Source organism: Eptatretus burgeri, chromosome 10 (assembly GCF_056783735.1).
Source record: "Eptatretus burgeri isolate ZD-2024b chromosome 10, Ebu_testis_v1, whole genome shotgun sequence".
NCBI classification, from domain to species: domain Eukaryota; kingdom Metazoa; phylum Chordata; class Myxini; order Myxiniformes; family Myxinidae; genus Eptatretus; species Eptatretus burgeri.
The window spans coordinates 105,945,454-106,089,632 of record NC_140970.1 but is presented as its reverse complement, the minus strand read 5'-3'; the positions used below and the strand labels follow the sequence as shown (position 1 = coordinate 106,089,632).

General features: G+C 46.5%; 1 long non-coding RNA gene across 1 annotated transcript; it reads right to left on the bottom strand.

Moving 5' to 3' along the window:
* Positions 1–25,254: 25,254 nt before the first annotated feature.
* Positions 25,255–131,933, bottom strand: LOC147019374 (uncharacterized). Its single transcript, XR_015062834.1, has 4 exons — positions 131,826–131,933; positions 92,846–92,940; positions 90,472–90,560; positions 25,255–25,486 (listed from the first exon to the last, which is right to left on the bottom strand). It is a non-coding gene; the product is annotated as an uncharacterized LOC147019374 (long non-coding RNA).
* Positions 131,934–144,179: the final 12,246 nt, after the last annotated feature.

The following is a 144,179-nucleotide window of genomic DNA, read 5'->3' as shown; positions in this document are numbered from 1 at the left end:
ATTCGCGCCCGCCGGCGTGCGAACGGCCACGTAACTCGAATCCCGGCACGTCGCCCACCGGACGGACAATCCCGTCGTGACCCTCTCGGACTAACGCCGGGAACTAGTCACGGGTGGGCCTTTCGGCCTCACCACGATCGTGCCAATCGGCCCCCCGCGTGGGATAGCGTTGCTCGCCAAATTCGACCTACCTAAGTACCCACACAGAGGGTAGACCGGGCGATCGCACCTCGCCGCAGGTCGACTTCGGACACGGGTCACTTTAAGCGACCCGTTCCGTACTATCGGGATAACCGAGCGGTGTTATCGTCGGCCTCGACGGTTCGATTAATTATCAGGCGTTTTAGCCCACGACCAACCCTTTACGTGAAGTAAGATGGAGATTCAATAAAGGAAAAGACGAAGCGAAACGGGAAAACAGTTCAACATAAAGCACATTTATTTCGCGATGAACGGAAAGCACACATATACAATTACACCAAAAGCAAATGTAAAAGAAGAAGAAGAAACACACAATAATGCACAAAAAGCAAATATAAAAGCAAAAGACAATGCAGAGCTAACCAACTACCGAGCACACGGCAACACATACAGTTTTACTTCACAGACGGCGCCGACAACACATATACTCAAAGCAAGAGAAAAAGGGACCACCCTCCACTATGAGGGGGCAGACGGCCTGGGGCCGAGACCACGTTGAGCCTACCCGTCTGGTGATGAGCCGCAAAATGGCGCTGGCGCCCCGACTCCGCGGGCCTCGCTGGGACTGCCTGGTATGGGGTGGGAACGGGGCCCCCTTCTCGCACTATCTCAGCGCGGGGGGGGGGAAACAGGAGGGGGTTGTTGATGCTCGGGGGAAGGAGGATATCTCCCTGTCTCGGGTCCCGCGACGAGCGTCTCCACCACGACCTCGGTCGCGTTGCCGGCCTCTCCCTCCGCAGCTCCCCGACTCTGACACGAGCACCCCCTCGACCGCCTTCGCCGCCGCCACCTCTCCAACTCTCCACAGCTCCGTCCAACTGCCTTCTCCGACTCCTCTCTTGACTGACTCTTCCCAACTCCACCGACTCCGAACTGCTTGACTGACTACTACTACTTCTTTTCCCAACTCCACCGACTGCGAACTCCACTTGACTGGTTCTTCCCAACTCCACCGACTCCGAACTGCTCGTTTGGCGAGCGAACGCAGCCCTTTATAGCCCCCGGGGCCTCGCTCCTTCGCCTTCGACCCTTTACCTTCGACCCTTCACCTCTGGCTGGCTCCCCATTGGACCGAGGAAAAATGGGCGTGAATGCTTTTTGATCCACGAATTTGCATATAGCGACCACACTCCGACGCACCTGGAGGCGGGGCCAAATCGCCCCACGCTCGCCGATAGGACGGAACAGAAGTGGGCGTGAGTCGTTTTTGATCCGTTTTCTTCGGAAAGGCTGTGCCTCTGCACCCGCTGCTCGGTGCGCGCCCTGCACGAGTCCAGTATCGGTGCCCACAAGCGGCGCGGGAATGGCGCTGATGCGATGGTTGCGAGGGCGAGTTGTGACGGTAAAGGTCGTGGCTGTTGGCGTTGTTGTTGTTGTGAAGCGGCGTTGCGGTTGGTGGTTGTTGTGTGATGGCTGTTGAGACGTGGTTGGTGGTGGTAGTAATGGCGGCTGGTCCAAAATAAAGATAGTAAAAGAAAAACGGCTATCTAGAGGGGTCGCAGCCCGAATGAATGACATTTATTCCCTCTAAACAATGGGTTTGGGCCTAACTACACATATACTTACAGAGATATCTCACCGAAGGGACCTGAATGGTGGTTTGCGAATTTCGTCAACCACAACACTACCCCCTCCCCTTTTTACAGACTCGTCCCGAGTCGTCAAATTTTCGTGTGCCATCATGTGTAGTTTTCCCCTAGTACATTTTACCTACGGATCCCTGAGTGCAACATTCATGGTATTCGTGTCCCCAAAATAAATAACCTGAGGGCTGAGTAACTACCTAAACAAACTCACTCACACGGACGACTGAAATAAAATTGCCGGCGCTAGGACAGACATGCCGGGGGCGCACTCATATTTACAGTACATCTTAACCTTAACTTACAAATTTTACACTAAACCATGGCCCAGGATCACTGAACTCTGCAAAAAGAAAGCAGTTAGCAGGGAGCCAGGCTGCCCGCATGCAGTCTCTGACTCAAACAATGCAGGTGACAGGGAACGTGGCCGGCTGCTCACACGCAGTCCAAGGCCTTCCCTTTTGAACTGAACGCAGTGAACCACAACGGTGCATGGGCTGCACAAACGCAGTCTCCGTGCCAGCTCAAGTGGCACACGCAATGAACACAACGAATGGATGAATGAATGGATGCACGCAAACACGGTGCACGGGCCGCCACTGCAAGCCCGTGTTGTAGCTGCCAACAGGGCAGTTCTCGCAGCTTGCAAACTGTTGCTTTCTGATCCTGGCGCACATGGCAATGAACAGGGGGGGGGGGGGCAAAGCAAAATTGAACGGGGCTGGTGAACAGGGGCAGTGGGCATGGCATGGCAAAGGCAGCAGGCAAACACAGCCCGCAGAAGAAGGCCGCTGTAGGCAAACACAGCCGGCAGACGATCTGGCCGGCTCAGGCCTTGAAGCACAGCAGCTGCAGACAATCCGACCGGCACAGGCCTTGCAGCACAGCAGCTGTCGATGAAGTGGGCCGGCCTTTGCCTTGCAGCAACGCAGCCAGCAGATGAAGCTGGCCAGCCTTTGCCGTTCAGTGGAGGTTGGTGGAGGGAGTGCGGTGGTGCTGGCCACTCGGAAGGCGGGCTCAGACCTACCCTACGGTCTCCCTCCCAACCTATCGCCTTTGCCTGTCACTGTCTATACCCACTCCCTTAATTTGTCAAACCCCAATTTAGCCCCAACTTTTTTTTTTTTAACTTCCCCACTATAAATCGTCCCCTAACCCCCTGTACTGTCCTTGTTCGGCTAACCTATCCTGTCACCTAGCCTACTCCCAACCCCTACGTTCCCTTCCCAGAGGGGAACAAGGGAGAGCTAGCGTCCTGTGTCGAGGCCCAATTCAAGCCTCAGAATGGCCTCCCCAGACTTCAGCGATCTATAACACAAAGTGGGTCCAGCGGCCCACAACGAGAGCGAGGGGATGGATGGTGCGGAGGGGTACACTTCCTAATCTACCCTATCCATTTAACTGTTAAACTACCCCGGGGCTTTCAACAAGCGCCTCTCGCTTAAACTATTGGTTCTAACAACCCAGATTCCCGTCACCTGTGTTGGTGTCCTCACAATTTCGGGCCTCGCCCCCCAATTTTCTCTCTGTGCCCTCACACGGTCTCATGGCTGGGACACGTGGCTCCCTTTGGCAGGCACGACCCTCTGCCGAATCTCCCGCTATGGCACCCCCGGGCACTACACTGCCTCCGAGCCTACCAGCTCCCTAAACACTGGGGAGTGCCCCCCATGGCACCTCCCCTGAAACGCACACGTGGCAGGCTGGCTTCCCAGGCCCCTTTCCGAGGGTCACCCGTGCCCACAACACTGCCCACGCAGCTAATGGCGCCCCGGGCCCCCGCACCAAGCAGGCGCACCCGTGCCCACTACGCTATCCCGGCCCCCCATGGGCCCTTGGCCTACCATGGCCGACTAGCCTGGTGCCCGGGGTACCCACTCAGCGATACTCACCTTTCGCAGCCACGCTCCCAGCCCGTCAACAGGGCTCCTGCACCCCTCCAAACGGGTTTCGAGCCTACACTCCCACCAACAACAAAACGACCTCCATTTTGTAAATTTGACTAACCCCCTAACTCACTCTACACTGACCCCGGGGTCCCTTGGGCGGGAGTCACTCCTCCCCCCAATCACTCATCGCACCATGCATTCCCCATTCGCTCCACTCCCACAGACCCGCTGGCCTCACTCACTCATGTACTCACCTCACAACTCTTCAACACACACACCGCTGAACTCTGCCATCCTTCTAACTACCTCCCCTAACTAACTCGTGCTCCCACGTCGTCCCTTAAACTAGTAGCACGTTCCTTTTAACACTACGTAGCTAAGCTACGTCCCCTCTACACACTCACAAGCCTGTCACTGTCTCCAAATAAATCATTTTATTTCCCAACCTAAATCTCGCTACAATCCCTCTAACTCATCCATTCCACGGACTCCATGAGGACTTACCCCTGCCCCATGAAGTCGGTCTAGCTAAGCTAACCCTTCCCCCTAACTAGTTTCCATCCTGTGCCCTATCCAAGGGGGTCTTCCACCCCTTGCCCAGGAATCCTGTGCACCCGAAAGTGAGGCTTGCTTTTTTTTTCTTTTTTTCTTTACATGCGCAGCACCAGCGCGGCAACTCACAGCTCGCGCACTTTGCACCTGCCCGTGACGTCATGCAGCTGCATGTGTACCTCGTCCCTCCTTGGACAGTACCATCCGGCAGGGATACCCCTCCTGCCGGATTCCAACCCCGCGTGTAGCCATGACGTCACCGTGCGCATAAAAAAACACAAGCCCCACGTCTCGAGGGGTTCCCCACGCGAACACAAGTGCTTTGCCCGTTGGAGCTTAACACACACGATCGCGTGGAGAACCCGTCCGGTCCAAATCCATAATCCTGCCTAAACTTTGTCCGTCCGCGGGATCGGCAAATCCACCGCGTGCGTTTCCGGACCGGGACTTCACTCTCGCAAGCGAGCACGTGGGGGCCTCATGCGTTGCACAGCACGGACCTCGCGCGCGCTGCTGGGCGAACCCGGCACGGTCCCCGAAACAACTACAGCCGCTACTCGGCTTCCTTTCCTCACATGTCGCCGTCGGCGCCATTCGACCCACGCACACCTGCGTGTTACGACGCTCACACTCCATTCCATTACATTCACACCGGGAGACGCGGCTGCATGTTCACACATGCCCACCGACATCTCCCTTACATACCGCTCTCTCACACACACGGTCTCCCTTGCACTCGGCCGTTCACTCACGCATGCCATCTCCCTCGCACACGTGGCTCCACTCACTCGCGGCCTTCCACTCACTCGTGCCATTTCCCTCACACAAACCACACCACTCACACACGCGGGGGCACCCACCCGCGGTTCCTCATCCACACACCGTGCCTCACTCATACACCGTGCCTCACTCACACACGCGGGGGCACTCAACCGCGGTGTTTCATCCATACTGGCCGTTTCATCCACACACACGGCCTCTTCCACTTGCGGTGCCCCTTTTACACACGGCGTGCTGGGAAGCCCGTACTCCGGCACAATCGCCACCACACCACTCACACACGGGGTCGCTTCCACACACGGGGACGCACTCACACCTTGCACCACACACACAGGGACAACCACACTGGGGATTCGTGTCCCCACAAGGGTCTCCGGGGCCTCTATACCCCCCAAGCTCTCCGTGCACCTGTCCACAGCACTCCTCCTCTCAACCTCGCAAAGCACGACCAGAACTCACCTGGTCGTGACTCGCCTCAAGGGGGCATACTCCCTCCCCTTCTTCCTGGAGGAGGCTATCCAGCTGCTCGCACCGGGTCTCTACCCAGTCCGCGAGCTCACCCCCATTATCCTCCACTACCTCCGTGTGTGTGTGTGCGTCACTTACCCCGTCTTCATCATGCAGTCTCTCCTCCATCGTTCCCATCTCCCGTGTCTCTGCCAACTCAGTCACCTCTATTAGTTTGTCCCTCTCGGTTACCGTCACTTTTTCCGTCACGACCCTCGCCCAACACGTCCCCCGAATTATTTTTTCACCCGCCTCCACCGCGGGCCCGACAGCCGTTGCACTCCCTCCCAGCTCGTTCGCCCCCACACGTGGAGTCGCCATTTTAAGCTCCCTGGTCACTGCCTTCATGCCCGCCTGCAGGCTTCGGCCCATGTTCTGCGTCGCACCCCACAGTTCTTTCATTTGCTGTGTATTCGCATCCATCTTTTCGATCATTTGTTGGGTATTCGCATCCATCCTCGCTGTCATTGCCGCCAGCATGGCGCATAGCTGGGCTATGTCGGATGCACTCAGCTGAGCCGTTTCGGCAAGGATCGGGGGGTTTTGGTGGAGAGGGGGAGGGGAGGTGTCATACACCGCGGCCGCCGCCGCACCTATTTCGGGCTCTGGGTTCAGTTGGGGGAGTTCGTGTTCCTGCACAACCAACATTTCCTGCACGGGGTTTTCATCCTGGACCATGGATTCTACACATTCTACATCCATTTCTAATACCCCCGGCTCCCGCTCGCCTTGAGACGCCATCTTATTTCTCGTAAAGGGTTAATTTAGCTCGCTCGTAATTTGGAGGGAATCGGGGGTCGCTCCTCTCACCCCTGGACCGATTCCCGTGAATTTAGCTGGAGACAGGAGAGCCCGTTTTCCCGTTCTCCGATACCAGTGCCGCGAGGAGGGCGATGAGTTTATATCGCACGACCTGACACCAGTGTTGCGGATTCGCGCCCGCCAGCGTGCGAACGGCCACGTAACTCGAATCGCGGCACGTCGCCCACCGGACGGACAATCCCGTCGTGACCCTCTCGGACTAACGCCGGGAACTAGTCACGGGTGGGCCTTTCGGCCTCACCACGATCGTGCCAACCGGCCCCCCGCGTGGGATAGGGTTGCTCGCCAAATTCGACCTACCTAAGTACCCACACGGAGGGTAGACCGGGCGATCGCACCTCGCCGCAGGTCGACTTCGGACACGGGTCACTTTAAGCGACCCGTTCTGTACTATCGGGATAACCGAGCGGTGTTATCGTCGGCCTCAACGGTTCGATTAATTATCGGGCGTTTTAGCCCACGACCAACCCTTTACGTGAAGTAAGATGGAGATTCAATAAAGGAAAAGACGAAGCGAAACGGGAAAACAGTTCAACATAAAGCACATTTATTTCGCGATGAACGGAAAGCACACATATACAATTACACCAAAAGCAAATGTAAAAGAAGAAGAAGAAACACACAATAATGCACAAAAAGCAAATGTAAAAGCAAAAGACAACGCAGAGCTAACCGACTACCGAGCACACGGCAACACTTATACAGTTTTACTTCACAGACGGCGCCGACAACACATATACTCAAAGCAAAAGAAAAAGGGACCACCCTCCACTATGAGGGGGCAGACGGCCTGGGGCCGAGACCACGTCGAGCCTACCCGTCTGGTGATGAGCCGCAAAATGGCGCTGGCGCCCTGACTCCGCGGGCCTCGCTGGGACTGCCTGGTATGGGGTGGGAACGGGGCCCCCTTCTCGCACTATCTCAGCGCGGGGGAAACAGGAGGGGGTTGTTGATGCTCGGGGGAAGGAGGATATCTCCCTGTCTCGGGTCCCGCGACGAGCGTCTCCACCACGACCTCGGTCGCGTTGCCGGCCTCTCCCCTCCGCAGCTCCCCGACTCTGACACGAGCACCCCCTCGACCGCCTTCGCCGCCGCCACCTCTCCAACTCTCCACAGCTCCGTCCAACTGCCTTCTCCGACTCCTCTCTTGACTGGCTCTTCCCAACTCCACCGACTCCGAACTGCTTGACTGACTACTACTACTTCTTTTCCCAACTCCACCGACTGCGAACTCCACTTGACTGGCTCTTCCCAACTCCACCGACTCCGAACTGCTCGTTTGGCGAGCGAACGCAGCCCTTTATAGCCCCCGGGGCCTCGCTCCTTCGCCTTCGACCCTTCACCTCTGGCTGGCTCCCCATTGGACCGAGGAAAAGTGGGCGTGAATGCTTTTTGATCCACGAATTTGCATATAGCGACCACACTCCGACGCACCTGGAGGCGGGGCCAAATCGCCCCACGCTCGCCGATAGGACGGAACAGAAGTGGGCGTGAGTCGTTTTTGATCCGTTTTCTTCGGAAAGGCTGTGCCTCTGCACCCGCTGCTCGGTGCGCGCCCTGCACGAGTCCAGTATCGGTGCCCACAAGCGGCGCGGGAATGGTGGTGATGCGATGGTTGCGAGGGCGAGTTGTGACGGTAAAGGTCGTGGCTGTTGTTGTGAAGCGGAGTTGCGGTTGGTGGTTGTTGTGTGATGGCTGTTGAGACGTGGTTGGTGGTGGTAGTAATGGCGGCTGGTCCAAAATAAAGATAGTAAAAGAAAAACGGCTATCTAGAGGGGTCGCAGCCCGAATGAATGACATTTATTCCCTCTAAACAACGGGTTTGGGCCTAACTACACATATACTTACAGAGATATCTCACCGAAGGGACCTGAATGGTGGTTTGCGAATTTCGTCAACCACAACAATATATACATACATATATATACATATATATATATATATATATATATATATATATATATATATATATATATATATATATATATATATATATATATATATATATATATATATATATATATATATATATATATATATATATATATATATATATATACACACGCATACACATTATAGAAACATGTTATACTGTCCGTTATATTGTCACGAATCTGGCAGCCATGAGCACTCAACATTCAGGTCCCCGTAACTCAGTTATTTCGTTAAGTGAATTTGGATAGATAGCTCCCTTTCCCCTATGTCTAATGGGAACTAAGTGTACGTGCGCTGCGAAGTTATTTTATAGATAGGATTTTTACCCCAACAACAACCCTCTGCTCGCTGCATTCTCCGCGCTCTACGTGTGCTAGCCGGCATGCAGGCGTGTGCATGGGCGGAATTCCATGCCCCAGGCGGTGTGGATTTCGCACCAAATATGGTCACGAAGCATTTTGCTCTGGCTTGGCCCAAATATGGGCACGGAGCGCTTCGTTCTGGCTTCGCGCCAAATAAGGGTATGCGACATTTTCCACCCAATGGGCAACGCGCGAACCAAAGCCAGCCACGTTCTCTTCCCTCAGCTCGCCTTCCCTCCAGAGCTGAAGGGCCAATAAAGACCTCGAGGTCAATCTCTTTCTGGGCCGTGTGTGTGTGTGTGTGTGTGTGTGTGTGTGTGTGTGTGTGTGTGTGTGTGTGTGTGTGTGTGTGTGTGTGTGTGTGTGTGTGTGTGTCCGTGGGCCCTGTCTCTAAGTAGAATTGTTTAAGGAATTGCTTGCATATTTGATACTCTTCTTTATTCGGATAACTCTGCCCTTACGTGCTACCCTCGTCCCCCGATTATTGTAAATAAATTCCCAATTGTTGAATGTCCCAGCTCGTTCCGTCATTTCTTTTGTTGGCTTAGCACTGTGCATGTTGAGAAATAGCGAAGCGGTAAATTGTTCATTTGGACCGACGGGCCTCGTTAACCATCCGCTCGGGTTACACATGGTTCGGGCACGGTAACGGCTCGTCCCGCTCTAGGTCTGTCGAGGCTGTGAATTCCCCGGTAGCTTGCCGCGTGGGTACTTAGGTATAGTGAAGTTTGGCAATTAACCCTTCCCCACGCAATCAAATTATTGGCGATTCATGGTCCTGTAAGGGACCCGTGCCTTTCGGACTTGTCCGAGGGTCACGCCCTAAATTCCAGGTGTTCGGTGGAGCCGACTCTACTGATCCCTCTAGCGGTCGTGCTCGCCACCGATGCTCGGCCCTGCAACAATATGTGTGCATATAATATACAGGATAACGTCATGTGTAATATGTGCATATAATATACAGTATAACATCTCACATATAATGTGTATATATGATATGCATTACAACATGTCATGTATCATGTGTGTGTTTATAAATGTACTGTACAAAACGTCACGTGAAATGTGTGTGGATATAATCTACAGTACAACACGTCACGTGTAATATGTGTGGATATAATCTACAGTACAACACGTCACGTGTAATATGTGTGTATATAATCTGCAGTACAACACGTCACGTGCAATGTGTGTGTGTGTGTGTGTGTGTGTGTGTGTGTGTGTGTGTGTGTGTGTGTGTGTGTGTGTGTGTGTGTGTGTGTGTGTGTGTGTGTGTGTGTGTGTGTGTGTATATAATCTACAGTACAACACGTCACGTGTAATATGTGTGTATATAATCCACAGTACAACACGTCACGGTGTAATGTGTGTGTATATAATCTACAGTACAACACGTCACGTGTAATGTGTGTGTATATAATCTACAGTACAACACGTCACGTGTAATATGTGTGGATATAATCTTCAGTGCAACACGTCACGTGTAATATGTGTGGATATAATCTACAGTACAACACGTCACGTGTAATGTGTGTGTATATAATCTACAGTACAACACGTCATGTGTAATGTGTGTGTATATAATCTACAGTACAACATGTCATGTTTAATGTGTGGATATATTCTACAGTACAACATGTCATGTGTTATATGTGTGGATATAATCTACAGTACAACACGTCACGTGTAATGTGTGTGTATATAATCTACAGTACAACACGTCACGTGTAATATGTGTGGATATAATCTACAGTACAACATGTCATGTTTAATGTGTGGATATATTCTACAGTACAACATGTCATGTGTTATATGTGTGTATATAATCTACAGTACAACATGTCACATGTAATATGTGTGGATATATTCTACAGTACAACATGTCACGTGTAATATGCGTGGATATATTCTACAGTACAACATGTCACGTGTAATATGCGTGGATATATTCTACAGTCCAACACGTCATGTGTTATATGTGTGTATATAATCTACAGTACAACACGTCACGTGTAATATGTGTGTATATAATCTACAGTACAACACGTCACGTGTAATGTGTGTGTGTATAATCTACAGTCCAACACGTCATGTGTAATATGCGTGGATATATTCTACAGTCCAACACGTCATGTGTTATATGTGTGTGTATAATCTACAGTACAACACGTCATGTGTAATATGTGTGTATATAATCTACAGTCCAACACGTCATGTGTTATATGTGTGTATATAATCTACAGTACAACACGTCATGTGTAATGTGTGTGTGTATAATCTACAGTACAACACGTCATGTGTAATATGCGTGGATATATTCTACAGTCCAACACGTCATGTGTTATATGTGTGTGTATAATCTACAGTACAACACGTCATGTGTAATATGTGTGTATATAATCTACAGTCCAACACGTCATGTGTTATATGTGTGTATATAATCTACAGTACAACACGTCACGTGTAATGTGTGTGTGTAATCTACAGTACAACACGTCACGTGTAATGTGTGTGTATAATCTACAGTACAACACGTCACGTGTAATGTGTGTGTATATAATCTACAGTACAACACGTCACATGTAATGTGTGTGTATATAATCTACAGTACAACATGTCATGTTTAATGTGTGGATATATTCTACAGTACAACATGTCATGTGTTATATGTGTGGATATAATCTACAGTACAACACGTCACGTGTAATGTGTGTGTATATAATCTACAGTACAACACGTCACGTGTAATATGTGTGGATATAATCTACAGTACAACATGTCATGTTTAATGTGTGGATATATTCTACAGTACAACATGTCATGTGTTATATGTGTGTATATAATCTACAGTACAACATGTCACATGTAATATGTGTGGATATATTCTACAGTACAACATGTCACGTGTAATATGCGTGGATATATTCTACAGTACAACATGTCACGTGTAATATGCGTGGATATATTCTACAGTCCAACACGTCATGTGTTATATGTGTGTATATAATCTACAGTACAACACGTCACGTGTAATATGTGTGTATATAATCTACAGTACAACACGTCACGTGTAATGTGTGTGTGTATAATCTACAGTCCAACACGTCATGTGTAATATGCGTGGATATATTCTACAGTCCAACACGTCATGTGTTATATGTGTGTGTATAATCTACAGTACAACACGTCATGTGTAATATGTGTGTATATAATCTACAGTCCAACACGTCATGTGTTATATGTGTGTATATAATCTACAGTACAACACGTCATGTGTAATGTGTGTGTGTATAATCTACAGTACAACACGTCATGTGTAATATGCGTGGATATATTCTACAGTCCAACACGTCATGTGTTATATGTGTGTGTATAATCTACAGTACAACACGTCATGTGTAATATGTGTGTATATAATCTACAGTCCAACACGTCATGTGTTATATGTGTGTATATAATCTACAGTACAACACGTCACGTGTAATGTGTGTGTGTAATCTACAGTACAACACGTCACGTGTAATGTGTGTGTATAATCTACAGTACAACACGTCACGTGTAATATGTGTGTATATAATCTACAGTACAACACGTCACGTGTAATATGTGTGTATATAATCTACAGTACAACACGTCACGTGTAATGTGTGTGTATAATCTACAGTACAACACGTCACGTGTAATCTGTGTGTATATAATCTACAGTACAACACGTCATGTGTAATGTGTGTGTATATAATCTACAGTACAACACGTTATGTGTAATATGTGTGTATATAATCTACAGTACAACACGTCATGTGTAATATGTGTGTACATAATCTACAGTACAACACGTCATGTGTAATATGTGTGTATATAATCTACAGTACAACACGTCATGTGTAATATGTGTGTATATAATCTACAGTACAACACGTCACGTGTAATGTGTGTGTATATGATCTACAGTACAACACGTCACGTGTAATATGTGTGTATATAATCTACAGTACAACACGTCACGTGTAATGTGTGTGTATATGATCTACAGTACAACACGTCACGTGTAATATGTGTGTATATAATCTACAGTACAACACGTCACGTGTAATGTGTGTGTATATGATCTACAGTACAACATGTCATGTGTAATATGTGTGTATATAATCTACAGTACAACACGTCATGTGTAATATGTGTGTATATGATCTACAGTACAACATGTCATGTGTAATATGTGTGTATATCATCTACAGTACAACACGTTATGTGTAATCTGTGTGTATATAATCTATAGTACAACACGTCATGTGTAATATGTGTGTACCTAATCTACAGTACAACACGTCACATGTAATATGTGTGTATATAATCTACAGTACAACACGTCATGTGTAATATGTGTGTATATAATCTACAGTACAACATGTCACATGTAATATGTGTGTATATAATCTACAGTACAACACGTCATGTGTAATCTGTGTGTATATAATCTACAGTACAACACGTCATGTGTAATATGTGTGTATATGATCTACAGTACAACACGTGATGTGTAATATGTGTGTATATAATCTACAGCACAACACGTCATGTGTAATATGTGTGTATATGATCTACAGTACAACACGTGATGTGTAATATGTGTGTATATGATCTACAGTACAACACGTCATGTGTAATATGTGTGTATATAATCTTCAGTACAACACGTCATGTGTAATATGTGTGTATATAATCTTCAGTACAACACGTCATGTGTAATATGTGTGGATATAATCTACAGTACAACATGTCATGTGTAATATGTGTGTATATAATCTTCAGTACAACATGTCATGTGTAATATGTGTGTATATAATCTACAGTACAACATGTCATGTGTAATATGTGTGTATATATTCTTCAGTACAACACGTCATGTGTAATATGTGTGTATATAATCTTCAGTACAACACGTCATGTGTAATATGTGTGTATATAATCTGCAGTACAACATGTCATGTGTAATATGTGTGCATATAATCTTCAGTACAACACGTCATGTGTAATATGTGTGTATATAATCTTCAGTACAACACATCATGTGTAATATGTGTGTATATAATCTTCAGTACAACACGTCATGTGTAATATGTGTGTATATAATCTGCAGTACAACACGTCACATGTAATATGTGTGTATATAATCTTCAGTACAACACTTCATGTGTAATATGTGTGTATAGAATCTGCAGTACAACACGTCATGTGTAATATGTGTGTATATAATCTTCAGTACAACACGTCATTTGTAATATGTGTGTATATAATCTTCAGTACAACACGTCACATGTAATATGTGTGTATCATATGCAGTGCTACATTCAGCGCAGTCCTTGACCCCACCAAAGCTCAGTCCTACCCGCCCTCAATGGGATGAAGTTGACAGAGCTCTCCAGGCTGTACGGCCAGACCAAGTCCCAAATTCAGGGCGATCAGTGTGACACCAAGCTCCACATGCATGGATGGCCCTTTGCGTCAAAGCTGCCGTAGCTGTAGACCTAGGCCGCATCGCAAACGCATGTCGAACGGCACGACACCAGGTGCCACATGCGTGATCCTCTGTCCCACGAAATCTGCTGCCCTCATCATGGTCTTCACTCCCATCATTCTTTGATGAGGAGGGGGGGGGTGCAAAACACGTTGCCTCCTGCCTCCCCCTCACTGCCATTGTGTGTGCATGTGTGTCGGTGTGTGGGTGTACACACACACACACACACACACACACACACACACACACACACACACACACACACACACACACACACACACACACACTCAGTGTACAAAACATTATATTGCACTTGATAGATTATTTGTCCTTAATAGATTGCACCTGTAAATCCACTTCAATCAGTATAAATGAAGGGAAGGAGACTGGTTAAAGAAGGATTTTTAAACCTTGAGACTATTGAGACATAGATTGTGTATGTGTACCATTTAGAGGGTGAATTGGCAAGACAAAAGATTTAAGTGCCTTTTGGTATGGTAGTAAGTTGCGCACCAGTTTGAATGTGTCACGAACTGCAACACTGCTGGGTTTTTCACACTCAACAGTTTTGCTGTGTATCAAGAATGGTCCACCACCCAAAGGACATCCAGCCAACGGCAGGCCAGTGGTCGAAAATGTCTCATTGATCAAAGAGGCCAAAGGAGGCCAACCTGAACTATGCAGAGCAACAGACGGGCTAAAATTAGTTAACTGACAGTCCAGTACAACATTGGTGCCGAAAGACCCATAAAAGAATACACAACTCATCATACCTTGACACGAATGGGGAATGGCAGCCGACGACCGGACGGAGTTTCACTTCTTTCAGCAACAAACAAGAACCTGCAGTTGCAGTTGGCGAAGAAATGAAAACAATGGACACTGGAGGATTGGAAAAACATTACCTGGTCTGATGAGTCCCGGTTCCTTCTGTTTCATGCTGATGGGAGGACTAGGGTATGGAGAACACTACATGAGTAGATGCATCTTATCATGCTATGTGTCAACATTGCAGGCTGGTGGTGGTGGTGTTGTGTGATGGTGTGATGGTGTGGGGTGTGTTTTCATGGCACATATTGGGTCCCTCGATAAAAGTTGAGCAACGTTTGAATTCCACAGGATATCTGAACGTCATTGCCAATCAGGAGCATCCCTTCATGGTGGCAGTGTATACATCTGTGAATGGATTTCTTCAGCAGGGTATTGCCCCATACTACAAGGATAGGATAGTCCAGGAATGGTTCCATGAACATGACAGTGAATTCAGCTTACTACAGTGGCCTGCCCAGTCACCAGATCTCAATCCAATTGAGCATCTGTGGGATGAGATGGAACGAGCAATTCGGAGTGGAGATCCAATACCAGCGAACTTGACACAACTGTGGGAAGCTTTGGAGTCAACATGGGCCAACATACCTGTGGAACACGTTCAACACCTTGTAGAGTCCATGCCCTGACAAATCGAGGCTAACGAGGGCACAATGGGGTGAAACTCAATATTAGGAAGGTGTTCCTAATGTTTTGTGCGTGCATGCATGTGTGTGTGTGTGTTTTATTGAGATTCTGTGTGGACTAGATGGGTTTTCAGAGTTTCCTCTTTTCTGTCTCTACATTTGCTTTGTTGAAATGGAACTCAGAATACTAAAGTTTTGGTGTTGCATCTTCGTTGTGATTTTTCTGGCAATAATGGTCTGACGTCATCTTTTGCGAGATGCTTATTATTGGAGTTTCATAAATAAGGTTGTTAAAGCAGTTAAAAACCACAGGATTGCAATGAGGCAAAATGTTAGAAGGTTCAATGAGGGTCCTAATGAGGCGACATGGTGGGTCTTTCACATTTCGAATCAACGTATCTAAAGCAGTTTTGAGTTTGCCTCTCCTTGGCTACTTTCACGGGGAGTTATGAAGGTTTGAGAGCCTTTTGACTTTGCAATGATACTTTGAAAATTCTTAACTTTTTAATCATTGTGTCGTTGATATCATTATTATTGGTCAACGTCAATTCAATTGCAGCTTTGCCTCGTGTATCGATCATGATAACCTTGGCACCCAATACAAGCACCTGCGTTCGCTGCACCTGGCTGTGAGATGGTGGTGCAAGGTTTCTGATTGATTAATTATTAATCTTGATTCATAGAATTACCTTCACCACCGAAGGTGGAAGGAGGTTATGTTTTCACCACTGATTGTTTGTTTTTTTGTTTGTTTGTTTGTTACTTGCAAAATCGAAGATTTTTCAACTATATTGGTCAGTCGATTTTGTTAGTCAGTCTCTGTCTGTCTGTCTGTCTGTCTGTCTGTCTGTCTGTCTGTGTGTCGCCAACAGGTTACAATTTTAAATCGATCTTCACGAATCTTCATCACATGGTGGAGATTTTCATAAGAAAGAAGCCTATTAGTACAGCGGCTAAGCACCAGAATCTTTCAGTTTTTGCAGAAAGCATGAAACTTTGCACAGGGATACTAATATCCCGAGTGATCTTTAAAAAAAATGGACCCCAAAAATCCGTGCCCCCTCGTGGCCGCCATCTTGACTTTAAATATGGCTGACATTTTAATATAACTTCAAAATTAAGCCAGATACGAAAGTTATTTTAAGGTCTAACCCTACATTTTCAGGATCAAGGAACTCATTTAAGTCATTTCCATGCAAACCTGATGTCGGCCATTTTGAAATTCAAGATAGCGGCCACCAAATCGGAAAAAAATTGAATATCTCTGTTGTTAATCATGATAGAAACATAATTCAAACAGCAATTCCAATGTTTTCAGTGTCAATCAACCAGATGGCATCTTTTTCAAGGGCATCAGATGCATCAAATACCGTGCTGTAAGAGGCATATCTGATTATGTCATACTTTATTCCAATATGGGTCAGGTCAGGTCAGGTATGGGAGCATGTGCCAGAACAGCGCGTCGCTGCGTCCACTTTCCGCCGGTACTCCAGGGGCCTCCGTCTGGCCATCCCCCAGGCAGATGCCAGGCCCATCCCCATCTCCTTGAGATGATGGTCAACCTGCTGCAACCATGAGGCACGTGGTCGGCCCACTGGCCTCCTCCACTCATGAGACTCCCTCGCTGAGAGAATCTGGTGAGCAGGATCAGCGTCAGGAAAACGAGCCACATGTCCATACAGCCGCAGCTGACGCTCACGGACTATGCAGGTAACAAATCTCATCCGAGTCTCTCTCAGCAACCGCTCGTTGGACACAAAATCCGACCAGCGATAGCCAAGGATTCTCCGAAGAGACCTGGTACCAAAGGAATTAAGTCTCCGTCTCAGATCCTTGGTCAAAGTCCAAGTCTGGCACCCATAGAGCAAGACTGGAAGTACCAAGGACCTGAAGACTCGGACTTTCGTCCTCCCGCACAGGTACCGGCAGCGCCACACCCCATGATCCAGTGAATCCATGACTCCCCAGGCCCGACCCAGACGTCTATTGACCTCCGGCTCACAACCTGCGGAGACATGAATATCACTGCCAAGGTAAGTGAATCTATCCACGACCTCAACATCCTCACCACAAACAGACACAGACAGGACAGCAGCATCCAAGATGTCACCGAAAGCCTGGATCTTTGTTTTGACCCAAGAAATCCGTAATCCCAACGGCTCCGACTCACTCATTCAGCACCTCGAGGGCCCCAAGAGGATGTCTAAAGTCTCCCGCAAAGATGACTGCATCATCTGCAAAATCAAGGTCCGAGATCTTGACATTGCCAAACGATGCACCGCAACTTGATCTCTCCGACATCCTCCCAAAAATCCAGTCCATACAAGTGCTGAAAAGTGTGGGGGCAAGTACACACCCCTGACGAACTCCAGTAACAACTGGAAATAAGTCAGAGATGGTACCACCACACTTCACAGCACTCTCAGTACCAGAGTAGAGTTCAGACATCAGATCGATCAGTTTTGGTGGCACCCCACGAAGACCAAGAATCCTCCAGAGGACATCCCGATTCACTGAATCGAACGCTTTACAGAGATCAACATAGGCTGCAAGCAGCCCCTGCGAAACTCTCGTCTGCGTTCGGTGAGGACACGAAGTGCAAGGATACGGTCAATCGTTGACCTCTTTGGTGTAAAGCCTGACTGCTCTGGACGCTGGTGCTCAAGCAGATGGTGGCGAACCCTATCAAGAATTATCCGAGCAAAGACCTTGCCCGGCACTGAGAGCAGCGTCACCCCTCGGTAGTTGTTGCAGTCTTGGCGATCACCCTTCCCTTTCCAGAGAGGGACAACAAGGCCCCTCTTCCAGTCAGTTGGGATGATGCCTGTGTTCCAGGCAGAGCACAAAACTGCATGCAACGACGCGAGTGCAGCATTTCCACCAGCCTTGAGAAGTTCGGCATGGATGCCACAGATCCCTGGAGCTTTGCCCCGTTTCAACTGGTTCACCGCAGCCCGTGTTTCTACAAGCGATGGTGGACCACAGTTGATTCGAGGGTCAGCAACAGGGATTGTAACACCCTTGACGTCCAACTCAACAGCTGGGGGATCAGCCTGGTACAACCGCTCAAAGTAACCAGCCCAGCGGGCCTTCACTTCAGACTCCTCTGTCAAGAGCCTACCACTCTCTGCTCGAACTGCAGTGCTCCGAGGGATGGGCTTGGATGAACGTAATGCGCGAATTCCCCTGTAAGCGGGACGAGAATCACCTGTCCACAGGTGATGCTCTACCCCCTCACAGATTCCTCGCACATAGGCCTCCTTGTCCACCCTCAGTGCACGTACAGTTTTACGCCTCAGCTCCCTGAACAGCTCAGCTCTGCCATTCAGCCTGGCCCTGCGACTCTGGTCAATGGTATCCAGTGTCCCTTGAGAGACAAAATTCTTCTTTGCCCTGCGGTGAACTCCAAGGCATCCACCGGCAACATCAAGACGGTGGTCTTGAAGGTGCTCCACAACTCTTCAGGACCCCCCAAAGCACCCAGACCCCCCAAGTGTCCACTCAGCCTGTTCGCAAACTCCTCAGCTACTCTCTCATCCCTGAGCTTGGCAACATCCAGCCTAGGCTGGGATGGTACCATTCTCCAGGATTTAAGGTGCAGCTTTAGAGTTGCTACAACAAGCCTGTGGTCAGTATTGAGGAACTGAGCACTCCGGTAGACCCTGCAGTTCTGGATCATCCTCCAACGACCGTCAATGAGGACATGGTCAATCTCCTTTGCCACACCGCCAGCGTTGGAATACCAAGTCCAGCGATGAGCTTGCGGGCGCTGAAACCATGAACCAGCCACCCTAAGTCCATGACTTCTTGCAAAGTCAAGGAACTTAGTGCTATTCTGGTTCATAGTTCCTGACCCATGGGGACCAACACACACCTCATAACCATCCCTATCAGTTCCAGTCGATGCATTGAAATCCCCCAAGACTAGAAGTGTATCTCGTCTGGGGCACTGATCAACCACAGACTCGAGTGTGGCGTAGAATGCGTCCTTCACGGTAAGATCACTCGCCTCAGTCGGAGCATAAATAGAGACCAGGGAAATGACACCTAAGGAGTGACGAATCCTTAATCTCATAATACGCTCGTTGACCGGTGTTACCTCAATTATCATTGGGGTCAGCTTATTGGACACAGCTACAGCAACTCCTTGGGTATGGTAACCATCAGAGCGACCAGACCAATAGTAGGTGTAACCACCCACCATTATCTCGCCGCAATCCGGTCTCCGAACCTCAGAGAGAGCTGCAATCCCGATGTCCAAACGCTTGAGCTCAGATGATAACAGAGACAGGTGATCATCCTCTCTTAGGGATAGGACATTCCAGGCACCCACCCGAAGGGACCGCCTCAGGTTAACCCAAGGAGACCGCCGTCTGGTGGACGACACCTCAGCACCACTCCGACACACTCTCCCGCAATCTGACCCAGGGATGTTACCGTGGTTTCCCTCCTATCAAAGATTGGGGGTCCCCGAAGGCTTTGCCCCCAATCCCATCATCCGGTGAGCTGCCCTGCGAAGGGAAGCTGCACAGGAGGTACTCCCACGGAGTGGAGTTTTCAGATTTTTGCGTTTTGCGTTTTGCGGAATGAAGCGTTTTACGGTGGCTGGAGTGCAAATCCTGCCACCAACCTCCTAATAAGAAGTAACCCAACTGCAGGAGGACGTCCGCAGACACAGTTGGGCACTAGATATGGATGGCCGTTGGCTCACAAGGAGCTCCTCCGCCCTTTGACAGGTTTTGTTTTTAATCCTGCTGGGTGTCCATATCCAAACACCCTCCTCACCAGAAAACCTGGTGGGGGAGACGGTTTAGTCGCCGACAACCCGACCATGGAACAGGTTAGTACAGGTTTACATGGTACCTGTAGCAGGTCACAGATCGAACCTGACCTGACAAAAATGGGTATGAAATATGGGTATGAAAGTGAAAAAGGTCAATATTCCATATTTCAGTTTAATGCAAACAACTCTTGAATGTATCAATCATTTCAGACCATACCTTGATCATTTTAGGAACAAACCTCAACACCTGGTCAAGGATGCCTGAGATTAATTAAATGAACCCTGAAAGGTACCCCCTAGTGGCAGAAAAATCGCAACCGTGCCACCTATATAGGTTTTTCTGGCTTCTCATTGTCACTGACGATGCAGTGAGCTTAATTTTCCTGTGTTGTAAACTTATAGTTATACTTCATAACAAGTGCCACCACATATGCACAGGGCAGTGCAAACTGGCTTTATTGTGGAATTTGTTCAAAAACATTTGCAGTTCCCTCTGCAGGACATAATACACTTGCATGCAATAAGCTCGAGGCAAGCTTTCTCGGCAATAGGTAGTACTGTCCACTTAGGCCTGAAATTGTCCTCATCGGTGTCCTAGCCCCAGTCAGATGGACTGGGAACTGTTGGCAGCTGTTCAAGGCATTGTCCCCAGATATGTCCGGCTTGATATACTGATCTCCTTGTGCCCTCCTCGAGGGCTGCCTTTGTTGGCGGAATGTTATCAAGGGTCCTTGACATTCTGGAAAACAGTGTCATTCTTGCAGTGTTCACATTAACATCATCACTTTGTTGTTGTACAGGAGCACAACAAAGCGGTCAAGTTTTTCCATGATATTCTCTGGTAGAATTGGTGACACTGGTGATGACAAGAATGCAAAACACTCGGTGATCTCTGGCCACGCACGCCAGGTATTCCATGCAGACTTCTTGCCATTATTTGCAACGGAGGATGTAGTGTCATCCTGAGAAAGCATGAAAAAAGGGCAAACCTTTTGCCATTTCAGGGCCAATTGCTGTTGCTATCTCATGCACGGGAATGTATCGGAATTCCTTTCCTGTTCCAAACGCTATCCATAGTTTTTCAAGGTTTTCCAAGTTCTGAAAATGAGCCACAGCCAAAACAACAACGTCCGTGTCAACAGTCCTGATCATCACATCTTTAAAACCAGGATTCAGGGCATCTTTCACATGGAGTATAATCCTGGTGTCAGCCTCCTCATGTGAGCAAGGCTGGAGTCCATCCAAGTTGTGGTTCATATTAGAGCTGACAACTGACTCATGAACAGTGGATATGATAACCCTGTCGCCAGTGTCCTTTGACACACCCTCAGCACCTCGGAACTGGAAGAGTTCATCCTTGTTGTCATCATTGCGAAGGAAGTTTTTCCAATTGCCTGTCAGCCTCACATTTGGAGACACACGTCTACGAGCCCCTGTCCCTCTATTTTCTCTTGCTGTAAGCTTCAAAGTGTTTCTCCGATAAACATCCGAAACAATATTGACTCGAAGAGACCTTTCTCGCTCTGAAACTAGATATGGTACCAATACCTCCCTGGCATATTCCCCAAAGGTCCTGGATTTTCCAACTGGCAGAAAGTGCACCACTGCAGCACCATCAAGTATTCTTACTTCAGCAGTTGGGGTATTCAAGTAGGCCGATTTTCCACTCGATTCAAGACATCCGAGGAGATCAGATTTCTTTCCTTGCCTAAGTTTCCCTGCTGTAGATAATGATGGTGGAAATTTCTGATTCTCGTGCTTGAAAAATTCCTCTAGATTTCCTTCTCTTGATTGGCTCCCTATGTACAATCCAGCAAACAAAGAACAGTCACTCTTGAGTTCAGAGATTTTCTGCTTATCCTTCGATTGGGCCACCTTATTCGGTCGACTGAATAGTGGAAATGTGTTGTCCTCCGACAAAGAATGCACAAGGTCTAGTCTATTGGTGGCCTCTGAACTTCAGCTACATCACTTGGTTTAATGAGCTGGAACTGTTTCTCCATCATTCACACCCCATGTCATTGCAACCTGAAAATAAAGAACTTTGATTTCGTAATGTTATCTCAATGTTTTCACTTATTTCGATGCTACATTTGTGCCATATGCCTTGAGATGCCAATTTTCTCACAACAAAGGCATGAAACGAAGAATAAGAAATGAACAAATATTATATAGACACATCATATCCTGTGTTTAGAGCAGTATAATACAACAAATATAGATGAAATGCCATATTTTGGCGGCCATATTTATAATCAAGATGGTGGCCACTAGGGGGTGCAGATTTTTGGGGTCCATTTTTTTTTTTTTAAGATCCCCAGGGGTAGTAGTGTAATACGTGTGTGTATCATATGCAGTGATACATTCCCTGTGCAAAGTTTCATGCTTTCTGCGAAACTGAACGATTGTGGTGAAAATCCTGCCTTAGCCGCTGAACTATATTGTTTTTGAGGTCAAAAGTCAACATAGGCCGTAGCTCAACAACTTAGGTGGGTGAGATTTCTAAAATCCTCAATTTTCATTCGATTGACTTGAAATTTGAAGAGGATATATACTTGAGGTCACTGAATTCAACTACCAATTATGTTGAGGTCCACATCGGCCAAAAGGTCAACATCGGACGAATTTCTAAAATCTTCAATTTTCATCCGATTCACTTGGAATTTGAAGAGGATTTCCATATTTGGTCATTGAATTCAACCACCAATTATTTTTGAGGTCAAATTTGTTTTATGGATTTTACAAGTATCGTGCTCTGCACGACGTTATCTTCTTGTTTGTCTGTGTACAAGATATCTGAAAAAGTTGTGGACGGATTCGGATAAAACTTGGTGGACATGTTGGGAGTGTGACAATTGATTCAATTTTGGTGAAGATCCCAAATCTGATATTTTTAAAAGTGATTCTTCACCATTGAGAGATATGGCGAAACAAATATATAGCAGGATATGTCAAAAAGTTGTGGACGGATTCAGATAAAACTTAGTGGATAGGTTGGGTGTGTGACAAGGATGGATTTATTTTGGTGAAGATCCGAATGTGGATACGAGAATTATTTAATTTTCAAAGTGATTCTTCACCATTGAGAGATTGGTCCAAAAACGATATGTAGCATGATATTTCAAAAATGTGTTGGGCCCGATATGTTCTCGTGGATCAGGCATTATGTGGAAGAGGTGAACGCTCCACCGAGTGCCCCACCAGTTGTTAAAGTGGTGCTTCACCCAGAAGGCATTGTTGAAGCCATTATTCACATCATAGGAGGCATCGTGAGGTCCTGGCCAAGAACCAGCTCCAATATATTGCTGGGGCAGTGTGGCCAGTGCCATTCACAAGAATTTTTCAATGCTCCTCATTGCTTTTTGTAAAAGATTGAGGAACAAGTTGAGAGATGGTAAAAAGGTAACGTATAGACAAAACGAGAAAATAAATGAATGAACAGGGGAAAAAGGAGAGCAAACAAGCACTAAGCTGCAAATTCTAGGTTTGATTAGGTTGGGTTCATGGGGGGAAGAAACAATCACGGGTCAGATGCGGATGCTCACATAACATCTTTTTTTTTTTTTTCTACACACTGAGGCTCGTATGAGAGCTAACACACAATGCACACACAGCAAGAGGGGCATGAGACAAGTGGGGTAGGAGAGGGAAGGACAAAATAGTGGGGAACAGAGACATTAGGAGATCTGTGGAAGGGAGAGGGATGGGGCAGGAAACATGGGATATACAAGATGGACATTACCTGGACTTTCAGGAAGGAAAGCAGGGAATTTGAAGGAGGTGGGCTTGGGATGGATTAACAGGGGTAGAAAAGATCGAGGATTTGGATGGGGGATGATAAGAGGTGATGGTGAACTGCTGTTTTGAATGCCTGGAGGGAAGAATGGGATTGAAGAGTGTCGGAGTTTATTCCAAAGGCAGGAAAAAAGAGGAATAAAAGAGTGAAGGTGAGCAGTGATTCGTGATTTGGTAGTTTTACCAGAAGGGGGCTGTTGGTGGACCTTGAGCGCCCTGCGGAAATGTGGTGGGGACATATCACAGACAGAGCAGGGGGGGGGGCAAGACCGGAGAGAGGAGACAGTAGAAAACAGAACAAAGAGAGTGAGAGAGTGAGAGAGTGAGACTCAAAGACTCAGCCGCATCGCAGGAGATACCGGTTATCCGAAATGCCTTGGTTTCCAGGTTTCCACAGCGTGAAGCTGAGAAAGGTGAGATGTAGGAGCACCAGCCCAGTGAGTGGAGCAGCACTCCATCAGGCTGTGAACAAAAGTTTTGTACGTGGTCAGGAGCTCAGATGGGCTGAGGAAGGACTTTGCACAATGGAGGATGCTCAGTTGGTGACTGGCTTTGGAGGCGAGGTTGGGAATGTAGCTTTCCCAGGAAAGATCATTGCAGATAGTGAGACCCAGAAGCTTGAATGAAAAGACTTCTTCCAGAGGATTTTTGATAAAGTAGATGGGGGTGTGGGGGGGGGGGTTCTAAACTCTCCTTTCGAAGAGACATATTGAGAGTGTGAGATTTGTCAGGATTGAAAGACATGTTCCACGTGTTGGACCAGTTTGTGATTTTACCCAGATCTACAGTGAGCGAAGAAGCTGCCGCTTGCCGGTCTGAGGGATGACCGATGGTACGGCAGAGGGTGGAGTCATCAGCAAAGAGATAAAGAGGATCTGTTCATTTTCTTCCTCGTTTTGACTTCACCTTTAACCATTGGTGCTGTTACAGGACACCGTTTTGTGCATGTCGTTTTCAATCACCATCACATCAAGCCTGAACTTTTTTTTTAATGCATGTACAATATGTATGTATATATGTATACATATATATATATATATATAATTCCAAAGAAACTTCTTAAACCTTCTATCTTTTTTTCCACATCTGAATTCGTTTTGAAGACATCAGGGTTAAAACTTTCAGACAATTATAATTGAATACTGACACAAAGGTTGAGTGGAATGAAGGAAATCCAGTGGTGAGTCATTTCAAATTTTCACCATGCGTGTTGGACGAGCAGAGAAATGGAGAATGGGAAAGTCAATGATGTAGGGCCCTCTGCTGGTGCTGTGCCACAGATCGTTCCTCGTAGGAACTATATCACTGGGAATCAAAGGAATGATCAGAATGGTCAAAGTTCACCAAGTTATCATAGAACTATTTTCCACATTCCTCACTAATGAGGCAAGATAATTAAAAATGGTAAAATAATTTGTACATCCTGTGAGTGAATTCTGCACTCAGTTCAATGTTCCATGTGCTTTGGAATCGAGTGTAAACACACACACACACACACACACACACACACACACACACACACACACACACACACACACACACACACACACACACACACACACACACACACACACACACACACACACACACACACACACACACACTTGTTTCTACTGTTATAACAGGCAAATACAAAGCAAAACAAGGGTCAAACACTGATTTCATTATTGGTTACACCAAAGAAATACACACAGAGATATGCACATATGGGGGGAGAGAGACGGGAGAATGAGGATAGAGTGGAGATTGAGGAGGGATGGGGAGTGTGAGGAGTGGTGTAGCCAGGAGGGGTGAGGGAAGGGAAGGCGGTGTGAGGAGGGCAAGGCATGCTGAGGGGAGGGGAAGGGAAGGCGGTGTGAGGAGGCAAGGCATGGTGAGGGGAGGGGAAGGGAAGGTGGCGTGAGGAGGGCAAGGCATGGTGAGGGGAGGGAAGGGAAGGCAGTGTGAGGAGGGCAAGGCATGGTGAGGGGAGGGGAAGGGAAGGCAGTGTGAGGAGGACAAGGCATGGTGAGGGGAGGGGAAGGGAAGGCAGTGTGAGGAGGACAAGGCATGGTGAGGGGAGGGGAAGGGAAGGCTGCATGAAAATGCTTTCAATCCTCGACTGTGAAAGCGAACTTGTTGCTGTTGCAGACTTTGGTTTCTTTGAATCTGAATTCTCAATCGTCACTGACAGGTACTCTCTCTGGTGTTTGGTTTCCAAATGTTTCAGCATATTGGACGTATTACAGTGATAGGCAAGGTCTATTGAACAAAGTGAGCATGAAACTTTCAGACTCTCCTTTAACCTTCCCAAAATAGTTCCAAACGGCACTTCTGCACCTTTTGAATAATATTGTTGTGGTTGACGAAATTCGCAAACCACCATTCAGGTCCCTTAGGTGAGATATCTCTGTAAGTATATGTGTAGTTAGGCTCAAACCCGTTGTTTAGAGGGAATAAATGTCATTCATTCGGGCTGCGACCCCTCTAGATAGCCGTTTTTCTTTTACTATCTTTATTTTGGACCAGCCACCATTACTACCATTACTACCACCACCAACCACGTCTCAACAGCCATCACACAACAACCACCAGCCGCAACGCCGCTTCACGACAACAACAACGCCAACAGCCACGACCCTTGCCGTCACATCTCGCTCTCGCAACCATCGCATCACCGCCATTCCCGCGCCGCTTGTGGGCACCGATACTGGACTCGTGCAGGGCACGCACCGAGCAGCGGGTGCAGAAACACCAGCCTTTCCGAAGAAATCGGATCAAAAACGACTCACGCCCACTTCTGTTCCGTCTTATCAGCGAGCATGGGGCGATTTGGCCCCGCCTCCAGGTGCGTCGGAGTAATATCGCTATATGCAGATTCATGGATCAAAAAGCATTCACGCCCACTTTTCCTCTGTCCAATGGGGAGCCAGCCAGAGGTAAAGGGTCGAAGGGGAAGGAGCGAGGCCCCGGGGGCTATAAAGGGCCGCGTTCGCTCGCAGTTGAGTTGAGTTGGGAAGAGCCAGTCAAGAGAAGAGTCGGAGAAAGCAGTTGGACGGAGCTGTGGAGAGTGGGAGAGTTGGAGAGGTGGCGGCGGCGAAGGCAGTCGAGGGGGCGCTCGTGTCAGAGTCGGGGAGCTGCGGAGAGGGGAGGCCGATAACGCGACCGAGGTCGCGGTGGAGACGCTCGTTGCGGGACCCGAACCAGCGAGATATCCTCATCCCCCCGAGCATCAACAACCCCCTCCTGTTTCCCCCCGCGCTGAGATAGTGTGAGAAGGGGGCCCCGTTCCCACCCCATACCAGGCAGTCCCAGCGAGGCACGCAGAGTCGGGGCGCCACCGCCATTTTGCGGCTCATCGCCAGACGGGTAGGCTCGACGCGGTCTCGGCCCCAGGCCCGTCTGCCCCCCTCATCGTGGAGGGTGGTCCCTTTTTCTTTTGCTTTGAGTATATGTGTTGTCGGCGCCGTCTGTGAAGTAAAACTGTATAAGTGTTGCCATGTGCTCGGTAGTCGGTGGTAGAACTGCATTGTGTTTTGCTTTTACATTTGCTTTTTGTGCATTATTGTGTGTTTCTTCTTCTTTTACATTTGCTTTTGGTGTATAATTGTATATGTGTGCTATCCGTGTGCCAACGCGAAATAAATGTGCTCTATGTTGAACTGTTTCTCCCGTTTCGCTTCGTCTTTTCTCTAATTGAATCTCCATCTTACTTCACGTAAAGGGTTGGTCGTGGGCTAAAATGCCCGATAATTAATCGAACCATCCAGGTTGACGATAACACCGCTCGGTTATCCCGATAGTACGGAACGGGTCGCTTAAAGTGGCCCGTGTCCGAAGTCGACCTGCGGCGAGGTGCGATCGCCCGGTCTACCCTCCGTGTGGGTACTTAGGTAGGTCGAATTTGGCGAGCAACCCTATCCCACGCGGGGGGCCGACTGGCACGATCGTGGTGAGGCCGAAAGGCCCACCCGTGACTAGTTCCCGCCGTTAGTCCGAGAGGGTCACGACGGGATTGTCCGTCCGGTGGGCGACGTGCCGAGATTCGAGTTACGTGGCCGTTCGCACGCCGACGGGCGCGAATCCGCAACAATATGTTGTCAAAACTTTATCAGTTGATCTATTGCCTACCCATCCATCAGCAAAGCAATCAGCATGCTTTACCGGCCAACTATAACTGCCTTCCTATTCATTTAAACGGAACACACCCTTGGGGCGTGTTTAGTGAGCAAGTGATTTGCTTTTGCTGCTATATTGCAAACGGGATGCCCCAGGGGCATGTTACTTTTCAATTAATACATTAACAGGCCATGTATAACTGGAACATGCCCAACAAGGATGAAAAAAATAGGACCGCTGGACCTGAAGCTTATTTGGGCCCTGGCCTAATGTTGTTAACAAAATTTGGAGGCATTTTTACTGGTGGGTCTGGAGAAGAATATTTTTAAAGGAATTTACATATTTTCTCAATAATTTATTACATCCGCCATTTTGGCACACTTTCCGTGACGTGCTCAGCATGACCTCCGCAATACAACATCCATACCGTGGCCGAATGTTGAAACCCAAATTTGGTAGCATTCTGAATGGTGGGTCTGGAGAAGAAGATTATTTACGGAATTTACGAGGTCCACCATTTTGACCAACTGTAAGTCACGTGACCGGAACAAGCTTTGCAGTCTCCATTATCAGTCAGGAGGGAAACGTTGCTGCCAGATTTGAGCCGGATCGACCCAGCGGTTTGGCCAGAGAAGTCAAAATTGGAGACGGATGGACGAATGGTGCACAATGACAATACCTTATCTGGAATTCCAATTACAGATAAGCTGAGAATTTCGCTGAAAAAAATGCTTCTTTCTCTGAAGTAGGAATTACTCAGAATCGACATCGATTGCCGTTCATCACTCGATTCCTTTTGATTCCATTGTTGGAACTGAGTACTTTGGAATCAATTCCAGCAACCACTATTAAGCACTCAAACAAGCACTCAAATGAAGCAGTTGATAAGGAACAGCTGGCTGGGTCGGCTGGGTCATACCAAACACTATCCGGAGATGACCGGAGACGTTTGGAGTACCAAACACCGTATGAATTGGACAAACAAATCCTTTATTGTTTTTTTAGCAGTCGTAACAACAGCTAAGGTCAATTCACAGTTTAAATTTTGAAATTCGGTTCAGGTTAAGTGATTCTAGAGCTTATCACATTTCATCTGTAACGCTTATAAACGTCCAGAGAGTTTTATGGGGATGGAGCAGGGGGAGGGTTGGGGGGAAGTGGGGAGGGGTTTTGGAGGGGGTGAGTGTGAGGTGAGGTGAGGGGAAGGCAGACGTGTGGTGGAGCATTAATTATGATTCATACTGTCTCATCAGAATGATTCTGCATAGAATAACAGTAAAGATGGAAACAAAATCATGTCTGAAGTATTTTTTCTACCAGACAGATGACAAACACTGCCCAGACAGGTCTGGAGACAAACACCTTCCAGACAGGTCCAGAGACGGCCACCTCGCGGACACATCCCGAGACGGCCACCTCCTGGACATGCCCCAAGACGGCCACCTCCCGGACACGTCCCAAGACGGCCACATCCTGGACACGTCCCGAGACGGCCAATGTCCGAGTTGGACAAATGAAAATTTTTTTTTAGCAGTCGGAACTGCTGCTGTTCCAAGTCAAGGCATTGTTGAACAGACCAAAGAAATAGTAGCAAATTAAAACCCCGGCAAGGGACAATGAGGTGACCAAGGATGATGCCTTGATAAAGCATAATTAAATTAGGCTGTTAATTATTTTCAAAAAGGGAGTATAAATTTTCCCAAACACCGCATTTTCATTCATGTACTTCCTTGGAGTTGCCTTAGTATGCATGCAAAGTTTCAGGCCACGAGGTTTCATCCCTCCGGGGCAGATTTTGACACGACATGTGGCAAGTTGGAGGCAACGAGGTAAGTTAGAGGTTGGTCGGAATCGAAAGCGGGTTTTATTTGAATGATTTATTTTTTTCCTAAACGTGGCTAAAACACTTTCTTCATTGTCATCGACACAAATATGGTATCAGATGTGAAAAATAACTCTTAATGAAGACGTTATGATTGGGAATTTCAGCAAAGAAGTCACGTAACCTCTCAAATGCGCCAATTACTAATTCTTTAAAACCAAAAATAGTACAAACACAACCTATACATTGATTTAAAGGTAATTTTACTTCTCATTTAACAGCATTATTCTCCAGGGTGAAAGACGAGTTTGCAGGGAAAAAAAATTACCACCTTAGCTAAATTCTCAAAAATATAAACACTGCAAAAATGATTTTGTGGGAGGAGGAAAGGGAAAGGGTGGTGTGGGAGTCTGGAGGGAGGTGGAAGGAGAGAGCAGAAAGGGTGAGAGTCTGTAGGGAGGAGGCAGGGTGTGGGAGTAAACAGGAAAAGGGGTGGGAGGAGCGAATTGGCAGAGCCGGGAAACGCTGGGTACCTTTGGTTTTCTATAATAATAAAAGTGTGTGTGTGTGTGTGTGTGTGTGTGTGTGTGTGTGTGTGTGTGTGTGTGTGTGTGTGTGTGTGTGTGTGTGTGTGTGTGTGTGTGTCCTCCAGAACTCCAAAAGCATGAACCCGAGCGGCCTAAAACTTTGCATGCATACAAAGGGAACTCCAAGGGAGTGTATGAATGAAAATTGGCAATTTGGATAAATATTTGATACACCACTTTTATAGATAGACGACCCATGAACCCATTGGGATCCCGTTGTGACAGCAGTTGATTAAAACAATCATTTCAGAAAAAAAAAGATAGCTCCAGCAAACTATACCACTGAGGTTGTTTGCATTGACCAAACTCTCCCGAAGAGTACTTGACTGAATCGGGAATTGATTTTTTAATAATTTTTTCGTTGCCCGATTTGAACGAAACTTGATACTGCACACCGCAGGAGAATGGTGTTATGACTCTCCACTCGGCCGAGTAAGATGACAGAGTCAGATGAGGATCCTCGAATTACACGTTTTATTTCCGAAGACCACACGCATGCGGAATGTGACTCAGTGACCCTTCAGTCAGGCTCCCCTGAATCACATTAAGAATATGCTTCAAAACAATCACATATATAATCACACAAAGCAAAACTGGGTGTGGACTAAAAGTGTAAAGGAAAAACTGGGTGTGGGCTAAAAGTGTATGCTAAGGGATAAGGAAACAAAGAAATAAAAGAAATAAATGTGGCAGTGGGCTTCTTTCCCCCCTCCCTCGGGCCCTAGGGGAAGTTGAATCGGTCAATTCTCAGATATGCAACCACAGTTTCCAAGCCACCTACACAACTCTCAGATATGCAAGCCTTGCAAACTAATAACTTTCCTACACTCCTTCACTAGCACCTGCTGATAACAAGGCAAAGCTTTGGTGATCACTGAGAATAGGAATGTGTGGGCAGCATACACTGAAGGAACAATTCCACAGTTCTCTCCAAGGTTGCACTAAGGGCACACCACCACAGAGCAACAGGAAGGGTGATAAGGGCTTAGTTTCAAGAAACAGGAACAGCTGGGCTCTGTCCAAAAACAGTGGGGTGCATGGAACATTGGTAGCCTGAAACATTTAAAGCAACATTTTAAAGCAAGGTTTGAATAATGCACAGTTACAAGCAAGGTTAGAATCCTGACAGCTGATTAACACACAGCTAATGGTCCAAAATATGACCACCTAACATATCATCATAACAGTTTCCCTCCTTGGTCATATTTTGACCATTCCCAGCCACACCTGAGACTCACCGACCGAGTGGACCCCTATTTGGTTCCTGTAGCAGCTACCCTAGGCCCCGCGCCTGCCAAACGGGATTTACGAATGCCGTGGATAGCCATCAACATTCTCCAAATGAGAAGTCCCCAACTGCCGGTGGTTCAGGTTAGCTTCTGTTACCATTGTCTTCCCCCTTTTGTCCTACCCACTGCCACATGCCTCCCGTTTAAGCTGCAGTGTATGAATTCAATGCTAAGTCCACACCATATTAACATGTAATACTGTTCTATGTTAGCAGCAATGGTAATACTATTGTTTAAACAATTATACATAAGCAAGTAGCAAAAGCAGTACTCAAGGCACGGGTGTAAGCTCGTCCAGCGCAGGAGTCACATCTTGCACTGGAAGGTAAAACAACACGCACTCTCTCCTGGGTTAGTTATCTGCTTCAACAAGGAGGAATGGTTGTAAACCTTGGCCTAGGTCCACGTGTATGATGTCCCCCTGAAGGCCCTGGTCGTCCCCCTCCCCATTACTGGCCAAGTCGTCCTCAACAGAGAGTTCACTGTTAATTATTATAATGGCCTGGGTGAGGGGTGACGCTGCGCAGCACTTCTTCAAACAAATGGTAATGAGAAGTTTGATTAGAAACACCCCAACAATTACCACCACAATGATTAAAAGTACTGACCCTATTAGTCGCAACAACCAACCTCCCCAGCCCTGGAAGATCGACTTCCACCATGCATAACCTTCCTCACGTTCCACTCGATTGCTTGTGAGAACTTCCACCACCTTTTTAATTCGGGCCACCGCACGATTAGTTATGTCCTTCGGGTCCGGAATCCAGGCGCAACATTCTCCTTCAATCATCCCGCATACCCCTCCTTGCTCTGCTAGAAGCATGTCTAAAGCTACTCTGTTCTGCATTACCATAGTGCGCATTGATACCAACATTTCTGTTAATTCTGTATAGTAAGCCATGGTTACATTACCTAAATATTCCAAAACTTGTGAAAGCTCATCTAACCTAATGCTATTAATAGTAGTACCGGCATGTGGCATGAAAAAGCCAAGAGCCTTCTCCCACCAGGTGCCTTTGATCACCCCTAAGCGCTCTGATACACCGGCCCATCCCTCTGGATCCCCTGTCTCTGATGCGCTGCGTCGATGCCGTGGTGGTGCAGGGGTAGGGTAAAAAGTGGTCTTAATTCTGCTATCCGGAACTACTGAAGCTAAATAACAACTCCCTTCCCACCCTTTTGGTAGGTAGGGGTAAGCCTTGTCCCCGCAAAACCAAGTGAATGCCTTTTGGCGGGATCATCCCGTTGTCATGGCGTAAGGCTGCTTTTATTGTGAATGTTACTTGCTCCTCTACCTGGGTGTCCGGGTTAACAGCGATGACTTCCTGGTCAGTTGATTTCGGGAGGGAAGTTGAATCTCACATTCTGACTTTCCCATTCTGTTTGCTCCCTGTCCTGTAAAACAGACTGCTCCCCTGGTGTTTTCTACCCATAGGGAGATGGTACCACCATTACATTAGCACTCGGATTCTTCTCTGCATAGACCCGTTGTGTATAATCACGGGCTGAGGTCTCAACTTCGAGGCCCTTCTACTGGTCCGGTTACATGATTGAAGATGGTTAATGGTAGTACGGAAAGAGGAAGTCCGGTCACGAGGCCAGATGGTGGTTTAAGGCACACCCAGCACTCACTCCGGTTCTCAATGTTTGCTATCTCTGTGGTTAGGGCTACAAAAGGTATTCGGGGGCCTTGTTGGTGACTCCTTTCTTTGTACAGTGAAGTGTATCCAACTACTCCGTGCTGTGTGGTTGCTCCATAGAACAGCGGGCAATAGTATGCCAAATGGGTGTCGTCTGGTACTTGTGGAATTCTAGTTATCAGACTCGCGTGCTGGCCCCATTCATATCCATATCTGGTGGAGGACCCCTTCTTTACTTGTCTCGCCACTGTATGATCCTGGCCTGCTAGTAAATGGTACCATAGGATGGCTGCAAGGCCCTTGTGTCGGTCTACCAGGTCACTGGACCCATCTGCTAGGATGCAGGGTATTTCTATGAGTTGTTGAGGTCGGAGCAGTGGTACCTTTATGTCCTTAATGTTCGGAATCATTGACGAAAAAGGTTGGGTGCGGTTAACTGAAAAGACTCTTACTGTGTCTAACTCCTTGTTATGGGTTGTCCCAAAATTTGCATATTTGCTTGCTGTCACCTCTCTTGGTACCCCTCTCCTGCTACGCTGTAAAGAAGTTGCTAATTCACTCTCGTTTCCCCTTTCGCGGTTGAGGTGTAGGAGGCGTGTATGGTTCTCGGGGTCTAAGACTGTCGGTTTGCTGCCTAGTGACAGGCCGCCTTCGCACAGGAGTAGCACTAGCACCAGGAGTTGCATGTTGTGTCGTCAAAGTTCCTGTCGCTGTTTCCTGTATTACAATGTGGTTGTCGCTTAAACCTGCCTGTTCCCGCGTTTGGCAGGGTGCCTGGTCCAGGTTCCGGCTCCACGTCTGGCGGGGCGTTTGGTTCTAGCGCTGGTCTTTCAGGGTCCCTGTTGTCTACGTTTTCAGGTCCCGGGTCCGGCGGGGCACCTGGCTCTGCTTGCAGTGGGTCTCCCTGTACTATCTCTCCCTGTCCTGCTGGGCGGCCCCGTCTTGGTTTGGTGGCGGTGGAGGGGGTCTCTGTAGAGTTATCACGTCTTCCCCCTCGTCGTCGTCTTCACTATCCCGGTAAAAGACTGAATCGGACACAGCCGGAACCTCTGCTGGGGTTACCTCCTCCGGTTCCCTAGTTTCAGCGGCTTCCTTGGGTGCTCGTTTACAGTGTGAGTGGTGTATCCATGCACTCTTACCCCTCACTTTGACGGCCGAGAGCGTGGTCAAAAGTACAGTGTAGGGCCCGGTCCACTTGGGTTGTAGGGCGTCCTTCCGCAGGAACTCTTTCACCCAAACTCGTTCAGCAGGTTGGAAATCATGTAACGGGTCTCCAGCAGGTATCGGCAATGCTTCTTGTACCTGTGAGTGAAAAGCCCTAATGGTAGCAGTGAGTGTTCTGCAATAGTTCATCATTCCGTCAGTCATACATGCCAAATCCCAATCTCCCATATCTGGCGGAGCCGAGACCCGGTAACTGTATGGGACGTCCTGTTATTATTTCGTGGGGCGAGAGCCCCCTTGGCAGCATTATGTTGTTGCCCGCATTTTCATGAGTGCTATCGGCAGCACGTCTGGCCAGGGCATTGACTGGTCCTCGCAGAGTTTGAAAGCGTCTGCTTTAGGGTTTGGTTCTCTCTTTCTACTGCCCCTGCTGACTGGGGGTGAGTACGGACAATGCAGTTTCTGGTTGATACCCAAGCCTTCGGCTACTTTTTCCATTACTTTTGCCGTAAAGACCCTCCTTGGTCCGAGGATAGTCGTGTTGGAATCCCAAATCGCGGAATTACTTCCTGTAAAAGTAGTTTGGCCACTGTATCAGCTTCCTGATTGGTCGTGGCAAAGGCCTCTACCCACTTAGAAAACATATCCACAATTACCAGCACATATTGGTGATGTTTGTATGCCGGCATTTTTATAAAATCCATCTGAAGGTGTTGAAACGGTCCGTGATGGGGTGGGTGTGCTCCCCGTTTCTTGGCGGCATACTTCCTGTTATGTCTACCACAGGTCGCACAATTGCTAACCACCTCTGTTGCTGCTGTTGTTACACCTGGGGCATTCCAGGTTTGACGAATAATTTCCGCCACCCCTTTTATTCCCATATGGCCCTGCGCATGTGCAGTGAGGGCGAGCCATGGTAGCAATATCCGGGGTACAAATGGTCTATTTCGCTCATCCACCCATACTCCATGTATGTTTTGCTTTGCACCCTCCTTCACCCTCCATGATTCCTGTTCTTCCATAGTTGCGGAGACCTGCAGGTCCTTCAGCTGTTCTTGCGTTTGTGGACCGTCTACCATTTGCTCCACGTAAAGTTCGGTCGTTGGTTGTGGGTTCGCCTCCTCCTCATCGAGCACTGCTTTTGCCGCTAAATCTGCTCTTTCATTGCCTTTTGACACTTCATCTGTCCCTCCTGTGTGAGCTTTGCATTTAATCACTGCAATCTGTTGCGGCTCTTGTGCTGCTCGTATCAGTCGTTTGATCAAGTCCCCATGTCGGATAACCTTCCCTGAGGACGTCTTAAAGCCACGCAAGGCCCAAATGGCAGCAGAGTCATGTAAGATGCCCCAGGCATACCTAGAATCTGTGTATATGTTCAATGTCTTACCCGCACCCAGTTCACACCCGCATATCAATGCTTCCAGCTCAGCTTGTTGGGCTGAAAATCCCTTTGGTAACAATTGTTTCCTCAAGGTGGCGCTTGCGGTGCATACTGCAAAGCTAGCGATGGTTCTTCCCCACCGGTTCTTCCTCGCCGCTCCATCCACGAACAGTTCCAATTCTGCATTCTCGATCGGGGCTTCCTGTAGGTCACGCCTAGCCTTTGTCTCTTCCACCAGCACTCGTTCACACACATGTGCCTCTCCCTCATCGCCCGTTGGCATTAGGGAGGCTGGGTTCAGTGGCGAACATCTTTCGATCGTTATATTAGTTGCCTGCAACAGCACCAAATCATGTTGAACTGCTCGTGCCGCTGATATATGTTGTGTCTTATTTTGCCGTATCAGCGCCGCCACATCATGCGGTACCTTCACGGTCAGCGGAGAACCCAAAACCAGTGTCGCTGTTGCGGTTACTGCGTATTGCGTTGCTGCTACTGCCCGTAAGCACCCAGGATAGGCGGCGGCGACCGAGTCCAAATGACTACTGTAGTACGCAATCGGCCTATTCTTTCCTCCGTGTTCTTGCGTCAGCACCGCTTGGGCGAACCCTCCTCTTTCATGGACGAATAGAGTGAAGGGAAGATCATAGTTCGGTAGCCCCAATGCTGGTGCTTTTGACAAGGCCTGTTTCAATGTTTCAAAGTCTTTGTTCGCACCATTCGTCCAGGAGATCTTATGTCCTCTGCCTCCTTTACCATGTCGTACAGTGATCGCGCCCTAACTGCATAATCAGGGATCCACTGCCGGCAGTACCCCGTCATCCCGAGGAACCGCCGCAATTGTCGCAATGTAGCGGGTTTTGGGTGCTCTAGGATTGTCTCCACCCGTTCAGCTCCGAGGCTCCTCTGCCCCTGTTCCAGTATATGTCCCAAATACGTCACCCTTGGCTGCGAAAACTGTAATTTGTCTTTGCTGACTTAGTGGCCCTTTCGGGCGAGAGCTGTTAACAACGCTACAGTGTCCGTTTCACATTTCGTTTGATTGTCCGAGCATACCAACAGGTCGTCCACATATTGTATCATGACTGATCCTTCCGGGAGCTCTATGTCCTCCAGGTCCTCCTTCAGAGCCTGCGAGAAGAGCGTTGGACTATCGCAGAACCCCTGCGGAAGTACAGTCAGGTGTATTGTTGTCCGTCGTAGCTGAAGGCAAACAAGTGTTGCGACTCTTTGGCTAGCGGTATGCTAAAGAACGCTGAGCACAAGTCTACCACGGAAAAATGCGTCGCAGTGGACGGCACCCCTGACAGTATCGTAACCGGGTGTGGCACCACGGGAAAGGACGCTTTCACACACTTATTCACTGCCCGTAGATCTTGTACGAACCTCCATTTGTTTCCTCCGGGCTTCTCCACCGGCAGGATTGGTGTGTTACATTGGCTCTTAGTAGGTATTATCACCCCTTGGTCGCGTAATGATGCTATCACCGGAGCGATCCCTTCTATTGCTTCTTTGCGCAACGGGTATTGAGCCACTCGAGGCAGGGGTACCCCCTCCTTTATCTGGATAGACACGGGCGTTGCGGCTAGCACTCTGCCCACGTCATTCGGATGTCGTGTCCATAATTCAACAGGTACTTCCTGTAGTTTTTCTTCCGTTCTCGTTTCCCTGTTTGTCTGGCGGCGTGGCCTTTCGCTGTTCATCTCATGCCTTTCTAACATACATGACAAAATCTGATCAGGTAAGCATACCTTCCATCCATCCCCCCGTCGACTGGCCTGTAAAGTGCTCTGGGTTTCACTATCCCTCCCTGGTGGTTCCGAGGCACATCTCAACCTGGTCAACATTCTTCCCAGTTCTTCGGCACTATGACCTTTACCGACCGCCATTGAGACGTGCGGGGTAAGTCCTTCTCTGTGCTTCATTAGCTCACGTTCCTTGTTAGTTAGCTCCACCTCCATTGCCGCTCCCTCTTTTCCGATCCACAAAGTGGTTGTCATTAAAGTGCGTGTGGTAGCGTACTCTTCATGTACTCTGTCCGAGTAATCAAAATCCTGCCCTGTTTCGTCATAATAGACCGTACAGTGTAAAGGCAGTTCCACTTCTTTCAATTCAATGTCGTTGCCACGCAGCCATTCCTCTGCGTCCCGCAATCTTTTCGCACTTTCCCAATCCCTAGTCAGTTTATCTCTCCCCTCTTGTGACACAACCCGCAACCAATAGACTACCGGTCCGAGTTCGGTCATCATGAGGGTCATTACTTCCTCTTGCAATGCCAGCGGAGCATCTATGAAAACTCCGTCTTGCTTGCATGTTATGGTACATCCCATTCTGCACAACAAATCTCTTCCTAACAAATTCATCGGGGTGTGTTTGGCTACCAAAAATGCATGTTCTCCCCGCAGGGAGCCTACTTCAATTCGTAATTTGTCCGAAATCGGGATATCCTCGCTCCGTCCCGACACCTCCACCACACTCACTGAGTCACCTGAGAGTGGCAGGTTCTTTATCTCTCCTTGTTTTAGTGTTGACCGGGTGGCCTGTATCTACCAGGAATGTTACTTGTCTCCCTCTACGTTTAAGGTCGTGGTCAATTCCCTTACATTCCGCGTTTCCCTTTGCGGAGCCACCACGGTGTCCTCATGTCAATAGTTTCTTCCTGCTGTCTCCCTTCTCCTCTCATACTCTCTAGGGGCCCCGTTGCTCTCTCTTGCTGTTGTGGTGGCCGCGAGCCCCAGCCTCGTTGTTTAGGCGGTGCCGGGCAGTCCCGAAACCAGTGCCCGGATTGACCGCAGTTAAAGCATTCTCCCTGTTTTTGCGGCTCCCTCTCTCGGTTCCAAGGCCTCCGCTGGTCCCGTTCGGCTTCATACCGGGGGTTCCCAATCTGGATTTTCCCAGCGAGGCCTGCTTTCCCTCTCTTCGTATTTACGGCTTTTCAATTCAAGATTTCTTGCAACTAGAGCTTGGGTATCTTTCTTTCCCCTCCGTTCCTCTTCTCTCAGAGTCTGCCAAGCCTGTCTTGCCCTTTCAAACACGGCATCTACGTCAGCCGTTTTCCACCCTGGCATGTCCGCTTTCACCTCTCGCCTTACTTCGTCACACAGTCCATCTACGAACATAGTGTTCAGGAAATGGAGGGGCGTCTGTGCGATGTTAATAAATCCTGAGTGCAGTTCGATCTGCTCATACAGTCGTGCCTTGTACTCCCCAGGTGATTCCTTGGGATTCTGTGTGACATCCTGTATTGCCTGCCAATCCATTACCCTTGGGGCCATTTCCGCCGCAAGTTCTTCCATCAGGGTTTGTACTCTTCCTCTGTACAGTGCCTGTGCTTCCCAGCCGGCTGCGTCCGGGTAATGTCGGTTTAAGATGGTATCTGTTTCTCCTTCCATTTTTACACTCCAGGCTGCCGCACGCGGCTCCAAACCGCACTGGGCAAGACTGCAGTGCAGATAAACCCTATGTCTGTCCTGGTTGCCCCCTGCATTTTTATCTGGTCGTGTAATATCTGAATGGCCCTTCTCGGGTTTTTCTTTATACATTCTTCCATGCTAGCTTTTACTCCCCTAATGTCTTGTGGGGTCCATGATCTCAAACCCAATCTCCCCCTGCTGCTTGTATCATGGGGAACTGGTGAATGTCGGTCCCTCCTTTTTACTCTGTCCCCTTCTAAGACAGGGTAAATTCCTTTTGTTGTCCCAAGTCGGGTTGTCGTCTTTCGGTTCACGTCGTCGTTGATTTCTGCTATCTGTGCTAACGCCTGCTTCAACTTCTCCTGTCTCTCCTCACTCTGTATCTTGACCTCCGTCAGCTGCGCTAACACTTGGTCTAGTTCCCTCTGTTTGTCCTCTCCCTGTGTCTTAACTTCCGTTAGCTGGTCTAGCGCCTGTTTTAGTCTCCCTTGTCGTTCCTCGTCTTGTATTTTTCGTTGGTTCACAGTCCCTTCTAGTCCGAGTCGCCTATGCTCTGTCTCGACTTGCGACTCCATTAGCCACGCGGCCAATGCTTTCCAGTGTGGTCCACTTTGTTTCGGGCCGCCTGCTTTGCCCTCTATCAGCGCATTACTCACTGTGTTTAATATCTTTGGATCTAAGGATCCAGTCAGCGGAAAGGGATCTTTTCTTCCCGCGGTCCACTTCACCAGTCCTGTATTCCCTTTACGTTATCGATTCCATATTTGTCACTGATAACTTTCAATGTTGTTCCTTTTGGTATCTTCTCGTTCTTTGAAGATTTATTCCCCATTCTTTTGTTCTTATCTTATCAACCGCCTAATAGCTATAAATCGTTTCTCCTTTTACACCGGGACTGAGGTCCCTTTCTTATCAACCGCCTAATAGCTGTAAATCGTTTCTCCTTTTACACCGGGACTGAGGTCCCTTTCGACCCGCCGCCTAATAGCCTCAAACCCAATGAAGGCCTCTAACCTTCCCTCTCTTGGTACAGGATTCCAACCTGTTTCCTCCTTATTTCACACGGATACCTTTATCCTCGACCCTTACCGGCTCTACAAACACTGCCTGACAGCCCTTCCCCTTTGTGCTCTTCAGACAAACCGCATTCGAATCACCTCATATGTGTTTACCGTTACAGTTCTTGATTCGAGCAGATCCTGGAGCTGCGTCCGGCAGGCGCAACCCACCAAGTGTACAGCGCTCGCCTAACTGGGGCTCCCTATTTTGGGTGCCCTACGTGCGATCGCCACGTACCTTTAGCTGATCCCTTGCGATCGCTGTACACCAAGTGGAGTCCCACCGTCCACACCGCCAGCATCAGTCGAATCCCATCCTCGTCGCCAATTGTTATGACTCTCCACTCGGCCGAGTAAGATGACAGAGTCAGATGAGGATCCTCGAATTACACGTTTTATTTCCGAAGACCACACGCATGCGGAATGTGACTCAGTTGACCCTTCAGTCAGGCTCCCCTGAATCACATTAAGAATATGCTTCAAAACAATCACATATATAATCACACAAAGCAAAACTGGGTGTGGACTAAAAGTGTAAAGGAAAAACTGGGTGTGGGCTAAAAGTGTATGCTAAGGGATAAGGAAACAAAGAAATAAAAGAAATAAATGTGGCAGTGGGCTTCTTTCCCTCCCTCGGGCCCTAGGGGAAGTTGAATCGGTCAATTCTCAGATATGCAACCACAGTTTCCAAGCCACCTACACAACTCTCAGATATGCAAGCCTTGCAAACTAATAACTTTCCTACACTCCTTCACTAGCACCTGCTGATAACAAAGGCAAAGCTTTGGTGATCACTGAGAATAGGAATGTGTGGGCAGCATACACTGAAGGAACAATTCCACAGTTCTCTCCAAGGTTGCACTAAGGGCACACCACCACAGAGCAACAGGAAGGGTGATAAGGGCTTAGTTTCCAAGAAACAGGAACAGCTGGGCTCTGTCCAAAAACAGTGGGGTGCATGGAACATTGGTAGCCTGAAACATTTAAAGCAACATTTTAAAGCAAGGTTTGAATAATGCACAGTTACAAGCAAGGTTAGAATCCTGACAGCTGATTAACACACAGCTAATGGTCCAAAATATGACCACCTAACATATCATCATAACAAATGGTAGGTAAGGTGGCCCTAAAATTTTTGCATTATCGTGTACCGTTTTGCCTGTATTTCGGCAATATATATATATATATATATATATATATATATATATATATATATATATATATATATATATATATATATATATATATATATATATATATATATATATATATATATATATACATACACACACACACATATCTAAGCCTGGTGTTGGCTTAGTGGTTAGGGTGGTGGCTTGGGATCCCAGGGTCCTGAGTTCAAGCCCCGTTGGGCCACTGAATTAATACACCAGGGGGTTGACTCAGCCTGTCATCCTTCCGAGGTCGGCGAAATGAGTACCAGTGTACTGGTCCCGGTGTATGCCCCAGTAAGAATAGGTGTACCATATCCCTGTGTGTCGTAAGAGGCGACCAGGGTTGGCGTCAGGAAGGGCATCCGGCAATAAAACATTGCCTCAAGAAAAAGCCCAACCCCTGTACCGCAACACTGGTGTCAGGTCGTGCGATACAAATTCATCGCCCTCCTCGCGGCACTGGTATCGGAGAACAGGAAAACGGGCTCTCCTGTCTCCGGCTAAATTCACGGGAATCGGTCCAGGGGTGAGAGAAGCGACCCCCGATTCCCTCCAAATTACGAGCGAGCAAATTAACCCTTCACGAGAAGCAAGATGGCGTCTCAAGGCGAGCGGGAGCCGGGGGTATTAGAAATGTATATGTGTAGTAATGTAGAATCCATGGTCCAGGATGGAATCCCCGAGCAGGAAATGTTGATTGTGCAGGAACACGGACTCGCCCAACTGAACCCAGAGCCCGAAATAGGAGCGGCAGCGGCCGCGGTGTATGACACCTCCCCCCCCTCTCCACCAAGACCCTTCCCCAACCCTTGCCGAAACGGCTCACCCAAGCGCATCCGACATGGCCCAGCTATGCGCCATGCTGGCGGCAATGAACGAAAAGATGAATGCGAAAATGATCGAAAAAATGGATGCGAATATGAATGAAGTGAAAACGACGATGGATGCGAATACACAGCAAATGAATGAAGTGAAAACGAAGATGGATACAAATACAAATGAAGTGAAAACGACGATGGATGCGAATACACAGCAAATGAATGAAGTGAAAACGAAGATGGATACAAATACAAATGAAGTGAAAACGACGATGGATGCGAATACACAGCAAATGAGGGAAGAGATGAAAAAGTTCCGGGGTGAGACGCAGAACATGGGCCGATGCCTGCAGGCGGGCATGAAGGCCGTGACAAAGGAAATAATAGTTGAGACAAGGGAGGTAAAGGGTGAAGAGTTGGGAGAGACACGGGAGATAGAAAAAATAGAGAAAAGACTACACGAGGAAGACGGGGTAAGTGACGCGCACACACACACGGAGGTAGTGGAGGATAATGGGGGTGAGCTCGCGGAGCGTGCAGGGACCCGGTGCGAGCACCTGGATAGCCTCCTCCAGGAACAAGGGGAGGGAGTATGCCCCCTTGAGGCGAGTCACGACCAGGTGAGTTCGGTCGTGCTTTGCGAGGTTGAGAGGAGGAGTGCTGTGGACGGGTGCACGGAGAGCTTGGGGGGTATAGAGGCCCCGGAGACCCTTGTGGGGACACGAATCCCCAGTGTGGTTGTCCCTGTGTGTGTGGTGCAAGGTGTGAGTGCGGAACCGTGTGTGGAAGCGACCCCGTGTGTGAGTGGTGTGGTGGCGATGGTGCCGGAGTACGTGCTTCCCAGCACGCCGTGTGTGGATGAGGCACGGAGTGTGAGTGAGGCACCGCGGGTTAGTGCCCCCGCGTGTGTGGGTGAGGCACCGTGTGTGGAAGAGGCCGTGGGTGTGAGTGAAACGGCCTGTATGAGTGAGGCACCGCGGGTGAGTGCCCTCGCGTGTGTGGGTGAGGCACGGAGTGTGAGTGAGGCACCGCGGGTTAGTGCCCCCGCGTGTGTGGGTGAGGCACCGTGTGTGGAAGAGGCCGTGGGTGTGAGTGAAACGGCCTGTATGAGTGAGGCACCGCGGGTGAGTGCCCCCGCGTGTGTGGGTGAGGCACGGAGTGTGAGTGAGGAACCGCGGGTTAGTGCCCCCGCGTGTGTGGGTGAGGCACCGTGTGTGGAAGAGACCGCGTGTGTGAGTGTCGCCGTGTGTATGGATGAGGCACCGCGGGTGAGTGCCCCCGCGTGTGTGAGTGAGGCGCGGAGTATGGATGAGGCACCGTGGGTGAGTTCCCCCGCGTGTGTGAGTGAGGGACGAGTGAATGGAGCACCACGTGTGAGTGGTATGGGTTATGTAAGGGAGACCGTGTGTGTGAGAGAGCGGTATGTGAGGGAGATGTCGGTTGGCATGCGGGAGCACGCAGCCGCGTCTCCCCGTGTGAATGTGATGGAGTGGACTGTGTGCGTCGTGACACGCAGGTATGCGTGTGTGGAATGGAGGCGACGGCGACAGAGGAGAGAAAGCCGAGTCGCGGCTGTAGTTGTTTCGCGGACCGTGCCGGGTTCACCCAGCAGTGAGCACGAGGTTCGTGCTGTGCAACGCACGAGACCACCACGTGCTCGCTTGCGAGAGTGAAGTCCCGGTCCGGAAACGCCAGCGGTGGATTTGCCGATCCCGCGGACGGACAAAGTTTAGGCAGGATAACGGATTTGGACCGGACGGGTTCTCCACGCGATCGTGTGTGTTAAGCTCCAACGGGCAAAGCACATGTGTTCGCGTGGGAAACCCCTCGAGACGTGGGGCTTGTGTTTTTTTTTGCGCACGGTGACGTCATGGCTGCACGTGTGGTTGGAATCCGGCAGGAGGGGTATCTCTGCCGGATGGTCCCGTCCAAGGAGGGACGAGGAACACGTGCAGCTGCATGACGTCACGGGCAGGTGCAAAGTGCGCGAGCTCTGAGTTGCCGCGCTGGTGATGCGCATGGAGAAAAAAAACAAAAACAGCAAGCCTCACTTTCGGGTGCACAGGATTCCTGGGCAAGGGGTGAAAGACCCCCTTACCCTGGGCACAGGATGGAAACTAGTTAGGGGGAAGGGTTAGCTTAGTTAGACCGACTCCATGGGGCAGGGGTAAGTCCTCATGGAGTCCTTGGAATGGATTAGTTAGAGGGATTGTAGCCAGATTTAGGTTGGGAAATAAAATGGATTATTTGGAGACCGTGACAGACTTGTGGATGTGTAGTGGGGACGTAGTTTAGCTACGTAGTGTTAAAAGGAACGTGCTGTAGTTTAAGGGACGACGTGGGAGCACGAGTTAGTTAGGGGATGTAGTTAGAAGGATGGCAGAGTTCAGTGGTGTGTGTGTTGAAGAGTTGTTGGTGAGTTATGATGTGGAGACATGTTGAGTGAGTGAGGCCAGCGGGTCTGTGTGTGTGGAGCGAATGGGGACTGCATGGTGCGATGAGTGATTGGGTTAGGGTTCCATATCCCTGTGTGTCCCTTGGGCGGGAGTGACTCCCGCCCAAGGGACCCCCGGGGTCAGTGTAGAGTGAGTTAGCTGGGTTAGTCAAATTGAAAAATGGAGGTCGTTTTGTTGTTGGTGGGAATGTAGGCTCGAGACCCATTTGGAGGGGTGCAGGAGCCCTGTTGACGGGCTTGGGAGCGTGGCTGCGAAAGGTGAGTATCGCTGAGTGGGTACCCCGGGCACCAGGCTAGTCGGCCGCGGTAGGCCATGGGCCCATGGGGGGCCGGGATAGAGTAGTGGGCACGGGTGCGCCTGCTTGGTGCGGGGGCCCGGGGCGCCATTAGCCGCGTGGGCAGTGTTGTGGGCACGGGTGACCCTCGGAAAGGGGCCCGGGAGGCCGGCCTGCCACGTGTGCGTTTCAGGGAGGTGCCATGGGGGGCACTCCCGGTGTTAGGGAGCTGGTAGGCACGGAGGCAGTGTAGTGCCCGGGGCTGCCATAGCGGGAGATTCGGCAGAGGGTCGTGCCTGCCAAAGGGAGCCACGTGTCCCAGCCAGGAGACCGTGTGAGGGCACGGAGAGAAAATTGGGGGGCGAGGCCCGAAATTGTAAGGACACCAACACAGGCGACGGGAATCTGGGTTGTTAGAACCAATAGTTTAAGCGAGAGGCGCTTGTTGAAAGCCCCGGGGTAGTTTAACTGTTAAATGGATAGGGTAGATTAGGAGATGTACCCCTCCGCACCATCCATCCCCTCGCTCTCGTTGTGGGCCGCTGGACCCACTTTGGGTTAGATCGCCGAACTCTGGGGAGGCCATTCTGAGGCTTCGTTGGGCCTCGACACAGGACGCTAGCTCTCCCTTATTCCCCTCCGGGAAGGGAACGTAGGGGTTGGGAGTAGGCTAGGTGACAGGATAGGTTAGCCGAACAAGGACGATAAAGGGGGTTAGGGGACGATTTATAGTGGGGGAGTAAAAATAAAAACAACAAAAAAAAATAAGTTGGGGCTAAATTGGGGTTTGACAAATTAAGGGAGTGGGTATGTACAGTGACAGGCAAAGGCGATAGGTTGGGAGGGAGACAGGTAGGTAGGTCCGAGCCCGCCTTCCAAGTGGCCAGCACCACCGCACTCCCTCCACCAACTTCCACTGAACGGCCAAGGCTGGCCAACTTCATCGGCTGGCCGTGTTTTTCTTCGAGGCGGAGGCCGGCCAACTTGATCGGCAGCTGTTGTTTTGCTGCAAGGCCTGTGCCATCGGCTGGCCGTGTTTTGCTTCAAGGCCTGTGCCGGCCACTTCGTCTGCAGCTGCTGTACTTCAAGGCCTGTGCCGGCCAGTTCATCTGCGGGCTGTGTTTGCCTGCAGCGGCCTTCTTCTGCGGGCTGAGTTTGCCTGCTCACCTTTGCCATGCCATGCCCACTGCCCATGTTCACCAGCCCCGTTCAATTTTGCTTTGCCCCCCCCCCCTGTTCATTGCCATGTGCGCCAGGATCAGAAAGCAACAGTTTGCAAGCTGCAAGAACTGCCCTGTTGGCAGCTACAACACGGGCCTGCAGTGGTGGCCCGTGCACCGTGTTTTGCGTCCATCTGTCCATGCATTCATTCGTTGTGCTCATTGCGTGTGCCACTTGAGCTGGCACGGAGACTGCGTTTGTGCAGCCCATGCACCGTTGTGGTTCACTGCGTTCAGTTCAAAAGGGAAGGCCTTGGACTGCGTGTGAGCAGCCAGCCACGTTCCCTGTCACCTGCATTGTTTGAGCCAGAGACTGCATGCGGGCAGCCTGGCTCCCTGCTAACTGCTTTCTTTTTGCAGAGTTCAATGATCCTGGGCCATGGTTTAGTGTAAAATTTGTAAGTTAAGGTTAAGATGTACTGTAAATATGAGTGCGCTCGGTGCATGTCTGTCTAGCGCCGGCAATTTTATTTAAGTCGTCCGTGTGAGTGAGTTTGTTTAGGTAGTTACGCAGCCCTCAGGTTATTTATTTTGGGGACACGAATACCATGAATGTCGCACTCAGGGATCCGTAGGTAAAATGTACTAGGGGAAAACTACACATGATGGCACACGAAAATTTGACGACTCGGGACGAGTCTGTAAAAAGGGGAGGGGGTAGTGTTGTGGTTACCAAATTCGCAAACCACCATTCAGGTCCCTTAGGTGAGGTATCTCGGCAAGTATATGTGTAGTTAGGCCCAAACCCGTTGTCTAGTGGGAATACATGTCATTTATACGTGCTGCGACTCTTCAGTATAGCCGTCTTTCTTTTACTATCTTTATTTTGGACCAACCGCCATGATTACCACCACAACCACAACATCAACCACCAACCACAACGCCGCTTCACCACAACCGCCACGACCTTCACGTCACACCTCGCAACCGTAGCATCGCCACCGTTCTTGCCCCGCTGTGGGTACCGGTGTTGGATTCGTGCAGAGCGCGCGTCGAACAGCGTGTACAAAATCACGGATTTTGTGCTTCAAAAACGGATCAAAAACGACACACGCCCACTTTTTGCCGTCCAATCGGTGAGCGAGGGGCGATTTGGCCCCGCCTCCAGAACGATCGATATATGCAAATTTGTGGATCAAAAAGCCTTCACGCCCACTTTTTCTCGGGCCAATGGGGAGCGAGGTGAAAGGTCAAAGGGAGGGGGTTAAAGGCGAAGCTATGGGGGGATAAAAGGACCGTGTTCGTCAGTCAGAGCAGTGTGGAAGTCTGGAGCCCGAAGCCTGCAGTAGCTGGAGAAGCTGAAGAGAGTCGAACGAGGAGAGCCCAAAGAAGAGTCCAGGGTGGAGAGTCCAGAGGCGGAGAGGCGGCAGCGGCGAAGGCAGACGAGGGGGTGCTCGCGACGGTGCCGGGAGCTGCACGCCCGAGGAAGGCCGGCAGCGCGACCTGGCCGAGGTGGAGACGCACACCAGGGATAATAAAGATCCTCTATACCCCGAGCATCAACAACCCCCTCCTGTTTCCCCCCGCGCTGAGATAGTGCGACCAAGGGGGCCCCTTTCCCACCCCCTGCCAGACACTTTCCGCGAGGCCCGCGGAGTGAGGCGCCATCGCCGCTCCGCGTCTCATCACCAGACGGGTAGGCGCGACCCGGTCTCGGCCTCAGGCCCGCCTCATCCTTGAGGGTATTTCTTTTCCTTGGTTTTGGGTATGTGTTGTCGGCGCCGTCTGTGAAGTAGAATTGTATAAGTGTTGCCGTGTGCTCGGTAGTCGGTATTAGCTCTGCATTGGTTTCGCTTTTATATTTGCTTTTTGTGTAAATGGAATTGTGTTTTTTCTGTGTGCTTTTGGTGGAATTGAATATGTGTGCTTTCCGTTCGTCGCGAATAAATGTGCTTTATTATTGAACTGTTCTCCCGCTTCGCTTCGTCTTTTTCTCCCATTGAATCCTCATCTTGCTTCACGTAAAGGGTTGGTAGTGGGCTGAATACGCCCGATAATTAATCGAACCGTCGAGGTCGACGATAACACCGCTCGGTTATTCTGATAGTACGGAACGGGTCGCTTAAGTGGCCCGTGTCCGAAGTCGACCTGCGGCGAGGTGCGATCGCCCGGTCTACCCTCCGCGTGGGGTACTTAGGTAGTCGAATTCTGGCGAGCAACCCTATCCCACGCAGCGGCTGATTGGCTCGATCGCGGTGAGACCGAAAGGTCCACCCGTGACTGGTTCCCCGCGTTAGTCCGAGAGGGTCACGACTGGATTGTCCGTCCGGTGGGCGACGTGCCGCGATTCGAGTTACGTGGCCGTCAGCACGCCGGCGGGCGCGAATACCGCAACAATATATATATATATATATATATATATATATATATATATATATATATATATATATATATATATATATATATATATATATATATATATATATATATATTGTTGCGGGCTGGAGGTCCGGTGGCGAGAACGACCGCGAGGTGGGGGAAGTTAAGTCGTCTCCCACCAGACTCCTGGAATTGTAGGCCGTCACTCACAGATAAATCCATGAGGCGCGGGTCACTTAACCGACCGTGGATGCCAATACCTCCACCGCGTAGCGTAGGGTCTTTTTGTCGAGAACCAATTTACCTAATTAACCATGCGGTGTCGTCTACCAGGGAACCACGCCCTCGGCACATCTTGCTCGAACCGGGTCACTCTTCCGACTGCGGTAGAGTTCCAACTACCGACTACCAACTCCGGTTCAGGTGCAATTGAGCGGAACTGCCAAAGCCGTGCCAGCTTGGATGAACGGATTTTCGGGTATAAAAACCCGCTTAAGCTCAGATTCGAACCATGCTGGACCAATGGAGGAAAATACGAAAATGAACTGGAAACATCTACAATTGTTTTATTTACAGCAAGAAGGATACAGAGCAAGCTTATCATGGATATACAGGATATTTACAATGATCGAAAACACTTATGCAGTTGGACTTAGCAGACGGCGCTACACACACAGACGAAAATAAAACCCAGGTGAATTCCAAGGAACCTCGCAGCCAGGGAGAGAGAAGAGGTGGGGTCACGGCTCGACTGGGTACCTGCAAGTTGGAGGGATGGGGTGCTCCGTGGTGCGGCACCTGCCAATGGTTGTGCAGCTCGGCCCGCAGTCACACGCGTGGGGCTCGTGTCCGAGGAGGAACCCGAGCGGAGCAGAGCGGAGTCCCAGGGTGGGGATCAGGGTCGTGGACAGGATCCAGCGAGAGACCCGGTCGAGGTCGGGTGTCCTCGGTCGTTATCGGAATCGACCAGACGGATCGCTCCACCAACGAAGAACGGCCATGCACCACCACCCACAGACTCGTGAAAAAGCTCTCAGTCTATCAATCCTCCTCATACACCGAACTCAAGACTCCAGCAAAACTCCAATGAATGCCCCAGCGAATGCAGAACTGAACTGAGCCTTTTGACTGAACTCCCACGAACGCGCGTCTCAGAGGGTCCCTTCGTAGTCCATCGACCTCCCTCAGCAGGGTGGGGCTTTGGTCAAAACTGACGTCACTGTCCGCCCTGATTGGATGGGGCTCCCATTGGTCCACCCTTTCTGGGCGGGGCCTCAGCCAGGCACCGGCGAGGCCTGCCCACTCCATGCGTGTTTGGGGAAGGTGAATGACGGTGCAGCCACACTGCGTACGTTTGGGGGAAGCCGAGAAGGAACTGGAACAGCGAACGTGGAGATTTTGCCTCAGAAAAACGAGTCTCTGAAGACAGCGGGTGGACAGTGGTACGCTGTGGCCAGCGAACCGAGGGCTACAAGCGCTAGGAAGGTACCGTGGTTCCATAAGAGGGGAAATAAAATGATTTATTAACCTAACTTAAAAAACATCGCAACGCACCCCTTCGATTTCCCACTAAACACGAGGAGGGGTTCTGTCTACACAAATACTTAACGGCATAACTAACTTCGGGGCACCTGCATGTTTGAATGCATACGGTTCCTCGAACCGTAACAATATATACATACATACAAGATGAGAGTTTTAGTAATATATAGAATAAGGGGGTGCTCATCATGAAAAAAAAACAATTTTTTTTTAAGGCTTTTAAAGATGGCAGCAGGCCATTTTTCAAATTTGGAGCTTGGAGTGATTTTATGCATCATATGATGTGATTTTTCCATGATGGACTATTTTTGGATTTGTCCACAAACGAATTAAAGTATATACTGCATTCAAAATCTGTCTTTGGATTTGAGGATCAGATCTCGTGGACTAAGTAAGTGTCAAAATATGAAATTTTGAAGAAATTACCGATTATTGTAACCAAGTGTATTTCCTTTAAGCAAGACAATGCTCCCTCCTTCCCTGAATTTACACTTTATAATGTGAAATTGCCAAAGCATTAAAAACTTAACTTTTTCTACTATTCAGACAATTATATTGAGTGAAGAAAAGATTAAGGAACATGGCCAAAGTGCAACTTCATTGAGTGCAGCAAAAATAATTAAGCAGCGGGACAGGTTCGGCTGCAGGATCACCACGAAGGCTCCCACGGTGCGAGTAGTGGGTATGGTGATGGCAACTGGGTTCCCCATGGGGAAATCCCCGGAGTTACTGCAGGAAGGCAAAATAAATTAAATTAAAGATTAAATGAAGGGAACAATAAACATTGGGTGGATTATCGGGGGTAGAAAAGATCGAGGATTTGGATGGGGGATGATAAGAGGTGGTGGTGAACAGCTGTTTTGAAAGCCTGGAGGGAAGAATGGGAATGAATAGAGTGAGGGAGTTTATTCCAAAGGCGGGAAAAAAGAGGAATGAAAGAGTGAAGGTGAGCAGTGATTCATGATTTTGGTAGTTTTACCAGAAGGGGGTTGTTGCCGGACCTCGAGCGCCCTGCGGAAATGTTGTGGGGACAAATCGCAGAGAGAGCGGGGGGGGGGGGGGGACGAGGCTGGAGAGGAGATGGTGGAAGACAGAAAGACTACCGACCAACCTGTGGTGATTGAGTGAGAGGACCAAAGACTCAGCCTCATTGCGGGAGATGCCAATGATCCGAAATGCCTTGGTTTCTACAGCGTGAAGCTGAGAAAGGTGGGAGGCAGAAGCACCAGCCCAGAGGGGAAAGCAGTACTCCATCAGGCTGCGGACAAAAGCTTTGTAAGTGGTCAGGAGCTCAGGTGGGCCGAGGAAGGACTTAGCACGACGGAGGATTCCCAGTTGGCGACTGGCTTTGGAGGCGAGGTTTGAAATGTGGCTTTCCCAGGAAAGGTCATGGCAGATAGTGAGACCCAGAAGCTTGAAAGAAAGGACTTCTTCCAGAGGATTGTTGAGAAAGTGGATGGGGGGGTTTCTAAATGGTCCTTTCGAAGAGACATTGTGAGAGTGTGAGATTTGTCTGGATTGAAAGACATGTTCCACGTGTTGGACCATTTTGTGATTTTATCCAGATCTGCAGTGAGCAAAGAAGCTACTGCTTGCCCGTCTGAGGGATGACTGATGGTACGGCAGAGGGTGGAGTCGTCGGCAAAGAGAAATAGAGGATTTTCCAGAGAGTCGGAGAGATCATTGATGAAAACCAGAAAAAGAACAGGGCCCAGAATGCTACCTTGAGGAACTCCAGCCTGCACAGGAAGAGGGGATGAAAGAACTCCATTTAGGGCCACACGTTGACTGCAACAGGAGAGGAAGTCTGTGAGCCATGAGTAGAGATGGCCTTGGATACCATGGGAAGAGAGTTTGGTGAGCAGGGCAGGGTGCCAGACTGTGTCAAAAGCACGTGATATGTCAGGGATACGGCTCGGATTTCCTGTCTGGCATTGAGGACCTCCATCCATTGATGGGAGAGCAGAAGCAGCATATCCAGGGTAGAGTGAGCTGGTCTGAAACCAAATTGATGATCAGAAATCAAGCCATTAGAGAAGAGGAAGGATTTGATGTCTGAAGCGATGATGGATTCCATTACCTTGCTGATGATTGGGAGAAGGCTGATTGGTCTATAGTTACAGGGATCTGTTTTTGCACCTTTTTTATGCAGGGCAGTGATGTTTTCTGATTTCCAAGCAGATGGCAGATGACCTTGGGCAAATGAGAGGGTGAATAGAACAGAGAGAGGGTGAGCAAGAGCAGAAGAGCAGGCTTTGAGGAAACGTCGGCTGATGCCGTCTGGACCGGTTGCAGAATCTGAGTCGAGGTTTGACAGCAAGCTCTCCATCTTGTTAGGAGAAAAGGATACAGAGTCCAGGGACAGTTGGGTGTGACTGGGTGAGGTGGGTAGAGAAAGTGATGGGTTTTGGACACAAGATTTAGCTGCAAACACCGAGTTTAGGCATTCAGCTTTTTCACGTGCGGTATCAGCAGTGCGGCCATTTGAGGTAAGGGAGGGGATGGAGGGGGAACATACACCAGAAACAGATTTGATTAGACGCCACCAGGATTTTGAGGAGGGAGAGAGGTTTGAGAGTTCAGACTTGAGATGAGAAAGATGTTGTTTTCTGGTTCTCCTGAGGGTAGATACACACTTGTTCTAGCCCGGGAGCCCACTGAGGTTTAATCATAATTTTTGGTGCAAAAGGTTTGGGGTGCCACCCTCTTCCTGGCAACATAGAGCTCGCATGTGAAGTCTTGCAGAGTTTTACATGTTGACGTGCTCACACATGGACATTCGGCGAGTTCACGAAACACCCCCTGGTACTTCTGATTCTTCTCAAGTATTGCCAGTGGCCTCGCTTTAACTTTCCTCACGAATGCCGATGCAAAGTCGCTACCTGTGAAGGCATGCAGGCCGGTGAGTGCAGCACACATGTCCCGTCCCAGAGAGGTGGCTATGGCAGTGATCGCTACATACCGACGTTTGTTCCCGGTTCCTGTGTCCATCCAGATCCTTGCTCCGAACTTCGCGCTGTGGAAGAGGAGAATGATGGCAACGTCGGTATCTGATGCCCGGATGACAATGTGATTGGCTCCGTCGGTGTCGATCGATTTGACATGCAGGGCAATACACGTGTCCGCCTTGTCGTGGTTGGCGGCCAATTCATTGACCAGTTCCATGTTGACTTCTCCGTCTCTCACAAAGAAGCTGAAACATTCCTGCTGATGGCCAAGGTAGATATCGCGGTTGCCGATGATATGTTCGTACTGGGGGTTTCGCCATTCAGTGGCTCGGAACGACGGAAGCTGCTGCTTGAAGGATGTCGACTGAAGCGCTTCATTCATGTTTGGACGCCGTTGATCCGCTCCTGTAATGATGTATTCTCTGTTTGTCACGCCTCTGGGACACCGTTCATGGCACTTGATGGAAGGTGTTGTGTACGCATCAAAGACGAGGTCGACGCGTTGTGGGGAGAGTGAAACTGCTTGAGTGAGGATCGAAGCGGCGAGTCCCCCATAGGTGGCTGGCAAGTTCGGTGGGAGCGTGTGAAGTAGATAGTTCCCATCTACTACAGCTGCACTTACACTTTCAGGCGAGGACTTGTCAACTCTCGATTCCAGACTCTGCAACAGCGTACATGTGGATGTTTTCACCGTTGTACCATCGCCTTCACAGTGATAGTGGGACAGGTGTTAGCGGATAGGAGAAGACATGTTTGAGGTCCATTTTCTTTCTCGATGCGACCACAGCCAGACGACTAGTGAGGTTTCGTGTGCATTTCAGGGCAGCGATCTTCTTGTCGGAAGCCCACTTGTTCTTCGCGCATGCCTCTTTGAATGAGCTGACTTTCACCCTCTTGATTGGTTGTTCAAATCGCTTGGGGTCACTCTGGCATGCCTCGACAAACTCCCTGTGTAGTTGTTAGCATCGGCAAGGAACATCGAGTAAGCACTCTCGCACGGCGTCGTCAGCAGCTTTCCCAGTGTAAATGTTGTACAGTGTTGGGGAGGTACTGGCGGTGGACGGTTCGAACGGATTGCACGTATCTGTGATCTGTTGCATGACCTTACGTAGGTCGCCACAATCTCGTTTCATGCGTGCAGATTTCAACTCAGCTATTGCATCTTCGTGAACTGTAATTCCAACCATTTCCCGAACTGTGGCAATACATGCAGCCCGGGCCGACTTCATTATCATCCACCGCAACCTGGCACTGAAGTTGTTGGTGGCGGATGATAACCCCGTCATCCGTGACGCAGCATCGGCGTTAACAGTCTGTTCGAGGGTTAGGTTCACCGGACATCGACTGAATGGATGGTCAGTCCTTCTCACAGTGAAGGCGCCTGCCTTCAAGATGTCACGAAGCCCGGGATGAGTCTCATCAATGTTGAGCAGGTCCAGTTGGAATTTGGAGAGCCAACGGGAGTAATTGACATGATTTGTCACGAAGAATAATGCTATGACTTCCATGAGTGTGTATGTGAACAGATCGATGTCGTTACTCCTGATTGCGCATTTGAGGTCATGGTAAGCCTGTATGTATGCAACATACATCAGCCAGAACTGCGCGGTGGAACCATGCGCTCCCAGTCGCTCCCAGTCACTCCCAGTCCCAGTTCAGTGAAGAGGCCATATGACTCCACACAGTCTTTGAACAGATCAGACAATTCAATTTCCTGGGATATATTCGTTCCTGGGGTGAACTCAAATTCTTGAAACATGTCCCTGATCTCATCTTTGGACTCGTATGTTGCCAGGAATGCATTGAAGTGTTGCATTTCGAATGCGAGGGCGAGGATCGGATGTAGGCGCTTGCACCTATTGAAGGGTTTTCCGTCTAAGAATCCTCTCAACGATCCTGGTGCAAGTACACCACATTCTGTCAGCAACTTCGGTCCGCCGGGTTCTGCAATGAGCTTGCCAATTGCCTTGAAAAATGCAATCTCAATGTGGAAAGCACCCGGCATAATAAATATGTCGTCGTACTGGGGACTTTCCGTTACCTGGATCTGGAGAGCCAGTTTAGCTGCATTCAGGTCATACGTGAGGACGGCGTATTTCTGATTGCATTCGTGGGCGCATTTCTGAGATCCTTTCGTGGTCTCCCGTACAACTGCCAGGGCAGTGATCGGCTCCTGGATGTTCCCCATGTATAGTACCACCTGTTTTGGAAGGTTGTCGACGTAGAACTTGGAGTTGAAACCAACCCACATTGGAATATTCTCGATTTGCAGCGCGTGATGCATGAGCCAAAGAAAATCCAACTTCTGTCCTTTCCTGCTTACGTCTTGCTGATTCCATATGTCCGCGTCGTTGTAGCTGAAGACCGACATCTTCGGTATCTTCCGGTATGGCTCACGTGACACCTGGCTGACGTCTAGTTTTCTCTTTCATGATTTGCGCTGTCGTGATGACGGTTGCGAAGATGTCTGTGTTGCGCACCGCGGATTATCAGGTGTTGCATTACATGATGCGCTGCCTTCAACCTGGTACAATATTCCCATCGTGTCATGTAAGGTGTCTGCCCCAGACAACGTGTTTGACAGTTCATCGAAGTTATCAAACGCTACTCCCATAGGCAGGTTCGGGACGGTGCCGTCGGGACATGTCTGTTTTTTTCATGGATGGCGTATCCCACAGCTGTTTCTAGTTCTTCCACAGCTGAGTAGTTCAGACAGTGCCCAAATCTATTGAGCATGGTAACGAGCTGTTTGCTCCCTGTCATTGACTTCACAGTGATACCAAGAGCGACGTGCTTTTTCGGCTTCACGTTTCCTCTTCCCACCACAAACAGTGCATCTTGACTTGTTGACGCGGAGCATCGTCTAACTCTCCGTGTGACGATCTCGATTTGGTCCACCATATAGTACGCTGAAGAATGTTGCCAGTAATTCGGGTGGAATTGCTGCATATGAGTGTAGATCATTCAACGTTGGAGAATCAGGAAACTCTGTGTTTGGCACATTCTTGATGAGCTGCCGAAGGATTAATGCTGCTTTTGTGACCGTACCTTCTGGTGTGGCCGCGAAGTCGTACACGACACGGACAGCATCATCGGCCATGTCGGTGCTGTACAAAATTACGCCGGACTTCTTACCTGCTGGGCACTGCGCCTTTAAACATTCGCCGAATTTCTTCATGATCACCTTCATCAGGTATTGCGCGGTCTGCAGTGGCTTTTCATCGACGTCAACACACATATCCACGTACCGAGCATCTATAGACGTCAGCAATTCTGGTCGTTTGTTTTGGATTACGGACTGCTCAATGTAGGAACTAATCGTATCAATACCCATGCTATTACGTTCATTACGTTCACTCTTCAAAGCTGCCTTGGACGCCGCAGCCAAGAAATCCTTCCTACAGCTATGATGGTAACGAACCTCCTTTGCTACAAAGTCTACATCGGAGAATTTAACTCCATGCTGTTCATCTCCTAAGATCTGTGCAGCTTCCTTGATTTTAGTTTCGGCGTGTTTGGTGAGACACGCACCCGTTTCTTCAATTTGACCCGTTCTATTCCTACGCTCTTTGTTGCACAATAGACACTCTTTCGGAAATATTCCTGATGTAGACGCCATTGGCAAAGGAGGTTCTACAGCAGACCGCAAAAGAGGTTTGGGGGCCAGATTGGCGGGTGGCATCACCACAGTCCTCTGAGTAACGGCAGTGAAGTTCTTGTAACATCGACTGTGGTAACCATCAGTTTCTGTGGGTTCACTTGGTAGTGATTTTATTACATTACAATACCGAGATGTGGAAAAGTTCTTCTTTTCTCCACGGATAATGGATGTTCTCTGTACGATGGCCCACAGATCAGCGTTGAACGACAGTATGCCCTCACTTGATGTCTTGCCTTTCTGATCGATGTGCAGGATGCAGCGTTTTGCAGCATTCGTGTCTGATGTGTCTGCAACAAAAAGCGTGACTTCTCACTAATCTCAGCTCAACAATTATATTGACAGTGACAAAAGGTAGCGTGAGAGACGGATGAACATTAACAGTTGAAGGCCGCATCATAATGGGTAGTCGAAAGAATTGTGTGGAAGTTATAGACGAAGTATACGCGAGTTCACATGAGTCGATTTTCATCGAGGATCCAGAATATGTAAATGAGATTGTGTATAAAGTGTCATCTGCTTACCACGTGGCGTCTCATTCTGGATGTCGTGCGTATCGGCCATATGGTGGTGCGTAAGGGCCGACTCATTGCCAGTATCCTGGATGCCGTGGCATCCTAACATGAAAATCAATAAAACATGGATAGTTCATCAATAGAAGTTCACAGAGACAAGGATTGAGATCAGCTCTGTGACATGGCTGTATGGGGATAAAACAGATGCCGTTCATAAAAGCGCCTGCTCTACTTATGGGTTATTTTGACCCCAACCCCTTTGCCTGCTCTACTTCCGGGTTATTTTGACCCCAACGCCCTCCAGACCCCCTGTCCAGATTTGACGAGGACTAACATAGTAGATATCTCCAGCTATCGCTCAAAAATGATTTTTGACCAGAAATACAGAAAACCCTACGAGAAATACAGAAAACTTACCATCCTTTTTGTTGGACATGATGATGCATACCCGGCCGGCACGACGTGTGGTCCTGTTCTGGCATGCGCTAGCAATAGCGTTATACGTCATTGAAATGCAGCACAGCAATGGCAGCCAAGGTACCTACGTAGAACACAGCGTGCTGACAGACACGCGTTCATTGTTATGCATGACTTCCAAGAAAACACCAGAACCCATTCATGCGTGTGCTGAAATTTTCCGAGGCATCGTTCACACAGAGAGGCACACATGGACCCGGTGACCTTTGACCCGTTCTTAAGCACGGAACGCACCATAAGAATCGTTCTTAAGTACTCGATTGTGTTTAGGGGCACTGTGGTCTACACTTTGGCACTTGTTTTAACTTTGCACTGAAAATTATGATTAAAAGTGCGAATTGACGCTAATTAATGGTGTTCCTAATTGGATATGCACCATGGATTTTGTTCTTAAGTAGCTGATTTATAATCAGTACATCATTATCTGTCGATCCATGCCTGAATTGCACTTGCACTCCCAATTATGAGTAAACTCTCTCATACGTCATGTGGTGACCCCACGGTGACCTTTGACCCGTTCTTAAGCACAGAACACACCATAAGAATCGTTCTTAAGCACTTGATTGTGTTTAGCGGCACTGTGCTCTACACCTTGGCACTTGTTTTAAGCTTGCACTGAAAATTATGATTAAAAGTGCTAATTGACGCTAATTAATGGTGTTCTTAATTGGATATGCACCATGGATTTTGTTCTTAAGTAGCTGATTTATAATCAGTACATAATTATCTGTCGATCCATGCTTGAATTGCACTTGCACTCGAAATTGTGATTAAAAGTGATTTTTCTGCTCATCCAGGTGGTGCTGACAACCAAACGCACCATACGCGATACTTAAGAATTGCCTTCCCAGACTCCCACGGGTCCCATGGGCACATCCCGCACCCCAAAGCTTTTGCACCAAAAATTATGATTAAACCTCAGTGGGCTCCCGGACTATTCCGAGCTTTATGGAAGGAACTGAGATTGCCCTCAGTTGGGTTTGCTTTCCATGAGGCAAAGGCAAGTTGTTCCAGGACAACTGCCTCACCACAAGCTTCAGTGAACCAAGGGCGGGAGGAAGGGAAGGACAACTGAAGACGAGAGGGGATAAATTTGTGCATGAGGGAGAGCAAGTTTCTTTGAAAGAATTCCCAGGATGAGTTGATGTTGGAGAAAGTAGCGATAGGAGACCAGTCTATAAGTTTGAGGGCTACTTGGAGACCCTGCCAGTCGGCTTGAGTGAAATGCCAGACTTGACGGTGGTGAGGTGGTTCTCTGATAATAGCCAGAGAGATGTCCACTTTGACAAGGACGTGGTCAGAAGAACCGATTGGACCGGAGCAATAGCAGCAGATATTGTCAGGGAAATTTGTCAAAATCAGATCCAGAAAAGATGGAGTACCATTGGATGAGATTCGGGTAGGGAAGTTGACCGATTGAGTCAGTCCCAATGAGTCGCAGAAAGCTTATGTTGAGGTACCCACGCCTAGCCAACTGGCATGATGACAATTGAAGTCACCACATATGAGGAAGAGAGAGTTTGGATGAGAAGATAGAAGTTGGTCCATGTTTTCAGATAGTGAGGTGTAGATGGAGTCATCACTGTTTGGTGGATGGTACAGTACACATATAAACATGAGGTGGGAGTGGAGGGAAGCCATAGCCAGAGGTATTCCTGGGGGTGTGGGGGAGTGAAGGCAGTGCATGGAGAGTGAGGAATAGAGTCTTTGATGAAGAGAGCAACTCCTCCACCAGGGCGAGGCTCAGGTCTCTCCAACCGGAGGAGGGAGTAACCAGGGAGAGATACTTGGGAGTCAGACACGTCTTGGGGGAGGAAAGTTTCAGTTCGGCAGATTATGTCTGGTTTGTCAGTGGCAACCTGTATGGAAAGATCTGAAAGGTTTGAGCGAAGGCCCCAGATATTTGAGGTCCATACTTTTAATGAAGAGGTAGGGTAAGAGGCTTTGGGTGCAGGGGGTGGGGGGAGGGGGAGGGTAGGACAAGGAACGAGGGTGGGAGGTAAGGAGGGTTGTTGAAAGAGTGTGGGGGATTGCTGAATAGCCAGGGGAGGGGCCGAATGAGGAGGAGAAAAGCCTCTGTGGTACTGGGGAGAGGGCGGACAATTGAGGGGAAAAAGGCAGTTGAGGATTTGAGGAGGTGGAGTGAAGAGATGGATGTGAGAGGGCAGTGGAAGTAGGGAGCTTAGTGGATGGGAGGAGAGGCAACTTTGACAAGGATGAGTGAGGGGATGAATGGTGGGAGAAAGGTGAGGGGGGAGTTTTTGAGAGAGGTGAGAGGGAGGCTTGGAGGGAGAAGTGTTGGATGGTTGGTTTGAGAGTGAGGGGTGAGAGGGGTGAGTTGGCACTGAAGTTAGAAAAAAGAATGGTTGATGGAAAGCGAACATTCATAGCAAAGTGGGTTTTTTTTTTAAGTTTTAGGTCAGTTATGCGATTAAACACGTTTCTTGACGGATTCAATAAAGGCGAATTCAGAGAATGGAGAGAAGTAACGCTGTAACAATTGGAGTTTTTAGGCAAGGTATGAAGGAAAGGTTGAATTGAGAGCAGTCTGTTGAAATAAAAGAAGAGTAGTGCATTATGTGAGGAGTGCTATTTTATGGTCACATCCGATCCAAAATTAATGCATATTGTTACGGCTGTGGAAATTCGCAAACCACCATTCAGGGCCCGTAGGTGAGATAACTCTAAGTACATGTGTAGTTAGCCCCAAACCAGTTGTTTAGAGGGTTTTATGTGCTTCATTTGGGCTGCGATGCTTTGAGATAGCCATTTTTCTGTTCTATCTTTATTTTTAACCGCCATAACCATCAAACCACCACCAAAAACCCTCCACCACCCTCACCTCTCTCCTTCTACGGCCATTCCCGCACCACCTGTGAACACTGAGCGTCGGGCTGTCTTGGGCTCGTTCAAGCGATACGCACCGAGCCGCGAGTGCAAATAGCGGCCTTTCCAAGGGAGAATTCGGATCAAGAATGCTACACGCCCACTTCTGATCCGTCCAATCAGCAAGCGCGGAGCGGCTTGGCCCCGCCTCCAGGCGCGTCCGTGTGAAATCGAAATATGCAAATTCTAGGATCAGGGGAGGTTCACGCCCACTTTTCCTCCATCCAATGGGCGAGCGTAGCTCCGCCCCCGAGCTCATCCTGATCCGGAAATTTGCATATTGGTTCTGCTGCCGGCCTATAAAACGCCGAGCGCAAGGCGAATCGTGGCAGAGAGTTTTGTGGCAGAGAGCAGAGGGTTTTGGTAGAGAGTTTTGGTAAGAGAGTCATCGGGCGGAGTGTGGCAGCGGTGGAGTGGCAGAGAGTGGAGTCGGGTGGCGAAGGCACCGAGTTGGGTTCTGCAGTCGGCTGAGGAGAGTTGGGGGAAGAGGCCAAGGAGCTCGGGTCCGAGGCGAGAAGGACGGCGGTCGGCGACGAGGTCGCGGTGGGAGATCGTTCGTCACAGGACCTAAGCCAGCCAGCCATTCTCCCTCTCCCAGAGCATCAACAATTCCCCCTTTTCCCCCGTGCTGAGATAGTGCAACCAAGGGGGCCCCGTTCCCACCCCACTCCAAACGTCGTGCCAACGAAACCCGCGAAGGAGCACGGAGTCGGGGCACAGCCACGCGGCCACGTCCGCGGCTCGTCCGCCAATGCGCCACGAGGACGCGGGTAGGACCCACCCGGTCTCGCGGACCTGGCCGCTCCTTCAGGTCCCGCGCACATATTGGCCTACAGGCCCGTCTGCCCCCTTGTCGATGAGGGTGGCTTCTTTCCTTTGCTTTTTAGTAGATGTGGGTTGGCGCCGTGTCTTGCAAAGTAGAACTGTGTAAGTGTTGCCATGTGTACGCGTATTCGGTTGTAACTCTACGTCGTTGTTTCTTTTGTTTTCCTGATATAGGTGCATTCTGACTGTTTGGCTGTATATGTGTGCTCTCCGTGTGTCGCGTAATAAATGTGCATTGTGTGAACTGTTTTCCCGTTTCGCTTCGTCTTTTCTTTATTGACTCTCCATCCTGCTTCACGTAAAGGGTTCGTAGTGGGCTTAATATGCCCGATAATTAATCGGAACCGTCGAGGCTGACGATAACACCGCTCGGTTATCCCGATAGCATGGAACGGACTGCTTAAGCGGTTCATGTCCGGAGCCGGCCTGCGGTGAGGTACGATCGCCCGGTCGACCATCCGCGCAGGTACTTAGGTAGATCGAATTTGGCAAGCAACCCTATCTTGCGCGGGTGAGCAATTGGCACAGTCGTGGTGGGGTTAAATCCCCACCCGTGACTCGCTCCCGGCGTTGTTCCGAGAGGGTCACGATAGAATTGTCTGTTCCGGTGGGCGAGGCGACCGCCATTCGAGTCAAGCGGCCGATCGCACGCCGGCGGGCGCGAATTCGCAACAATATATTAGTTAGATGTAGGGATTCGAGCCCATTTTTATATACTCTGTAATGCATTTTAAAAACTCTATAGTTTTAGTGGCACTGTTTACCAGTGAGTCAGTCCACCAGATGCCCTCTGAAGGCACTGGCTGTGTTATTTTAGTGATAACAAACCGAGACATGTCCTTTCTCATGTAAAGCTAAACTTTATCTTCTTTTTCTGAAGCATTCCACTCCTGGGCTCTTGTTTAGTTTGAAGCAAGATATGTCCCTACTCTTACCATCTTTGTGAACTTAATAGGGGTTTTTGTTCGTCCTTCAAACACTCCACAGTGAGAAGAGGCCTGGGCAGGGGAGAGGGATTGTCTAAGATAATTGCTGGGCCCTAAAGATAAGCTGTTCGATTGTTCCACCCTCCCTTGGGGGAGGGAAGGGCAAACTCTTAGCTCATATCTGAGTACACATTTGGAGATCTTGTCACACCAACTAGGGTTAAAGTATAACCAGAGATAGATTGTATATAAGGGAGAGTTTTTGAATGTAAGACTCAGTGTGGTTTTGGTAACTCTCCACTGTGCTGGTTGAGCTGCTAACATCAACTCCACTGGCATGTGGTACTTCAATAAAGCTGCATTTTGGTGAATCCTCTTCTGTTGACTCTCTTCATGCTGGACCAGAGAACAGAGTCTTCACACATTATGATACAGTAAAGAGAACCACATGTGTGAAAGAGGAAGATGAAGCATGAAAAGAGATCATTTTTGTTATTATTATTAATGTTTGAGAGTTTTCGACAGATTGGGTTATGGAAGTGTTGTAGAAAAAAAATCGAGGAAGAAGAAGAGGTGGGAGAAGAAGAGGAGATGAAGAAGAAGAATAAGAAGAATCGGAGAAAGGTAGCGTTTTTTTTTAAATTTAAGATAAGAAATAGAGTGATTAGTCGGGAGGGATGGGGGACGTTAAGAAAGTGGGAAAGATAGAAATTTAAGATAATGGGGAGAAAAAACAAATAAACATGATCGTACACCGAGGGGAACAAAGGGTAGGCCTCAAGCCTCAAGGATAGGCCTCAACCACCTCGTAAGACAAGTTCGACGAAATCTCACAAAATAGCACGATTTTTGAAACAAAACTGAACTAGGAACACACAGTAACATGTAGGTGAGAAAATAAACAGTTAAAACGGGACAGATAACGACCGGAAACTTAACTTTGAGATCGTCAGCAGGGAGCCCCGAAGGAGACCTGCCAACGCTCCAAACCCAGAACTGGATGATTAGAATGAGGAAAGCAACAGGACAAGTGAACTACGTGTTCATGAGATAATTGGAAAATGTTTTCAGTGACTACAAAGCAATGCTTCCTGAAAAAAACATAAGCAGTGCAGAAGGCTCTATTTAGCTTCTTCCAGAATGTTGAAAGGCCTTGAGCTGATGAACATACAGCAACAACCTAAACTTCTTTCAAGCATCAACACCAAATAGAAGTGAAAAGAAGAAGCCAGCATGTCCTCTTGTGGAGATGTCAGACATGGAGGAAAGAGCAGACATCCCTGAGTGAAGAGTGGAGGAGCTATCACCAGTATCCTGGCCAAATTCCAAATTCCTGCTCTGGGGGCACTACATCAGCAGCACTGCCACGCCCTTAGTCAATGTTACTCACAGTCTTGTGCTATAAAGGAAAAAAGAAGATGACCAGACCCCTATGTATAGCATTTTATTGTATTAATAATATTTTAATTGATTTACACTTTGAAAAATTCCCACTCAATTTTATTTTTTCTGTCAGGAATGCATTCCCCCTTTAATACGTGAAGTCAATGGAGTTTTGAGGTTCGATTTACGTTATTTAGATATGGACGATGTTTTCCAGGAATGCATCTGTGATGTAAATGGGGAAGTGTCTGCGTATTGATATACCAGTGAGGTACGCTTACACATTGTAAGCAATAACGAACCGTGCTTACCCATTGTCTCTGGTCACTCACCTGCATTTGTTTATTTATTTATTTATTTTCATCTTTCCAAATTCATTTACTTATTTTTTTCATTTATGGATGCTTTCCAATGGTTCTGTAATTTTTTCCCCTGGTGTAGCAGCTTCGTTGTCCGTCAGCACGTGAAATTTCATCTTTCTCCATCACCCAGAAGCGGAGATGTGATTTTTTTTCCAATTATTTTTTCATGGAAATCCGATTTTTTAAAACATTTTAAAAAATCTAATTTTTTTTTTTTTTTTTTTCGCAGTTAAATTTCCATCTCCGATCTTAAGTCACATTTCGTTTCCGTTTATAACTGCATTTTTTAATAACCCCGACATGTGAAGAAACGCCATCTTTCATTTGACCAGAATGCCCCACCGAGCCAAGCGTCACCTCACCTAAAGTAGCAGATATCAAAATGGCGATAGTCGAGAGGAAAGATGCTGCATGAATAAAGGAAATTGAGGAGGAAACAATTATGAATAAGTTTCATTTGTGTGACAATTCCTAGATATAAATTTTTTTTTTCTGGTCCAATTTCATTTATCATTTTTTAAAAATCATGTCAACGTTTTTTTTAATCGTTTTTTTTTATTATTAGCATTTTTCATCGTTTTTTTTTAATTTATCATTTTTCACCGGGTTTTTTTTAATCGTTTTCACCATTTTTATCGTTTTTTTCACCGGGTTTGTTTTTAATCGTGGTCACCATTTTTTTATGCTTTAATCATTTTTCATCGTTTTTTTCACCGTTTTTAATCGTTTCCTTTATCGTTTTTCACCGTTTGAAAAATCTTATTTATTTATTTATTTATCGATTTTCATCGTTTTCACCATTTCTTATCGTTTATCATTTTTCACCATTTTTTAAAATCGTTTTTAATCGGGGTTTTTTTGACCGTTTTTTAAATTTCTCACTATTTTGAAATCAATTTTTAATCATTTTTATTATTATCGTTTTTCATTGCGTTTCATCGTTTTCACCTTTTAAAAAATCGTTTTCTAATCATTTTCTTTAATCGTTTTCAATCATTTTCATCGTTTTTTTTGTTTGTTTGTTTTTTCACCGTTTTATCGTTATTATTATCGTTTTTCATTGGGTTTTTAAAAATCGTTTTTCACCATTTTTCACTGTTTCTCATTGAGGTTTCGATCCTTTCAGCCCATAAGCCAATCAGAAGAAGCATGATGGATGGCGTGTCGTTTTCGACTATGTCGATTGGTTGAATTGCCGATGGAAGCAACTGTGGGCAGTGAGACCAGCTTTGTTTGCACAAGGTCGGTCGCATACACCACAACGGAAACCAGTTTCCACTGCCTTGGATGGATCCTTCTGCCGCAGTCGCTTTTGCACAATCTCATGCTCCCGAACTTTCTCAAACCTTTGCACCCCGGTGTGTACTCTTCCCCTCCATTGCGAACGATTCTTGGCAAGTTCTTCCCATGATGACTCAGGGATATCACACTTCCTCATTGTATCGGCCAACATGTCCTTGAAACGTTTCCTTGGTTTACCCAACTTTCTGGACCCATTTCTTAGCTCACCATAAAAGATTGACTTGGGTAAACACAAGTCATTCATTCTGACTAAATGACCAGACCATTGCAGATGACGCTTTCGGATGATGCTTTCGATGCTACAGCACCTTGTTTTTGCCAAAAATTTCGATATTCGAAACTTTTTCTTCCCAATTTGTTTTCAGGATGTTTCTCAAGCATCTTTGCTGAAAAGCTTCAAGCTGTCGGATGTGTCTACTGTATACCGTCCATGTCTCCGCTCCATATAGCAGTGTGCTAACAACTACTGTCCGATAGACTGCTATTTTGGTAGCAAGTTTAATGTCATGGCTTTTCCAAACCCGTTCTCTGAGCCTGCCAAAAGAAGAGCTGGCTTTGGAGATTCTGCTGATAATTTCATGATCAAGCTGTCCATCATCAGACAAGATACTTCCGAGATAAGGGAAAGTTTGGGTAGTCTTCAACTCTTCTCCATTGACAAGGATCGTGGGCGAGTGATGTGTAACACCTGGGGGTGGTTGATACATGACTTCCGTTTTCTTTGTGCTGATCGTTAGACTGAAATTAGAAGATGCGACTGCGAAAGCAGTCATGAGCGATTGTAAGCCCTCCTCGGTATGGGAAAATAATCCGCAATCATTGGCAAACAGATCTCTAACAACCAGGTCAATGATTTTGGTTTTAGCCCGGAGTCGACGCAGATTGAAAATGCCACCATCCGTTCTAAATTCTATGTGAACACCGTTGTCATTTGTTTTCAAGGCTTCCTTGAGCATGGTTCCAAAGAACAGCACAAATAAGATAGGCGCCACAACACATCCTTGCTTCACCCCGTTGCTGATATTGAACGCCTCGGAGAACTTACCATCAGCACACACTCTAGCTTGCATTCCATCATGTGGCTGTTGTAGCACTCTTACAAATTTCTGTGGGCAGCCAATTTTGAGAAGAATTTGCCATAGCGCAACACGTGAGACTGTATCGAAAGCTTTAGTTAGGTCAACAAAAACCGCATATAACCCAATATTCTGCTCGATGCACTTATCCTGAAGTTGGCGAGCTGAGAACACCATATCCATGGTACCACGGTAACCTCGAAAACCACACTGCGACTCCGAAACATTTTCGTCTAGAATTGAATTTACGAGACGTATCTGAAGAATTTTAGTTAGTATTTTGGAGCATGAACTTAGGAGGGAAATTCCTCTATGATTTCCACATTCCGAATGGCTGTCCTTCCGTTTGAAAATAGTAACAATGAGAGCATCCTTCAGTTGTTGGGGCACTTCTTCGTCTCGCCAAATATGACAATAGAGGCTGTGCAGACGTGTGATTAGAGCTTCGCCACCATGTTTGAAAATCTCAGCTGGAATCCCATCCTCACCAGGTGACTTGCCGTTTGATAACAAATTGATAGCCTTACGAATTTATTGTTCAGTTGGTTCATTCGCAAGATGCTGAATCACAGGTTTTTGAGGCAGTTAGTCTATGCTGCGTCGATCACCATGCGATGGTATATTGAGGAGCTCATTAAAATGTTGCTGCCAGCGACCTAGTATCTCTGCCTGGTTAGTTAACAATTTTCTGCCGTCTTGAGATAGCAGGGGGGCACCACCATGTGCATAAGGGCCATACAGTTCTTTTAAGGCATCATAGAAATTCTTTGAATCATTTCGATCCGCCAATTGTTGTATTTCCTGGGCTTTTCGGGACAGCCACTGGTCTTTCAACTTGCGCGTTTCATTTTGCAGCCACCTTTGACAAAGTTGGAGCTTCAATTTCGATGATCGTGTGTTACTGGATAGCCATGCTCTAAATGCTTCATTTTTGTTGTCAATTATCCTCTGAATAATTACCAAATTATCTGAGAACCAGTCAGGTTGTTTCCTGGTTTTCAGTCCAAGCATCATCTTAGATGTGTTGTAGACCGTCCCATGCAAGATATTCCATTCGTTGGTCACTGTGCCATTTGGATCTATTGGGTTTGCAGTAAGCTCACCATTTATTTTTTTCGGCCAGCTGGTGTCGGGTTTCTGCTGACCTTAGAGTCGAAACATTCAACTTTCTTACTGCCTTAAAACTGGACTTTTTGATCTTTGAGTGAATGACCATCTTTAATTTCATTCGAATCATTTTGTGATCGGTCTGACACTCAGCACCACCCATAACTTTTGTGATTGTCACATCTTTGCGATCACGACTTCGTACAATTGCATAGTCGTCATGTGCCAATGGTTTGCTCGAGGATGCATCCAGGTTGTTTTGTGTGCTGTCGGTAGCTGTAACATAGTATTGGTAATAGTCAGCCCATATTCTTTACATTTTGATAGTAGTAATAGACTGTTGGAATTTAGCTTGCCAATTCCGTGCCGACCAAGTGTTTCAGGCCATGCTGCGTGGTTTGTTCCAACCCGAGCGTTGAAATTACCAAGGAGGACAATTTTGTCATCCTTTGGGATTTGACGCAGCAATTCATCGAGCTGATTATAAAAAGCTTCCTTCGTGACATCATCATTTGTCATGGTGGGGGCATACGCACTGATGATAGTTGCACTTCTGTTTTTGCTGATTGGGAGTCTGACAGAAAGCAACCGCTCACTTATTGCTTTCGGTACGCTTGACAGGTTCTTCACAATCGTAGATCTTATAGCAAAAGCGACCCCGTGCATCCGTTTTTCTGTTGATGGCAAACCGCTCCAGTAAAAAGTATAACCGGATGTATTTTCACATATTTGACCAGTGTCTGCAAGTCGGGTTTCACTCAGTGCTGCAATATCGATAGCATATCTATCAAGTTCCATTCCGATAATAGCAGTTCTCCGTTCCACAGTTCGTTCGCTTTGGAGAGTTCGAATATTCCAAGCTGCAAAAGTCATAATTTTCCGTTTAGTTTTTATTTTCCTTGTATTTCGACCGCAATAAGAGATAACCCGTCAGCCGCAGTTTGCTAACCGGGTTCAGTGGAACAAAAAAAAATTTGGGACACCTTTTCTAGTCCTGTCCCCAGATTGGGGAGAGCAGTGTCCTCCCTAAATAGGGCTGCTCTGTCGCCCGAGGTGCTGCCGGACTGCCTTATTGCTCCATGGTAAGCAGAACGACCAATATCCCAGGCCGCCAACGCGAAGGGTTGTGATTACGACTTGGACAATATCCGTTGCCTGACGCTTCATCACGCCCCCATCGCCGTAGGACTTTTTCTGGTTGAATTCGACATCTGTTTCAATTGACATCAATTTCGTTCCGTCCGTGTTCTTGTTGCGTTACATTCATGCAAAAAGAGAACCAATTCCTGCGCAGTGTATTGATTAAAGTGGTGTAGGGTTGCGTACGTCCTGCCACACTCACTCGGCTTCGAAATCCCTTGTCTGGTGGCAAGCATAGCGAGACAGCCAGGGAACCAGAAGAAGCATAACATACCAATATCCTATGAACCCATCAAACTCTCCAGTTTGAGATCAGATTTTGATAAATAGAAATAAATATGCAACCTGATATTACAATAATCAGGAGAAGTGGTACAACATGATACTATGTCGTGGTTAATTAAATTACAGTTGCAAAACGGTAAAATATGATTTTTTTTTGGGGGGGGGGTTCATCTACAAAAATAGCGGATGTACTGCTTTAAACAGGTGTACGTTTTCTACTGGCCTTTATCGTTACCTCTGCCAGTGGCGGTGAAGGAGGTCATGTTTTCGCCCCTTTCTGTCTGTCTGTCTGTGTACAGGATATCTCAAAAAGTTGTGGATTGATTCGGATGAAACTTGGTGGACAGGTAGGAGACAAAAACAAGCCAATTTGATTTGGGTTCATGTCAAGATGCAGATCTGGCCCATTGGTGGGATGTAAAACATTAAATGTTCAGCCTGGCAGAGGTATAGTGTCATAATAATGAATTTCATTGAAAAGCATGGGGAAGGGGTGGTGGGGTCGAAAAGAAAAAGAAAAGGAAAGAAAACAAAATAACAAACCCTGCTGGAGCTGAGCAGTGAGTGAATTTTGGGAGTTTTACCAGAAGGACATTTTTGGCAGGCTGCATGTGCCCTGCAGCAGTCATACTAAACACCGCCTGGAGAAGTTCGGAGCTGCCAAGCTTAATTCAGCTGTTTAAATTTTAAAGTTAAGTGTTTGTAGAACGCATCACATTTTATTTTTAAAACGTTTGGGGAAAATTAAATGAATTAAAGTTACGAACACTGCCCGGAGAAGCCCAGAGAGTTGTACGACGGGGGTCCCCTTTTTTCGAGTTTTGTCAATTTTCACCCATTATGTTGTAATGGCTCCACCCAGTGCCTCTGCAGTAGAGACTGTTGAACATCCTCGGTATTGAGTGAATCATGTGACCAGTGGGTTCACCAAACATGCGAAAAACTGTCGCACAATCAGATGAAACGTCTTGATAGCATTGCAAGTCCATACAATTTGATCTCAGAATCGCAGCACCGACTGCACGAGGCTTTAACAGAGGAATTGAAATTTAAGCAGCTTGGTTCCAACTGCTGGGGCCTGGAAGGGAAATAAATAAATAATAAAATAAATAAATAAAATAAAACTCTCCGGGCATCGTTTAGTAAGACCCGCCTGGAGTGGTGGGACGGAGAGGGGGTGGGTATCCATAATAACGTTTTTTGTTGTTGTTGTTGTTGCTAATTGAGCACATCAAAGTTTTCAGGGATTCTCGATCCTCTCTAGATTCTCGACAAGTTCCCGAAAGTTATTTATTGTTAGCGGTGGTTACAGAGTACGAGGAAGAGGGAAAGAAGGAAAAATAAATGTGGATCCAGGTGACATCAGAGCCGAGGGGTTATAAAGGGGTTAAAAACACTCATTCACCAGAGGGGGTCAATAGCGGAATGAGCTAATTCAGGTGTCCTGCATCGATCACCCGATCCAAAGGTGAACCAGAGGGGCTGGGGCTCAAACCCCATCGGTACCGTTTGATTAATTTGGTTCACATTGGGCTGATACAGGACATGATCAAGGGCTCCCCACGAAGCACGATCCGGTCATACTACACTTTCGATATTTTTACAGATAACTAATCAATTAATGTCAATGTGACCGTTTGGGGGTTCGTTTTTATGACGTCATGCCACGACCCATTAAATGGGTTTTTAATGTTTTCTATTGGAGAATATTTAAATTGTTATCCAATTGATCATCAGGGAATAATCTTTTCGCTCGGCAAGCGGAGCAAGCCATAAAGAGAAGGGTTTCGGTGCGTGAACAAAAATGTCCTCCGTACTGGGATTCAAATCGATATACTCCAACCAATGACATGTCCGCAAAGCTCACACACCCGTTATGTCAACTCATATTACTAAAACGTGCATTTCATACTTTAATTTTTACTCTACTTTTCATCCTAATTCTTCAACATGGACAAACATGCAAACCCTCTCCCACAATGCACAGTGGCTGGTCTGCAGATCCTGTCACGGTTGTCTGTCCAACTCAATCCCGTGAGATATGCGTAGAAGATATGCATGAGATATGTGTGAGCTGGAGCACATGCCGCGTCTCATCTTCGGCGTTCGTGCATGTCCGTCCGTACGCTGGCCGGCCTTTGGAGGTCGAGGTGGAATTTGGGGGGGCCTGCGTCCGTCCAGGCATCCTGCTCGGTGGTCCTGTACTCCTTCGGGATCACCAACCACATGGGTGGCCCCGGTGCTTGTCGCCGGTCTTCCATCGCTGGAAAGGGTGAGATATACCCTTGACTCGTAAACCCTTCCCCCCCCCCAACTTTTCCCAATAGATTCTGATGGAATTCGCCCATCTCACTGAAATCTGCACAACATGATGCTCCACACCATGCGCAGTACTCTCCCAGTTTACTAGAGTGATAAAACGATGCTCTCCACGATCCAACACGTGTAACAACTATTCCCCTTTGTTGCCCAGCTTTTGCTATTTCTTGGTTGCCCGTTCGTGCCGTATTTCGGGCTCGTTGAGTTGACACGGGATGGTGTGCTGGACTTCCGTGGAGCGGTGTGGATAGATGCAGGGGGCGATGAGTGATGCTTGGTACGCTCCGGGGGTTGATGGGCGGGTGGCATGGTGACGGGGTACATGGTGGATGCAGGGTGTTCTCTGGGCTGGATTAACAATACATACGCATAAGTAATTTCAGTCTAGTTCCAGCCTGGCAGCCGTATAACTCAATGGGCGGTTTTTTTTTTTTTTTTTTTTTTTTTTTTTTTTTGTATACCTTGGTCGAGGCTCGTATGAGAGCTAACACACAACTCACAGCAAGGAGGCATGAGACAAGAGGGGCGGGAGTGGAAGGGACAAAACATTGGGGAACAGAGACAGGTGAACTGTTGAAGGGAGAGGGATGGGGATGGGACGGGGAACATGGCGAGGGGAAGATGGACATTAAAGGGACTTTCAGGAAGGAAAGCAGGAGAATTGAAGGAAGTGGGCTTGGGTGGATTATCGGGGGTAGAAAAGATCGAGGATTTGGATGGGGGAAGATAAGAGGTGGTGGTGAACAGCTGTTTTGAAAGCCTGGAGGGAAGAATGGGAAAGAATAGAGTGAGGAAGTTTATTCCAAAGGCGGGAAAAAGAGGAATGAAAGAGTGAAGATGAGCAGTGATTCGTGATTTTGGTAGTTTTACCAGAAGGGGGTTGTTGGCGGACCTTGAGCGCCCTGTGGAAATGTGGTTGGGACAAATCACAGAGAGAGCAGGGGGGCAAGGCTGGAGAGGAGTCGGTAGAAGACAGAAAGACCACCGACCAACCTGCGGTGATTGAGTGAGAGGCCCAAAGACTCAGCTTCATTGCGGGAGATGCCAATGATCTTAAAAGCCCTGGTTTCGACAGCGTGAAGTCGAGAAAGGTGGGAGGCAGGAGCACCAGCCCAGAGGGGAGAGCAGTACTCCATCAGGCTACGGACAAAAGCTTTGTAAGTGGTCAGGAGCTCAAGAGGGCCGAGGAAGGACTTTGCACGACGGAGGATTCCCAGTCGGCGACTGGCTTTTGAGGCAAGGTTGGAAATGTGACTTTCCCAGGAAAGGTCATGGCAGATAGTGAGACCCAGAAGCTTGAAAGAAAAGACTTCTTCCAGAGGATTGTTGAGACGAAGAGACATAGTGAGAGTGTGAGATTTGTCTGGATTGAAAGACATGTTCCACGTGTTGGACCAGTTTGTGATTTTATCCAGATCTGCAGTGAGCGAAGAAGCTGCTGCTTGCCGGTCTGAGGGATGACAGATGGTACGGCAGAGGGTGGAGTCATGGCAGCAAAGCTGTCCAGAGACAAACACCGCTTAGACACATCCAGAGATAAACTCCCGTCCAGACATAAACACTGTCCGGACATAAACACCGCCCGGACAGGTCCGGAGACAAACTCCCATCCAGACAGGTCCGGCGAAAAACTCCCATCCGGACACATCTGGAGACAAACCCCGCCCAGATATAACCACCGTCCAGATGCATATGGAAATACACGTCCGGAGACAAACTCCCGTCCAGATAATAAACACTGCCCAGACACATCCGGTGACAAACACCGCCCAGAGACATCAGGAGACAAACTACTCTCCAGACAAAAACACAGCCCAGACATATTCGAAGAGAAACACCACCTTGAGGCGTCCAGAGCCAAGCTGTCTGCAGCCAAACACTGCTCGGACATGTCCGGAGACAAACTCCCGTCTGGACATAAACACCACCCGGACATGTCTGGAGACAAATCCTGCCCGGACATAACCACTGTCCATACACACATGGAAATATCCACCGTCCAGATACGTCAAGAAAAAAAAAAACTTTTAAAAACCACAGTTTGCCATGGATGCTCGCTTTCCATCAACCATTCTTTTTTTCCAACTTCAGTGCCAACTCACCCTCCTCACCCCTCACTCTCACTCTCAAAGCAACCATCCCACTCTTCTCCCTCCAAGCCTCCCTCTCACCTCTCTCAAAAATACCCCCTCACCTTTCTCCCACCTTTCATCCCCCTCACTCGTCCTTCTCAAAGTTGCCCCCCCTCTCATCCACCAACCTGCCTCCCTCCACTGCCCTCTCACCTCCATCTCTTCATTCCACCTCCTCAAATCCTCAACTGCCTTCTTCCTTGTCTCTTGTCCCCCCTCTCGCCCAGCACCACAGAGCCTTTTCTCCTCCTCATTCGGCCCCCTCCCCTCGCTATTCTGCAATACCCCACACTCCTTCAGCAACCCTCCTTACCTGCCCCCCTCGTCCCTTGTCCTACCCTCCCCCTCCCCTCCACCTCCTGCACCCAAAGCCTCCTCCCCTACCTCTTCATTAAAAGTGTGGACCTCAAATATCCGGGGCCTTCGCTCAAACCTTTCAGATCTTTCCCTACAGGTTGCCACTGACAAACCAGACATTATCTGCCTAACAGAAACTTTCCTCTCCCAAGACGTGTCTGACTCCCAAGTATCTCTCCCTGGTTACTCCCTCTTACGGTATGACAGACCTGAGCCTCGTCCTGGTGGAGGTGTTGCTCTCTTCATCAAAGACTCTATTCCTCACTCTCCATGCACTGCTCTCACTCCCCCACACCCCCAGGAATACCTCTGGCTTCGGCTTCCCCTCCACTCCCACCTCATGTTTATATGTGTACTGTACCGTCCACCGAACACTGATGACTCCATCTACACCTCACTCTCCGAAAACATGGACCATCTTCTATCTTCTCATCCAAACTCTCTCTTCCTCTTATGTGGTGACTTCAATTGTCATCATGCTAGTTGGCTAGGTGTGGGTACCTCTCTCACCTGCCATGGCACCTCAGCAAAAGCTTTCTGCGACTCATTGGGACTGACTCAATCGGTCAACTTCCCGACCCGGATCTCAACCAATGGTACTCCATCTCTTCTGGATCTGATTTTGACAAATTTCCCTGACAATATCTGCTGCTCTTCCTTCACTCCAATCGGTTCTTCTGACCACGTCCTTGTCAAAGTGGACATCTCTCTGGCTGTTATCAGAGAACCACCTCACCGCCGTTGAGTCTGGCATTTCACTCAAGCCGACTGGCAGGGTCTCCGACTTCGAACAGCCATCAAACTTACAGACTGGTCTCCTATCACTACTTTCTCAAACATCAACTCATCCTGGGAATTCTTTCAAAGAAACTTGCTCTCCCTCATGCACAGATTTATCCCCTCTCGTGTTCAGTTGTCTTACCCTTCCTCCCGCCCTTGGTTTACTGAAGATTGTGGCGAGGCAGTTGTCCTGAAACAACTTGCCTTTGCCTCATGGAAAGCAAACCCAACTGAGGGCAATCTCAGTTCTTTCCACAAAGCTCGGAACAAGTGTGTATCTACCCTCAGGAGAGCCAGAAAACAACATCTTTCTCATCTCAAGTCTGAACTCTCAAACCTCTCTCCCTCCTCAAAATCCTGGTGGCGTTTAATCAAATCTGTTTCTGGTGTATGTTACCCCTCCATCCCCTCCCTTACCTCAAATGGCCGCACTGCTGATTCCACACGTGATAAAGCTGAATGTCTAAACTCGGTGTTTGCAGCTAAATCTTGTGTCCCAAACCCATCACTATCTCTACCCACTTTACCCAGTCGCACCCAACTGTCCCTGGACTCTGTATCCTTTTCTCCTGACAAGGTGGAGAGCTTGCTTTCAAACCTCGACTCAGATTCCACAACTGGTCCAGACAGCATCAGCCCACGTGTCCATCAGCCCACGTGCTCTTCTGCTCTTGCTCACCCTCTCTCTGTTCTATTCACCCTCTCATTTTCCCAAGGTCATCTGCCATCTGCTTGGAAATCTGCTAACATCACTGCCCTGCATAAAAAAGGTGCAAAAACAGATCCCTGTAACTACAGACCAATCAGCCTTCTCCCAATCATCAGCATGGTTATGGAATCCATCATCGCTTCAGACATGAAATCCTTTCTCTTCTCCAATGGCTTTATTTCCAATCATCAATTTGGTTTCAGACCAGGTCACTCTACCCTGGATATGCTACTTCTGCTCTCCCATCAATGGATGGAGGTCCTCAATGCCAGACAGGAAATCCGAGCCGTATCCCTGGACATATCACGTGCTTTTGACACAGTCTGGCACCCTGCCCTACTCACCAAACTCTCTTCCCATGGTATTCAACGCCATCTCCACTCATGGCTCGCAGACTTCCTCTCCTGTCGCAGTCAACGTGTGGTCCTAAATGGAGTTCTTTCATCCCCTCTTCCTGTGCAGGCTGGAGTTCCTCAAGGTAGCGTTCTGGGCCCTGTTCTTTTTCTGGTTTTCATCAATGATCTCTCGGACTCTCTGGAAAATCCTCTATTTCTCTTTGCCGACGACTCCACCCTCTGCTGCACCATCGGTCATCCCTCAGACCGGCAAGCAGCAGCTTCTTCACTCACTGCAGATCTGGATAAAATCACAAACTGGTCCAACACGTGGAACATGTCTTTCAATCCAGACAAATCTCACACTCTCACTATGTCTCTTCGAAAGGACCGTTTACAAAACCCCCCCATCCACTTTCTCAACAATCCTCTGGAAGAAGTCTTTTCCTTCAAGCTTCTAGGTCTCACTATCTGCCATGACCTTTCCTGGGAAAGTCACATTTCCAACCTCGCCTCAAAAGCCAGTCGCCGACTGGGAATCCTCCGTCGTGCTAAGTCCTTCCTCAGCCCTCTTGAGCTCCTGACCACTTACAAAGCTTTTGTCCGTAGCCTGATGGAGTACTGCTCTCCCCTCTGGGCTGGTGCTCCTGCCTCCCACCTTTCTCGGCTTCACGCTGTCGAAACCAGGGCATTTAAGATCATCGGCATCTCCCGCAATGAAGCTGAGTCTTTGGGCCTCTCACTCAATCACCGCAGGTTGGTCGGTGGTCTTTCTGTCTTCTACCGACTCCTCTCCAGCCTTGCCCCCCCTGCTCTCTCTGCGATTTGTCCCCACCACATTTCCACAGGGCGCTCAAGGTCCGCCAACAACCCCCTTCTGGTAAAACTACCAAAATCACGAATCACTGCTCATCTTCACTCTTTCATTCCTCTTTTTTCCCACCTTTGGAATAAACTTCCTCACTCTAATCTTTCCCATTCTTCCCTCGAGGCTTTCAAAACAGCTGTTCACCAGCACCTCTTATCTTCCCCCATCCAAATCCTCGATCTTTTCTACCCCCGATAATCCACCCAAGCCCACTTCCTTCATTTCTCCTGCTTTTCTTCCTGAAAGTCCCTGAAATGTCCATCTTCTCTTCGCCATGTTCCCCGTCCCATCCCCATCCCTCTCCCTTCCACAGTTCACCTGTGTCTGTTCCCCACTGTTTTGTCCCTTCCACTCCCGCCCCTCTTGTCTCATGCCTCCTTGCTGTGAGTTGTGTGTTAGCTCTCATACGAACCTCAACAAGGTATACAAAAAAAAAATAAAAGAGACAGACAGACAGACAGACAGACAGACAGACAGAGAGAGATATAGATAGAAATAGAGATATGGGGTAGGGGAGTAATCAAAAAGAATATGTTATGCTTTTTGATCTCTCATACACACACACACACACACACACACACACACACACACACACACACACACACACACACACACACACACACACACACACACACACACACACACACACACACACACACCCTTTTATTAGTATCGATGTGTGTACATATGCGGGTGTGTGAGTATTTGTATATTTTCGTGGATGTGTGGTCAGAAAGCAAAACAACATTCTACTTGCTAATTCCTCCTCCCTCACTCCTCCTCTCTTTTTCCCTGAATATCCCTTCCTCACCTCCCCCCCCTCCTCTCTTTTTCCCTAAATATCCCTTCCTCACCTCCCCCCCTCCTCTCTTTTTCCCTGAATATCCCTTCCTCACCTCCCCCCCCCTCTTACATAATAAATTGCAACATTTCTCTTTCTCTTTCTCTTTCTCTTTCTCTTTCTCTTTCAGTATTCCCATCAGCAAAGTGACTGGTGGTATTTGGGAGTTGATAATATTAATAATGAAGGCAAGCTCTTGACAGAGCTTCAGGATGTACATGACAAGTTAAGTGAGAAACGTTTCAAGGTTGTAAACAAGCCCAGACAGATCGCTACTCCATCGCAATTTGGGACTTCGCCTGCCTGTTGGCTCTTCAAGAACGTGACGGAACCTGGTCTGCGTGCCGGTGATGATGCGACTCCTCTTAATGAAAGTAATGGAACGTGGCAGCAATTTGGAACTTGGTCTACATGCCGGTGATGATGCGACTCCTCTTAATGAAAGTAATGGAATGTGGCAGCAATTTGGAACTTGGTCTACATGCCGGTGAAGTTTCAACTCCTCTAAATGAACGTAATGGAACTTGGCAGCAATTTGGAACTTGGTCTACATGTCGGTGATGATGCGACTCCTCTTAATGAAAGTAAAGGAACGTGGCAGCAATTTGGAACTTGGTCTACATGCCTGACCTGACATGTTTTGTCAGGTCAGGTTCGATCTGTGACCTGCTACAGGTACCATGTAAACCTGTACTAACCTGTTCCATGGTCGGGTTGTCGGCGACTAAACCGTCTCCCTCACCAGGTTTTCTGGTGAGGAGGGTGTTTGGATATGGACACCCAGCAGGATTAAAAACAAAACCTGTCAAAGGGCGGAGGAGCTCCTTGTGAGCCAACGGCCATCCATATCTAGTGCCCAACTGTGTCTGCGGACGTCCTCCTGCAGTTGGGTTACTTCTTATTAGGAGGTTGGTGGCAGGATTTGCACTCCGGCCACCGTAAAACGCTTCATTCCGCAAAACGCAAAAACGCAAAAAAATCTGAAAACCCACTCCGTGGGAGTACCTCCTGTGCAGCTTCCCTTCGCAGGGCAGCTCACCGGATGATGGGATTGGGGCAAAGCCTTCGGGACCCCCAATCTTTGATAGGAGGGAAACCACGGGGTAACATCCCTGGGTCAGATTGCGGGAGAGTGTGTCGGAGTGGTGCTGAGGTGTCGTCCACCAGACGGCGGTTTCCTTGGGTTAACCTGAGGCGGCCCCTTCGGGTGGGTGCCTGGAATGTCCTATCCCTAAGAGAGGATGATCACCTGTCTCTGTTATCATCTGAGCTCAAGCGTTTGGACATCGGGATTGCAGCTCTCTCTGAGGTTCGGAGACCGGATTGCGGCGAGATAATGGTGGGTGGTTACACCTACTATTGGTCTGGTCGCTCTGATGGTTACCATACCCAAGGAGTTGCTGTAGCTGTGTCCAATAAGCTGACCCCAATGATAATTGAGGTAACACCGGTCAACGAGCGTATTATGAGATTAAGGATTCGTCACTCCTTAGGTGTCATTTCCCTGGTCTCTATTTATGCTCCGACTGAGGCGAGTGATCTTACCGTGAAGGATGCATTCTACGCCACACTCGAGTCTGTGGTTGATCAGTGCCCCAGACGAGATACACTTCTAGTCTTGGGGGATTTCAATGCATCGACTGGAACTGATAGGGATGGTTATGAGGTGTGTGTTGGTCCCCATGGGTCAGGAACTATGAACCAGAATAGCACTAAGTTCCTTGACTTTGCAAGAAGTCATGGACTTAGGGTGGCTGGTTCATGGTTTCAGCGCCCGCAAGCTCATCGCTGGACTTGGTATTCCAACGCTGGCGGTGTGGCAAAGGAGATTGACCATGTCCTCATTGACGGTCGTTGGAGGATGATCCAGAACTGCAGGGTCTACCGGAGTGCTCAGTTCCTCAATACTGACCACAGGCTTGTTGTAGCAACTCTAAAGCTGCACCTTAAATCCTGGAGAATGGTACCATCCCAGCCTAGGCTGGATGTTGCCAAGCTCAGGGATGAGAGAGTAGCTGAGGAGTTTGCAAACAGGCTGAGTGGACACTTGGAGGGTCTGGGTGCTTTGGGGGGTCCTGAAGAGTTGTGGAGCACCTTCAAGACCACCGTCCTTGATGTTGCCGGTGGATGCCTTGGAGTTCACCGCAGGGCAAAGAAGAATTTTGTCTCTCAAGGGACACTGGATACCATTGACCAGAGTCGCAGGGCCAGGCTGAATGGCAGAGCTGAGCTGTTCAGGGAGCTGAGGCGTAAAACTGTACGTGCACTGAGGGTGGACAAGGAGGCCTATGTGCGAGGAATCTGTGAGGGGGTAGAGCATCACCTGTGGACAGGTGATTCTCGTCCCGCTTACAGGGGAATTCGCGCATTACGTTCATCCAAGCCCATCCCTCGGAGCACTGCAGTTCGAGCAGAGAGTGGTAGGCTCTTGACAGAGGAGTCTGAAGTGAAGGCCCGCTGGGCCGGTTACTTTGAGCGGTTGTACCAGGCTGATCCCCCAGCTGTCGAGTTGGACGTCAAGGGTGTTACAATCCCTGTTGCTGACCCTCGAATCAACTGTGGTCCACCATCGCTTGTGGAAACACGGGCTGCGGTGAACCAGTTGAAACGGGGCAAAGCTCCAGGGATCTGTGGCATCCATGCTGAACTTCTCAAGGCTGGTGGAAATGCTGCACTCGCGTCGTTGCATGCAGTTTTGTGCTCTGCCTGGAACACAGGCATCATCCCAACTGACTGGAAGAGGGGCCTTGTTGTCCCTCTCTGGAAAGGGAAGGGTGATCGCCAAGACTGCAACAACTACCGAGGGGTGACGCTGCTCTCAGTGCCGGGCAAGGTCTTTGCTCGGATAATTCTTGATAGGGTTCGCCACCATCTGCTCGAGCACCAGCGTCCAGAGCAGTCAGGCTTTACACCAAAGAGGTCAACGATTGACCGTATCCTTGCTCTTCGTGTCCTCACTGAACGCAGACGAGAGTTTCGGCAGGGGCTGCTTGCAGCCTATGTTGATCTCTGTAAAGCGTTCGATTCAGTGAATCGGGATGTCCTCTGGAGGATTCTTGGTCTTCGTGGGGTGCCACCGAAACTGATCGATCTGATGTCTGAACTCTACTCTGGTACTGAGAGTGCTGTGAAGTGTGGTGGTACCGCCTCTGACTTATTTCCAGTTGTTACTGGAGTTCGTCAGGGATGTGTACTTGCCCCCACACTTTTCAGCACTTGTATGGACTGGATTTTTGGGAGGATGTCGGAGAGATCAAGTTGCGGTGCATCGTTTGGCAATGTCAAGATCTCGGACCTTGATTTTGCAGATGATGCAGTCATCTTTGCGGAGACTTTAGACATCCTCTTGGGGGCCCTCGAGGTGCTGAATGAGGAGTCGGAGCCGTTGGGATTACGGATTTCTTGGGTCAAAACAAAGATCCAGGCTTTCGGTGACATCTTGGATGCTGCTGTCCTGTCTGTGTCTGTTTGTGGTGAGGATGTTGAGGTCGTGGATAGATTCACTTACCTTGGCAGTGATATTCATGTCTCCGCAGGTTGTGAGCCGGAGGTCAATAGACGTCTGGGTCGGGCCTGGGGAGTCGTGGATTCACTGGATCATGGGGTGCGGCGCTGCCGGTACCTGTGCGGGAGGACGAAAGTCCGAGTCTTCAGGTCCTTGGTACTTCCAGTCTTGCTCTATGGGTGCGAGACTTGGACTTTGACCAAGGATCTGAGACGGAGACTTAATTCCTTTGGTACCAGGTCTCTTCGGAGAATCCTTGGCTATCGCTGGTCGGATTTTGTGTCCAACGAGCGGTTGCTGAGAGAGACTCGGATGAGATTTGTTACCTGCATAGTCCGTGAGCGTCAGCTGCGGCTGTATGGACATGTGGCTCGTTTTCCTGACGCTGATCCTGCTCACCAGATTCTCTCAGCGAGGGAGTCTCATGAGTGGAGGAGGCCAGTGGGCCGACCACGTGCCTCATGGTTGCAGCAGGTTGACCATCATCTCAAGGAGATGGGGATGGGCCTGGCATCTGCCTGGGGGATGGCCAGACGGAGGCCCCTGGAGTACCGGCGGAAAGTGGACGCAGCGACGCGCTGTTCTGGCACATGCTCCCATACCTGACCTGACCTCTACATGCCGGTGATGATGCGACTCCTGTTAAAGAACGTAATGGAACGTGGCAGCAATTTGGAACTTGGTCTACATGTCGGTGATGATGCGACTCCTCTTAAAGAACGTAATGGAACGTGGCAGCAATTTGGAACTTGGTCTACATGTCGGTGATGATGCGACTCCTGTTAAAGAACGTAATGGAACGTGGCAGCAATTTGGAACTTGGTCTACATGTCGGTGATGATGCGACTCCTGTTAAAGAACGTAATGGAACGTGGCAGCAATTTGGAACTTGGTCTACATGCCGGTGATGATGCGACTCCTGTTAAAGAACGTAATGGAACGTGGCAGCAATTTGGAACTTGGTCTACATGCCGGTGAAGTTTCAACTCCTCTAAATGAACGTAATGGAACTTGGCAGCAATTTGGAACTTGGTCTACATGTCGGTGATGATGCGACTCCTCTTAAAGAACGTAATGGAACGTGGCAGCAATTTGGAACTTGGTCTACATGTCGGTGATGATGCGACTCCTGTTAAAGAACGTAATGGAACGTGGCAGCAATTTGGAACTTGGTCTACATGTCGGTGATGATGCGACTCCTGTTAAAGAACGTGATGGAATGTGGCAGCAATTTGGAACTTGGTCTACATGCCGGTGAAGTTTCAACTCCTCTAAATGAACGTAATGGAACTTGGCAGCAATTTGGAACTTGGTCTACATGTCGGTGATGATGCGACTCCTCTTAAAGAACGTAATGGAACGTGGCAGCAATTTGGAACTTGGTCTACATGTCGGTGATGATGCGACTCCTCTTGAAGAACGTAATGGAACTTGGCAGCAATTTGGAACTTGGTCTACATGCCGGTGAAGTTTCAACTCCTCTAAATGAACGTAATGGAACTTGGCAGCAATTTGGAACTTGGTCTACATGTCGGTGATGATGCGACTCCTGTTAAAGAACGTGATGGAATGTGGCAGCAATTTGGAACTTGGTCTGCATGCCGGTGAAGATTCAACTCCTCTTAATGAACGTAATGGAACTTGGCAGCAATTTGGAACTTGGTCTACATGCCGGTGAAGATTCAACTCCTCTAAATGAACGTAATGGAACGTGGCAGCAATTTGGAACTTGGTGTGCATGCCGGTGATGATGCGACGCCTCTTTCTGAAAGACACTGTTGGATCTTTAATGTCCCCCCACTTTGACTGGGTACTAGCTGCCGGACAGACCCTCCAGCGTCATGAACTTCTGATGTAATGGACAGTGCCACCATGGATGCATCGCAATGCAAGCAAATCACCAGAGTGGTAGTTCACAGCTGCGCTGATATTCCAACTCGGATGCATATTATACAGTATATGTCTTCTGATTCCGATGTACCATACTCTGTTACAGAGTGTCTGTGCAGCCAAATTCCCTTCGCAGCGGTATTCAGGGCAGGAATTAGTAATTTGTTCAGGATGCTGGAGATAGCTCGCCTACTACTCTTCACAAAGGACACCATTGTATCTTTAACGTGCACCAAGTAATTCTGGCAGACAGGACGCCCGTTTTCCGTCCATCCGAGGGATGGCACCCACAATGATGAATGACCCTGCGTGTGAAACACCGGAATGACAGTTTCTAGCTGTGTCAGGATTCGAACCCAGGCGAGACTTCTTCAAAGCAAGTGTAGGACACGTTGTTCTGAGAACTTGGCCTGCATGCCGGCCATGCTTCAGCATGCATGTTTCCCATTATCCCCATCATGATTTATTCGTGTTTTTCAAAGTATATTTTGCTTTGTTTTTCACCATACACGAAAAAATAGCCTTCACTGGTCAACACTAATTTTATTGCTCCTCCACAAACAAAATTACATGCCAGCAAGAACATCTGTTATTGACTGAGCACAGTTCTTCTCATAAGTCACCTCGTATTTATACTAAAATATATATATATATATATATATATATATATATATATATATATATATATATATATATATATATATATATATATATATATACATATCGATTTGATGGTTTAGGTAAAACTTTAAGCCTGGTGTTAGCGCAGTGGTTAGGACAGTGGCTTGGGACCAAAAAGGTCCTGAGTTCAAGCCCCGTTGGGACACTGAACTTATATATATATATATATATATACCAAGTCGAAAACACCAGGGGGTTGACTCAGCCCGCCATCCTTCCGAGGTTGGTGAAATGAGTACCAGTTGTACTGGGCCCGGTGTATGCCCCGGTTAGAATAGGTGTACCATATCCCTGTGTGTCGTAAGAGGCGACCAGGGTTGTGTCAGGAAGGGCATCCGGCGTAAAAACCTATGCCAAATCATTATGCGGACAACAAAACGAATTTCCATACCGGATCGGTTGAGGCCCGGGTTACCAACGACCGCCACCGGTACCGGTGGTCAGCAGGGTACCAGTGGAAATTGTGCTACTGCTGGGCAAAGGAGGAGAAGGAGACGGGGAAGGGTAGAAGTGTGCAGGTGAGAGTTGGAACTCTGAATGTTGGGACGATGACTGGCAAAGGGCGAGAGTTGGCTGATATGATGGAGAGAAGAAAGGTGGACAGACTGTGCGTACAAGAGACCAAGTGGATGGGGAGTAAGGCGAGGAGCATTGGAGGTGGTTTCAAACTGTTCTACCATGGTGTGGATGGGAGGAGAAATGGTGTCAGGGTAATCCTGAAGGAAGATTATGTCAAGAGGGTATTGGAGGTGAGGAGAGTGTCTGACCGAGTGATGAGTGTGAAGTTGGAAATTGAAGGGGTGATGATGAATGTCATCAGTGCATATGCCCCTCATATGGGGTGTGAGATGGAGTAAAAAGATTTCTGGAGTGAGTTAGATGAAGTGGTGGAGAGTGTATCCAAGGATGAGAGTGGTGATTGGAGCAGATTTCAATGGGCATGTTGGGGAAAGGAATAAAGAGGATGAGGAGGTGATGGGGAGGTACGGTCTCAACAAGAGAAATATGGAAGGGCAAATGGTGGTAGAGTTTGCAAAAAGAATGGAAATGGCAGTGGTAAACACGTATTTCAAGAAGAAGGAGGAACACAGGGTGACATACAAGAGTGGAGGAAAGTGCACACAGGTGGATTACATCTTAAGCAGGAGATGCAACCTGAAAGAGATTAGTGACTGTAAGGTGGTGGCCGGGGAGAGTGTCGCTCGACAGCATCGATTGGTGGTTTGTAGGATGACTTTAGAGGTGAGGTTGAGGAAGAGAGTGAGGGCTGAACCAAGGACCAGATGGTGGAAGCTGAAGGAGGAAGACTGTTGCGTGAAATTTAGGGAGGAGGTGAGACAGGCGTTGGATGGTGGTAAAGATGGGTGGGATGATTGGGCAACGACAGCAGAAGTGGTGAGGGAGATAGCTAGGAAGGTACTTGGTGTGACATCTGGACAGAGGAAGGAAGATAAGGAGACTTGGTGGTGGAACGAGGAAGTACAGAAAAGTATAAGGAAGAAGGGGTTGGCGAAAAAGAAGTGGGATAGTCAGAGAGATGAAGAAAGTAGGCAAGAGTACAAGGAGTGGCGGCGAAAGGCAAAAAGAGAGGTGGAAAAGGCAAAGGAAAAGGCATATGACGAGCTGTATGAGAAGTTGGATACAAAAGAAGGGGAAAAGGATTTATACCGATTGGCAAGATAGAGGGATCGAGCTGGGAAGGATGTGCTGCAGGTTCGGGTGATAAAGGATGCAAATGGGAATGTGCTGACGAGCGAGGAGAGTGTGTTGAGAAGGTGGATGGAGTACTTTGAGGAGCTGATGAATGAAGAAAATGAGAGAGAGAGAAGGTTGGAAGAGGTGGAGATAGTGAATCTGGAAGTGGGGTGGATCAGTAAGGATGAAGTGAGGACTGCTATGAAGAAGATGAAAAGTGGAAAGGCGGTTGGCCCAGGTGGTATACCAGTGGAGGCATGGAAGTGCTTAGGAGAGATGGCAGTGGGGCTTTTAACCAGATTGTTTAATAAAGTCTTGGAAAGTGAGAGGATGCCGGAGGAGTGGAGATTAAGTGTACTGGTTCCGATTTTCAAGAATAAGGGTGATGTGCAGAGCTGTGGAAATTACAGAGGGATAAAGTTGTTAAGCCACACCATGAAGTTGTGGGAAAGAGTAGTGGAAGCTCGGTTGAGAGTAGAGGTGACGATCTGTGAGCAGCAATATGGGTTTATGCCAGGAAAGAGCACCACTGATGCGATGTTTGCTTTGAGAATGTTGATGGAGAAGTATAGGGAAGGCCAGAAGGAGTTACATTGTGTGTTTGTGGATTTAGAGAAAGCTTATGATAGGGTGCCAAAAGAGGAGTTGTGGTATTGTATGAGGAAGTCGGGAGTGGTGGAGAAGTATGTGAGGATCGTGCAGGATATGTATGAGGACAGTGTGACAACAGTGAGGTGTGCGGTAGGAATGATGGACCGGTTTAAGGTTAAAGTGGGATTGCACCAAGGATCGACTCTGAGCCCTTTCCTGTTTGCAATGGTGATGGACAGATTGACGGACGAGATCAGACTGGAGTCTCCATGGACTATGATGTTCACGGATGACATCATGATCTGTAGGGAGAGGAGGGAGCAGGCTGAATCGAGCCTTGAGAGGTGGAGGTACGCACTGGAGAGAAGGGGAATGTTAGTCAGTAGGAGTAAGACGGAGTACATGTGCGTAAATGAGAGGGAGGGTGGTGGTATGGTGCGGTTGCAAGGAGTTGAGGTGGGGAAGGTGGATGGGTTTAAATACTTGGGATCAACTGTCCAAAGTAACGGAGAGTGTGGGAGAGAAGTGAAAAAGAGAGTGCAGGCAGGATGGAGTGGGTGGAGAAGAGTTGCAGGAGTGATTTGTGACAGAAGGGTAGCTGCAAGAGTGAAGGGGAAAGTATATAAGACGGTAGTGAGACCAGCTATGTTGTATGGTTTGGAGGCGGTGGCGCTAACAAAAAGACAGGAAGCAGAGCTGGAGGTGGCAGAGTTAAAGATGCTGCGATTCTCGTTGGGAGTGACGAGGATGGATAGGATAAGAAATGAGTGTATTAGAGGGACAGCGCAGGTAGGATGGTTTGGAGACAAAGTGAGAGAGGCGAGATTGAGATGGTTTGGACATGTGCACAGGAGGGAAGCGGAGTATATCGGGAGAAGGATGTTGAAGATGGAGCCGCCAGGCAGGAGGAGAAGAGGAAGGCCAAAGAAGAAGTTCATGGATACGGTGAGGGCGGACATGCGGGTGGTTGGAGTGTCAATGGAAGATGTGGAGGATAGAGTGAAATGGAGACTGTTGATCCGCTGTGGCGACCCCTAACGGGAGGAGGAGGAGGAAGAGGAGGAAGAGGAGGAAGAGCAGGAAGAAGAGGAGGAGGAAGAGGAGGAGGAGGAGGAAGAGGAGGAGGAAGAGGAGGAAGAGGAGGAAGAAGAGGAGGAAGAAGAGGGAGAAGAAGAGGAAGAAGAGGGAGAAGAAGAGGAAGAAGAAGAGGGAGAAGAAGAGGAAGAAGAAGAGGAAGAAGAAGAAGTTTCAGTAATACTATGAAGGACGTTTCTAAACCTTCATAAATGAGATACAACAGTCCAATGAAGACATAAATATAAATATATATATATATATATATGTATATATCATATAATACAAAATATATATAATATATATTTATATATTACATAAAATATGTATTTCTAATATATAATTTGAAGTTTTTGTTTGTTTGTTTGTTTGTCTGCAAGTGCTAATCTCCTGAACAGTGAAAGATAGGAGGAAACCTCTGAAACAAAAAATGTCGGGACGGGCCCTGGGAAGGTTATAGGCCAGGTGACGAGGCCCCTCGACTGGGGGGAGGGGGGTGTTTCCCCCTCACCAACCCCCTTAGGCAATGACTGCCGTGGCCCAATAGAGAACTGATACTGGGCTCGCATCAGACATATTATATGTACAGAAGAATAAATTCATTCAAAAAGAACCCGGGCAACACCGGGTGCATTCAAAGAGTATATATATACATATGACATTTCAATCTCTCTCACCAACCGCTCGGTGGACACAAAGTCCAATCAGTGATAGCCAATGATTCTCCGAAGAGACCTGGTACCAAAGGAATAACGTCTCCGTCTCAGATTCATGGTCAAAGTCCAAGTATCCAGTCCACACAAGTGCTGAAAAGTGTGGGGGTCAGTACACACGCCTGATGAACTCCAGTAACAACTAGAAACAAGTCAGAGATGTCAGCACATCTCACAGTACTCTCAGTACCAGAGTAGAGTTCAAATATCAGATTGATCAGTTTTGGTAGAACCCCACGAAGACCAATAATCCTCCAGAGGGCATCCCGATTCACTGAATCAAATGCTTTACAGAGATCAACATAGGCTACAAACAGCCCCTGCCGAAACTCTCATCTGCGTTCGATGAGGACCTGAGGAGCAAGGATATGGTCAATCGTTGACCTGTTTGGTGTATAGCCTGACTGCTCTAGGTGCTGGTGCTCAAGCAGATGGTGGCGAACCCCATCAACAATTATCGAAGCTTCGACCATGCCCAGCACTGAGAGCAGCATCACCCCTCGGTAGTTGTTGCAGTCCTGGCGATCACCCTTCCCTTTCCAGAGAGAGACAACAATGCCCCCTCTTCCAGTCAGTTGAGATGATGTCTGTGTTCCAGGCAGAGCACATTCCTGCATGCAACCACATGAGTACAGTATTACCACCAGCCTTCAGAAGTTCAGCATGGATGCCACTGATCCCAGGAGCTTCATCCCATTTAAACTGGTTCACCGCAGCCTGTGTTTCCACAAACGAAGGTGGACCACATTTGATTGAATGGATCAGCAATAGGGATAATAACACCCCTGACATCCAACTCAACAGCTGGGGGATCAGCCTGGTACAGCCGATCAAAGTAACAGGCCCAACAGGCCTTCACTTCAGACTCCTCTGTCAAGAGCCCTCCACCCTCCGCTGTAACTGCAGTACACCGAGGGATGGGCTTGGAGGAACACAATGCGGGAATTCCTCTGTAAACAGGCCGAGAATCCCTTGACCACAAGTGATGCTTTACTCCTTCACAGATTCCTCGCACATAGGCCTCCTTGTGCACCCTTAGCGCACGTACAGTTTTATGCCTCAGCTCTGCCATTCAGCCTGGCCCTGAAAATCTGGTCAATGGTATCCAGTGTCCATTGAGAGACAAAATTATTCTGCGCCTTTCGGTGAGTTCGAAGACATCCACCAGCAACATCAGGCCTGTGGTCGGTAATGAGGAATTGAGCACTTCAGTTGGCGCAGAAGTTCTGGATCATCCTCCAACGACCATCAATGACCACATGTTGAATCTGTTTTGCCACACCATCAGCGTTGGAATACCAAGTCCAGCGATGAACTTGTGGGCGCTGAAACCATGAACCGGCCACCCTATGTCCATGACTTCTTGCAAAGTCAACAAACTTTTGCTATTCTGGTTCACAGTTGCAGACCCATGAGGACCAACAGATGTCTCATAACCATCCCTATTAGTTCCAGTCGATGCATTGTAATCCCACAAGACGAGAAGAGTATCTCACCTGGGGCACTGATAAATCACAGACTCGAGCATGGCATAGAATGCGCCCTTCACGGTGAGATCACTCGCCTCAGTCGGAGAATAGACAGAGACCGGGGAAATGACACCTAAGGAGTGACGAATCCTTAGTCTCATTATATGCTCGTTGACCGGTCATACCTCAATTATCATTGGAGTCAGCTTATTGGACACAGCTACAGCAACTCCTTGGGAATGGTAACCATCAGAGTGACCAGAACAATAGTAGGTGTAACCACCCACCATGATCTCATCAATATCTGGTCCCCGAACCTCAGAGAGTGCTGCAATACCGATGTCCAAACGCCTGAGTTCATATGATAACAGAGACAGGTGATCATCCTCTTAGAGATAGGACATTCCAGGCACCCACCCGAAGGGACCACTTCAGGTTAACCCAAGGAGACCACCGTCTGGTGGACGACACCTCAGCACCACCCTGACACACACCACTGCAATCTGATCTGGGAAGGTTACTCCGTGTTTTTCCTCCTATCATTAACGATTGGGGGTCCCAAAGGCTTTGCCCCAATCTCATCACCCGGTGAGCTACCCTGTGAAGGGGTTGCAGCACAGGGTGTACTCCCACGGAGTGGATCTTCAGTTTTCTTTGCCTTTATGAGTTTTTTGCAGAATGAAGTGTTTTTCGGTGGCTGAAGTGCAAATCCTGCCACCAACCTCCTAAAAAAAAGAAGGTAACCCAATTGCAGGAGGACGTCCACAGACCCAGTTGGGCACGACATATGGATGGCCGTTGGCTCATAAGGAGATCTGCCACCCTTTTGAATGTGATTGTTTATTATCTACGTCATATTGGACCATGAAGACGTCTATTAATTACATACTATTGGAATGTGAGTATGTCTATTGATTAAGTACTATTGGTATGCGAGTATATCTATTAATTACGTACTCTTGGACCATTAGTATGTCAATTAATTCTCTACTGTTCGAAGGTGACTCCATCCATTAATTACATACTATTGAAACATGAGTCGGTTCATTCATTCTATATAATCTATATATGCATCCTCTGCACACCGCACAAACATTAAACAAAACAAGGCCCGGTGAGGGTCTGCAATCTCTGATCACTCTTTCTTTTTGTTTCGACAAAAGTTTAGTTCCACTTAAACTTCACCTGTGTAAGATTTTTGAACAATTTTTCCTCCGACAGCTGCATATACCGTGAAAAGCAATGTTGAAACAGGGTTGGACACCATTCCCAGCCTGAAACAAAAGATATAAAAAGCCAAAGACCTCTTTTCATTCTCTTCCACATCATATCATGATGTAATAAACAGATTAATGGTATGATACAACATTTCCGAATAGCTATGCGATATAACAAATGTTGCAACACCATTATAAGGATTAGCATGATAAAATATCAGCGTTTGGTCTGATATTTTATATTTTATTCACCAAGAAGGACATTCACCTCGTCCTGAAACAAGGAAACGTCTTCACAGGACCACCGTGCAGGAGGGGCTAACTGGGCCACATGGAAAATATATATTTTCCTTCCCCCATGAGTTTCCAGTCTCTTGGCTGGTGTGGCTTTTGTCATCGGCATTGTGATGGGATTAACTTCATGTTCAAATAAAAAAAAAATGGAGACTTTTCATCAACTGGATGTACCATATGGCACGTACATGTCCAGCAATCACATACTGGTGAACACGAAGTGAATTGGCCTTGTTTAAAAGATTCTTGACTGAACCGGACTGGTTTTCCAACCAGGTAGGAACAAATGACAGTGGAGGTAATGTCTGGCGTTAAGTGTGGATCTACAAGCCATCCACGATCTTGAAATTATTAGGATCAGATAAACGACAGGTGCCCTCACCGTACTTCAACTTTGTTTTAAACCGTTCCTTATTGTCCTTCAAGGTAATCAAGGTAACCATTGATTGCACATTAAGCTTCACAGATTGCCTCTCTTTGTCATCAACGCCATTGTTTACTTTTGCTCACCAGTGTGTGGAGATGCTCATTTTGTGAGGTCATATCCATCAAACGATGGCCATCCATAGCCTTCTAATGTCACTGCTTATCTGTGAAGCATGTGTCAAATCACTTGTGTGTCTGTGGGTATTTGGTTGGCTCCAACACACACACACACACACACACACACACACACACACACACACACACACACACACACACACACACACACACACACACACGTTTCACAGCTAATCATGGACAAGACAGTCACTTCCACAAGCACATGTTACTGACAAATTCACTGCATTGGAGCTCCATTTCTTGCTGAATAGTGCATGTTTTTTATTGTTCAAAAGGTGCAATTGATGCAATTCGATAAAGTCAGATGCAATAATTCTCAGCTATTTATATACAAGGTCAAGACTCATGGAAGAGCGAGAACACTGAACAGATCAGGATGTAACAGAACAAAAGGAACGAGAAAGGAGAAGAGAGAAGGGAGCAGAGAAAAGGGCAGAGAAAAGAGAGGAGAGAGAGAAAAGAGAGGAGAGAGAGAGAAAAGAGAGGAGAGAGAGAAAAGAGAGGAGAGAGAGAGAAAAAAAAGAGAGAGAGAGAGAAAAGAGAGAGAAAAAAAGAGAGAGAGAGAGAAAGAGAGAAAAAAAGAGAGAGAGAGAGAGAGAAAGAGAGAAAAAGAGAGAGAGAGAGAGAGAGAAAGAGAAAAAAAAGAGAGAGAGAAAAAAAGAGAGAAAGAAAAAAAGAGAGAGAGAAAAAAAGAGAAAGAGAAAAAAAGAGAAAGAGAGAAAGAGAGAAAGAGAGAAAGAGAGAAAGAGAGAAAGAGAGAAAGAGAGAAAGAGAGAAAGAGAGAAAAAGAGAAAGAGAGAAAAAGAGAAAGAGAGAAAGAGAGAAAGAGAGAAAAAGAGAAAGAGAGAAAGAGAGAAAGAGAGAAAGAGAGAAAGAGAGAAAGAGAGAAAGAGAGAAAGAGAGAAAGAGAGAAAGAGAGAAAGAGAGAAAGAGAGAAAGAGAGAAAGAGAGAAAGAGAGAAAGAGAGAAAGAGAGAAAGAGAGAAAGAGAGAAAGAGAGAAAGAGAGAAAGAGAGAAAGAGAAAGAGAGAGAGAGAGAGAGAGAGAGAGAGAGAGAGAGAGAGAGAGAGAGAGAGAGAAAGAGAGAGAGAGAGAGAGAGAGAGCACCAGCAGCAGAATTGAAGAAGACTTGGACAAACAAAGCAGCAAGACTCCTTTGTCTCCTTTGGGGGGAGAATGAGGGGTATGGGGGATGCACGGGGTGGACACTGAATACAGAAGGAAAAACAGGAAATTTGAAAGCAGGTGTGCGTGTGTGCGTGCGTTTTAAAGCAAAGATGACAGTTTTGGATGGGGAGTGAACTGAAGGCTTTAGAAGTATCCATTCCTCATCCACCAGGGGAAAGTTAAGCTATCCTTGTGTATCAGTGGGATAAATGGTTGTACTTTAGAGCCAATGTCATGATCAAAATACATAAACCTCATCTGCAAGTTTGTGTCGACAAAAATAAAATAAATAAATATATACACTGTATAATTACGTACTTTTTCATCTTCTTGCAACAATGGCTCAGAGAAGAGCTTGTCACAAGTGGTGTAACACGTCAGGACAATAACTTCCCAATATGCAGTGAACCTGTCTGAAACAAAACAGTGTTAAAAGTAACAGATATCAGGGTTTTTGTCATTGAAAAGTTTTGTCTTTTGCTCATTACGCATTCATTCTACCACCAGGACAGAAATACAGCAACAACAAAAATGTTTCCTGAGCACAATTGGTACCTGTCCGGAGGAAGTAATTATTAATTAAACAAGATGTCAGCCAAATTGATGACATGCCACATCCTTCCCACCAACAGGTACTTTTTGTTTTACTTTCCACCAAAGTGACAAATGACCTTTCTGCCAAGGTGACAACACTGTGATGAATGATCCTGACACCAAGACCGGAAATGTTACCTGTTCACCTTCATTTGTCAAACTGCACGGCGGCATGGACTGTTCGACCACAAACACAAGGCCCCACCTTCGAGTGTTTCATGTAATGTGACCTTGAGCTACTTTATATACCTTTTACTTGTTTTACTCATCGCCAATTATTATTAACAAGTGGAAAAACTAACTAAACACCACCATGATTATCACTTTTAACATGTGGGCGTGTGAGCCCCGAATCGCCATACACAAGAAGAGAAAGAAGACAATTTTGAAGAATATAAAGAACACGGACATAAATCACTACGACTAGAAACTCTTTAACAGCCTCAGATTTTCCAACCTTGTGGGGTCCACAGGGGAAGCTTTTTGACCCATTGTCCCTCGTAAACTGGCTGAGCACACCTGATGTTCAACTGGAGCCGATTTGGGAAGGCATCGGTGGCTTGCTCACAGTGCCGACAATAGCTCACCTACTCTTCACGAAAGACAATCGAGGCCGAGAGGTCTTTAACATCCACAAGTTAATCCAAGCAGAAGGTGCAGCCAGCTGAGCTCCCATTGGAGGAAGAACGAGACAACCTCCTCTGTGATGCAACACCCTGCCTGCTAAAGCATTCATCTTACAGTTTATAGCTAGATCAGGGATCGAACCCCGACGAGACGGCTTTAATCCAAATGCGCTACACACAAGTACTGCAAAAACTCCTGACAATATGAAAGAGTGAACGTTCGTACATGGTACGTTCTACCCAAACTTTCGTGCTTCTTAACACTGATGGGAAGGTCATATGTGGGCCTTGTTGGTGCAGTACATGGTGAGTTTAAATGATGATATTTACTATTAATCACGTTTAGGAGGAAATAGGGGCGGGCAATGGAAGTTTTATGGGCTACGAGCAACGACAGGTTGAATGTCCGTAGAGCTGAACCGAATCACTGAAAACGCACACACAACACGTGCGTGAAACGCCTCGTTTAGCATTCACACGTGATTTTGAAACTCCCGTGTTGGGAATGACCAATCAGCTCTCACCTAATCAATTGTTTCAGGTGGCTAGGATTTCCATAACTAACACTCCATGCTCTTCCAGCCAAAGGAAGCTGCATAAAGCAACCAAGAAAAGTGACACAAGGTACGTCTGACTTGCCAACAAGTGATTCAACTGGTCCGGCGGTTGAGGGGGTGTGCAGCATTGCGATTATCAGGTTTGTGCTACTTCTGAATGTTTGCAGCTGTAGAAGATCCCAGATATGGTTTAAAACAGCAAAGGGCTTACCTTGTGTAACTTTTCTTGGTTGCTTTATGCAGCTTTCTTTGGCTGGAAGAGCATGGGGGAAAACCCACACCTGCGTCCCCTTCAACACCCTCACTTGCGTCCTATTCAGAGGAGTTCACTAGATTCTAACTCGTCACCACCATCATCATCATCATCACATCAAAAGTTACATCATATCTTAAATAAAATTTGGAAACAGTAACTGCTGTTGTTATTTTTGTATTTGTAAGCATTTTTAATGAAACTGTAATCATGTGCATCCATGTTTGTAAAACTTTGAAATTTTCCCTTATGAATCCCAAACTGCCAGGAACCTATCCCCTTTTTCCCATTGAAACAATGCCCCGACATGCGTGGATTTGACATTCGTGGCATTTTTCAGGAACGTATCCCCGCAGATGTCAGGGTCTTTTTGTATCTAGATTTATGGTTAGCAGGTCATGGCAGCAGGATGACAGAAAAGAATGAGACCCAAGACATGCTGCACATTAGTAGCTATGTAGGGGTTGTCAGTAGATGGAGGAGGGGTGGGTAGTGTTACCATTATTTGTTGGGAATAGTAGTGGGGTGATGGTTTATGTGGACGTACATCTGTTTTAAGATGGTTTTGGAACTGTTATGCGCACAGCTATTGAGAGATGGTTTCTGTTCCCGCAAAAACCGCGAATATGTGAAGCACAGGGCCGCAAATGTAGAAGCAGGTCACATTTTATGATCCGTGAATATGTGGGGTCCATGAATTCTCGAATCCGTGAATGTCAGGGTTTCTTGGTATCCTGGTATATATGTATTGTCTTTTCTTTTGCATTGCTATGTGGAAGGGAGGGATTCATAGCTATAATGTGTTAGAGTATGGAGCATGTACTTGAGTCGGTTAAATTTCTCCCATGCAACGTGGTTAATTAGGTTAGGTTAATTTGCTCTGCATATATGTGGGATTGAAGAAGGCAGTGTTGTTACCTATCGGGACTAGAGTAAGACTAAAATTGTAAATTGTATGTACCTTCCTATCAGACAAGATAAGATGAGAGATGAGACGGCACAGGACTCAGCACTTAGCACATGGACCCGTCAGCCTCCAGTATGACTCACCCTGGTTAAGAATGATCACGCCGGTTCAGATGAACCCGCGCCGTCATGGCGGTAAATGTGCTGAGGGCAGAATGGTGAGCGATTGTGTAAATACTCGTAAAATTGTAAAATTGATTGTAAAAATAAATTGTGTAAATACCAAGAACACTGAGCAACCAATCGCCGAACCAGGTAGGTGTTATCCCCAACCCACTCTCCCCTGCAGACCCCCCCCCCCCTTCCCACAGGTGGGAAAGAAAGTTGGGACTCATCCAGCAGCTACTTCAGTGGAGTTGGCAGTTACTGGAGTTGGAGTGAAGAGGTACGGAGTTCATGTTACGAGTCTCCAAAACGGGATGAATGCGAGCTGCTGACACTTCATGTCCCACAAGTTTTTAGTTGAGGAGTCAGGCAGCATGAGGGCCGGCACTGCAAATATATTAAAATTCTTGCCTGTCTCTCCATTGTTAAGTACAAGTGTGCAAGTCAGTGTGTGGTTCCATGAGCTGGGTATTAGTTCACTTTGTATGCTCCCTTATTCGTTTGTCTTTGGAGCACCAGGTCTGTCAATTTATTTATTGTTAGCATCCCCCCCTCCGTATTGCTTCAATAAACTATTGTATTTGAAAGAAACTTCATACCGCCTTCTTGCCTGAACACACGCTCAGACCAACCTCCAAATTTGGAATGCGTTTTAAAGGACTTTGGGGAATATTAAATTGCAATAAGCATTCCTGCTGTTGGAGCATGGATAGATAAGGAAGTGCTGTTCCCTCACAGTAACTTGCAGGATAATTTGGCCATTTACGGAGGTCTTGGACCTCCGTCGCAGAGAGTCTGCATGAGTGGGATACACCGACGTGACAATTGGTAGTCAGGCGTGAGATGTTGGACCTGAATTTGAATCCAACTCTGACACGACAACTGGTGTAAGGAGTTTGGATCGGCTCGATTTCCCCAGGGATATATTTTTTTAATTCTACATTTTAGCGCATTTGGGAATTTGAAGATGTATTTGCAAATATGGGTCTGGATGGGAGAATTGACAAAATGGCAGACATCCACCAAATGGTGGAATGTGTGGAACATCTGCTTGGAGGCGAGACCAAGGTGGGGATTAGTGGGACAGAGGTTAGGCTTACAGCACTCAAACCTCAATAGGGAGAGGAGATGACGAGAGGATCCCTTTGAGAGCGAGTGTTGACCATGAGAGTGGCAGATGTCAGTAAGCCATGAGTGGAGGTGGCCTTGGGTGCCAAAGGCAGATAGTTTGGAAAGCAAAGTATGATGCCAGACTCTATCAAATGCTTGAGATATATCCAGAAAGATGCCCCTGATCTCATATCTGAGATTGAGGTCTTCTTTCCATATTAGGGAGAGCATAAGCACCATGTCCAGGGTGGAGTGACCGGGTCGTATCCAAGCTCATTGTCTGAGATCAGGCCATTATAGAGAGGAGGAATTTCATGTCAACTGCAATAATGGATTCCATGAGTTTGCTTGGAATTGGAAGAAAGATAAACAGCCTATAGTTCACGGGATCTGTTTTTGCACCATATTTGTATATTGCAGTGATGTTGGAAGAATTCCCAGTCGGCAGAATTTGACCTCGGGCAAATTATCGGGTTAACTGAGCAGAAAGATGTGCAAGAGCTATTGAGCAGAAAGATGTGCAAGAGCTGCAGAGCAGGTTTTAGGACATGTGAGCTGATGCTGTCCAGGCCTGTCATTGAATTGGAGTCGAGGGTTGCCAGAAATTCCAAACCAAAGTGATCTTGCAGTATAGTATGTCACATGATTACCTCTACCACCAAAGGTGGATGGAAGTTATGTTTTCACCCCAGTCTGTTTGTCTGTGAGCAGGATATCTAAAAAAAGTTGTGGACGAATTTGGACGGAATTTGGTGGACAAGTTGGATGTATGTCAAGGAAGATATTATTCAACCTTGGTGAAGAAACAGATTCATATCCGATGATTTTTTTGAACTGATCCTTCACCATTGAGTGATCAGGCAAAAACGATATAAAGCACAATATCTCAAAAGGTTATGGATGGATTCTGATTAAACTTGGTAGACAGATTGGGTGTGTGACATGGACGAATTGATTTGGTTAGGATCCGAATCCAGATACGAGTTTTTTTATAATTTTTAAAGTGATTGATTTGGTTTTGATAAGGATCCGAATCCAGATCTGGATACAAGTATTTTTTTTAATTTTAAAGTGATTGATTTAGTTTTGGTGAGGATCCGAATCTGAGTTTTTTTAATTTTTTTAAGTGATTGATTTGGTTTTGGTGAGGATCCGAATCCAGATATGAGAATTTTTTAATTTTTAAAGCGATTGATTTGGTGAGGATCCGAATCCAGATCCGGATACGAGTATTTCTTTTAGTTTTAAAGTGATTGATTTGGTTTTGGTGAGGGTCCGAATCCAGATCCGAGAGTTTTTTGAAATGTTTTATAGTGATTGATTTGGTTTTGGTGAGGATCCGAATCCAGATCCTAATATGAGAATTTTTTAATTTTTAAAGTGATTGATTTGGTTTTGGTGAGGATCCAGATCCAGATTCGAGAATTTTTTAATATCTAAGGTGATTGATTTGGTTTTGGTGAGGATCTGAAACCAGATCCAGATACGAGAATTTTTTAATATTTAAAGTGATTGATTTGGTTTTGGTGAGGATGCAGATCCAGATTCGAGAATTTTTGAATATCCAAGGTGATTGATTTGGTTTTGGTGAGGATCTGAATCCAGATACGGATTTGAGAATTTTTTAATATCTAAGGTGATTGATTTGGTTTTAGTGAGGATCTGAAACCAGATCCAGATATGAGAATTTTTTAATATCTAAAGTGATTGATTTGGTTTTGGTGAGGATCCGAATCCAGATCCGGATATGAGGATTTTTAAAGTGATCGATTCGGTTTTGGTAAGGATGCAGATCCAGATTCGAGAATTTTTTTAATATCTAAGGTGATTGATTTGGTTTTAGTGAGGATCTGAAATCAGATCCAGATACGAGAATTTTTTAATATTTAAAGTGATTGATTTGGTTTTGGTGAGGATCCGAATATGAGGATTTTTTAATTTTTAAAGTGATCGATTCGGTTTTGGTGAGGATGCAGATCCAGATTCGAGAATTTTTGAATATCTAAGGTGATTGATTTGGTTTTGGTGAGGATCTGAATCCAGATACGGATTCGAGAATTTTTTTAATATCTAAGGTGATTGATTTGGTTTTGGTGAACATCTGAATCCAGATACGAGTTTTTTTTATTTTTAAAGTGATTGATTTGGTTTTGGTGAAGATCTGAATCCAGATCTGGATACGAGAGTTTTTTTTTATTTTTAAGTGATTGATTCGGATTTGGTGAGGATCCAGATTCGAGAGTTTTTTTTAAATATTTAAAGTGGTTGATTTGGTTTTGGTGAGGATCCGAATCGAGATCTGGATATGAGGATTTTTTCATTTTTAAAGTGATTGATAAGGTTTTGGTGAGGATGCAGATCTGGATTCGAAAGTTTTTGAATATCTAAGGTGATTGATTTGGTTTTAGTGAGGATCTGAAACCAGATCCAGATACGAGAATTTTTAAATATTTAAAGTGATTGATTTGGTTTTGGTGAGGATGCAGATCCAGATTCGAGAATTTTTGAATATCCAAGGTGATTGATTTGGTTTTGGTGAGGATCTGAATCCAGATACGGATTTGAGAATTTTTTAATATCTAAGGTGATTGATTTGGTTTTGGTGAAGATCTGAATCCAGATCAATACGAGAGTTTTTTTTAATTTTTACAGTGATTGATTCGGTTTTGGTGAGGATCCAGATCCGGATTCGAGAGTGTTTTAAATATTTAAAGTGATTGATTTGGTTTTGGTGAGGATCTGAATCCAGATACGGATTCGAGAATTTTATAATACCTAAGGTGATTGATTTGGTTTTGGTGAACATCTGAATCCAGATACGAGTTTTTTTTATTTTTAAAGTGATTGATTCGGTTTTGGTGAGGATCCAGATCCGGATTCGAGAGTTTTTTTAATATTTAAAGTGGTTGATTTGGTTTTGGTGAGGATCCGAATCCGGATATGAGGATTTTTTAATATTTTAAAATGATTGATTCGGTTTTGGTGAGGATGCAGATCCGGATTCGAGAATTTTTTGAATATCTAAGGTGATTGATTTGGTTTTAGTGAGCATCTGAAACCAGATCCAGATACGAGAATTTTTTAATATTTAAAGTGATTGATTTGGTTTTGGTGAGGATCTGAATCCAGATCCGGATACGAGAGTTTTTTATTTTTACAGTGATTGATTTGGTTTTGGTGAGGATGCAGATCCGGATTCGAGAATTTTTTTAATATCTAAGGTGATTGATTTGGTTTTGGTGAGGATCTGAATCCAGATCCAGATCCGAGAGTTTTTTTTATTTTTACAGTGATTGATTCGGTTTTGGTGAGGATCCAGATCCGGATTCGAAAGTTTTTTTTAAATATTTAAAGTGATTGATTTGGTTTTGGTGAGGATCTAAATCCAGATACGGATTCGAGAATTTTTTTTTAATATCTAAGGTGATTGATTTGGTTTTGGTTTACATCTGAATCCAGATACGAATTTTTTTTATTTTTAAAGTGATTGATTTGGTTTTGGTGAAGATCTGAATCCAGATCTGGATACAAGAGTTTTTTATTTTTAAAGTGATTGATTCGGATTTGGTGAGGATCCAGATCCGGATTCAAGAGTTTTTTTTAAATATTTAAAGTGCTTGATTTGGTTTTGGTGAGGGTCCGAATCCAGATCCGGATATGAGGATTTTTTAATTTTTAAAGTGATTGATTCGGTTTTGGTGAGGATGCAGATCCGGATTCGAGAATTTTTTTTAATATCTAAGGTGATTGATTTGGTTTTGATGAGGATCTGAATCCAGATACGAGTTTTTTTTTAATTTTTAAACTGATTGATTCGGTTTTTGTGAGGATCTAGATCCAGATCTGGATATGATATTTTTTTCATTTTCAAAGTGATTCTTCACCATTGGGAGATCGGGCCAAAAATAACATAGAGCTGTTAGGGTTAGGGTTAGTCTCGGCTAACCCTAATATGTTAGAATTACAACAAAAACAGTCATGATTAATATTTGAAGAATTTAATTTTTTTTTAAAGTAATTTTGTTGGTGTTTTTATGTACTGTATGCTCATGTCAAGATGTCCAGGAATGTGTTCAGTTACCAAGCACTTGCCAAGCCAGCTACTCCTTCTCAACCGTTTTGAATGGAGCGCTTGCTTGAGTCCTTAAACCACTTGTCGAGCGCTGTGCAAGAAACTTGGGAACTGAACATACCCCCGATTCATTACATGGTAACGAGGCCAAGCGATGGCTGGCTCCCTGAAAATATGCAATTTTATTTTACACCATGTTTCCCCTTTTTGTACGATCTTCTTTCAAAGTACGAACCATCACAAAGGCATAGTTAAATACATCTAAATAACTTAAACGTTTCGTTTTAAAAGTTTCTTCAACCGTTTTGTTGGAGTGTTTGGTTCAGCCACTTGACACACACTCTTCAAGCTTCAAGTTCAATACTGGAGTGAGGAAGGCAAAATAAATTAGACGATTACAATGAGTAAATAATGTATCAGTTGTTACAAAGCAAATAAATCGCCACATCACGGCAGGATAGCCGAGAGGTACGCATACTCGCTCGCCCTAAGCTGTCAAATCTGGGTTTGAATCCTGACCCAGCTATAAACTGTCATTCTGGTGTTTCACAGGCAGGATGATTCATCAATGTGTGCGCCGTGTCTCAGATGGATGTTAAACTGGGTGTCACATCTCCTGGAATCCCCTCTCTCCTCTCCCCCTCCGCCACACTCTCCCCTCCCCTCCCCTCCCCCTCTCCCTCTCCCTTTCTCACCCTTATCCCAAGCTCTGCCACACCATCCCTCTCTACCTTCCACCTCCTCTCTCTCTGACCCCTTCCCTCTCTGCAGGGTCCACCAGAGTGCTCAGTTCCTCAATACCAACCACAGGCTTGTGGTAGCAACTCTAAAGTTTCAGCTTAAATCCGGGAGAATGTTACCATCCCAGCCAATAAAGGCTGGATGTTGGCAAGCTCAATGATGAGAGGTCAGCTGAGTAGTTTGCTGACAGGCTGAGTGGGGATGTGGGGGGGTCTGGATGTTTTGGGGAAACCTGAAGAGTTGAGCAGTGCCTTCAAGACTACCATTCTTGATGTTGCCGGTGGATGTCGTGGAACCCCCCCGCAGGGCGAAGAAGAATTTTGTCTCCCAAGGGACACCCACATACCATTGACCAGAGTCGCAGAGCCAGGCTTAATGGCAGAGCTGATATGTTCAGGAAGTTGAGGCATAAAACTGGACATGCGCTGAAGCCTATGTGCGAGGAATCTGTGAAGGGGCAGAGTCACGTGATTCTCGTCCTACATACAGAGAAATGTGTACATTGTGTTCCTCCAAACCTGTCCCTCGGTGCACAGCAGTTAGAGCAGAGGGTTGTGGTGTCTTGACAGAAGAGTCTGAAGTGAAGGCCCACTGGGATGGTTACTTTTAACGGCTGTATCAGGCTGATTCACCCGCTGTTGAGTTGGATGTCAGGGGTGTAACTATCCCTTATTGTTGACCCTCCAATCACCTGAGCACCACCTTCGTTTGTGGAAACAGGCTGCAGTGAAAAATGTGAAAGCGGGTAGCTCCAGGGATCTGTGCCATCCATGCTGACATTCTCAAGGCTGGTGGAAATGCTGCACTCGTGTCGTTGCATGCAGCTTTGTGCTCTGCCTGGAACACAGGCATCATCCCAACTGACTGGAAGAGGGGCCTTGTTGTCCCTCTCTGGAAAGGGAAGGGTGATTGTCAGGACTGTAACAACTATCGAGGGGTGACGCTGCTCTCAGTGCCGGGCAAGTTCTTTGCTCGGATGATTCTGGATAGGGTTCGCCACCATCTGCTTGAGCACCAGCGTCCAGAGCAGTCAGCCTCCCATGTTGATCTCCACAAAGCATTTGATTCATTGAATCTGGATTTCCTCTGGAGGATTCTTGATCTTCGTGGGGTGTGCCACCAAAACTGATCAATCTGATGTCAGAACTATACTCTGGTACTGAGAGTTTTGTGAGATGTGGTGGTGCCATCTCAGACTTATTTCCAGTTGTTACTGGAGTTCATCAGGGGTATGTGCTCGCCCCCACAATTTACAGTGCTTGTATGGACTGTATTCTAGGGAGGATGTCAGAGAGATCAAGCTGTGGTGCATCATTTGGGAATGTCAAGATCTCTGACCTTAATTTCAAAGATGAAAGTCATCTTTGTAGAGACTCTGGATATCCTTTTTGGGGCCCTCAAGGTGCTGAATGAGGAGTCGGAGCTGCTGGGATTACGGGTTTCTTGGTCAAAACTAAGATCCAGGCATTCAATGACATCCTGGATGTTGCTGTTTTCTCTGTACCTGTTTCTGGTGAGGATGTTGAGGTCATGGAGAGAATTACTTTCCTTGGAAGTGATATTCATGTCTCCGCATGTTGTGAGGCAGATGTCAATAGATGTCTGGTTCAGGTCTGGGGAGTCATGGATTCACTGAATCATGGGGTGTAGCGCTGTTGGTACCTGTGTAGGAGGACGAAAGTCTGAGTCTTCAAGTCCTTGGTGCTTCCAGTCTTGCTCTCTGGATGTGCGACTTGGACTCTGACCGGGGATCTGAGACAGAGTCTTATCTCCTTCGGTACCTGGTCTTTTTAGAGAATTCTTGGCTATCGCTGGTCAGACTTTGTATTCAACGAGCGGTTGCTGAGAGAGACTGAGAAAAGATTTGTTACCTGTGCAGTCCATGAGCATCAGCTTCAGCTGTATGGACATGTGGCTCATTTTCCTGAAGCTGATCCTGCTCACCAGATTCTCTCAGCAAGGGAGCCTCATGAGTGGAGGAGGAGGCCAACAGGCCTGAGTGTAGGAGGCCAACGGGCAAACTACGGTCTTCATGGGTACAGCAGGTCATTCAGTATTTCACAGAGATGGGGATGGGCCAGGCATCTGTCTGGGGGATGGCCAGATGGAGGTCCCTGTAGTTCACAGGCAGAAAGTGGACACAGTGATGTGCTGCTCCAGCACATGCCCCATACCTGACCTGACCTTACCCTAAGATTGGAGCACTCTGCTCCAATTCTCAGCTTGATCGCTCAAAGTAGGAGGCCTCTGGTGAAGGCAATACTAAAATTACCAAAATAAAATCCACATGGAATATAACCATCCTCTTGCCTCTGATGTATTGAATCCTGTGGTGAAGCTGTTGCCTTCAAACAACTTACTTTGTCTTCAGGGATGTCAATCTGACCAAAGGCAACATCAGATCAATCCATCCATCCATCCATTGGGACCATACTCTGTACAGAGCATTGGTGCTGTCTAAGCAGTCTCCTTGGCAATTGGGCACAATCCTGGATGGATCACCACTCCAACACAGGATACCAGCAATCTGATACTCATTTTGCTGACCTTGGAAGGATGACAGGCAGAGTCAACTCCACCTGGTATTAATTCAACAGCCAAGTGGGATTTGAACTTGGGATCCTTGGATCCCAAGTCCACCACCTGAACCATTAAGCAAACACCAGGCATATCAATCCACAAAGCCTGCAACCAATGCATTCCCCTCTCAGGAGCGCCAGAAACCAACATCTGACCAACGCTCAACTTTCAAACCTGTCTCCTTCCTCAATGACCTGATGGCAGCTTGTCAAGTCTGTATCTGGTGTTTGAGTACACTCCCCCTCCATCCCTTTCCTCACTTCACATAGCACTGCAGGCAACTGTGATAGTGAGAAAGCTAAATGTCTCAATTCTTTGTTGTCTTCCAAATATTGCGTACCCAACCACTGGACAGTGTCTCTTGTCACCTTAGAAGATGGGGACATGCCTGGCAACCCTTGACTGATTTAGTGACAAGCCCAGATGGCATCAGTGCAATGGTCTTAAAATCCTGCTCTGCTGCTCTTCCACATCCTCTTTTCATCCCATTATTTGTCCTGTATCACCTTCAATGTACCTAAAAGTCAGCTAACATCATGGCATTATACAAAAATGGCATAAAAACAGATGCCCTAACTAATAATATATTAGCTTCCAATTATAACTAACATCCATTATCACAGTTGATATAAAATCCTTCCTTTTCTCCACCAGTCCGATCACAGAGCAGCAGTTTGTCAGTCCACCATGGACATGCTGCTTCTACTCTCAGCAATGGACGGAGGTCCTCAATCTCAAACACAAGATCAAGGTTGTCTCTCTGGATATATCAACCTTTTGATATGGTGTGGATCTCATGGCTTTCTGACTTCCTCCACTCTCAGAGACTGCAAGTACCTTTCAATGGGATCCTTTCATCTCCTCTCCCTGTCAAGGCTAGATTTCCCCAAGTGTCTTAGACTCCATCCTGTTCCTCGTCTTCACAACGATCTTTCTCATTTTCTGGAAAGCCCTGTTTATATTTTTGCTGATGGCTCCACTGCCTGTCATAGCATCTCTGGTCCTTCGGATCGGCAGGCAGCAGCCACTTCCCTCTCTGCAGACCATGATAGAATCAAGAGCCATTCCTATCACGATATATTACATTACAAACATATTGGTTGTGGACACTTCACTGTATATACTGTATTGTGTCAAATGGAGAGAAAACTTTGACAGATTTCTTTTACTTCACCATATTTTAAAGATATTATGCAGAAAAGGCAGTCAAATGTCCTCTTGACTGAGACATTCAAATTGCCCCCAGAATGCAACCTATGCCTTGCTTTCCAAAATTTTCCAGGGGAGCTACATACTTAGTCTAATTCTTAGGGAAATAAAAGACTTGAGAGGTGTGCTGATGATGATGGGATCACAAGTACAAAACTTAGATACTTTGATGATTTCCCATCTTTCACATGTGATTATATGAACAATCTCTACCCTGAGCCTTAGAACACTGCAAAAGTAGAAAGTAATTTGTCTAATGTGAGTTAATGGTAGGTGAGACATGCCCATGGTATCCGGGCCTTCATCTTTACAACATTAACAACCAAGGGACTTGGCCGACAGGGATGTTGTGTTTCCCATAATGCTCATTACAAAGGTCTTGAACACTGGGAGACATGCCTGTAAAATCCATCAGTCCACTGCTACATCATGCTCTGCCAAGTATGTCTGCGGATTGTAAAATCTGGCCGCAAACTATAAATTCTGCTTTCTTCCTTTCAAAGGAACCGAATGAGAACATGATGCTTTATTGGATGTAAAATGATTTATCATTTTATGGACTAGGGTTTTTTTTTTAATAAGTAGTGAATGATAATTCTTGAGGCAGTCAATAGTCAATGATGTGTTTGATGGAATCATCAGGAGAAATACCTGAAATCGTTTTCCGGAGAAGCTGTGAGATTGTATCCGTGGATATGGGATAACACTCGTGCCAGAAACCTTCCTCAGCACGAGCTAGCAATAGTAAAGTGGAGCAAAATATCCTGCTGAGAGTAATGTGCTGATTGCAGGCACGAAACAAAATTGGCCACTTATTAGTTGAGACTCTACAGTACTTATGCACTCACATGTGTGTGTGTGTGTGTGTGTGCGTGTGTGCAAGCATGTATGCTTGTACTATAAAAGTGGGAAGCACATGGGGAGACTGGTGCTATCGACCATGATGAGAGTGCAAGCAATTAAAGCCTGCTTGAGAGTTCAGTGAGAGGGGCAATTGATGGTGTAAAGCAAAAAAAAGGACGACTGGCTGGAGATAGATCAAAATGCTTTGCAAGCTGTTGCATTTGCAGTTGAGCCATTATCGATGTACACCACTTTCAAAATTTACCCCACTGCAGCACTTAAATCCCAAAAGCTTCAGATTGTTGAATTCATTGTGGACACAAAGCGATGTGATGAAACATTCAATGCAAAATACACCATTTGTGATGCACAAAGAAAACCTTTTCCTCTCGGCCTTTTTGTTCTTGCTGCAGACTTTGCTGAAATCACTGCATTGTTCCCTTTACTGAAACAAAGCAGGATATCCGTTTTAGCAAGGGGAGAAACACATCAGAGACCATGCCCTAGAGACACACGCATGATTGGGGTTCGTTTTAATTCTTTGGAGAATCCGACACATATAGCTGCCATATCACTGGACATTGTGGTAACACAGTGAGGTAACACAGAGATGGAGATTGTCTGTGGAATATGACTCGCTTCCAGGTATATAGAATGAAAGTGTGAGTAAAACACTTGAAAGTGTGGGGTTCTTCCGGTTCTGGGTTTGGTGCGTAGGCAGGTCTCCTTCAGGGCTTTCTGCTGACTATCTCAAAGTTAAGTTTTCAGTCGTTATCTGTCCCGTTTTAACTGTTTATTTTCTCACCTACATGTTACTGTGTGTTCCTAGTTCAGTTTTGTTTCAAAAAACGTGCTATTTTGCGAGTATTCATCAACCTTATCTTACCACTGGGTGCTTGAGTCCAACCCATCCTTCCCCTCGGTGTACGATCGTGTTTATTTGTATTTTCTCCACATTACCTTCAATTTCTATCTTCCCCACTTTCCCAACGTCCCCCATCCCTCCCAACTAAACACTCTATTTCTTGTCTTAAATCCCCCAAAAAATTACCCTTCTACTTGCACACTCACGAGTCTCGATCCTTATTCTTCTTCTTCTTCCTCTTCTTCCTCCTGCCGGCACAACATCTTTATTCCACTGAGCTGACCCACTCTCTCGCCATAACCTTCATGATTTCTTCCTACAACCTCCCACTCCCAAATCTTACCTGTTCTTCAAAAATACATCAAAAAATAATAATCTTCCTTGTATCCTTTCGATCTCTACACCTCCTGTAACCATGTGTCTCTCTCTCTCTCTCTCTCTCTCTCTCTCTCTCTCTCTCTCTCTCTCTCTCTCTCTCTCTCTCTCTCTCTCTCTCTCTCTCTCTCTCTCTCTCTCTCTCTCTCTCTCTCTCTCTCTCTCTCTCTCTCTCTCTCTCTCTCTCTCTCTCTCTCTCTCTCTTTCTCTCTTTCTCTCTTTCTCTCTTTCTCTCTCTCTCTCTCTCTCTCTCTCTCTCTCTCTCTCTCTCTCTCTCTCTCTCTCTCTCTCTCTGTGTCTCTCTCTCTCTCTCTCTCTCTCTCTCTCTCTCTGTGTCTCTCTCTCTGTGTCTCTCTCTCTCATTCTCTCATTCTCTCTCTCTCTCTCTCATTCTCTCTCTCTCTCATTCTCTCATTCTCTCTTTCTTTCTTTCTTTCTTTCTCTCTTTTTCTCTTTCTCTTTTTCTCTCTTTCTCTCTTTCTCTCTTTCTCTCTTTCTCTCTTTCTCTCTTTCTCTCTTTCTCTCTTTCTCTCTTTCTCTCTTTCTCTCTTTCTTTCTTTCTCTTTCTTTCTCTTTCTTTCTCTTTCTCTCTTTCTTTCTCTTTCTCTCTTTCTTTCTCTTTCTCTCTTTCTCTCTTTCTCTCTTTCTCTCTTTCTCTCTTTCTCTCTTTCTCTCTTTCTCTCTTTCTCTCTTTATCTCTCTCTCTCTCACCACTCTTCCTGGTACTTTTCATCAACCAAGCAGCTTCACACTGCGTTTACCGCTCCAAATTCACCATACACCTCCACAATTTTACTTCAACCTTCCCTTTTCCGAATGTTACGCAATCCTTATTTAAAATAAATAAATTCACTTTTGACTAAACACCACCCATAGCCAAGTGCTTCTCCCGTAACCACGTGATCTGTTTACACACCCCTGCGTTTACCGATCCAAATTTCACCATTCCTCTCACGATTTTTTCTACATTTCCATGAACTAATCTGATGAAAACTCTCTCAAACAACAATAATAATAATAAATAATAATAATAATAATACAAACGATCTCTTGTAATGCTTTAACTTCCTCTTTCACACATGTGGTCCTCTTTACTGGATGATAATTCACTACTCTTCTTCAATTTCAACAGACTGCTCCAAATTAGACCTCTCCTTCATACCTTGCCTAAAAAATCCAACTGTTACATCGTTTCTTCTCTCCGTTCTCTGAATTCACCTTAATTGCATCCATCAAGAAATGTCTTTAATCGCATCTCTGACCTAAAACTTAAAATAAACCAATGTCACCCGCAGGGTGACCCGTATCTTGCCAAAAGGTGACCACGTGCGACTTCTTTAAGGTCACACTGAGGTGAACAGAGCTGCTATCCACCAGGAGCGACTCCTTGAGGAATATCTGCCTGCGAGAGATTCCGATGAGAATCATTCTACAGAGTAACCATGAAAAATATGTGTTTGCCTCATAACGTCACCAAATTACTTCATAATGTCTCAAGCTTGACAGATCGAGAAAGCACTCGTCGAGGTGTTCAATTTGAGGAACTACACGATATGGTTCCTAAAACTTGAAAATTTGACCTTGGGGTCAAATATGTTTGACCTTAGGCGTTAACCATGAAGGTCAAGGCCAATCGCCACCAAAAATTAATCAGCTGAGCGCCAGACCATGAACTACTGTATATTCCCATGAAGTTTGAAGACGATTCGATCAAAATTATTCAAAAAATAAGGGTTTCATCGACTCCCCTGATTTGCGACAGTGACCTTGACCTTCAAAATTTTGTGCGCTGAAAGGGACCTCTATAGGCCTCTGATATGTGAAGTTACAAAAATTTCCAATGATAACTGCTCTGCAGAATTTTTTTTATTCGTGATTACACAATCAAAAAAACAAACAAAAAAAACATACAAGCTGACTAACATATCTTGCAAAAACTTCGTTTTGGCAAGATGATAAAAAAGTTTGCTCTGAATGTTCACTTTCCATCAACCATTCTTTTTTCCATTTTTAGTGCCAATTCACCCCTCTCACCCCTCACTCTCAAAGCAACCATCACACTCTTCTCCCTCCAAGCCTCCCTCTCACCTCTCTCAAAAACTCCCCCCCTCACCTTTCTCCCTTAACTCTTCCCACTCACCCTTCTCCCACCATTCACCCCCTCACTCACCCTTTTCAAAATTGCCCCCACTCACATCCACAAAGCTGCCTCCTTCCACTACCCTCTCACCTCCATCTCTTCACTCCACCTCCTCAAATCATCAATCGCCTTCTGCCCCTCTCGTCCACCCTCTCCCCCAGCACCACAGAGCCTTTTCTCCCCCTCATCTGGCTCCTCCCCTAGCTATTCTGCAAACCCCACACTCTTTCAACGACCCTCCTTCCCTCCTCCCCTCCCTCTTCATGAACAGTGTGGATCTCAAATATCCGGGGCCTTCGCTCAAACGTTTCAGATCTTTCCATATAGGTTGCCACTGACAAACCAGACATAATCTGCCTAACAGAAACTTCCTCCCTCAAGATGTGTCTGACTCCCAAGTATCTCTCCCTAGTTACTCCCTCCTCCGGTATGACAAACCTGAGCCTCGCCCTGGTGGAGAAGTTGCTCTCTTCATCAAAGACTCTATTCCTCGCTCCCCATGCACTGCCTCACTCCCCCACACCCTCAGGAATACCTCTGGCTACGGCTTCCCCTCCACTCCCACCTCATGTTTATATGTGTACTGTACCGTCCACCTAACAGTGATGACTCTGTTATCTACACCTCACTATCCGAAAACATGGACCAACTTCTATCTTCTCATCCAAACTCTCTCTTCCTCATATGTGGTGACTTCAATTGCGATCATGCCAGTTGACGAAGTGTGGGTACCTCTCTCACCTGCCATGGCACTTCAGCAAAAGCTTTCTGCGACTCATTGGGACTGACTCAATCGGTCAACTTTCCGACCCGGATCTCAACCAATGGAACTCTATCTCTTCTGGATCTGATTTTGACAAATTTCCCATACGAAATCTGCTGCTCTTCCTCTGCTCCAATCGGTTCTTCTGACCATGTCCTTGTAAGAGAACCACCTCACCGCGTCAAGTCTGGCATTTCACTCAAGCCGACTGGCAGGGTCTCCAAGCAGCCATCAAACTTCTAAACTGGTCTCCCATCGCTACTTTCTCCATCAACTCATCCTGGGAATTCTTTCAAAGAACCTTGCTCTCCCTCATGCACAGATTTATCCCCTCTCATCTTCAGTTGTCCTACCCTTCCTCCCGCTCTTGGTTCACTGAAGCTTGTGGCGAGGCAGTTGTCCTGAAACAACTTGCCTTTGCCTCATGGAAAGCAAACCCAACTGAAGGTAATCTCAGTTCCTTCCATAAAGCTCGGAACAAGTGTGTGTCTACCCTCAGGAGAGCCAGAAAACAACATCTTTCTAAGCTCAAGTCCCAACTCTCAAACCTCTCTCCCTCCTCAAATCCTGGTGGGGTCTAATCAAATCTGTTTCTGGTGTATGTTCCCCCTCCATCCCCTCCCAAACCTCAAATGGCCACACTGCTGATACCGCATGTGAAAAGGCTGAATGCCTAAACTCGGTGTTTGCAGCTAAATCTTCTCCAAAACCCATCGCTTTCTCGACCCACCTTACCCCGTCACACCCAACTGTGCCTGGACTCTGTGTCCTTTTCTCCTGACAAGGTGGAGAGCTTGATGTCAAACCTCAATTCAGATTCTGCAACCGGTCCAGACGGCATCAGCCCACGTGTCCTAAAAACCTGCTCTTCTGCTCTTGCTCACCCTCTCTCTGTTCTTGGGCAAATGAGAGGGTGAATAGGTCATCTGCCATCTGCTTGAAATCAGCAAACATTTCTTCCCTGCATAAAAGGTGCAAAAACAGATCCCTGCAACGACAGACCAATCAGCTTTCTCCCAATCATCAGCAAGGTTATGGAATCCATCATCGCTTCAGACATTAAATCCTTCTTCTTCTCCAATGGCTTGATTTCAGATCATCAATTTGGTTTCAGACCAGGTCACTCAACCCTGGATATCCTGCTTCTGGTCTCCCAACAATGGATGGAGGTCCTCAATGCCAGACATGAAATCCGAGCCGTATCCCTGGACATATCACGTGCTTTTGACACGGTCTGGCACCCTGCCCTACTCACCAAACTCTCTTCGTTATGGTATCCAAGGCCATCTCAACTCATGGCTCACAAACTTCCTCTCCTGTCACAGTCAGCATGTAGCCCTAAATGGAGTTATATCATCCCATCTTCCTGTCCAGGCAGGAGTTCCTCAAGGTAGCGTTCTGGGCCCTGTTCTTTTTCTGGTTTTCATCAATGATCTCTCTGATTCTCTGGAAAATCCTCTTTATCTATTTGCTGATAACTCCACCCTCTGCCGTACCATCTGTCATCCTTCGGACCGGCAAGCAGCAGCTTCTTCGCTCTCTGTAGATCTGGGTAAAAGCACAAACTGGTCCAACACGTGGAACATGTCTTTCAATCCGGACAAATCTCACACTCCCACTTTGTCTCTCCGAAAGGACCGTTTAGAACCCCCCCCCATCCACTTTCTCAACAATTCTTTGGAAGAAGTCCTTTCTTTCAAGCTTCTGGGTCTCATGATCTGCCATGATCTTTCCTGGGAAAGCCACATTTCAAACCTGGCCTCCAAAGCCAGTCGCCGACTCAGAATCATATGTCGTGCAAAGTCCTTCCTTGGCCCACCTGAGCTCCTGACCACTTGCAAAGCTTTGTCCATAGCCTGATGGGGTACTGCTCTCCCCTCTGGGCTGCTGCTCCTACCTCCCACCTTTCTCGGCTTCACGCTGTGGATACCATAGCATGTCGGATCATTGGCATCTACTGCAATGAGGCTGAGTCTTTGGGCCTCTCACTCTCTCACCGCAGGCAGGTCAGTGGTCTTTCTGTCTTCTACCGTCTACTCTCAAGTCTCGCCCCCCCCCCCACTCTCTCTGCGATTTGTCCACACCACATTTCCGCAGGTCGCTCAAGGTCTGCCAATAACCCCCTTCTGGTAAAACTACCAAAATCATGAATCACTGCTCACCTTCACCCTTTCATTCCTCTTTTTTCCTGCCTTTGGAATAAACTCCCTCACTCTATTCAATCCCTCCAGGCCTTCAAAACAGCTGTTCACCACCACCTCTTATCGCCCCCATCCAAATCCTCAATTTTTTTCTACCCCCGATAATCCACCCAAGTCCACCTCCTTCAAATTCTCTGCTTTCCTTCCTGAAAGTCCCTGTGATGTCCATCTTGTATTCCCCATGTTCCCCACCCCATCCCTCTCCCTTCCACAGATCTAATGTCTGTTCCCCACTGTTTTGTCCTTCCCACTCCCGCCCCTCTTGTCTCATGCCCCCCTTGCTGTGCGTTGTGCGTTTGCTCTCATACGAGCCTCGACAAGGTATACAATTTTTTTTATTAACAAAAAAAAAAAAAACTGTGTGCCAATTAAAGCAGGAGCCACAATATTCTTATTCTGCTTCAGCCCCAAGTCTCAGGTCCAGAAGAAATAGTCTCACACTCGTGCAGATCACCCTGGCAACCATTTCTTGCAATGAGAATATAGAGAGTGAGCTCAGTACAGTGTTTGCTGTCGCTATTTGTTCTTCAACAATGTCTCACCGACAGCAGACTGCACCTTACCCCAAACTGCCCCCCCCCCACCCCAAGTGCAAACCATTTTGTTATTTGTTGCAGCTATGTGATCGAGTGGATGCATCAAGAGGTGCACCACTGTGCTGCTTCTTCTCTTCTTATCTGAGCAAACAGACAATATGAGCTTGGCACACAGACAGTGGCTCCCAAGTCCATTTGGAGACCAAGCTGGAGGAAACATCCTGTGCCGTGTATGCAAAAATGTCAAAGTAGCCAGCATGAAAGACATGGACTGAAGATGGGTTAATACACGAATACAATCATTAAACCACATTCTTACCCTGAAGATGTCGATGCTCTATTAAATGCTTGTTACAATGCTAAAAAGGTAGATGTATAATATTGTTGCGGATCTGATAAAACCGGCAAACAACATATATATATATATATATATATATATATATATATATATATATATATATATATATATATATATATATATATATATATATATATATAGAAACATATATATTATTTTAATATTTATTCATACATATATATATATATATATATGTATATATATATAGAAACATATATATTATTTTAATATTTATTCATATATATATACATATATATATATATATATATATATATATATATATATATATATATATATATATATATATATATATATATATATATATAGTGCTCCTGAGACAGTTATTTCATTAGTATTCATTTTAGATAGCCCTTCCCTTATGTGTAATGGGTTTTTTGGTCATATGCTTTGCGTGGGCTTTAGGTAGGTCTTTATTCCCATCTTTTAGTTATTTTGCTTGTACACAAACCTCTCCTTTCTTCACGCATCCATGCACACCAAATATCATAACAAACAAGCAGTTCATTTGCATTTGCATGCCAAAACCATTTGAGTCGTGCACCACAACTCAACGGTCATTTCACCATGATCTTCACCATACTCGAACCACCAATGCTATCACGATCACCACACGATAACCGCTATGCTGTTCTGCCACTGCTATCGCTTAACCACAGCTACCATTGACATTCATCACCACCCTCTGGACTGGCTGGGCAGAAAAAGGCAGCACACCATAGTGGATACTCGGATAGGAACGTTCTGGCAAATATCTCAAGGTGTGAGTGTGTGCTCAGCTCCGTTTAATGTTGTGTGAATAGCCCCAGCGTTCCACTCAATTCTGACCTCCATCGCATGTTTGGCACATGTTCACGACCGAGGTGAGCTGGCAGGTGCATGCCGCCATATTAATCTCTGAGATGAATCACGTGGCAAAGCGCAAAGCAACTGAGGCTGCCTTCCATCACCGAACCCTCGCATGGGCGGGGCCCAAACAGTGGTAATGGTCTGCGCACCAATGAGGACGCTGGAAAATTCTATCAGCTTTCCAGATCCGAGTTTGGGCTCCACCCACCGCCAGAGGAATATAAAACGCTGGGTGTTCCACAAAGAAAGTTAGTATAGTCTGTCTGGTCTGGTTCTTTTTGGGTACTATTTGGTTCTGGTGATCATGGGTTGGAGGACAATGAAGCTAGGTGGAGCTGGACATAGCCGAACGGGGCTAGACGGAGCAGAACGGTGTCCACGGCCGAGCGAAAGAGCCAGGTGCCAGACTGGGTGCAGTATTCGACAGTGTAGTAATGCACTTACAGATCTCCTTACACCTCACCATTTTCCTATCTCCTCACACATTCTTCTTTATTATCTCCATCTCATCTACTGTAGACACAATAAAAGAGAATCAGCGATTGTCTGGGGCTACTGATCCACATCTTTTGCATCTTCCTCTTTGCACCTCAACCCTCATTTTGCACCTCCCAACCATGCACCAGACACCAGTTTTCTTTCCCCCTTCCCGCTCCTCAGCGACTGGGTTTGCGCAGGTCCGTCGGACTTGCCTGCTAAACAAAGAGGTTGCAAACGCCTCAAATATTTTTTCATCTTTCTTACTATCTAAGCTCCGTAGGTAGGATTCTAATGGTGCCCATCATGTTAGTGTATATAAGATTGTAGAAGTTTTAGGATCGTTTTAACCCTGCACTGCCTCTCTTTGTGTTTTTGTAAATAATTGCATTTTCTTTTGCTGCACCTCATGAATCCTTGCTTTCCCCTGCTGTATGAATTTTGCTTTTGTATTATAACTGTTGCTAATCGTCCACACACCTTTCCTCGCCCTTGCTCTAAATATATTGCTGTTATTGTGAATGTACCCAATTTGTCACGTCTTTTCCTCCATTGGTCCAGCATAGTCCATACGTAGTCCTCCATTACCCCACGTGATTTGCTCTGTTAGCCGGTGCGTACTTGGCAGCTCTGCTCGGCTGCACTTGATCAGGTAAGTTAAGACAAGTATGCATCGATGACATGAACCCACATTCATATCGTCATCCAAAGGTGAGGTACCCACACGAAGTAGTGACACCGAGCTCCAGGACTGGCGGTACCAATTGGCAGTCAAGATTGATTCGCAACCCCCCGAGCCACGGAGTCAGCCGCGGCTGGTGGCCTCAGGACCGGATGTTCAGTGGGAACGCGCGCGCTTCCCCTCATGGTGAACCTCGAACCCCAGACCGTAACAATACACTGTACAACAGCAGATGCTTTTTTAAGCACAACCTTGTTAAACGATCCATATTGGCACTGTCTTTGAGGAAAATGTCTGAGATGAAACAATAAATTTGGACCCTTTCCTGTTTTGGGATTTTGAGAGCTCGGAAAGTAAAATTGTTAGTGTTAACATGTCGACAGAAAGGAACTTTATGAATGTTGTATACAAGCAAGGCATTGCAAAAGTATTCACCCCCTACCAATGAAGCCACATTCAGATGAATTACGAATGATGTAGAAACAATTTTTCCAAATTAACTCTTTTATTAATAACTGAGGAGATCAAACTAAACACTGTTACAGTTAAAGGAGGTTACATGTCAGGAACACCTGTAAAAAAACATGTTCAAATCAAAATTCACTGGTTGTAAAAGTATTCAGCCCCTTTGATCAGTACTAGGTGGAAGAACCTTTTGCAGCAATAACTGCTGTAATGAGTCTTTTGTAGGAAGGTCTCTACTGTCTTTACACAGTGAGATGTTGAAATCATTGTCCATTCTTCACATGAAAATTGCTCTCGTTCTGTCAAGTTTGATGGGAATCGTCGATGGACTGCAATCTTCAAATCTCACCATAGATGTTCATTTGGGTTCAAGTGAGGACTTTGGGCTGCTCGGGAATTTTTATTTTCTCTTCTTATTCAGCCACTCAGCTTTGTGCTTCGGAACATTGTAAAACCGTTGATCGCATCTCGAAACAAGATGATGTGCATATGTATACCATCAAGTGTTGTCTTTGTGCCAAGTACGAATAAAATCGGTTCACACACGTCCGAGATATGATTGCGGACGCACGCACGCACGCACAGGCACGAAAATCGAGACCAAATCCATAAACCCTCGTTTCGGACCAAGTCCAACTGGGGCTAATAAAAGAGAAGGAAACTTAGCACCACAATGTAAACTTTTTCAGGGTCAGTCGGTAATTTGAAATGAGCACACCTTGAGGACTTGTTCCTAAAGATAGATAGCTCTCCCCCTTTGGTACTACATCAGCATCAAGTGAACTGCATTTTGGAGCAGCCCTCATGAGAGAATGTAATCTCATTGTCCTTTTTATCACCAAGTTAAGGAGTACCAAGACCTTGGCAGTAAATTATGTGGGATGTGGATCAATGAAATGGATGGCTTGACTTTGAGCTGCAACCTCAAAGCATTGGATACAAGAGCATGACTGGAGAGACACATTTCACAAGAGAAAGAAAATACAGGGCCAACATTGTACAGATGAGCAGAAAGCCTGTCCTTTAAAGGATAACAAGCAAGGCGTTGCTGGAAGATTGTGTTCGACCTGTAAAGGTTTGCAAGGCTTGCACTTTTAAAGGGGAACAATAAAGGCGTTTCTGGAAGAATGTGTTCAACCTGAAAGAGTTTGTGTGGTGGTGGATGATGAATGGGGAGGAAGTGCAAGATCAGACGAGATGTGATTTAAATGAAACGTCAGGGATGCCACTGACGTCTCTGTGATGAGAGAACAGGAGGCTCTACGCCTCAGCTTCTTGATTGGTCATACTAATGATATTCAATGTTTTTGACTCTACAGAATCCAGGAGGGATACAGGACCCACGGTTCCACAAATCCACAAAATAATGGTCCATTATGTTAAATACGAGCAAATACAACCCGTCGCTTCACTGATGGGAATGTTAAGGAGGGGGGAGTAAGAAGGAGAAGAGAGAGGAGGTAGGGTGACAGGAGGGAGAGGAGGGAGGGGGGTGAGGAAGGGTGCAGAAAGGGAAGGCAGCATTAGAGGAGGGCAAGGGAAGGCAGCAGGAGATGAGAGAAAGGGAAGGCAGTGTGAGGGGAGGGTCCATCCGAACATAACAACCGCCTGGACCCGTCCCGAGATAACCACCGTCTGCATAACCACTGTCCCGGTACGTCAGGGGAAGACAGCGTGAGGAGAGCGCCTGTCCGGAGATATCCACCATCCGGAAGACAGGTATACTTCTTCTTCTTGCGTGTGGCAGTTGGCTGAAGGGTAGCTACGATTTTCTTGGGGTTTGACTATGTTGCTGATGCTGTGCCCCTATACCAGCACACTGGTATTCATTTCACCAACCTCGGAAGGATGACAGGCTGAGTCAACCCCACCTGGTGTTAATTCAGTGGCAAATGGGGCTCAAACTCAGGACCCTAATGTCCTAAGCCAGCCACCATAACCACTAAGAGTGAGGAAGCAAGGGGAAGCAAGGAGGGGTGGGGAAGTGAGGCGGGGTGGGGGTGCGATGAGGGGCAAAAAAGCAGTAAACAATGTGTAAATAAAACATATAACAAATAAAAACATTAAAATGAATTACTTTTTAATCAGTGTTGTCATGATTGGGCTTGGATACAGTACATGTTGCTTGTGGCAGGCTCATTCAGGTGTGGCAGGCTGTCCAGTTGAGATTGAATGCTCAGAAGATGAAATGGAGGCTGATTTGCTTGTGATTTTTTTTGAAGAACTTCATAATGGAGACTTGAGTGGCTGCCTTCATTTTTCTCTTCGTGGACATCCTTTTAACATTTCAGGACATTCTCCATCTCCCTACACATCTTGGAACTTCTAGCAAGATGGGATCATGCTCATCACGAACGACTCGCTCAGGATGCACAAGCAACTTGCTCAGAATGACGGACCAGGAACGACTCGCTCAGATATCATCAAACTAGCGGACAAAGGTGGCAAGGTGGTTGTCTGGCAGATGGACCTTTATCAAAAGACAACCCATCATCAATTTTATCAGACAGTCGCTTTTATCTCAAAGTGGACAAAGATCTTACTGCGGACCATCAAAAACTCAAAGAAACTGCAAAAGACTTCATTTCCAAACAATAACATTCTATCATGTAAAACACTTGAAAAGTAAAATTTTACAAAGTAACAAATTGCTGTTTTCATGGCAACTATTGTTTATTTGGATTTCGCAAGTGTCACGCTATGTACAACATCTTTATTGCTTGTTTGTTTTTTGAGCAGGATATCTCAAGAACTCGTGGACGGATTCGGATGAAAATTGGTGGACAGGTTGGGTTATACCAAAGAATTTTAAAATGGGACACGTGCTGCTTCCTTGCTTGACATTGAATATTTAAAAAGATGGACAATGGATAAATAACCATTGTGCTGTCTTTTTTGGGCCTAATGGCATCCTCCTATATCGAAGTTCATTGGAAGAACATCTTATTATCCGACAGCGCCATCTCCTGTTTAAGGCAACAATGTTATGGATTTACCTGAAAGCTGTTTTGAGGGTCGAAGGTGCTTTGGCCATATTCTGGTATTCCTATCGCATCTCTCCACTTTTCTTTCTTCTTATGTTCGATCTTACACATTTCAGACCAAATTATGTCCTCTTGGGTATCGCGAGGAGGTGAATGATGGAGGATTTCTCTGTCTGGTGAAGACGACAACGAGGGTCCACCATCGATAGTCAATCTAGCTAAGATGCTTGGTCGATCAAGCTAAGATAGTCAATCAAGCTAAGATATTTATCGTTTATCAGGTGACCTGTTTGTCAAATATCAAGTGGCCTATTTATCGAATATCCGGTGACATTTATTGAATATTATGTGACCTGTTTATCGAATATCAGGTGGTTTATTTATGGAATATCAGGTGACATTTATTGAATATTATGTGGCCTGTTTATCGAATATCAGGTGGCCTATTTATATAATATCAGGTGGTCGATTTATGGAATATCAGGTGACCTGTTTATCGAATATCAGGTGACCTATTTATCGAATATCAGGTGACCTATTTATCGAATATCAGGTGACATTTATTGAATGTGGCCTATTTATAGAATATCAGATGGCCTGTTTATCGAATATCAGGTGACCTGTTTATCGAATATCTGGTGGAATATTTATTGAATATCAAATGGCCTATTTATGGAATATCAGGTGGCCTATTTATGGAATATTAGGTGACCTGTTTATGGAATATCAGGTGACCTATTTATCGAATATCAGGTGACATTTATTGAATGTGGCCTATTTATAGAATATCAGATGGCCTGTTTATTGAATATCTGGTGGAATATTTATAGCATATCAGGTGACCCGTTTACCGAACACCTGGTGGACCGTTTACCGAACATCGGGTGGCGTACTCATCAAATATCTGGTTGAATATTTAAAGAATATCAGGTGGGGTATTCATGGAATATCTGGTGGAGTATTCATGGAATATCAGGTGGCGTATTTATGGAATATCAGGTGGCGTATTTATGGAATATCAGGTGGCGTATTTATGGAATATCAGGCGGGATATTTATCGAATATCAGGTGGCGTATTTATAGAATATCAGGTGGCATATTTATAGAATATTCGGTGGCGTATTTATAGAATATCCGGTGGCGTATTTATAGAATATCCGGTGGCCTATTTATCGAATATCAGCTGGCCTATTTATAGAATATCCGGTGGCGTATTTATAGAATATCCGGTGGCCTATTTATCGAATATCAGCTGGCCTATTTATAGAATATCCGGTGGCGTATTTATAGAATATCCGGTGGCCTATTTATCGAATATCAGGTGGCCTATTTATAGAATATCAGGTGGCCTATTTATAGAATATCAGGTGGCCTATTTATGGAATATCAGGTGGCATATTTATAGAATATCACGTGGGGTATTTATAGAATATCAGGAGGGGTATTTATCGAATATCAGGCGGGGTATTTATCGAATATCTCGTTGAATATTTAAAGAATATCAGGTGGCGTATTTATAGAATATCCGGTGGCGTATTTATAGAATATCCGGTGGCTTATTTATAGAATATCCGGTGGCATATTTATAGAATATCCGGTGGCGTATTTATAGAATATCCGGTGGCGTATTTATAGAATATCCGGTGGCGTATTTATAGAATATCCAGTGGCGTATTTATAGAATATCCGGTGGCGTATTTATAGAATATCCGGTGGCGTATTTATAGAATATCTGGTTGAATATTTAAAGAATATCAGGTGGCGTATTTATAGAATATCAGGTGGCCTATTTATAGAATATCAGGTGGCGTATTTATAGAATATCAGGTGGCCTATTTATAGAATATCAGGTGGCCTATTTATAGAATATCAGGTGGCCTATTTATAGAATATCAGGTGGCCTATTTATAGAACATCAGGTGGCCTATTTATAGAACATCAGGTGACCTGTTTATGGAATATCTGGTGGCCTATTTATGGAATATCAGGTGCTGTATTTATAGAATATCAGGTGACCTGTTTATTGAATATCAGGTGGCCTATTTATGGAATATCAGGTGGCCTATTTATGGAATACCAGGTGGCCTATTTATGGAATATCAGGTGGCCTATTTATGGAATATCAGGTGGCCTATTTATGGAATATCAGGTGGCGTATTTATGGAATATCAGGTGGCGTATTTATGGAATATCAGGCGGGATATTTATCGAATATCAGGTGGCGTATTTATAGAATATCAGGTGGCATATTTATAGAATATTCGGTGGCGTATTTATAGAATATCCGGTGGCGTATTTATAGAATATCCGGTGGCCTATTTATCGAATATCAGCTGGCCTATTTATAGAATATCCGGTGGCGTATTTATAGAATATCCGGTGGCCTATTTATCGAATATCAGCTGGCCTATTTATAGAATATCCGGTGGCCTATTTATCGAATATCAGGTGGCCTATTTATAGAATATCAGGTGGCCTATTTATAGAATATCAGGTGGCCTATTTATGGAATATCAGGTGGCATATTTATAGAATATCACGTGGGGTATTTATAGAATATCAGGAGGGGTATTTATCGAATATCAGGCGGGGTATTTATCGAATATCTCGTTGAATATTTAAAGAATATCAGGTGGCGTATTTATAGAATATCCGGTGGCGTATTTATAGAATATCCGGTGGCGTATTTATAGAATATCCGGTGGCATATTTATAGAATATCCGGTGGCGTATTTATAGAATATCCGGTGGCGTATTTATAGAATATCCGGTGGCGTATTTATAGAATATCCGGTGGCGTATTTATAGAATATCCAGTGGCGTATTTATAGAATATCCGGTGGCGTATTTATAGAATATCAGGTGGCGTATTTATAGAATATCAGGTGGCCTATTTATAGAATATCAGGTGGCGTATTTATAGAATATCAGGTGGCCTATTTATAGAATATCAGGTGGCCTATTTATAGAATATCAGGTGGCCTATTTATAGAATATCAGGTGGCCTATTTATAGAATATCAGGTGGCCTATTTATAGAATATCAGGTGGCCTATTTATAGAATATCAGGTGGCCTATTTATAGAACATCAGGTGGCCTATTTATAGAACATCAGGTGACCTGTTTATGGAATATCTGGTGGCCTATTTATGGAATATCAGGTGCTGTATTTATAGAATATCAGGTGACCTGTTTATTGAATATCAGGTGGCCTATTTATGGAATATCAGGTGGCCTATTTATGGAATACCAGGTGGCCTATTTATGGAATATCAGGTGGCCTATTTATGGAATATCAGGTGGCCTATTTATGGAATATCAGGTGCTGTATTTATAGAATATCAGGTGACCTGTTTATTGAATATCAGGTGGCCTATTTATGGAATATCAGGTGGCCTATTTATGGAATATCAGGTGGCCTATTTATGGAATAACAGGTTGCCTATTTATGGAATAACAGGTTGCCTATTTATGTAATATCAGGTGGCCTATTTATGGAATATCATGTGGCGTTTTAAGCAAGTCTAGTTTAAAAAAAATAAAAAAAAATAAAAAAAAATCACTGGGGTGGATCCGACACATCTCAGGATTCCTCGGTGAAAAAAGATCATTATCCAATTGAATGCTTATTGTTTAGCTGCCTATGAGCCTGACTTTATTAAGGTTATCAGTGATCTTACAACCAACCGGATATAATGAAATCCGCAAACAAGTAAGCTGGCTTAAAAGTCACAACCAATTTAACATCTCTGGTTATACCCTCATACGTCGGGACAGGGCAAGTGGGAATGGAGGTGGATGAAGGTTGTTTGTCAAGCTCGGTGTGTCCTTCATGGAAGTTGAATGTGATGCTGAACTGGAATGAAATATTATCAAATTCCCTTGCACAAATAAAATTGTTACCATCATAAATTTCTACAACCCCTGCCAACCGTTGATCTACAACATGCTCGAGGAAGTTTTAAGTAAGTGGGAAAGGGTGATTCTTTGGTGTGATGTCTTCAACAGCCACAACATTTTTGGGGCTTCAAACTTACAGATAAAAATGGTGAATGCATCGAAAATATGAGTGATTCATTTGATGCCTGGTGGAATGACGAGTGCAAACAGGCTATCCAGGAAAGGAGGGCTGCTCTCAAAACGGTAAGGTAATCTCTGTTGATCCAAGACTTAGTTGTATACAAAAGGACCATGCCCAGCAAGTAATAAAACGAGCGAAGACTGCTTCTTGGCACTCCTGTTCATCTCTCTTCAAGTCATCTGGAGAAGAGTGAAATGTATGAATGTCAGCGAAGATAGAGGGAGAAACATCCCCACGCTTGTCTGCTATAATGAAACCCTCTGTCCAGAGGCGGTGTTAGGGGTGTGCAACCAAAGCAATTGCATGGGGCTCCGAGACAAGGGCCCCCCAGATGATCGATCGTGGTTCACAATGTTTTTAGACGCTGTTAGAGAATCCGATGACCAAATATGCAACTCCTCTTCAAATTTCAAGTCAATTGGATGAAAATTAAAGATTTTAGAAATACCACCTTAGTTGTTCACCTTTTGGTCCATGTTGACCTCAAAAATAATAGGCTAGTTGAATTCAGTGACCTGAAATATAAATACTCTTCAAATGTCAAGTCAATTGGATGAAAATTGAGCATTTTAGAAATTCCGCTCTGTTGACCTTTTGACCAATGTTGACCTCAAAAATAGTTATTTGGTGCTTGAATTCAGTGACTTTATAAAAAAATTATCTTCAAATTTCTAATCAATCGGATGAAAATTAAGGCTTTCGAAAATTGACCGATGTTGACCTCAAAAGAGTGACCACAATATCACATGGTCATGTAACATGGGGTAAAGTTTCAACTACCTCCGATGAAGGTTGTCGATGGATGCTCTTGACAAAATGAAGACACTAACGATGTATTACGTACGTAATACCTCACCTCCTGGGACGAAGACTGGAGGTTTTGCAACTTTCTTTCCTCATGTGGCTTGTAGACGGAGAGTTGGAATTCAGACTCTCCGTCCACCTCCGTCTAACGATGTTTTCACCCATGTACGTTTGTTTCTGACTTCAAATATATTAGTCCATCTTGTGCGTTATTACCTCCGCCACAGAAGGTGAAGGAGGTTTTCTTTTCACCCCTTTCTGTTTGTCTGTTGGGATTCGCTAGATATTCGTTATTGTCGGGTTGTGTATGTGTGTGTGTGTGTGTGTGTGTGTGTGTGTGTGTGTGTGTGTGTGTGTGTGTGTGTGTGTGTGTGTGTGTGTGTGTGTGTGTGTGTGTGTGTGTGTGTGTGTAAAACACGAGGCTCCACAGCACAAAGCAGCAAACCGATTTCGATGAAACTTGGCGAGCAGGTGACATATGGGCTGGAAGTGTGCGCGTTTGAGTTCCGTTGCTATACAGCGGCCGAAAAACCGAGTTTTAAGAACCTAAATGGTAACTGACGTAGCGCGGCTTCTATGATAGGTGGAGTGACCGGACCAACGCCTGCCTATTCCTTGCATCCCCTTCCAGTTAGGTCTAAGTCACATTTGCCACGGCAGCCGTGGGGTCCCCAAAATCTACGGCCACCAGCAATTGTACGGCGGTCGCAGTATTTCCACGGCCACACAATGTAGCAGTCACATATGTTTTTATTTTTCGGGGAGCCGCACGATGTATTTAGAAATTGTGGAGACTGAAAACTTGGGGTTGCCAGACGGTCTTTGATTTGATGTCGCACGGTGACCTTAAGGGGGTCCTGCGGTGGCCATAGAATTTTCAAGGCAGACGCAAGGTAGCCTCAAGGTGCCCGCATGGCGATTGCAGGGGGGCCCTAAGGCAAACGTGTGGCCAGACGGATGGTAACGAGTGGATTCATTTTTTATTTTTACCAGTTTTTTTTTTTTTCGGCTTGTCAAATGCTACGGTGAACGTAGAAATGAAAAAAAGTTATAACTCCGCGTTATAGTATAAAAAGTTATAACTCTGCCTCCGCACGGCGATCCCTACGACCTGTAAAAGATAGCCAAACGGCGTAGGGCCACCCTGAGGCCACCGCAGAAACTCTGCGGCCGCCGCACGTTTGCCATTTCAGAGGGCGTACAGCCGCAGTATCCTCGCTGTAGAGTAAATGTGACTTAGGCCTTATCGCGACAGCATAACGTTCCTCTATCTCTCATAGTTTCCAAATGGCAGCCCTCCGAATGCGGAAAGGTGGTGAACCAGGGAATATGTTAAATGACCTTGACCTCGGAAACCATTGATGGCGGAACGTTCAAATTCGGTGTATGGATAGAGTTTAATAACTACTACAATATTGAACCGCAGCATTTTTCCAGATTCGGTCACCAAGGGCGTCGGGGCTTAAATACGCAAAATTCGAAAAAATACTTTTTCTCGACCTACGTTCACTATTTTCAATACTTGTCCTACAGTTTTGAATGTGGAGAAACGAGACTTCGGGATTAAACACTTCGAGATATTTAGAAAATTTTACTTGAGGTTTTATTTTTTCAAATGGTAGTCCTGTGAGGAGTGCCAGTTGGCAAAATACGCAATAGGAAAAATCTTGCCAGGCAGAGGAACAATTGTATGTGAACCAGTACGTCTTGGCAATGAATCTTCGTCGGTGGATCGGTCAGAATGAAAAGCATCGTATCCAGCGCTTCGATTCAAGTGGATCCCTCGTCGCCTACCGGCTTGTCTGTTTGTTTGTTTGTTTGTTTGTGTGCAGGATCTCTCAAAAAGTTGTGGACGGATTCCGCTGAAACTTGGTGAACATGTTAGGAGTGTGACAAGGAAGAATTGATTCAATTTTGGTGAAGATCCGAATGCAGATCCAGATCTAAATAATTTTTTAAGTGATTCTTCACCATTGAGAGATATGGCTCAACTAATGTATAGCACGTTATCTCAAAAAGGTGTGGACGGATTCGGACGAAACCTGGTGGACAGGTTGGGTGTGTGGCGAGGACGACTTCATTTGATTTTAGGGAAGATCCAAATCCAGATCTGGATACGAAAATTATTTAATTCCAAAGTGATTCTTCACCATTGACAGACATGGCCAAAAACGATATAGTACTGTCTGGCATGATATTTCAAAAATGTATTGGGCCAGATGTGTTCTCATGGATCAGGCATGATGTGGCAGAGGTATGCGCTCTACAGAGTACCAGGAAATTTGAGATCGAGATATATTTTGCCGTATTTTACCATATCAATAAACTAACATATTGTTATGGAAATGGCCCTTATTGGACTACTAAATATAGGATTAGCTCAGATCCCCCATTAAATACCTGTTTAGCTTGGTTGTTTAGTAAATTGTATGTTATATGTGTGTCGGAAGATGTAAAAGGCTGTTTTATTGTTTGTGCGTTGGTGGTGGAACAAGAGATCCCTCTTATTCCGACCCCATCCCGGGATAGGCCCCTCCCAGTCGGCTGAGGGTGTGTGGCCTGGAGAGAGGGTGTGGTGAGAGGGAGGAAGTGACGCGAAGGGGGAGGACTTTGTCGTTTTTCGCCGAGAGAGGCGGGCTCGTGACTCGAGGTGAGCAAACGAGAGAGGAAACGAAGGTTTCGTAAAAAGAGTGCTCGTGTCTCGAAGCGAGCAAACGAGTGAGGAAACGAAGGCTTCGTGAAAAGGGTCCAGTGTGTGGAGATAGTCGCTCTCGAAGCGTGCTCGGGATTCAAAGTGAGCAAACGAAGGCTTCGTAAAGAGGTTCGGTGTGTGGAAACAGTTGCTCTCGAGGCACGACGTGTTTTGGAGGCGATCGAACGAAGGAGGGACAGTGTGGACTCTGCCGGTACAAAAACGGCAGTCGGCTTTGAGAGGCTGCCTGCACGTTGAGTCACTGATCGACTCGTATGGGAAGGTGATCGACAGGTTCGGTCTGCGTCTGGCCGTGGAGCCTCTGATGGTTCGTACTCACCTCACGGCTGGACACGTTGTCGATCCGCCTGCGGAGCCTGGCACCTCGGTTTGGGCCTTGTCTGGTGAACGGGCCAGGCTGGGATTTGTATGCTGAAACCTGGAGAGAGATCGGCTGAGGCCCATCGTTGATCTGGCGGACTTTTGCCGTCGACACTGCGCGGGGCCAGAGCGCGCGGAGACCGCGTGCGTGAGGTCTGCGCCAAAAGGACAAGCGCCATTTTGCCACGCGGCGTGGTTCGAGCTGGGAGTTCGAATCCGTGGACATCCGCCTGTTGCGAGCAACATTCGTGCTTTTTGACACTGTCCTATCGTCCATGAAACCTCACCAAGTACTCTGTCTTGTCTTGCATGCATGCTGTTTGTCTTTGGCTGCACGTGTTGTATAAGGCATATTTCGGTAGCGACCCCCTCGAAACCTGTAGACCGTGCTTCCCTAGTTAAGAACGGGTTGAGGATTGTTAATAAAACCATTGTCGTGAATTTTGCTTGTGTTGTGATCCCCGATGTTCCCCAATAAATCTGGTTAATTCGTATGAAGTTGCCGCTATGGATTAATTTGTGTCGCGTCGGGGAACGATCCGTTCGATTGGCATATAAAACCAAAATGGTTACAGACTGGCAGAAAACGCTCGGCATCTGACACAACCAGTCTGTAACCAGTGGTTCTATTTCCCCAAGTGGCAAGGTACAATGATTACGTTGGTATCGCGAATGAAGGCGCGTGACCGAGGCCTGTGCTGAGCCGGCCGGCGTTATAAACCCCGGGTACGGTGGTGGTGAGTGTGGCGCCTCGGACCGGGTGAGATTCCCGCCACCCCGGACCGCAACAATATAAATAAAGTGTATCTTTGTTTTACACTGCATCTAAGTTTGCTTTTGTTTTGTTTGAAAATAAAGTGCATCTTTGTTTTACACTACATGTAAGTTTGCTTTTGTTTTGTTTTAAATAAACTGTACCAAATTTCCTGGTTTTCTGTGGGGCACCCTGTAGTTCTGTCTGTATTTGTTTGAATGTCAATTGCCTACAGGTCCTAATTTTTAAACCGACCTTCACGAAACTTCACCACATGGTAGAGTTTGTCATAAGCAAGAAGCCTATTGTTTATAAGGTCAAAAGGTCAACAACCTTGTTAGATTTCTAAAATAGTCATTTTTTTTGTCATCCGATTTACTTGAAATTTGAACAGGGTTTGCAATTCAGGTCAGTGAATTCAACCAGCCAATTATTTTTCAGGTCACCATTGGCCACAACGTAAACATAGGACAAAGGTCAACAACTCAGGTGAGATTTATAAAATTCTCAATTTTCATCCCATTGAAGATGTTTTCATATCAGCTCAGTGAATTCAATGAACAAGTAGTTTTGAGGTCAATACTGGCCAAAAGGTCAACGTAGACCAAAAAAGTCGATATTGGCCAAATTTCAAAAATTGTCAATTTAGATCCGATTGACTTGAAATTTGAAGAGGAGTTGCATATTTGATCATTGAATGAAATCACTAATTATTTTAAGGTCAAAATTTTTTTTGGAGTTCGCAAGCATCGTGCTCTGCATGGCATCTTAATTGTTTTGTTTGTCTGTCAATCGCCTACAAGTCGATGTTATACCCATCTTCAAGAAACTTCACCAAATGGTAGAGTTGGTCATAAGCAAGAAGCCTATTGGGGGAGGGGGTTCTGGTGAGGAGGAGTGAATTCTTTCAGAAAGTTTTCTGTAAGGCTCACTTGGCTGCACCTGGATGGGTTTGAGGGTAGTGGAGCAGCGACTGAAACCCAAATCTTATCCAGGGTCATCCGTATGACTCCATCTTTGCTCTTTACTTCTTCGGGTTCCTTCTGATGACTCTAATGTAGTATTTAGTGTTCCGTTTGATTGATTTTTGAAGTCAAAAGGTCAAAAGTTCAACATAGGCCAAATGCCAATTTTGTCAAATTTCTAAAATCATCAATTTTCATCTGATTGACTTGAAACTTGAAGAGGATTTACAGATCATATCAGTGAATTCAACCACTAATTATTTTTGAGGTCTAAAGGCCAATTCAACCACCAATTAGTTTTGAGGTCAAAAAGTCAATTCAACCACCAATTGACTTCCGGTTCTGGGTTTGGAGCAATGGCAGGGTCTCTCAGGATTATTATTTTGCTGACTTTCTCAAAGTCAAGTTTCCAGTCATTAAGCCACGTAAAAAAATTACTTGTTTCGCATCTCCGCCCGACCTGAGAAATGTTCCCGACCTGGATTTTTCTTTATTTTTTATTTTTCAAAAAACCCTTAAAATAAAATGCAAAAACTGTCAAAACGTCGTTTTCCCACCTAACAATAGTGTAGAATCATGTTCGCACTTTTAAACCCACCGACGAACATCCCGACGATGGCCCTTCTATCGGACAAAGGTGTACCCACCAATGCGCCTGTCTATTAACATCGACGCCATTTGTTTTCCAGTTGCTGATGCATGCATGCATGCTGTGTTCAATGACAGATCCGAGTGAATGGAAGGTTTTAAAGTAGGACATGCATTTGTATAGACTGACAATGGTATTTCTGATATGTTGTGTGGCCAAGGAAGGCAGCAGCGTGCCAGTTAAAGATTGGTTTGGTTGTACGCCGGCCGTGGATATCAAGATTTTAGAACTGTATTATGAATTGTGCAATGTCATGAACGACGGCAATCCTATTGACGATGACATGCGATGTGCATTCTCATGTGTAAAGGTAGGGACAAGCAAGTCCATAACAAAGGTCTCCTCGAGTTAATCTGTGACTGATGTGGTGATGACTGTGGCATCCATGCTGAACTTCTCAAGGCTGGTGGAAATGCTGCACTCGTGTCGTTGCATGCAGTTTTGTGCTTTGCCTGGAACACAGGCATCATCCCAACTGATTGAAAGAGGGGCCTTGTTGTCCCTCTCTGGAAAGGGAAGGGTGATCACCAAGACTGCAACAACTACCGAGGGGTTACGCTGCTCTCAGTGCCGGGCAAGGTCTTTGCTCGGATAATTCTTGATAGGGTTCGCCACCATCTGCTTGAGCACCAGCATCCAGAGCAGTCAGGCTTAACACCAAAGAGGTCAATGATTGACCGTATCCTTGCCCTTCGTGTCCTCACCGAACGCAGGCGAGAGTTTCGGCAGGGGCTGCTTGCAGCCTATGTTGATCTCTGTAAAGCATTCAATTCAGTGAATCGGGACGCCCTCTGGAGGATTCTTGGTCTTCGTGGGGTGCCACCAAAACTGATCGATCTGATGTCTGAACTCTACTCTGGTACTGAGAGTGCTGTGAAGTGTGGTGGTACCATCTCTGACTTATTTCCAGTTGTTACTGGAGTTCGTCAGGGGGTGTGTACTGGCCCCCACACTTTTCAACACTTGTATGGACTGGATTTTAGGGAGGATGTCAGAAAGATCAAGCTGCGGTGCATAGTTTGGGAATGACAAGATCTCGGACCTTGATTTCCCAGATTATGCAGTCATCTTTGCGGAGACTTTAGATATCCTTTTGGGGGCCCTCGAGGTGCTGAATGAGGAGTCTGAGCCACTGGGATTACGGGTTTCTTGGGTGAAAACTAAGATCCAGGCTTTCAATGACATTTTAGATGCTGCTGTCCTGTCTGTGTCTGTTTGTGGTGAGGATGTTGAGGTCATGGAGAGATTCACTTACCTTGGCAGTGATATTCATGTCTCTGCGGGCTGTGAGTCAGAGGTCAATAGACGTCTGGGTCGGGCCTGGGGAGTCATGGATTCACTGGATGATGGGGTGTGGTGCTGCCGGTACCTGTGCAGGAGGACGAAAGTCCGAGTCATCAGGTTCTTGGTGCTTCCATTCTTGCTCTATGGATGCGAGACTTGGACTCTGACCAAGGATCTGAGATGGAGACTTAATTCCTTTGTTACCAGGTCTCTTCGGAGAATCCTTGGCTATCGCTGGTCAGATTTTGTGTCCAATGAGCGGTTGCTGAGAGAGACTCGGATAAGATTTGTTTCCTGCATGGTCCATGAGCGTCAGTTGCGGCTGTATGGACATGTGGCTCGTTTTCCTGACGCTGATCCTGCTCACCAGATTCTCTCAGCGAGGGAGTCTCGTGAGTGGAGGAGGCTAATGGGCCGACCACGTGCCTCGTGGTTGACCAGCATCTCAAGGAGATGGGGATGAGCCTGGCATCTGCCTGGGGGAAGGCCAGATGGAGGCCCCTGGAGTACCGGCGGAAAGTGGACGCAGCGACGCGCTGTTCTGGCACATTCTCCCATACCTGACCTGACCTGACCTGATGTGGTGAAAAACCTTGGCTCATTCATCATGTTTCTGATCCCTGTTGAAGTGCACCACTGTGGGTGTGGTGATACAGTCTCTGATAACAGTGGCAGTGCAAAGCCAAGTGTGTTCAGTGTGTTAATGGCCAACGCCAATGCACGTTCAAAATGTATCACTTTAAATACATGTGTACAAGTTTAACTTTCACTTAAACAATGATTGAAGCAGAAATTTTCATGTTTTCTTCTCAATTTCTAGCTTGAAAGTTTCTATGGTCTCCTGTACCTTCTTAACTTGCCTTCTCACCATGAATATCATCCATGTCTTCGTCCTCCAGGCACGCCGCCACTCCATTCATAAAATAAATAAAAGAAACCTCCCTCCCTACCTGGAAAAATTGGAAGAGGTGGACGCTAAACAAGTCTTGTTTTTGTCTAAACAAGTCAGGCCTTATCTGTCCCGTTTTAACTGTTTATTTTCTCACACACACGTTACTGCATGTTCCTAGTTCGGTTTAGTTTCAAAAATCGTGCTATTTTGCGAGTTTTTGTCGACCTTGTCTTACCGGGTTCCTTGAGGCCTACCCATCCTTCCCCTCTTTGGTGTACGATCGTTTTTATTTGTATTCTCTCGCCTTAATTTCCTATTTTCGCCACTTTCCCAACGTCCCCCATCCCTCTCAACGAAACACTCCATTTCTTGTCTTAAATTCAAAACAACAACAAACAAAAAAACACCTTTCTCCATGCACACGCACCAGTCCCGATCCTTCTTCATCATCATCCTTTTGCCGGCACACCATCTTTATTCAACTTGAGGTGAGCCACTCTCGCCATCACCTTCAAGATTTCGTCCTACAATCTCCCATTCCCGAATCTTGCCCTTTCTTCAAAAATACATCAAGAATTAATAATCTTCCTTGTATCCTTTCGATCTCAACACCTCCTGCAACCACGAGTCTCTCTCCACCCTCTTCCTGATAGTTTCATCGACCCAGCAGCTTCACTCTGCGTTTACAGTTCCAAATTCACCACACACCTCCACGATTTTACTTCAACCTTCCCTTTTCCGAATGTTACACAATCCTTATTTTAAAAAACAAATAAATTCACTTTTGACTATACACCTCCCAAAGCCACGTCCTTCTCCCGTAACCACGTGATCTGTTTCCACCCCCTGCGTTTACCGATCGGAATTCACCTCACGATTTTTTCTCCAACCTTTCTATTACCTAATCTGATGAAAACTCTCAAACAACAATAATAATAATAATAATAACAATAATAACTAGAACTGCTACTTTATAACTGCTGGCAGTGATGACCGGGTACCCAGACGTGTCCGCCTTTGACACAACTGATACAACATGAGACTTAAATCATAGTAGCAAAGTTTCGCATTCATCGGATAAGCGGTGCCAGAGAAAACATTATTTAAAAGTGATACAAACACAGGCCTGCTTCGAAACGGCGCGGAACAGACGAGTTACGAACCGGGCAGCACAAAGCGTTCAATTTCCTTATTACTGGCGAACAGATTCAAATAATTAAATAATTCTGGCTGCCAAACCGCGTGACCGATCAGATTGAAATTTTAAACTTTTGTTTCGCATGTCGCCTAAATTACAAATGTGAAGTTTCGTATATATATAGAAGCAGCGGTTCCAGAGTAAACATTAATTAATATTTATCCTTCAATCCAAGATGGCGGCCAAACCATGTGACTTGTGACGTCATAATTTTCACCACGTGTGCAAACACGATCGTAAACGATAACTGCAAATTTTCGCTTCACTAGGTTAAGCAGTTCCAGAGAAAACATTATTTAATATTTTTCTTAAAACCAACATGGCTGCCAAACCCTGGGCCCGATCCCGTTGAAATTTCAAACCCTCATTCCGCATGAGCATTCCACCATAAACTTGATGTTTCACATTTATTGATGCAGTAGTTCCAGAGTAAACATTAATTAATATTTTTCCTTCAATCCAATATGGCTGCCAAACGTTGCATCGTACCTCAAAAGGGGGTGAGAACTTTTTATTCGTCATGGAGAGGCGATCATAGTGGTCGAGTTTCGCCTGGATCTGTTCAGCCGTTTCAGAGAAAAAGACGTTTGAAGATATTGTTTTTCAATCCAAGATGGCTGACGAACCATGTAACCTATGACATCAGAAATTTATATTCTGCTTCCAACTGGGAATTGGAACACGTTTGTGAAGTTTCGTGTTAATCGGTAAAGGTGCGTTTTTCTATCCAAGATGGCCGCCAAACCATGTGACGTGTGACGTCATAATTTTTAGCATGCGTGCATACTGCCGTCTCGATGATAATTACAAATTTTCGATTCGTTTGTTAAGCGGTTCCAGAGAAAACATTATTTAATATTTTTCTTTAATCCAAGATGGCGGCCAAACCATGTGACTTATCAATTCGAAATTCACAAGCTTATATCGCCTTCCTGTCCCGAATACAGTTCTGAAATCTCCCCTTTATTGGGCCAACGCTTCTGGAGAAGAAGATGTTTGAAGGTTTTCAGGTTTTTTCAAGATGGCCACCAAACCATGTGACCGATCAAGAACAAATTAACAAACTTGAGAAAGGACCTCATGGGGAATATATGTGTGAAGTTTCGTCTTAATCTATCTTGCCCTTCTGGAGAAGAAGATTTTTAAAATTTATTCATTTTCAATCCAAGATGGCTGCCGAACCTTGTGACCTATGATATCATAAATTTAAATTCTGCTTTCCATCGTCGACCTGAACAAGTCTGTGAAGTTTCGTGTAAATCAAATAAGGTCTCTTTTTCTATCCAAGATGGCCGCCAAACCATGTGACTTCTGAGGTAAAAAATTTTTTTTACCATGTATGCAGACTTGAGGGAGGAAGGCACTTGCAAATTTTCGCTTCGATGGCTTATGAAATTCCAGAGAAAACATTATTTTATATTTTTCTTAAATCCAACTTGGCGGCCAAACCATGTGACCTATCACTTCGAAATTAACAAACTTGCATCGCATACATGTCACGAATATAGTTCTGAAATCTCGCCTTCATTGGACCAGCGCTTCTGGAGAAGAAGATGTTTGAAGGTTTTCGGGTTTTTTCAAGATGGCCGCCAAACCATGTGACGTATCAACAACAAATTAACAAACTTGAAAGAGGACCTCAGGGGGAATGTACCTGTAAAGTTTCTCCTTATTCTGTCCAGCCCTTCTGGAGAAGAAGATTAAAAAAAAAAACACTAAAAAACAAGATGGCGGCCGAATTACGTCATCGATGACGTCAAAAAAAACATTTTTGACGATGAATTTTAGTGTAGATGACGCTCAGAATTTTTCAGATTTTTTCTATATGGCGTTCTACTTGACGAATTTTCACCGGTGTATCGCTTCACTTCTGACGTCAAGAAAAATCACACGTGTTCCGCATAGGGAGCTTAATAAAATTCATGAAGCAAAAACATTTTTACCCTAGAAAGTTTCAGAGATACAGAGGTCCAAAGTTTTTCGGTTTTTTCAAGATGGCGCCCGCACCACGTGACCAATGACGTCATAATTATAACGCGAGTGTGCTATCAAAAAAGATACAAACTATGGTGAAAACTTCGTGTCGATCGGACTTAGTGTTCCAGAGAAAATGATTTTTAAATTGAAGAAGGGTGCAAAATGCCGGCGGAAAAAGAATAATTTAAATGAGGACGAGAGAAGAACCTTCAGAGTTTAGGCTTTATTCCATTTGATTGAAGCCGCTTCTACGGGCACACCAGGAAATACAGGCGCAGCATGGAGTACAAGCAGTAAGGTACACACGCGCAACTAATCACCGCAAAATAAATCAGTATTATATATCAATCAGTGTTCTCACCATTCAATGAACACCAAGTGAGCCGGCGACATACAACGGCAATGCCCCAGGGACAAAACCCCACGGCCGAGCCGAACCTCAGCTTTATCTCTTCTGTGCTCGAGCCGGGCATCACGTGGTCACACGTCACGACCTTCCATTCACCACATTCTCCCCGTCTTTAAAATGTAACTAGAGGCCCAGCTAACGCACCATGATTACTTCAGCGCTACAGGAGTATACATTTCAAGCAATGCGAACTATCTAAGCTACAGAAGCATACATGCCAAGCAGTGAGGATTATTTTGAGTTGTAGGAGCATGGTAATGAGCATCGATATATTATGTAACGAGCATATAGGGGCGTGAGCATCAAGGATGCCGATAATCCCCTTTACAGATTGAGTCGGCAAGGGGGTATTATTCGCCGGCCTCTCCGGGAGTAGATGGCGGTTTCACTTGAGGGAGGCTTCTGATCCTTTTGGTGAGCCTCGACTCGAGCCGGAGATGACTCCCCGATCGCCCCGGGTGGAACGCGGTAGCTCCGCCATCACCCTTCTCGGGTGGAGTCCCTGGGGGAGAAACACCTGGGGAGGGAATGTCAGAGGGAGGTGTGCCAGATGGTGGTGTACTGGCGGGGGGAGTACCTGAGGGAGCCAAATGACGAACCGACACAGTGGTCTCCCTGCCATCCGGGAGCCTGACATGAGCGTATTCTGGATTAGTATCGATGAGCTCGACCCCCTCCACCATGGGTTCATACTTGCTTTGTCGTACCGGGCGTTTCATGAACACTGTTCCGGGATGGGTTAGCCAGTTGGGCACCGATTGGCCGTCAACATAACGTCGTTGGTGAGTAAACATTCGGTCGTGAGGAGTCGCATTGGTGGACGTGCAGAGCAGAGAGCGTATGGAATTCAGAGCGTCGGGAAGGGTAACCTCCCACCGCTCGGGCCCCAGTCCTCTTGATTTCAACGCCAGAGTTACGGCTTTCCAAATAACTCCATTATATCGTTCCACCTGCCCATTACCCTGTGGGTTGTAACCCGTCGTTCGACTAGTTGCGATGCCGTGCTCTAATAGGAACTGTTTTAGCCCGGCCGACATGAAACACGGCCCTCTGTCTGAATGTATGTACGAAGGTTTCCCAAACATAGCGAAGAGGTCAGACAGACATTTCACGACAGTGCCCGAGGTCATATCCGAGCACGGAAACGCGAAAGGGAACCTTGAATACTCATCAACAACAGTGAATATGTATCTGTTGTCTGTCTCGGTCGGCAGGGGCCCTTTGAAGTCAATGTTTAGTCTCTCGAAGGGAGAAGTGGCCTTGATCAGTCTGCCAGAAGCCGCACCATAGAATCTGGGTTTTAGTTCAGCACAAACAGGGCATGAAGCATTCATTTGTTTAATATCTTCAATAGAATAGGGCAGGTTCTGTCTGCGTACGAAATGTGCCATTCTGGTTACCCCAGGGTGGCACAGAGACACATGGAGGTCTTGCAAAGCCCGACCGATAGCGGCCGAGCAGTTGACCCGCGAGAAGGTGTCTGCAGCAGGGTTTTCTTTCCCGGGCCGGTAAACTATGTCGTAACTGTAGCAGGCTAGGTCTATCCGCCATCTCATAATTTTTTCATTCTTAATTTTCCCATTATTTTTCCCATCAAACATGAATGCCACGGATCGTTGGTCCGTAACGAGCGTGAAGTGGTTTCCCAGTAAATAATGTCTCCATTTCCGCAGCGCTTCGACGATGGCGTACGCTTCCTTCTCTATCGCTGAGTGTCTCTGCTCGCTTCCAGAGAGGGTTCTCGAGAAGAACGCGACGGGTCTCCCAGACTGATTAAGCGTAGCAGCTATCGCGTGATCTGAAGCGTCGGTCTCCACCACAAAGGGCACCGAGCTATCGATCGATAAAACCACGGAATTACTGATATCATCTTTGAGGTTGTGGAAAGCTGTCACAACAGCGGCATCTGGTGGAAAGTTTTTGCAATGCACTAGGGGATGTATTTTCTCGGAGTATTGCGAAATCCATCTCGCATAGTAAGCAAACATGCCGATCACCCGGCGCATTGTCTGCAGGTCCTGAGGTGGGGGTAGCTCACGAAGTGGGCGCAATCGTTCAGGATCAGGCTTAATTGTGCCGTCGGCTATCGTGTAGCCGAGAAGGTCAATTGACCTTGCCGAGAATACGCATTTCTCGTAGTTGAGAGTCAGATTATATTTTCTAGCAATGCTCAAGAATCTGTCCAGATTCATATCATGTTCCCCCTGATCCCTACCGCACACTGTGACATTGTCCACGTAAACAAAAGTGTCTTTGAGGTTTTCATCTGAGATGATGTCGTCCATAACCCGTTGGAAGCAAGCTACTCCATTCGTGACACCGAATGGTATCCTCCTGAACTGGTAGAGGCGTCTACCTGCCTGGAATGCGGTGTAAGGTTTGTCTTCCTCTCGGATGGGAATTTGATGATAGGCGCTTCGCAAGTCGATGGTGCTAAATACCTTATAATTGGCCACGCGTTCGACCATCTCGTCTATGCGCGGCAGGGGGTAGGCATCGAGTTGGGTGAAACGATTGACCGTTTGGGAATAATCGACAACCATTCGTTTCTTATGGTTCTGACTGCTGGTTACTAACACCTGTGCGCGCCATGGCGAATCGCTCGGTTCTATAATTCCTTCTTCCAGTAATCGCTTGATTTCTGAGGTGATGAAATTCATGTCAGCAGTGGTATATCGCCGCGATTTGATCGCTATCGGTTTGCAGACCGGCGACAAGTTAGCGAACAGCTGGGGGGACGTTACCTCGGCGGTGGTCAAAGCATTTAAAATTAGACGAGGTTTGCTTCCTCCAAAGGGTATTTCGACGCTCGTGTGCTGCTTGAGGACATTATGACCCAGAATTACGTCTGCGCACAAATCACGAAGCACCAGTACCCTTACATCCCGATGCGTGTACCCTTTTATGTCCAATTCGACTTTGCAGTACCCTCGTACGTGGGATTGTAGTGAGGTGGCGGCCATGCATACCGTATTGTCTGTCGGGTGGATTTTCCATTTCCTGCCCTTCACTAGCGAGCTGTTGACGAAACTTTCAGAGCTACCGGTATCAATCAGTGCCTCAGCCATATGCCCGTTAATTCGTACGTTGATGATAGCCTTGGATAGATTCCCCGGGGAGGCTGCAGTTAATTTATTTTGTGAGTAGAGAGCCGCAGAAGTGGGTTTATTTCTCCTTAGAGTAGATTTACATACCCTGGCATAATGCCCTTTCTTGTCGCAATTCATGCATGTGGCATCTCTGGCGGGGCATTTTTGACGGAGGTGCCTTTTGTACCCACAAAAGAAGCATTTACCAACCGGAGTAGCAGCTGAGGAGTTTGACGTGGCCTGGGTATCCGGCTCCTCGGGTGTTTCTCCATCCCCTATGTCTGGCTGTGTCTGTGCCAGTGGGGTTCCTTGAGTTGCCATCGTAGCAGCGTTCATTAGCAGCATCGGTGTCCCAAATGACTCAGATTGCTGCTGTGCCGTATCCATCGCTCGAGCCTGATCGACTACCTTGTCAAGAGTGGGTTGCGCTTTCTCTAGTAAGCGTTGCCGTATGTGGGCTGATCTGAGTCCTTGGATGAATGCCTCCCGTGTCGCTTCCTTTCGGTGTTCCTCGGCGCTTACGGCCCGGAAGCTGCAGTCTTTTCCCAGCTGATTCAGAGCTTGCAGGAACTGATCGATTGTCTCCCCGGCAGCTTGCCTGCATGTGTTGAGAAGATGTCGTATGTATACCTCATTCTTGCACTTCACGTAGAGCGCTTGCAGCACGTCGATCGCTGCTTCGTAAGTGTCGCACTCCGAGAAGAGCCTGTATACGCCGGGCGAGACATGATTCACGAGAGCGGCAAATTTGTCAGCTCCCTGTTCGATGATGGTCAGATAGTGTGAGAAGGAACAGAACCAATGCGACCATTTCATTTCTGAGTCAGTCGCGTTTGGGTCTGCGTCGAACCTCTCTGGTTTGTAGATCTTGTCCAACGTTGGTTGAGAGAGCCGAGAAAACCAAATGGAATAAATTGTAGTGAAGACGAGAGAAGAACCTTCAGAGTTTAGGCTTTATTCCATTTGATTGAAGCCGCTTCTACGGGCACACCAGGAAATACAGGCGCAGTATGGAGTACATAAGCAGTAAGGTACACACGCGCAACTAATCACCGCAAAATAAATCAGTATTATATATCAATCAGTGTTCTCACCATTCAATGAGCACCAAGTGAGCCGGCGACATACAACGGCAATGCCCCAGGGACAAAACCCCACAGCCGAGCCGAACCTCAGCTTTATCTCTTCTGTGCTCGAGCCGGGCATCATGTGGTCACACGTCACGACCTTCCATTCACCACAATAATAACAATCAAAACTTGTAAACCAGTAATCCCGGGCTTCAAGGCGTGCCTCCATTTTAACAAATTTCAACACCATCACCCTGTCACATGATGTGGGTTTTCCGAGTTAGAAAGTTAGTTCAAGTCTGCAATGTGGCCCAGCTACGGGGTCCCTCAAGTTATATCGATGAAGGATTGAAAAGCCCATAGCAATACATGATAGAGAAAGAAACTTCACATTGGACAAATCGAGGCTGGACAAATTTTCAAGTCCCCAAAAAAGTCCAATAACTCCACATTTGCATATTAATGTAAATGGCGAACTTATAGAACGTGAAAATATCTTCCAGAATTTGTGGTCACTTTTTGTCTATCTTCTTTGGTTTTCATTTTACGACATGTCAAAAATGGGTGATTTTAAACTTTGGGGGGCTCTGGGGCCTCACTGGGGTAAAATACAGACATAGTGTAAACATATTTGGAGTTCCCTCTTCAAGGCCTATCAGAATCTGTCATTAAATTTTTTCAACTCTCATTTGCATATTTGGCATATTTAATGAGGCGAATCGGCATCATTTTAATCATATAAATTATGCAACGATTTCGACGAAATTAACAACTTAACATTCCAATGGAACTTCGCGAATGTGTGCAAAAGTTTGAGGCTATCGTGTTATCCCTTCTGGAGAAGAAGATGTTTTTAGGTTTTGAAGAAAATCCAATATGGCCGCCATACCACGTGACCTACGTCATCAAAATTTTCAAAGTATAAACTTCAGGTGGAGAGTTATTAAATGGATAAGTTTCATTGAATTTCATCCAAGCGTTGTTTTTATTATGACATTTCAAAAATGGGTCATTTTCAACTTTGGGGGGCGCTGGGGGCTCACTGGGGTCAAATACAGACATAGTATAAATATATTGGGAGTCCCCTGTTTATGTACTATCTAAATTTGTCATTAAATTTTTTCAACTCTCATTTGCATATTTTGCATATTTAATGAGGCGAATCGGCATCATTTTAAATCATATTAATTATGTAACGATTTCGACCAAATTAACAAATTCACATTACCATCGAACTTAGCAAATGTGTGCAAAAGATTGAGGCTGTCAGATTATCCCTTCTGGAGAAGAAGATGTTTTTAGGTTTTGTATAAAATCCAATATGGCCGCCATACCACGTGACCTACGTCATCAAATGTTTCATAGTATAAACTTCAGGTGGTAAGTAATAATCCTGTAAAGCTTCGTTGAATTTCATCTGACAGTTTTCCCTCCAGATCCGCCACAAAATCGGTCAGTAGAACATAAAAACGCCGTTAATAATAATAATACTAACGAATTCAATAGGGCTTCAGCCATGCTTGAAGCCCGAATAACGATCTCTTATAATGCTTCATCTTTCTCTTTCACACGTGTGGTACTCTTTACTGTACCAGAATTCACTAGTCTTCTACTATTTAAACAGACTGTTCTCAATTCGACGTTTCATTCATACCTTGCCCAAAAAAATCCAACTGTTACAGTGTTTCTTCTCTCCATTCTCTTAATTCCTCTTGATTGCATCCATCAAGAAATGGGTTCAATCGTATCTCTGACCTAAAACTTTTAAAAACCCCAGTTTGCTATGAATGTTCACTTTCCATCAACCATTCTTTTTTTCCAACTTCAGTGCCAACTCAACCCTCACACACTTCCCTCTCAAACCAACCATCACACTCTTCTCCCTCCAAGCCTCCCTCTCACCTTTCCCCACCCACCCTTCTCCCACCATTCACCCCCCTCACTCCCCATTCTCAAAGTTGCCCCCCCCCTCTGACCCACAAAGCTGCCACGTTGCCCTGCCATCACACCTCCATCTCATCACTCCGCATCCTGAAATCCTCAACTGCCTTCTGCCTTCTGCCCTCTCTCTCGCCCCCCCCCTCTCGACGAGCACCACAGACCCTTTTCTCCTCCTCATCCAGCCCCTCCCCCAGCTATTCTGCAATCCCCCCCAATGTCTAAACAACTCTCCGTACCCCCCCCCATTCTCCATTCTCCTATCCCCCTCCCTCCCATCAACTGCCCCCAAAGCTTCCTCCCCTCCAACTTCATTAAAAGTGTGGACACCAAATATCCGGGGCCTTCGCTCAAAGCTTTCAGATCTTTCCATACAGGTTGCCACTGACAAATCAAACATAATCAGCTTAACAGAAAGTTTCCTCCCTCAAGACATGTCTGACTCCCAAGTATCTCTCCCTGGTTACTCCCTCCTCAGATATGACAGACCTGAGCCTCATCCTGGTGGAGGTGTTGCTCTCTTCATGAAAGACTCTATTCCTCACTCTCCATGCACTGCCCTCACTCCCCCACACCCCCAGGAATACCTCTGGCTATGGCTTCCCCTCCACTCCCCCCTCATGTTTGCATGTGTACTGTACCATCCACCAAACAGTGATAACTCCATTTACACCTCACGATCTGAAAACATGGACCAACTTCTCTCTTCTCATCCAAACTCTCTCTTCCTCAGTTGTGGCCACTTCAATTGTCATCACGCCAGTTGGCTCGGTGTGGCTACCTCTCTCACCTGTCATGGCATTTCAGCAAAAGCTTTCTGCGACTCATTGGGACTGACTCAATCGGTCAACTTCCCGACCCCGATCTCAACCAATGGAACTCCATCTCTTCTGGATCTGATTTTGACAAATTTCACTGAAAATATCTGCTGCTCTTTATCTGCTCCAATCGGTTCTTCTGACCACGTGCATCTGACCCATCTCTACTTTCTCCAACATCAACTCATCCTGGGAATTCTTTCAAAGAAACTTGCTCTACCTCATGCACAGGTTTACCCCCTTTTGTCTTTAGTTGTCCTACCCTTCCTCCCGCCCTTGGTTCGCTGAAGCTTGTGGCGAGGCCGTTGTCCTGCAACAACTTGCCTTTGCCTCATGGAAAGCAAACCCAAATGCGGGTCATCTCAATTCATTCCATAAAGCTCAGAACAAGTGTGTATCTACCCTCAGGAGAGCAAGAAAACAACATCTTTCTCATCTCAAGTCTGAACTCTAAAACCTCTCTCCCTCCTCCAAATCCTAGTGGTGTCTAATCAAATCTGTTTCTGGTGTATGTTCCCCCTCCATCCTCTCCCTTCCCTCAAATGGCCGCACTGCTGAGACCGCACAAGAAAACGCTGAATGCCTAACCTCGGTGTTTGCATCGAAATCTTGTATCCAAAACCCATCGCTTTCTGTACCAACCTTACCCAGTTACCCCCAACTGTTCCTGGACTCTGTGTCGTTTTCTCCTGACAAGGTGGAGAGATTGCTGTCAAACCTCGACTCAGATTTGGCAAACGCTCCAGATGGCATCAGCCCACATTTCCTAAAAACTTGCTCCTCTGCTCTTGCTCGCCCTCCCTCTGTTCTATTCATACTCTCATTTGCTCAAGGTCATCTGCCATCTGCTTGAAAATCTGCTAACATCAATGCCCTGCACAAAAAAGGTGCAAAAACAGATCCCTACAACTACAGACCAATCAACCTTCTCCAAATCATCAGCAAGGTTATGGAATCCATCATCGCTTCAGACATTAAATCCTTCCTCTTCTTCAATAGCTTGATTTCCAATCATCAATTTGGTTTCAGACCAGGTCACTCTACTCTGGAAATGCTGCTTTTGCTTTCCCCACAATGGATGGAGGTCCTCAATTCAGGACATGAAATCAGAGCCATCTCCCTACACATATCACGTGCTTTTGACGTGGTCTGGCACCCCGCCCTGCTCAACAAACTCTTCCGATGGTATCCAAGGCCACCTTCACTCATGGCTCGTCGACTTCTCTCCTGTCGCAGCCAACCTGTGGCCCGAAATGGAGATCTCTCATCCCCTCTTCCTGTCCAGGCTGGAGTTCCTCAAGGGAGCGTTCTGGGCCCTGTCCTTTTTCTGGTTTTCATCAATGATCTCTCTGACTCTCTGGAAAATCCTATTTATCTCTTTGCTGATGACTGAGCCCTCTATCATCCCTCAGACCAACAAACAGTAGCTTCTTCGCTCTCTGCAGATCTGGATAAAATCAGAAACGGGTCCAACATGTGGAACATGTCCTTCAATCCAGACAAATGTCACACTCACACTATGTCTCTCCGAAAGGACCGTTTGGAACCCCCCCTCCCCCCGCTCATCCACTTTCTCAACAATCCTCTGGAAGAAGTCCTTTCATTCAAGCATCTGGGTCTCACTATCTGCCATGATCTTTCCTGGGAAAGCCACATATCCAACCTGGCCTCCAAAGCCAGTCGCCGACCTGGAATCCTCCATCATGCAAATTTCCTTTCCTCGGCCCACCTGAGCTCCTGACCACATACAAAGCTTTTGTCTGCAGTGTGATGGAGTCCTGCTCTCCCCTTTGGGTTGGTGATCCTTCCTTCCACCTTCCTCGGCTTCACGCTGTGGAAACCAAGGCATTTCATATCATGTTATCTAACTCTATACAATCTGAACTTTACAATTAAATTCCTCCATCTTACCCCACAACTGCAACAATATCTTGGTTATGTGTTCTCCCCCTTATATCAATTGTAAATTAGCTCAGGTGTAACCAATCACTTTCAAAATCACACAGCATGTTAATTGGCCTCCACCTGTGTTAAATTGTGGTGATTCTGATTGTTTCAGAATAAAATTGGCGGTTCCTGTTGGATTCCTCTGCTGGGTAGTGCATTTCACAGCAAAGACTTAACCATGATAACCAAGGAGCTTTCAAAAGATGTCTGGGATAAAGTTATGGAAAGGCACAGATCAGGGGATGGGTATAAAACTATTTCAAAGGCCTTGAATATCCGTTGAAGCACAGTCAAGACAATCATTAAGAAGTGGAAGGTGTATGGTACCACCTAGA